Source organism: Pinus tabuliformis, chromosome 6 (genome assembly GCF_031772625.1).
Source record: "Pinus tabuliformis cultivar Carrire ecotype Pingquan chromosome 6, CPIR1, whole genome shotgun sequence".
Taxonomy (NCBI): domain Eukaryota; kingdom Viridiplantae; phylum Streptophyta; class Pinopsida; order Pinales; family Pinaceae; genus Pinus; species Pinus tabuliformis.
In genome coordinates, this window is record NC_142292.1 from 1111701253 (window position 1) to 1111845431 (window position 144179).

A 144179-nucleotide genomic window follows, 5' to 3' on the forward strand; every position below is an offset into this window, starting at 1 on the left:
TAGGCGCGTCAAGTCGGGTAAATCTAAAGTCGCAATAAATGGTAACTGCTGGTTAGGATCTCTAAAACTCTGAGTCACAATACCAGCCCCAGGAGGAGGATATCCAGGATAACTAGGAACAGGAGTCGCATTTGGGATATTATATCCTCCTGGAAAACCAGGATTAACCGGACCGTACTGGGGTTGCTGAGGTTGTTGATAAGTGTACCCAGGATACGGTTGATACTGGTAAACCGGTTGTTGGGCAGCTTGCCCAGGTTGATACTGTCCCTGGTACGGAGGTTGAACAAATTGAGGTTGAGTAGTAACAACCGTACTTGTACCAGGTTGGCCTACAGGCATCTGGACTGTGGTTTGAACCGTAGATCCAGACAACGGTACAGATGTCTGAGTGGTTACAGGGACAGTAGAAACCGAAGCTGCCGATACTCCAGAAGTAAGCATGGTAGATGTAGCAGTAGTTGCTGCAGCCGTGTGAGGTGGAGTACCAGGTGCAATTAGCGGCTGAGTAACTACGGAAGTTACAGGGGTCTGAACACTTGACTGGACAGGTTGCGGTTGCTGGAGTGGACCAGGAACTACAAGTTGTCCTGCTTGAGGTACCGACTGTATACTTGGTTGCGACATCTGTTGACCCTGTGACGGATCCCACGTTAACATTCCAGGGTATTGACTCGTAACAGGTTGAGGATACTGAGATCCATAGCCGTATTGAGGATAGGGTTGATAATTGTAAGGTGCAGTCCCATATGGTTGCCCTTGAGGTGGTTGATAACTTTGACCAGGGTATTGACCCGTAGGTTGATAACCTTGAGGTAAATACGAGTACTGGGGTTGACCTTGACCTTGAGGTTGGTATCCTTGAGGTTGATACCCTTGGGGTTGATACCCTTGGGGTTTCCATCCTTGAGGTTGCCATCCTTGAGGTTGATATTGATACTGAGGTTGACTTTGGGGTACATATTGAGGCTGGGGCTGACCTTGAGGTATGTATTGCCCCATAGGAGCGTACTGACCTTGAGGTTGCCCTCCAGACACGAATGAAGTACCTTGAGGTTGCCCCCCAGGCATTAACGAAGGTTGCCCCCCAGGTGGTAATTGGCCACCTTGAGGTTGGTTAACGGGAGTTGAACCTGACATCATATAAACATCACCTATACTCAATGGTACATTACCACTGTTTCCAACTAATAACCCATGATCAATGGGTTGAGGAGATGCTCCCGCAAAGGTACCAGAAAGAGATTGATACCCAGTAGGAACAGAAGGACCGCCATGTAAAAAAGATTCAGGACTTTGCGCAAACACAGATGACTGACCCGACATATTTACAGGAGTATGAATTCCTCTAGGTGGAAAAGGAGTACGAGGTGTAGAAAAACCTACTGAGTTGTCTAAAAAATTGGTTAACGCAAGGTACCAAGATTCACTTCTAGGAGGACTGTAAAATATGGATTCACGCTCCCTTAGATCAAGGGTAATTTGATCTTCAGGATTAAAGAAGCCTATTTCTTCCTCTGGAACAAGTTCTTCTATAGCAACTAAACCAATAGGAAGATTTTCGGTGATAATTCTTTCTATTCTTGGTGAATCAGGAACACTAGGAGTTGGAGTAACAGGTTCGGAAATTTCAGGTTCTTCGCCTGTTTCACTGGCAGATGAAAAACTACCAGCAAGCTCGGAAACTGTAACAGCTTCGGGATTGTAACCTGTTTCTAAACTTTGGTAATCTGGATGGACTACCAAGGAAGATTCTCCTTCTTCAGGTGAACCTACTCTACTGCCACTAGGAGGAGTTACAAGGACCTTTAAACCTTCTAAATTACTGGGGTCGTCTCGAGGAGGTGAACCCCTAAGTTCACGGGATCTTCTCAACAATTCGGCCACAGAAACAACTTCAGGAGACTGGCCCGCAATTCGACGGGACCGTCTCGGTAATTCCGTCACAATTAATGATTTTTAACTACAACACACGAAAACAAAGTAAAAATTTCAAATCAAACCACCTAAAGTCTTCTAAAGAAGCAAACAAATTTGAAGCACACGCCTAAAGAATCTAGAGCGTCAAACCACACACAAACAGTATCTTCCGGACCAAAAGCGCTAGTTGGTGATTAGGTCCAACCTCGTAGGATTCAGTACAGAAATGGCGGGTGGAACAGTTACGCCGACAACCTGCTTAATGAATAGACTGGACCAAGTCCCTCCACTTTAACCGTCTCGAAGTGAAGCGAACCCCCCAGAAAATCCAAGTGAGTATAGCCGACGTCTGCTCCAGGTACAGTGGGACCTTCCCTCCACCGTCACCTTGGGTAGAATCCTAGATATTATGGCCACTAAGGTTACCAATCACAACAATTACACCTGGGGGAACAGTCTAAACTCCGACAGCACGCAAGGGCAGAGTAATAAGCTCAATCCCCTTACCGGCTCCTTGACAGTAATCCAAGGTTTACCGATAAGTGACCCCTGGCTCCTCGACAATGGTTAATCCGAGGTTTACCGTTTGTAATACGTACTGTCCGGCGTCGTTCCCAACGAGGGAGGAATGATCCCCTCACTGGTTCGGACACGAGCTCGTGCTTCTCCTTTAAGAGGAGCTTTCCCAGAATGTAACTGAAACAATTGGATTTGTTCTACTCAAGATAGACTATCTGTTTGGTTTTGTAGTCTTGGAGAGTTAAGTACTCACCTACTCCAAGACCCTAGCCTAAGCTATGTTGGTGCTTTAGAGCCCTAGAAAATAAAAATTACTAGATTGATTTTAATTTAAGCGTTATTTTTAAGGTCGTTTCTTAAGTCAAAAGGTGATGGAAGTGAAACCAGTGGTGTGTTGACTCGACTCAAAACCACTACAAAATGCACCTAGGATGATTTACCCACTACTTTGCTTTTTCGATGAATTGTTTTAACTAAAAAGTTGAGAGAATGCAATCTTTATAAAAACAACTTCTTAATTGAAGACAATCAAAGAAACAATTCGTTTTTCTTTTCCAAGCATAAAAACATAACCTCTCTTTACATGCACGAAAAAAACTCTTTTCTTCTTTCAAAAACAAAAAGCTACTTGAAACAAGACTTTTAAAGAAGATGTTTTTGTATTTTTCTTTTAATAAAGCAAATAAATCTAATATAACCAAAAATCAATCTTAACGACTATTAAAATCTATGAAAATCCACTCATAAGCAAACTAAAGGCAAATTTATTCTAAGCAAGTTTAATGAGGCCAAAACTAACAATGATTATTCTAAGGTGTTTTACTTGATCACAATCAAATCAAGGACTAGCTTATTGCAGAACCAAAAACTAGCCAAAACAAAACTCTAATCTTTTTGTTCTTTTGTAAAATGGAAATCGACACTTTATAAACAAGCAATTCGAAATTTGACCCAAAACAACTTAAATGGCAAGCTGCTCACACAAGGAGACTTTACGACAGGCCCGACTTCTAAGAAGGTTGACTAACCAGAGAGATCTAAGGCTGGACAACTTTCTACTATCAAAGTCACTACAGAACCTATCCAAAAATCAAACCCTAGGTCTAAACTTCGTTGAAATCCACTAAAACACTCAAAGCTCACAAAACAAGTTCAGGTGAAAATTTTTGACAGGGTACTAAAGGATCTGGGCAGAAAACACTAAGGAAAATCAAAATCTAAAAGCAATTTAAAGAAAAAATGGAATTTTCTTAAATTTTACAGGAAGACGCAGGCCACCCGTTATCACAGGTGCGGGCCCGCTCTGTGCAAACGGCAACAGCGCGTCCAAAGACGCATTGTGCAGTACTCAGAGGGTGCGTCCTTCTGGAAAAATGAAGAAAAACCAAATCTAACTAAATCTAAAGCTAAGCCACCCAAATACTAATTCTCACAGTCAAAAACTAGAAAATAAAAATGATTTTCTCAAAGCAAAGTTCACACAAAGGAAAAGACTCTCTCATTAATGGATTCCCCAGTGGAGTCGCCAATTTGTCACACGGAATTGGTCAAGGGTGCGGACACGGCTGACCTTGCTAGAAGTCTAAGACATTCTAATGACAAACAAGACAAAATGGAGTGATCTTTCTCTAAATATACCTTTTACAACATGAAAACTACAAGTGTTTAGGCTTACCTTATTCCAAAACGTTGTTGTTGAAGTCCGTCCTCGTCGATCCGGATGAGCTCCTCCTTCACATCAATTCCTGCAACCACAAACAATCAAACCATTACCAAGCACTTGCATTTCATATAATAAAACATATATTCAACATGCAGACCAAGGAACACATGAAATAACTCATTAACACAAGCTATTGAGAAAAATAAACCAGTTTGTATTAATAACGAAACAAAGAAACTCTTACAACCTGGCCTTGGTGTTGTGCAAGTTCCTCCCAGGGTCCATCAAGGGTTTTCCTCTACTTTGACAAAGCTCACCCACTTCCAAGTAGAATCAAGTAAAGACAATCTCTCCTCACAAAGGTTCTAAATGGAAGACCTAAATCCTGCAGCATTTACCCAAAGAAAATGTATAGCTCCAACCTCTCCTCCCTCTGGCTCAATGTCTTTATTTATAGTACTGTAAAGAGGTTATTCAGGTCCACTATCAATGGGATCATCCCCCTCTTTGGGTGGGATAGCTCCCTTATTGATGGGATAAGTTCCCCCTTAATAGAGATACATGAACCAACTGGAGGCGCATCCATTTCATCAAACCGACCTCTAGAAGGTTCTAGAAGTAACCACAAGTAACTTTTTCAAGATAAAACTCGCGCATTTTGCCTTTTACAGAAGGACGCACCTGTCCCTTAACATACAGAGCGTCCATGGACGCAGCTCTTGTGAACATGGTCAGCGTCCCCGCAGGTAAGGCTAGAGAGAACTTGCGACCCCAGAGATAAACATAGTTTTTACAAGACTTTCTCTCTTCTTTGAGTTTGAGATGGATAACAGAGGCATGAGACTTGCCTAAAAGGGGTAGCATGACTGTTGATTTGAGCCATACTAACTGTAAGTAGTCAAGGTGACATTTTTTAGTGTAACAAGAGAATAGTGGGAAAGCTAGGAAAGGTCATAACTTCTTTAGTTTTCCACTAATTTGGATGAAAAAGGAGGCTAGATGGCCATTTTTGGACATTCTAGACTCATGGGAGTAGGTTATAGAAGCATTTGAGCATTATAAACACATATTTTTACACTTTTTGAGCATAATAGAGAGACTCAAGCCATTGAAAGCTGGACCAAGGAGACGTAGCCTAGGAGGGGTGAAATCCTTTATCATGTTCCTGTTGTAATGTGTTTTTGATTCTCTTCCATACATGTTTATGTTGCTATTAAGTATCTTATTTATGTTAAATTTCTCATTAATTTAACATAAAAACTCATCATTTCACGTGCAAAAAGTTCATGAATCCTTAAGCACAATGAAAGCATTTTGTTTCTAATATGAGGATGATCTTAGCACAACAGTCTAATATTCTAAATCATATCAATTTGGTATCAGAGCTCTAGGTTTTATTTTTGAAATAAGGATTTAATTGTTCACAAGTTTATGTCATGCTTACAAGGTTAAAACTCAAAAGAGGAGAAGGAAAGCTGGTTGGAAGCCCTAAAGTTGGGTCAAGGGGAAGGAGAGAAAGGTTGCCACAATCTCCAACACTGGTTTAGCCTCAAGTTGCAGTTGAGACTCTAGAGATCATGTCTCATGAAGGAGAACCTACAAACATGAAAAAAGATGAGAAGACCTTCAGAAAGGATTTCTTTGATATGACAGAGATGGTGAAGGTACTCTATGAAGAGAGGAATACCAGGTTGCAAGGGGAAAGTTCCAAACCTCCCAAAGGAGAAGTCTCTTCAGGAGGAGGTGATGTAAAAGGAGGTAATGGAAATGGATACAAACCTCCACCCTCTCCACCATATTCTCCATCTTCTTCTTCACAAGCATCTTAACTCTCTTCCACTAACACAACCCTTACTCATACTCATCATAATACTTCAAAAAGGAACTAGTAAATCACCTTTTTTAAAAATTGATGTTAAATTTGAGCTGCCGATGTATAATGGTGAAGTGAATGCAGAGAAGCTTGATAATTGGATTCGTCAGTTGGAGGTTTATTGTAGGATTCAAAACCTTCAAGAGGATGACATAAAGATTCAATTAGCTTTCTTGAGAATGGAGGGTGAAACACTGGTATGGTGGGAAACAAAGACCCAAGAGGAGATTAAAAAACATAGTAAGATCTCAATTTCTTGGAATGGTTTCATTGCTACAATCAAAAGACAATCATGAATTGGTAGAACTTTAGACAAATTAAAGGTCAAAATGTGCAAGATTACACCCAAGAATTCAAAAAAGGTCTTTGATGTTAGGTGTAGATTTGCAACCATAGGACACATTGCTGAAGTACATAGGGGGTTCACATAGTTACCTTCGACATACTATCTTAATGTTTAATCCCAATAATCTAGATGATGTGTGTGTGCAAGCCACTCATCTTGAGACAAGAGGGAAAAAAAACTCCAGAAGAAGGTAGTAAAAATTCATTTAAGAGTAAAGGAAAGGAAAAGGATTTTTAAGGAAAGGCAAAGAAAAATGCATCTATCAAAAAAGAAGGACAAAAATTACATGCAAACATTGTTCCAGAGAGGGTCACGATGGAGCTCATTGTTGGAAGCTTCATCCCGAATTAGACCAAAACGAAACAACACGGAGGGAAAACAAAAGATAGCTAAAACCACTCAATAGGATTTGGGATCTGATTCGGGTGATGAAACTAAAATCACAACCATGCAGTCAAAAGGAAAATATTCTATTGCTAGCACTACTTCTTCAAGCTCACAAAATGAAACTCCAAACAAAAAGAGGAGAATAGAACTTTTTCACATAAGGGTGATATCAAAACATAACAAGATTGATGCGCTTTTTGATAGTGGCTCTCAAGCCAATCTTCTCTTTGAAAACATTGTCAAAAGTTTAAATTTGGAAACCGTTCCACATCATAAACCATATCCACTTGGATGGGTGTGTGACAATGTGCAATTGTAGGTTACTAGAAAGTATAAACTGAGATTCGCTATTACTGCAAATTTCATAGATGAAGTGGAGCTTGACATTGTGTCGTTAGATATCTGTGGCATAGTTTTGGGCAACCTGTACCTTTATGACAGAAAATATATCTTCCATAGACATGAAAAAAAATATCATTTATTCAAAGATGGAGTAGAATATATTGTGAGAGCTCATAGCAAGAAAATAAAAATTTCACTTGTTAATGTAGGGCAGTTGAAAAGACTAATGAATTCACGCAAGAATTTTGTGCTTCTAATGATCAAACCCAAGGATGTTGATAATGAAGCTTTTAAAGGTTGTGATTCAAATTTAAAATCTTAATTGGTTGACGTAGTTAACCAATATGATGAGATGTTTCAGGAACCAGAGGGATTACCTCCTAAGAGAGGAATCCAACATGAGATACAGTTGCAACAATATTGTCCTCTTCCTAACATTAGCATGTATAGGATGTCAGTGATGGAAAGTGTATAAATTAAGAAGAAAATTCAAGAGTTGTTGAATAAAGGGATCATCATACCATCTTCCTCACCATGTGGTTCACCTATTTTCTTGGTGCCAAAGAAGGATGGAACATGGTGCATGTGTGTGGAATTTCGTGCATTAAACAAAATTCCAGTAAAGAATCATTACCCACTGCCTAGAATAGATTATTTGATTGATAAATTGAAAGATCCAAAGTATTTTACTAAGTTGGACTTAAGAAGTGGCTACCATCAAATTAGAATAATTGAAGGAGACATTTGGAAGACAACATTCAAAACAAAACAGGGTTTGTTTGAATGGATAGTTATGCCATTTGGTTTATGTAATGCTCCCGGTACATTCATGTGTGTGATGAATGATGTATTAAGGCCATTTATTTATGAGTTTGTCATAGTCTACTTAGATGACATCTTAATTTTCAGTAAATCTCATGATGAACATGTAATGCATGTAAGAGAAGTACTTGATGTCTTGAAAAAAGAACATTTGTATCTTAAGATGTCAAATTACGAGTTTGGAAAAACTTATTTAATTTTCTTGGGTCATATTGTTGGAGGAGGTGAGTTGAAGATAAAACCCTCCAAGGTTGATGTCATCGTGAATTGGCCAAGGCCCAAGATAGTTACTGAGGTAAGAAGTTTTTTGGGAGCAGCCCAATATTGGAGGAAATTCATTGCTAATTTTTCTCTTATAGAAACTCCTTTGCATGCATTGACAAGTGTGAAAAAGGTTTTTCAGTGGGGAGGAAAACAACAAAAGACCTTTGATGCATTGAAGGAAAATATCAGTACAACTCCAGCACTTGCACTTCCAGACATGAGACAGTCGTTTGAGATTCAAATTGATGCTAGTGACTAGGCTATGGGTGCAGTCCTCATGCAACATGGTAAGTCTATATGTTTTCATTCGGAAACTTTTAATGGTGCAATGATTAACTATCCTACATATGACAAGGAATTGTACGAATTGGTGAAAAGTGTGAAAAAATGGAAACACTACTTGATGGGTAGGGAAATAGTCATTCACACTGATCATAAACCATTGCAATACTTGCAATCTCAATCAAAGTTGCAATAATCGAGGCACTTCCGATGGATGGGTTTTCTTCAACAATTCCACTTGGTAATCAGGTATAAGAAAGGTATCTACAATAAAGTTGTTGATATGATTTCTAGGCCTATTTTTAGTGCAACTACTTTACTCAAACATAATTCTGTTTTACATGAAAGTTATATTGAGAAATATGCATTAGATAATGACTTTCAAGATGTTTATACAAGCTTGAGTCAAAGTAACCAAGTAGAGGAATTGGATTATCATTTGCATGATAACTTGCTATACCATCTTGGTAAGATTTGCATTCCACAGGGAGAAAGAGTTAACATCATAAAAGAGGAACATACTTATCTTATTGTTGGTCATTTCAGTGTAAGTAAGACAATGAAACATCTACAGAGGTATTTTTATTGGCCTTGTATGTTTGAAAGTGTGTCTCATTTTATTAAAGGATGTTCATTATGTGCAATCAGTAAACCCATCAATAGGAAGTTAGGATTGTACACACCACTTCCAATTCCTACACGACCATGGGAGAGTGCTTCTATGGATTTTGGAGGTATTCCATTGTCAAAAAGAGGTCACGATTATTTGTATGTATTTGTGGAGAGGTTCAGCAAAATGTGTATTTTGATGCCATGCAAAAAGAAAGTTACATCTGAACAAACTGCTCAGTTATTCTTTCAGAATGTTTGGGTGCATTTTAGATTACCCACATCCATTGTTAGTGATCAAGATTCTTGCTTTGTTGAGAATTGTTGGTCAATATTATGTGGATTCATGGAAACCAAAGTGAAAAAGAGTACAAATTTACATCCACAAACAGATGGTCAAACAGAAGTGGTGAACAAAACAATGATACATCTTCTTCGTGGGTATTGCAGCAAGCATCCTAAGTTGTGGGATGAACATTTGTACTATATTCAACATGTTTACAACCGAGTCAATCACTCTTCAACTCAAACTTCACCATTTGAGGGATGCTTGGGATACTTGCTGAAATCTCCTTTGGATTTTATTTTTGGAAAAAATGTTTCTATTGAAGGTCATATTGGCATAGACAAAGGAAGAAAGTTAATTGAACAAATCCACTTAGTACACCAAAAGGTTCAAGAACATCTTGAGAAAAACCAAGCAAGTACAAAGCAAGGAACAAAAAGCATTGTCAAGATCACAAGTTCCAAGTTGGTGATGAAGTTTGGCTTCACATTAGCAAATAGAGGCTCCAAGGAGAAGGTAAAAATCTAAAATTAATTACATATGGTCCATTCAGAATTTTGGAAATGATTGGTAACAATGCCTTCAGGTTGAATTTTCCTTCATATATGCAAATTTATGTTGTTGTTAATGTTGAGAATTTAAGGTTGTATGCGCCTCCTTTGATTGAAGATCAAGGAGATAATATTCAAATTCCATCTATTGAAGATTTTTATCCAGAATTCCTTGATGAGCGTCAGTAAGACACTATAGTTGATAGAAGAACAAGGACATAAAAAAGGGAAGTATCGACTATCTTCGAGTGGGGCTCGAGGGTATAAATCCTTTAAAATCCAAATGGATAGAGGTTGGAAAGGTGAGGGAACTGTACCCCCACCTGATAGAAAATTAAAAGTGATCCTTTTGGGGTCCAAAAGGCTTCTAGTGGGGAGGAGTGATCAAGTGCTCAAAATTAGGCTCAAAACTCAAAGTGTCAAAATCTATATAAACTTAGATGTAGATCGAAGAGCTCGTCATCCTGATTCCAATGGTGTGAACGACACTCGAATCTGAGACCATACGAAGAAGTTAGATCAAGTAAAAGTACATGTTTTACTTAGACATATGGCAGGAAAAGATGATGTGGCAAGGCTCTTTAGTAAATGGCAAAGCGCCAAATGGCAGGCTTCCATTAGCCCTCGCATTTCACAACTTGCATGTTGTAGGTGGGTTGGCATTAAAAATCGGCCCCAGAACAAGGCAGGATGCAATGTGATAATCATAGTCGCACATCACAACAGGGCAGGCAGAAAGGCATTAAATAATCGACCCCTAAGAAAGGAAGGGTTGCGATGCGATCACAATGGCAGATCGCAATCACACACTGCAAAAAATAGAGACCCGCATATATAAGACCATCGTACTATGTTGATTTCGAATTGTAAAAGGATCCCGGATGCGATAAGTTTATGAGTTATGGTTAATAGTTCCATCGGGTCCGCCATATTGCATTTGCACATCGCCCCGCCATGTTCACAAACCATAAGCCCGTCGGTTCTCGCCAATTGCGATTTACGATGGGACAGTTGGTGCTAACAGATTATGGACGCCACACAACGAAATTTTCGCTCAATTAGCGCTTTTTGGAGCTATTTTGTAGTATCATGCCGAATTTGGAGCAATTTGTGGAGCGAATAGTGGGAAAACTAGGAAAGGTCATAACTTCTTTAGTTTTCCACCAAATTGGATGAAAAAGGAGGCTAGATGGCACTTTTTTGACATTCTGGACTCATGGGAGCAGGTTGCAGAAGCATTTGAGCATTGTAAACACATATTTTTACATTTTTTGAGCATAATAGAGAGACCCAAGCCATTGGAAACTGGACCAAGGAGACATAGCCTAGGAGGGGTGAACTCTTTTATCATGTTCATGTTGTAATGTTTTTGATGCTCTTCTATACATGTTTATGCTACTTTTCAGTCTCTTATTTATGTTAAATTTCTTGTTAAATTAACATAAAAACTCATCATTTCACTTGCAAAAATTCATGAATCCATAAGCACAATGAAAGCATTTTGTTTCTAATCGGATCTTAGCACAACAATCTAATATTCTAAATCATATCAATTTTCCATACATTTATTTTTCCATACTTATCTAAAAGTGAATTCAATCTTAGCACAACAATCTAATATTCTAAATCATATCAATTTTCCATACATTTATTTTTCCATACTTATCTAAAAGTGAATTCCCTGCACTAACAAACAACTCAAATCCTCCTCTGATTATATAGTCATGGATTATTTTACCAAGTTTCATGGACAATAAGGAACCCCAAGTAGGACGAACACTAGTAAAGAATATTGACTTGAATGTCTTTTGACCTAGTCATTTTTGTGTTACAACAATAGCAACATTGCCCTATGTTCTCTCTTTCACCACAAGAACATTCTTCATCAACAAAATGGAATGGAATTGCCAAATCCATCACCTATCCTTTCTATATGGCTATGGAAAAATGGAAAATGTTTGATGTGAACACACTATTTGTGATCATACATTGAGTATTTTATGATAGTTTTATATTGCAAGGTGATAACAAAATATATATGTTTTTTTATTTCCTTTAGTGAATTGGTTGTATTCTTTGATTTGCTTGTTTTCTTATATCATGGAGAATACATAAACCCCATTGTTTGAGAGTATAGAACTAATCTAAGTAACCTTAGATCTGATCTCTTAAGTATAATCAAGAATAGTTGGTTAAGTCTCCATAAAACTATGAAAGGAAAGTTGGAATGCATGCATTAGATTTGATCTCAAGAAATAAAACTAAGCAAGGAGAGTTAGAATCATGATCATGTTTCCTTGGATCTCAATGACATAAAAGCATATCCTTATTCATATAGGCTAATGAAAATTTCTGAATGTTGAATAACCTTGTAGCATTTAATTAAAATTTGACTGTGTTCCTACTTTTAGCCTCAAATATAAGCATTGTTAAAGTGTGATAGAAAAAACATAGGCTTGTTGTGATGAAGCAATGCACATTCCTTGCCCAGAAACAAAACCATCTATCATTAAAAAGATAAAAATCCTTTTTGTTGTAGGCATGGCCACATTGCTATATTTTTATGATCATGAGGATTAACATTGTTGGTTGAAACTTTAGGGAGGATTCAATATAGTTTATGCAAGACCGAGAAACAATTCCTCAAGGTCAAGCAAATTAAGGATGCTTGATAAAGACCTAATGAATCATGAGCAAGGATACTATGGATATTGACTCAAACCAATACCAATGCAAGGGGACCATTAAATCAAAGAGGATGAAGGGAAGTGATGAATGGATATTATTTGATGAACTCACAAAGAACCCTACTCAAATCACTCTCTTCAAACCCTAAAAATAAATAGAATTTCTAAAAGACCTAGGGATGAAACTAGGGTTTGAGACTTCGAGCTAGCTAGATCTCTCAAGCTAGCCATTAAATCTCAACCCTTGTCAAGGGAAATTATTGCTTAGGGAAGGTTAAGTTTAGGGCTAATTTGCTTGGGAAAAATGAGACCTCTGTGCTGTGGTACAATGCTTCATATACATGTTGTCCCAACCCTCTTTTTCCTTTTTCCTTTTGACAATTTTCTTTTTAGTTTGGGTAACAATGGATTTTGACATTTATTTCTTTCTTGCATTAACCTCTTTAGGGGTTCCTTTCCCAAATGGCTCAAGGGTCAATCAAGACTTCAAGGTCTAACCAATCTAGGGTAACACCAATCCCGGAGCTTGGGATGTGGAGAGGTTTGTAATGAGTGGAAAGTGGTAAGTATGGTCTGGAGATGGGCACACTTTCATCACTCCAAGTATTCCCAGTCAAGGTTATCCTTAGAGAAATATAACCTTACCTAATTTTAGACAAAAAATCTTTGGCTTGATTATTAGATCAATTTTACAATTTTACCATATTCATTTTCTTTTATTTCACTACTTCCAGGAATGTTTATGAAATGAAAACAAAATGTTTTCTATATTTCACTGCATCCAAGAATGTTTACAATAGGAAAAGAAAGTGTTTTATTTCGCTGAAGATATATTTCATAAATATTTGAAAGGGTTGAAAAGAAGGTAGTATATATTTTTTTTTAAATAATCAAAATAACTTAATGCGAAATTAATTATTTGTTTAAATAATTGAAATAACTTTTATTTTGTTGAAATATATCGTCCTGGGGACATGACTGCAGTGATCTTGTTTGGTTTGATGAGGATGTGTTGTTCATTTCTCTAGGCCCAATCATAATAATCAATAAGCTTGTTGTTAGAACAAACAAAAAGCATGTTTGTTTTACTCACATTAGATATAAAACTCCTTAGATTAAGGATATGATCAACATCTTGAACCAAGATATTTAGAGATATCATGTAATAACCATATTTTAAAGTGATTTTTTATGTCATGAGCTCAATTATGAAAGTTTTCTTTTAAATTTTACATTATCTAATAAAAAAAACATTTTTTTTCTTATATAGGATTTTTTGGCAGAGACACCACAACATTTGGCCAACACAAACCAACTTTCAATGGCAGAGCATGGCATACGTGAAAATACTCGACTAGAAGAGGAGGATAGGGAATCCATTCCAACGATGTCGACTAGTGAATGAGGTAAATAATTACATTGCAAAGATATTTTTTAGTATTAATGAAATACTTTAATCATATTTCTTTTGAATGAGTTCTTTGAATCATTGGGTAGCCTCACCTTTTCTTATTGCAACTGATGATTCGTCCTTCTTCAGGAAGCCTCGACAACATTATGAGTGCATGACCAAGTCATCAATGAGAGATACAAAGGCCATAAGAATAGAAGGGGAAGAAGCAAATGATGAAGTCGTTTTTGAATTCTTTTAAAAAATAAAGAAAAATTGAAAAGAAATGAGTGTACTAGTTATATCATTAGAAACATCATGTACCATATTATGGAAACATATTTTTGATGATAAAATTTATTAAGATGAAGAATATTGTGTCTATGATTAATGGATTAATGAATGAATGCTATATTTTAATGAATGATTTCTATATATACAAATCACATATGTTTCTATATGAATATTTTGTTTTGCTAGTGTCTATGCATGAATCTCGATGTGTTGATTTCAAATATTTTATAATAGATAGATTGGCTATTGGGGAATTGAGAGTGATGTGGGTGGGGGGGGGAAGCATAAGAGATTCAACATTCATGTGGTTGGCCCTATTTAGTAGATAATAAATTAGTTTTTGGATAATATTGGAGCAAACCTCCCTCAATCCAATAGAGCAACGACAAAGTCAATGTTGACTTTGCTATTGATATGGTAAATCGAGGGACATTTGTTCCAAGATTAGACTACTCTGATAAATTATTCTTGAAACCAAGAGGATATCACTAAGGTATTCATGCACTCAAGTCCTTTTAATTAATATTTATTCATAAAAATGTTTGTTAATTTATAATATTATATTGATGATTCTATATTTAACTCAATTTATCCATCTGTAACTCAATTTATGTGAATTTTAGCTATTTTTATTCTCAAATTATTTGTTTTCATACCAAGCTTAACATCAAATTAGTTGAGATGGAGCTTTATTGGTGCATTTTATATAGATAAAGTCACAAGTTTACTATTTTTTCATCTGACTTGTCGAGAATCACTTTGCATATATCAATTATGATCTTCAAATCAACTTAAGTAATATATTGTTTTTGAATTACCGCTTACTGTTTTTTTCCATTGAAAACCTTGTTGGTAAATGAAAAAAATGTTTCCCCATATTTTTGGATAGCACCCCTAGTAAACCTGTTAGCATATCCTAGTGTATTGAACCCAAGGAGATTCAATTATTTAAAAAAATTGAGTAAATGCAAATATATGGTGGTACAATGAGTTGATAGGAATTATCACCCAGTTTTTCTAGTATCTCAAATGTACCATACCTCGGAGCCTTGATTTTCTTACAAGACCTCTGTAGCCTCTCCTTTTTCAACTGTAGCCATACTCTGTCTCCCACCTTAAATGATTTCTCTATTATGTGCTGATCATGCCTGACCTTATACTTATCCTCTAACTTTTGCAGTGTTACTTGTACCTATAGATGGATATGCTTGATCTTCTCTATTAATGTTTCATCCCTCAAAGCATCTCTTGCAAGATCTTCCCTCACCCCTCCTTGTTACCCATATGCAATATCCAAAGGTGAAGGTGGAAAATATAAAAAACAAGTCTCAAATGGGGAATTTCCTATAGAAGTGTGGACTTCTCTGTTATAATAATGATGTATATATACCAGATTTTCATCCCAGATCCGTAGATGCCTCTGGTTGTATCCCTTCAGAAGCTGCACCAAATTCCTATTGACTACTTTTGTTTTCCCATCTATATGTGGATGGAATGTTGTATATCTCTTCAACTTTTTAACCATGTTCTCCCACAATGTAGTCCAAAATGAACTGAGAAATCATGTGTCCCTCTTTGAAATGATGCTCCTTGGTATCCCAAAGTGCACCTAGACCTGTCCAAAGAATAAGTTTGCTTCTTCTTTTCCACTAATGGTCTTTTTATAGGGCATCAGAGCACACATCTTATTGAACTTGTCAACTACCACGAACAAGTACGCATGTCCCTTCCTCGTTGTTGGTAAACCTCCCACAAAGTCCATGGAAATTATTTCCCTAGGATGAGTAGGTACATGTAAGGGATGATATAGACCATATTTCCTATTGCTAGGCTTGCTGGTAAAATAAAACATGCATCCTCTTATGAACCTAGCTACCTGCTTTTTCATCTTGGGCTAATACACATACCTCTCCAAGTTAGCCATGGTCTTCCCTACACCAAAATTCCCTGCAACCTTAGAGGTGTGGACCTCTCTAATTGACTGCAAACACTCACCTTTAGGAACACATAACTTATCCATCCTGTAGAGTAACCCATCTTGGAGATGGTAGTCAACAATGTTGTCACAATCGTGCACATGAATCTGACTCTACAACTGTTGATATGCCTCCTTGAAGTCCTCACCATATGAATATACCTCTCTTTATGCATCATGGGTGAATGGATCCATGTGCATAAGAGTCCCCAAAACTGTAATATTTGATGTGGGTTTCCTTGAAAGAATATCAACCAACTTGTTTGTGATTCCCTTCTTATACTTGATCACCAAATGACACTGTTATAAAAACCCCATCCACTTGTAATGCCTAGTCTCCCATAACATACTCACTCACATATATCTCCACTTAAAAGGGTCCTGTAAGTTTGGTAATGTCAAAACTGGTGCTTGATTGATCTTCTTCTCCAACTCCTCGAAAGCCTTCTATTGATCTTTTCCCCACTGGAAACTCTTGCCAGTTATTGTTATGCCATGGAGCAGTGCTGCTACCACTAAAAATGAGGTTATGAATTTCCCCAGGTACTATGCTACCCCAATGAAACCCATGACCTTAGAAACATTAGTAGGAACTGGCCATTTCATGATGGCCTCTACCTTGGAAGGATCTCTCTTCAGCTCTCCTCCACCGATCACATACCCTAGATACACCAAGGAATGTTGTGCAAACTTGCACTTCTTGAGATTCTCTAGCAGCTGGTGCTTCTAAAATGTTTCCAGTACCTGCGTCAAATGTCAAATATGCTCCTCCTAAGTAGAAATATATACTAGTATATCATTCAGATAGACAATAAAAAATTAATCTATAAAAGGGCACATTATATCACTCATTGATCTCATAAATGTAGTTGGTTCATTACATAGGCCAAATGGCATAACTAGCCACTCATGCAAACCTTGCATGGTTTTGAAGGTGTTCTTCCATGTATCTTCTTCTTTGACTCCAACTTGGTGATATCCAGACTTCAAGTCCAGCTTGGTGAAATACTTGGCTCGTTGTAACTGATCTAGCAAATCGTCTATCCTAGGTAGGGGGTATTTGTTATTGAGTGTGATTTTATTCAATAACTTGTAATCTATACACATCCGCCAAGTCCCATCCTTCTTTGGCACAATGATGATGGGTGACCCACATGGTGATGTACTCAGTCGAATGACACCATGTTCTAGCAGCTGCTACAACTGTTTCTTCACCTCACTTTCTTCTATAATAGATTGCTTGTACAACTCAATATTTGTCTATGGGGAGTCTGGAAATAGCTGGATCTCATGCTCCACTTCTCTCTTAGGGGTAACCCTTTAGGCTCTCGGAACACATCCTTGTATTCCTGTAACAACTCCAATTTTTGTTTATGTTTCTTAGTACACCCCTCCAAGGATGTCTTGCCTCTTATTGACTCCTCTTTAGATTGAATTTCTCTTAAAAACAATAAAACATACTTCTTGTTGGAACTGATCAATTTCTTGGCTTGGTTGGCACTTACTAGTGAATTTTTTTACTTTTCTTTATGCGTGTCGATGATGAATGATTTTCCATCCTTGATGAGATGGTACTGGTTGGCTCTCATCATGAATATTACATCATAGATGCACATGTATGGACTCCCAAATACGACTCCACATATATCAAGGGGAACCATATCAGATATACTTCACTAATAAAATCATCACTGATAGAAATTCTAATTTTTCTCTGTTTTGTTACCTTCAACTTTGCATCCTTATTTACCCATCCCAGTGGATATGGGTTTGGATGATCATGAAATTCCAGCCCCAACTTCTTGACCATCTTTGCTGCAATGAGATTTGCCTACGATCTTGAGTCAAACAAAGCATCAATCTTTGTCTTCTTGATCTGTATCTTCATATGTTTGGTCATTTATTTCTCTTCCTACTGCTGAAGGCTACTCAGATTCACCTCTGTTTGCACTAATGTACAAGATATATTCACATCCATGCTCGAGATTCTTTCAATTTGGTTGCTCGAATAAGTGGCCATGAGATTCTTCTTCTTCTTATATTTGTTCTTGTTATTCGGGTTTAGCTCTGGATGGAACTTCCAACACTTCTCCGATGTATTCCCATAAATGTTGCAATGGTTTCTAGGATCTTTGCACTGGTGTGTTGTGGCTACTTTATTTTTATCCTTTCCCCCTTTTTTCTTATTATTCCCCTCCTTAGAAGCTTCTTGTTGCTCCTTCTACTTTGATCCACTTGATTGTGCTATTTTCAGGCCTATGTTCTCCATGTACTATGCCTATACATAAGCCTCGTCCACCGATTTAGGCTTGAATAACATCACTTGCTCATGTAGATGGCTATAATTCCCAAATTTTCAGACTCCTCAAGTATTTGGGGGGTTTTCACTGCCATTTTGGCATTATAGCCATCTTTCTGAATTCTGTGATGTACTCTTGGATGCCTTGGCCCAAGTTTTGCTTGAAAGAATGCCACGAGATCCATTAATCCTCCATATACCCAATGGGATAAAATTGTGACTTAATGAGGGTTTTGAAATCCTCCCACTTAGTCACTGGAGGTTCTATCTCTAACCTCAAGGTTTCTGTGTGGCTCTCCCACCAAGTTAGTGCATGACCCTATAATTTTAGCTGCACAAATGAGACCTTTTTCCCTTCCTCGATTTGATGGATGCCAAAATAAACTTCTAGTTGTTGCAACCAGTGGTTCATCTTGAAAGCATTAAGCTCACCATGATACAACTTGATATCAAATATTTCTTCCATTTTAAATAGGGATTGATTCACGACACTTGAACTTGATTGATCTTTTCTGAGTTCATTCTTCGGCTGGTTCTCTGTGTATTCCCAATCTCCTGATCCCCCTTCTGATTTTTCCTCTACATTCAAACCCCCATCTTCTCCAAATATCCCCAACTTATTGCTTAGGTCCACCATGAGGAGGTTTACATTGTGGTTTACATCCGTGATTTGTTGTTTGAGCCGCGAAAACCTCACCTATGAAGGACTATGAGGTTCATTTATAGATTCATCGACCATGATTAGGGTTTTACAATTTTCGACCCCGCCAACCTAGATCCCCTGAAAATGTCCACAAATACCCAAAGAAACCTTCTCTGATACCAAATGATTTGTAAACTTCTGTGGATATTCCACTAGAAATTTTGTCACAACAAATCTCATAATAATATATTAAAATTTTGAAGTTTTACACTATTATAATTTATTAAACTTTAAGATCTATGGATTTGACTATAATTAGTGCATGCATGTGAATATAAATTATTCATAAAACTAGAGAATGAAAAAATAATCTCACACACACATAAGACACAATATATGCTCTATGGGAAACCCTTTCAGGAAAAAACCCAGCTAGAAGGTGAGGCTGCTTCACTCTCTTTCTTTGTCTGGAAATATGGTTGTAGGTACAAAGAAGTAATTCCTGTGGCCCGTGGGCTGCTACAGTGCACCTATCCTCTCTATGTGCTCTACCTCATGTTGAGAGTTTCAATTAGTGATTAAACGTCCTAGTATTTAATTGTTGACCAGGACTCCTAAGCACGAGTTTTACTGCATTTCTGGTTCAAGACTAAATTTAGAGTATGTAATTTTCCTTGATCGTTGAGTACAAATGATGGAAAATAAATACTACTAATTACGAAAACTAGCACTCATCTTATTCTCAGAAAACATAATCAATCTAAAGGGAATCAACTTAATGCAATCCATTTTATTCCTCATTCTAAACCTCTACAATTAAAAGACAATCTTACTAAAACCAAAGGTTTAATGAAATTCAGTTTCAATACAAATCTTAAGTGAAGGTTTATAATTCTAGCTATTAAAAGGACCAAGAATCTATTTACTTGTAACAAAATATGATAAGGAGACCAAACTGTAACTCTAATATCAAATCCTGATTTTTTATCTTCAATCCATTCGAACCGAACTACTTTTACTTGCAAATGAAACACCTTCAAAATTTCACTTTGAATTGCTATAGAGACTGACTCTACTAAAATGAAACTTTTGACAGAGTTATATAATATTGCTGCTATCAAATCCTATGCTACTCATTTAAAATGGAAATCTAATCTATCCTATAATTAACTATCTTCCAACAACTGAAAACATTGCGAAAAATCAAATCATACTAGGAATATAAATCACACAGTTCATTGCTTGAAATCAACCTTTATAATATAGTACTGGAAATGGAAATCAATCTTATTTTATTATGCGATAATGGATCTAAATTATCTTGTGATAATTTAATAACTCAAATTGATGCTTTGAAATCAAACCACACTGTGATAACTAAATCCTAAGACTTGAAACAAATCAAACAACTCAAATTGTGAAATGGAAAACGCGACACCTATTCCTACCAAACTCGAATTTGTTTGAAATCACAATCAAAACCTCACACCATAAATCAATATCTCAATTAAAAGGTAAATCTACAGTTACACTCATGCAATTAATCATAAACTTCCTTATAGAGACAAACACACGGAAATAACCACACAGAAATCATGTTATATAGCTTCAAGAATCGATTGATTTTCTATCATGGATACTCCGATTATAAACATGAATGAAATGTGAATTTGAATGAAAGCAATATTTAAATTGTGTAATCTGTAAAGCAACGAACCACACATATCATGAAATCATATACTAGTATTGATAACTGTAACAAAGAATTCAAACTACACACACATATATCTATTTGAATTGTTAATGGGGCTTATTTATAGAGGTGGTGGGCCCTCCCACACCTAGAGTAAGCTAGTCTACTACAACAGAAATGAGATCTAAAACATCAAAGATATAGCTCGTAATCGACCATGATAACAATGCTTCTGGCTCACAACTTGAAAGTGATCATATATATTTCCAAAACAGAGTTTGAGAACCAGTTGACATAAGTCACAATGTATCAACATCAACAATTTCGAACTAGCTAGCTCGACTAGCCTTGTCTTTGCATTGCAACGACCTTTAAAGGCAACTGTATAAATGTAAAAGTAAAAATTTAACTAACTATGGAAACCTTAGCAACTATGAACTAATCTAAGAACTGCTCAATCTTCTCCAAATCATATTGACTTTACTTAGAACAAATGGCTCCCTTCTAGAGTAACTAACTGCCATTATGATAGTAGTCTGCTTTGATTATGATCTAGAGGATCTTCATCCTTGGAATTATCACACTTAACATAGAAAATTGGTCCTGGAAGCATTGTGATTGTCCTCATAGATCACTGTGTAACTTCAATGATAAAAACAAGAAGAAGGAACCCACCTGGTCAGATTGTCTCGAACTCGTTCAAGAATTGGTTGTATGAATATGATAGCTGAGATTGATGTGGATGACGATGCATCCTTCTATTCATGTGGACCTATCAATCCTATCACTAAGCTTCCAGCTAAAAGAATGAATAAATAGTTAGTGTTATCACCCCAAGAAACTCTCCTAGGTTGTATCTTAGAGATGCTCGGGAACATTACAAACTCAACAAAATGTTGGAGGTGGATGAATGGAAGGAATGATGCTTATCCAAGCTAGATAACCAATTCTACTATGCTTAACTCCAGACATGGGTGAACACCCCCAGACTGCAAGGCTTTAGACCACCAATTACTCACAGTTTGAGCATTAAGTGAACATGGAGAATACTGACCACACCAACAGATGCATAGGACCATGTGATGGCTGGCTGTAACCAGTAAAGAGGTATGCAAATCTATTTTCTAATGCACAGATAGGATGATAGCTCTATGGAATTAAGTAAACAAAAAATTGCATAATACATTCAATGATACATACTAGACTTCAACACTAAAGTGGGATGACAACCCCTCTAATGCTAAATATCAAGAGCACATGAACAAATGCATAACAGGCATAGCCTAGAACAGAGTAGAAATGGAAAGTGAGCAATTAACAACAAAAGAAGCTTGTATTAGTTGAAAATGAAGACCAAACGCTGCAAGTATCAAAGTAGTTAGAGTCTTTAGAAGTTGAACCTTAAATCAGAACAACAACCATCAACCCTAATTACATCTGTGTTCTGGGTATATGTAGAGTTTGTTTACAAAAATGCTCTACCATTCTACACATGGAGGGGTTATAATGGACCACCAACCGCCTTTAACTCTCTGATGGAGTCTCTGCTGCAATCTGACTATGCCTGCGAATGAATTTGACCTTCTTGGATGCTCTGTTGTCCTTCTCTAGTAGGTGGAGTGTTGTATGAGTGAAGCTCCATAACTGATAAATGCATTTATCTGCTCGAGCTCTGTACTTTTCTTCCTCGGCCATGCTGTTTTTTGAATGCGATGGTTGAAGATTAACTGTGCAGAGTGCTGGTAGATGATTGCCTCATCCTTCAGCAGCACAGAACAGTCAAGGGTGGCACGAACAGTATGGCGGAGGCATGGGCAAGATGGGAAGAAATATTAGCAGTTGGATCTAGCAGATGAACGACGGAGATCGTTTTGCAGATGGTATCAAGCAGAAATGAGAATGGACAACCGTGAGCCATCGGATTGCAGGCGGATAGATCCGACGGGTATTGGGCAGAAGAGTAGCACGGGCGATAACGAGCGGGGACGGTATGATGGGCGGTAAGTAGTATATATTGCACCACTTTCGGAGGTGAGCGGTAATCGTACGTAGGGGAGCGATGTGAGTTAGCGGGCGACGCGTGGCGGATGTGACGGGAGGGAAACTGATTTCCCCGCTGGTTAAAGCATGGGTAAGTTTTGGCAGCAAGGAAAGTGAATGATGTTGGATCGTGTGGCAGGAACGATCAGATGGCGGGGTTTGACTGCACATGTTTTTTTTTTAATTGATGTGATAGGGGAAGAACCGGATTGGCGGATAACATTTGTTTTGGACGCGCGCAGTTATATGGGTTTAAAACCTTAGTGCCGAGGGGCTTGACGAAACAGGGTTGATAATGAGTTTTGGAGGAAATAACAAAGGTAGTGGGGTTATGAGAGTATAAGGAAAATGAAGGAGAAGGAGGAAACAGATTGATGCGATCTCTCTTTGAGCATGAACACAAGGCCAAGCTGGTATTTGGTCTTCCAAACGCTGAAGTATGTAGCAGAGCTAACAGTTATCATATATGGACATGACTCAAAATTCACTTAAATTCAATCACAAATAGCAAGGCGATGTCAGTTAAGTGAATTTACCTCTTAGTTATGTACTAGTGGGTTTTAGGGAGCGATGTAGGTGATAGGGTAGGTAGTAGGAGTACTTTCATAGGAAAAAGATGGTGAAAATAGGGATAAGAGGTAGAAACATGGGGACAAAAATGGGTGCCAACATCCCCCCATGCTGATTCGAATGCATGTCCTTATGGATGTTTCCATAGTATGCCAAAAATAGTACTGACGTGGTAGCAAAAGAAACTTTGGTCAAAGACTAGCGGCCTTAACCAAGACCTCCAACCCATGCTTAATTGGAACAAAACACTTCTGAAACTACAAAAAAAACTCTTGAGCACTTAGCTTTTTGGTGGGCTTCGTCTTGGAGATTTTCCAATGTAGCAATTGCTTGTTTTTCTGCTTCATCTCATCATTCCAGGAATACAACTAAAGATTAGTTTCTTTGATTTGATGGTTAACTTCTCTGACATACTAAAATAAGACTCGATACTTGTTTTCTTGCTTACAAAACTTAACAACCTTTCTCTGCAACTTCACTAAATGAACCTTCAACTTTTATTCTGTTATAGGAATCAGAGTTTTCATGGGTATTCTCGATTGTTGAGAGGCACTACCTCCTGAAGTTTTGCTATGACCTTTCCCTTGTGAGGAAACTTGTTAAACTTCTCTGCTGACCTTTTGACTAGGATTCTTGCTGGATGAGGAATGGACAGGGGACTGTGTTTCCAAATCTTGTGCAATGTCGAAGGGGATCTCTGTTGTAGATAATAAGATAGGAATTTCTTCAGGGGAAGAATGAAATTCCTTTCCATCTGAGTCAAGAGAGGAAATAACATCAATACACTCAGAAGTTATAACCTTAGGAGTCTTAAGCTTGTTCATGCTTCTAGTCCTTCGGTGGCCTTGGATCGAAGTATCTGTCATGGACAGTGATGGTACTGGGGCTGGAAAAAGAGATTTCTTCCATTTAGGCTTTGGTTGAGTCCTTGCATGAGCTTCAATATCTTTCAATGCAAGTTCTTCACCTTTCAGCCTGACAATATCAGTTGGCTTAGGTCATTCTTTACTACTCTTGCTATGCTTATTCATTCGCTTATTTACCCTTTGGCCTTTTGAAGATGTCCCCTCTTCCATAGTATTAAAACAGGGTGTCGATTTGTGAGGGGTTTCAACAATAGGAGAGACATGGTTATCTGTAGGTTTAGGCGACATTTGGGAATGTTGTGACAAGGTCTCCCTCCTATGCTTAAGTGACTTTCCCACCAACCATTGTCACCCTTTGAATTGAGTCTCTTCTCCAGGGAAATTTTCAATCAAGAAGTCTTCCCAAGACCTTCGCCGCTTTGTAAGCTCAGTAACAACTACCATTTTAATAAGACTGTGGTGATATCTTAGGGTTCCTACTTGCTGATTTCACCCCTTTAGACATTTTGTGCAAGCTTAACCTCAAGAAATGTGGGAAATTGATCTTACTATCCTCTGCAAAATGTGATAATAAGCTAATATGATATAAAAACACAATGGCATACCTTCCCTCACAGGTAACAAAGTGTTGTAACATGGTGATCAAAGGGTGCCATTTCTCTTCGATACAACTCTGTAGTATACCTTTTGTCCAACTGATTGATTGATAGCCTGGTTTGAGGAATGAGGCACAATTTGGAATATGTAATTTCCCACCTTTGAATAATGGTTCACCCATAGAGGGCAATCCTATAGCACGACCAAGAGACTCTGCTGTAACCTTAAAATTTAAATTACCAACTTTAACGTGCTCTCCATCGAAGTTATGAGCAAATGCCAGAGCTACTGTATCATTATATGCTTGAAATTTTCTTAAAAATGGAAACCATCCTTACTCCTCAATAATTCCTTTGCATTGTTGATACTTAAAGCTATGGGCAAATTTGCCAAAGGTCGGCTCATGGCGATTAGCCCCCATGCCTGTGTAAAGGGACAATTTCCGAATCCAACTGAAAATTTTATCTCTCTGCCTGCAAAATTGAAATAAGAATCGAATTTTCTTATGATTGGCAAACAAAATGACAACTTTGATTTTGATGAGAACTTCCCCCATTGTGTTGATGATTTCACCCTTATCGTGCCTTTATGGGAATGGTTATCATGGCAACAGTGTAGTACAAGGCTGAAGGTGTGATAATAGCCATGGTTCAGATGGGATTTAAGTGGGGAAGTTTGGTAATGATTAGGATGATGGGGGGATTTAACATGAGCCAAGAGGATTGATAGGGGTGTTTTAGGGAATGATGACAAGGAGAAGGCAATGATTGTAGGACAGGGAGTGTAAGAGCTCAGCTATGAAACCAAGGGTAGAAATGATTAGGGAACCAGAGGTTGCATATCACTTGACAACATTTTAACTATTCACAATTAAATCTAAACAAATTATGAGCACATACCTTACTAACTCAAATGATATAGGGTGTTTAGATGTAGAGATCGAACATATTTTGTTGATGGTAGAAGCGGGCATTTACCATGAAGTGATGCTTACGAAAATGAAGCATAAACACAAAATGTGCTCTAAAAATGTTGTTCCCGAAATACATTCACAATAACAGACTTTAATTTTTTACATATTAGAGTACAGAAAGCTGCTAAGTACATAAAATTTGGAGTACAAAATCTAAAAGTTTCTCCTTGAGTTTTGTCATGAAATCTGTTGAATGTTGCCTTCAGAACATGGTAAACCTGCTCACCATCCCATGGATTTTAACCAGGCCAGGGATGATAACTGCCTGGGGAATTTCATATTTAGAGAGCCTGAACTAGCCAGAAAGAAAGCTCTAGTGGGGTTTCTTTTCCGTAAGTATTCTGTTGATCTCGAAAAATAATAATTTTATGCCCAACAGATCCCTAACTACTGTTTCTCTATAATTTTAACGAGCCTAGTAACCATTGTTCAAGGTTGTCATATTTAGAGAGTATGAACCACCCAAAGAATACTCCAAGGGGATTCTTTTCCACAAACATTTCCTTAAGGCCAAAAAAGAATAAATATGTACTCAAGGAATCCCTAGGATACCACTATTCCATGTAGTGTTTACGAGCTTGGATCAGTTACTGCTTGGGAGTTTCAATTTTTGAGAGTCTGAAAACGTCCAAAGAAGACTCCGAAAGGCTCCTTTTCCATAATTAATCTATCAATTCTGGTTAAAGGAATAAACCTACCCAAGACATATTTCTCCTTTATTCTACATGGGCTATAGGGAGAAACACCTAAATATATAAAAAATGTCAGCCCAATGATTATTCTCTCTCTCTCTCTCTCTCTCTCTCTCTCTCTCTCTCTCTCTCTCTCTCTATCTATCTATCTATATATCTATATATATATATATATATATATATATATATATATATATATATATACATATAATAAAATAAATCAACCAGATGAACTAGCAAGAAGCTGGTCATTTTCATGGGCCAATGCCATCTCTGGATCTCTTCTTACCTCTAGCAGAAATTTTTTTCGGGAGAGCAGTTGGTGATAAATCTTGAATCGGTGGCCATTTACTACAAAAGAGGTATGACTGCCATCAATAGTTTTAGTGTGAACTGAGCCATTGTCAAAAACCTCATCCACCTCATAGGGTCCTTACCACCTAGTGGAGAATTTGCCTTTGAACTGTTTGAACTTACTTTCATAAAGCAAGGCCCAATCTCTTGGATGAAAAATCTTCTTCTTAATAAACTTATCATGCCAACGAGCTCTTTGATCTTACACCAACATGGGCTGATGGAATGCATCCCATCTAATCTTGTTCAGCTCATTCAACTGCATTAACCTTTGTTCTTGGGCATCATTAATATTCATCCCGAGTTGAGTGGCAGTTCGAAATGTTTTCACTTGGAACTTGATAGTCAGCAACACATGTTTACCATAAACTAACTCATATAGTGTGTGCCCTATCACGTTCCTCCAAGTTATATGGTAAGCCCATAATGCTTCCAAAAACTTGTCATGCCAATCCCTATGATGTAACTGAATGATCTTGGTTAAGATGGATTCTAACACTTTGTTTGTGGACTCCACCTTCCCATTGGCTTGGGGGTGGTAAGGAGTAGATTTCTGATGTTTTATTTGGTACTTGTCAATGAGAGCCTTCATCAATTTCAATGTAAATTGTGTGCCCTGGTCAGTAACAATCTCTTGGGGTACTCCAAATCTAGTGAAAATGTCTTCAAAAAGGAATTCCACTACTGCCTTCTCGGTTGTAGCATACAAAGCCTTAGCTTCCACCCATTTCATGACATAGTCGGTGTGAACTAAGATATACTTTTTCTTCTTTAACATGGGGGAGATAGGTCCTATGAAATCTAATTCCCATTTCTCAAAAGTCTTTGTTGATATTTGTGTCTGAAGGGGTATCTCATCCGAAGGAACTGTCCTCCCCATCCTCTGACAAGCGTCACAACTAGATACAAACCTTTTGGAATATTTGAAAAGTGAGGGCTAATAGTACCTGGTACAAAGGACTTTGTATGCGGTCCTTTTGTCTGTGAAGTTCCCCCCACAAGTCTCACTGTGATAGGCCTTCAAAACATCAAATATTTCATTTTCTCGCACACATCTCCTCATGATCAAGTCGGGTCCGGTGTAGAACAAGTCTCTATTGATCCAAGAGTAATTGTAACTAGATTGTATAATGTTATGTTTTTCCCCGGTAGATAGATTTTGAGGCAACTTCCTTGACACCATGTAGTTGGAAACATCTGAAAACTAGGGAGTAATGGTAGATATATCAAACAGTTCTTCATCTAGGAAATCATCTAGTACTAGGTTTGGCACATTTCCCGACATGACATTCGTTCGAGACAAGAATTCAACTACCAAATTATCTCGTCCAGGCCTGTCAATCACAATTATATTAAAATATTTCAAGAGAAGCAACTATCTAGTGATCCTACAATTAGTGATAGGTTTTTTCATCAAAAATCTAATGGAAGAATGATCGGTATGGAAAAAAGTCTCATAACCGGTTATGTAATGTCTAAATTTTCTAATGGCATGAACAACTACTAACAAATCCTTTTGAGTAACTGTATAGTTTAGTTCGATAGGGGAAATATTCTTGCTAGCGAAATACATAACATAAGGAGAGTGATCTTCCCTTTGTCCTAAGACTACTCCAAGTGTGGTATCTAAAGCATCGGTGCAAATGTGGAATGGCAAGGACCAATTTGGTCCCCTCAATACTGGAGCTGTGGACAACTTGTCCTTTAATACCTGAAAATCATGTTGACAATCATCATTCTAAACAAAGTCAACGTCTTTAGTTAATAATTTAAATAAAGGTGCTGCAATTCTTGTAAAATTTTCAATAAATCGATGATAGTAACCCACATGTCCCAAGAAACTTCTTCCCTCTTTTTGTGTACTAGGAATTGAAATATGTGATATTACCTCAATCTTAGCTGGATCGACTTTGTTTCATTCAAATGAAAAGTGATGGCCCAAGACTATCCCCTTAGTTTGCATCATTTTACATTTACTACTGCTAAGGGCTAGGTTGGCTTCTTGATATCAAATCAGCACTTTTTCTAGATTTGCCAGAGCTTGGGAAAAATCATCTCCATATATTGTGAATTCATCCATATAGACTTCTAGATAGTCATGGATCAAGTCAGAAAATATGGCTAGGACATCTCATTGAAAGATGGTCGGGGCGTTGCAAGGAAGAACTTGATAGGCATAGGTACCCAAAGGATAAGTGAAGGTGGTCTTATCTTGGTCTTCCTTAGCTATTTGAATTTGGTTATACCCATTGTACCCATCTAGAAAAGTGAAATAATTCTTACCAGAGAATGTGTCAAGTACCTGATCAATAAATGGTAGCGGAAAGTAATCTTGTATGGTGACTTTGTTTAACTCCCTGTAATCAACACATATGCACCACTTATTGTTCTTCTTCGGAACCACCAATAAAGGTGACACCCATCTGCTATTTGAAATAGGATAGATAAAATCTGCATCCAATAACTTCTGCAACTCATCTTTTACAATTTCTTTCAAGGCTTGGTTCATGCGTCTCTGCAGCTACCGAATTGGTCTCATTTCCTCATTGGTGTAAATGTGGTGGATGCATGTATCTGGGTGTATGCCTTTCATGTCCAAATAGTCCCAGGTGAAATATCCAAATTTTTATTGAACCATTCTCAACAATTGCTTCTTCTGTTCTTCATTTAGTTCATTGCCATTGTACAAAACTTCTCCTTCACTGATTTCAATTGGTTTGATAGTAAGCTCATTGATGTCCTCTATTGTTGTGAATGAGGCAAATATAGCTGGATGAAAAGCTTATCGAAACTCATTACTGAAAACATGTTGATAACCGGTAAAATAAATAGGATAATCAACATAAGAACGATCAAATAGAAATTGCTACAAAATATGATCTTCTGATTGTTCTTGGAGTCCTCTAGATTTTTCTAATGATAATAAAGGAAATATACAATCCTCATCTCCATAAGGGTACTTCAGCAGCAGTTTGAGCAAGGGGAAAATTGACAAGGTTTGATTATATGAACCATTGGAAATGACCATTTCCCCACTTCAGCACCTTATCACAGCATCTAAGTAGTTAACCAAGGGCATCCTAGGACTACAAGTTGTCCTGGTTTTTTAGGAGAAATGACAATGAAATCGATGGGATATTTCCAGGAAGCAATGGTGACTACTATGTCTTCTAGAGTTCCCATGGGTTTAATAATGGATTTATCTACCAATTCTAAAATAATAGGTGTAGGTTTGATCCCTTGCAATTGTAAATATGTCATGGTTTCAAAAGTCATAGTGTTAATTACTACTCCTAAGTCTACAAGGGTGTCTGGCAGAAGTACTCCATTGATTTCGATGGTCACTATGGGATTTCCTGGGTCACTATATTTTAATGGTAAATCTGAGATCATCCTGGACATTTCATTCATGACTTTTACATTTTGGTTCTTGTGTCCTTTCCTTCCCATTTTCTTAATACAGAGGTCTTTAATGATTTTAGTGTAGATAGGAATGTCCCTAATGGCTTGTAATAGTGGAATTTTAATACAAACATTCCTTAATTATGATTCTAAATCATATTCGATTGGGATCTCTTCCTTCTTAACAAGTACTCTTTCTGGGTAAGGAGGTTCATTTGGTTCTTCTTTTTGTTTTTCTTTTTCTTGTTGAATGTGATTTTTAGTTTTTTCTTGAGGGGCCTCTTCCTGAATAATGACAACTGATTTTTCCTTATTGACTGTTTTCCTAGATCGTAGTTGAATCTCATTTATTGGGACAATAGTGATCATATAGGTAGGAAAAGGATGTACTTCTATATTTTTTATAGGCTGAGGTTGTTTATTATGGTTGGGATTAGCTATGGGTTGCGCAGGCAACAAAGTAGGACGAGGCGGGTTCAATGATGGTGGTGCCTATGAAGATGATGGGTTAGACGGTGCAGGTAAAAGTTGGTGGAAAGGAGGAAGAGGCAGCGAGGGTTGTTGATAATGATTTCGGTTGTACCCCCGTTGATAAGGTTGAACGTTCGGATTGTAGGACGTACTAGGCATGTTTGAGTATGGAGGATAGGATTGGTTTTGGGGCTAAAAGGTATTTCCATAAGGATTTCTCCTCCAATATTGATTCCAATGAGTGTTTTGTGATTGAGGATTAAACCAAGGAGGATAAGATGGCTGAAAATTCCAAGTTTGATTCTGACCATAGGCTTGAAAACTAGGATCTTGAAACATATTTTGATTTCTGCTTCTCCAAGAGGGTTTCTTGCTTGTTTGTGTAAAATCATTTGTTTCAGCATTAACCTTATAGATAGCCTATAAAATGAGAAGAGATGGACACTTATCAGTTGCATGTTCTAAAGAAAAAATCCCACAAACCTCAATAACATTAATGGGACACTCCCTCTTAGCATGATTATTTTTGCATTTAGGACAAAAGATTGCCATGGCGGCCCTCTCATCTTCTTGTTTTTTTTTTGAGTTTTATTGTTTCAAGTTGGTTGCTAATAGTGTTTAGGATATCCGTTTTGAATGTTTCCAATAAGTTTCATAATTCCACTCTAGTGATAGCCTTGGGTACAAATTTTTGATTTCTTAACACATAATCTCAGGAATTGTCATGGAGCTTCTTGCCTAATTTAACCTGACTTCGTGAGTAAGTGCAACATATTTCAACCACTTAAGAAAAAGGCTTTTTATAAACATCCCCACCACTTAGAAGATTCAGGGTTTCGATACATTCATCCCTTAGCACCTTGAAAAAGATAGTTCTGACAGTCTTCTCATCTAGATGTGCCCCTCGAGATTTATGGAAATTATAAAAGAAATGTTCAAGATATTCTTCTAAGTTCTTGTCTTATAATTGTTGCATCCTAAGAATATCGTTCACATCCCTAATTTTACAAAAACCTTTCTATTTCTTGAGAAAAACGGATTTCATATCATCCCAAGAGTAGATGGTGTGTTCACCTAGGCTCATAAACCATCTAAGGGCTGCATCTCTCAGGGTGGTTGGGAATAGCTTGAGATTATGTGCATCCTCGTAATAATTATAACTCCTACATAAAATTTCAGATTCAAGTAAGAAGGGATCTGGATCTTCAGAGGACTTACCATAGAAGAGCGGAAGAGATGCCATTGGTACGTTTTTCATAGTGATATTCCTGGTTACATCTATAATAGGAAACCTAAAAGTGGTCTCTTCCACTTCTTCTTCCTCTGGTCCTCCCCTCGGCCCTTCATGGTTTCCTCTGAATAGGTTGTGATGTGCGCCTTCCCCTTCCCCCTGACGTTCTTCATTGTTTCGTCCTAATATGTTATGACGTTGACCTTCTCCTTGTCCTAGACATTCCTCATTGTTTTTGTTCTCTCGTCCCTAGTTGGCCATGTTTACTACAAGTTCTTGAAGAGGTCTGCCGATGATTTCCTAGTCAACAAGAGGTACTGAAGGATTGTCCTTGATTTTAGTTGATTCTAGATTTGTGTCTGGTTCTTCTAATACAATTCCTTGTGTACTCCCAAAAATAATTTGTTCAAATGTTTCCTCAACTTGATTCAGAATCTCCCCCTCCGAAGCCACTTTGTTGTCAACACCTCCTTTTTCTTTCTTTACTCCTGCATGCCGATTGATAGGATTAATGATTGGTGTGGTTGCTGGACCAAAAGTTGTAGGAAATTTTGAACTAGCAATAAATCTACCTTGATTATCCCTAGGCTTATTTCTACTTCTATGCATAAAGAAAAGGAAATAAAAGTTCAAAGGTAAGCAAATATGGTCAGACTTTGGAGCAACCCCACAATAGTGGATGCGTGGCTCTTCACTCATGTCTTACCGTACTCTCTCCCCCCTCTGATTGCCTGCAATTCCATTGAAACTTTGTAATAATAATTTTACTTGAACCAAAATACAACTCCTTGATAACGACACCAAAATTTTGAGAGTTTTAATTAGTGATTAAATCTCCTTGTATTTAAATCTTGACCAGGACTCATAAGCACGAGTTTGTACTACGTTTCTGGTTCAAGACTAAATTCAGAGTATGTAATTTTCATTGATAGTTAAGTACAAAATGATGGAAAATAAATAAAATTAATTAAGAAAACTAACGCTCATCTCATTCTCAGAAAACATAAGAAATCTAAAGGGAATCAACTTAACTCAATCCATTATGTTCCTCATTCTAAATCTCTGCAATCAAAAGACAAACTTACTGAAACCAAAGGCTTAATGAAATTCAATTTCAATACAAATATTAAGTGAGGATTTAAACTTCTAGCTATTAAAAGGACCAAGCATGTATTTACTTGTAACAAAATATGATAAGGAGACCAAACTGTAACTCTAAGATCAAATCCTATTTGTTATCTTCAATCCATTCGAACTGAACTACTTTTACTTGGAAATGAAACACCTTCAAAATTTCACTTTGAATTGCTACAAAGACCGACTCTACGAAAATGAAAACTTTGATGGAGTTATCTATGATTGTTACTATCAAATCCTACACTACTGCATTTAAAATGGAAATCCAACCTATCCTAGAATTAACTATCTTCAAACAACTCAAAGCAATGCAAAACATCAAATCATACTAGGAATATAAATCACACAATTCACTGCTTGAAATCAACCTTTATACTACAGTACTAGAAATGGAAATCAATCTTATTCTATTATGTGAGAATGGATCTAAATTATCTTAATTACAATAAATCAAATATATGCTCTAAACAAAATGCTTTTAAATTAAACCACACTATGATAACTAAATCCTAAGGCTTGAAACAAATCAAACAATTCAAATTGTGGAAATGGAAGACACGACACCTATTCCTACCAAACTCGAATTCATTTGAAATCACAATAAAAACCTCACACCATAAATCAATCTCTCAATTAAAAGGGAAATCTATAGTTACACTCATACAATTCATCATAAACTCGTTATAGAGACAGACACACTGAAATAGCCACACAGAAATCATGTTATATAGCTTCAAGAATCGATTGATTTTCCTATCATGGATACTCCAATTATAAACATGAATGAAATGTGACTTTGAATGAAAGAACACAACATGGCTCTATATCGAAATACAAACTTGGGTTATATAATGAATCGAAGCTCTTTAACACAGGAAAGAAATCTTTAAATTGTGTAATTTGTAAAGCAACAAACCATGCATATCATGAAATCATATACTAGTATTCATAATTGTAACACAAAAAATTCAAACTTATAAAACTACACACACACATATAGCTATCTAAACTATTAATGGGGCTTATTTCCATAGGTGGTGGGCCCTCCCACACCTGGAGTAAGCTAGTCTACTGCAACAGAAAAGAGATCTAAAAAATCAAAGATATAGCTCGCAATCGACCATGATAACAATGCTTCTAGCTCACAACTTGAAAGAAATCATATATATTTCCAAAATAGAGTTTGAGAACCAATTGACATAAGTCACAATGTATCAACATCAACAATTCTTAACCATCTAGCTCGACTAGCCTTGTCTTTGCATTACAACGACCTTTAAAGGCGATTGTATAAATGTAAAAATAACAATTTAACTAACTATGGCAACCTTAGAAACTATGAACTAATCTAAGCACTGCTTGATCTGCTCCAAATCGTATTGAATTTACTTAGAACAAATGACTCCCTTCTAGAGTAACTAACTACCATTATGATAGTAGTCTTCTTTGATTCTAATATGGAGGATCTTCGACCTTGGAATTATCACACTTAACATAGAAAATTAGTCCTGGAAGCATCGTGCTTGTCCTCACAGATCATTGTGTAACTTCGATGGTCAAAACAAGAAGAAGGAGCCCACCTGGCCAGACTGTCTTGAACTCGGTCAAGGATCGGTTGTTTGAATATGATAGCAAAGATCAATGTGGATGATGAGGCATCCTTCCATTCATGCGGAACTGTCAATCCTGTCACCAAGTTTCTTGCTAAAACCATGAATAAATAGTTAGCATATATGGACATGACACAAAATTCATTTAAATTCAATCACAAATAGAAAAATGATGTCAGGTAAGTGCATTTACCTCTTAGTTAAATACCAGTGGGTTTTAGGGAGCGATGTAGGTGATAGGGTAGGTAATAGAAGTACTTTCATAGGTCAAGGATGGTGAAAGTAGGGATGAGAAGCAGAAAATTAGGGACAAAAATGGGCGCTAACACCTCCTATCTCTCCTATCTATCTTTTCTTAGCTATGGAACAAAATTTTCTGGAAAGAGTGGAAGGCCTCTTCCTCCTAATGGCCTGGTTATAACACAATCTGAGAGCCTGCTAGTGGTTAATTTTGACTACATCAACTCTTAACTAGAGTTAAAAATGTATTCTTCTAGATTCTTTTACATCACAAACATGTGGCTAGTTCCTTTCCATGAATAAAAGGGGTTGACGTGACATCCTTTCGAACAATAGGTGTGAAAACAGGAAGGTCAACATCTAAGTGGCATAAATTTTTCTTACAGACTTCGATTAGCGCGCTTCTTGTGCCATTGGAAAGGTATATGTGTGTAGAATAGAATGAAAAGGTGTGGAGACATTGTGTAAAAATTTTACCCCCGGAAACTGTCATTTGATGCCTCAAAATTCTTTTAGAAGGTTTCAGACCCCGTTTCACCAAACTGGGTCCCACTGGTAAAAACGGTCCCATGAGATGATTCCTCCAATTTTTCCACTCCAAATACATCAATTTGGATGAAAAAAATATAATTATCCAATTTGGATCAATCAACCAATTCATAATAAGTGAAAATGATGAGACAAAGGCTTTCAAATCCATCTATGGATACTACCATTCTCTTAGATAATTATATTGTAATTTTTGTAGTTAATGCAATATCCAATATAACATATTTTGTGGTAGTCTATACCTTTGAAAAAATTATAATCTCCTTCCCTCACTAGATAATATAGAACACTAGGAATCACCACCTAGCTAACTAAGGATTGATACAAACTCAAGTAGCGGCGATACTTCTCACATACTTTTATCAAAGTCCATAATGTTAACATGCACTTCACTATAGAAGATGACAGGGTCAATATTAGTCTCTTCGATAGAGTTATCAAGGATTGGGCTAAAAAACAAGGATACCCATATACTCACTTGGTGTTGTTAAGTTTGGATTTATACCACAAGTATGTCTTCCTTACATTGTGTCATCAATACTAGACATAAAGAGTTTTCTAGTCATTGGTGGATTTCAAGAACCTCTAATGACTGTTTGGAATTTTTCACCATTCACCCCAAACACCTAGTAGCCCTTGAAGATCCATACATTTATGATTTATTGAAATCATATATTCTATTAGGTGGGTTTGCTATCAACATAAATTCTCATAGTATCCATATTAGAAGCATGGTCACTATCTACTTTGAAAATGACGTAATTCCTTCAATATGGTATAAATCCTTGACCACCTCACCCCTCCATAAAGTGGTAGAGTATGGCATATAAAAATATCTTTAACCCATCTCCTCAGCCTTATTCAAGGAGAAAATAAAGAAGTGTCCTTAGTAATCCATGATCCATTCCTAAGCATTACAATGCTTAGGAAGTGCGAAAATAATAAGAAAAAGAACCAATTCCTTCTTGATAATGTTATTTATAATTACCTTAAAGCTTTTTAACATTCTCACAATATTTTGTGTTCTTTTGGAACTTCTTCTCAATGTGTCTTGGTCTGCCAAAATAGTAACAACATTTTAGCCTTTTGAATTTAATTCATTGATTGTCACTACCATGATTTCTAAGATCCTTATGATCTTTGGGATGGTTTCCTCTATAATTATTCTCCTTTTCTTTGCACATAGGTGGATGTTAATCTTTCTTCCAGTTATTGGGCTCTTGAACCCAAAGGATGTTGAGTTCGATTATGCTCTTGACAATCTCTAGACCCAACTACTCATAATATTTCACCATAGAGGGTGGAAAACCAAGGAATACTGAAAGGTGAGGGTGAGGAGATATGCAAAGGAAACATGAAATCAAATTTAAAACATGTGAGGGAATTTGAGAGTCTAGGAAAAAAAACACTATATGCATAATGGGAATCAAAACCAAGCCAAAAATCAGGGGAAGATACCAAACTCCAAGACATCCCTTGAAAAGGAAACCGAAAATAGAGGAAATAAGGATCATAAAAAACATTTGAGAGGGTTTCAAACCAAATTTGGTAGGCAGACAAAACCAAAACAACGATACAAAGAAGAAATAGAGTCATAAAAGAGAACTGTGAGTGTGAAGAAACTATGAAATACCCAATAGAGTGAAATTGGAAGGGAAAGGTAAATACATATTTATTAGGAACATATAATGGAGATTTCACCATCCAATGAAAATTCAAAACTTATACTAAAACCTAGAAAGGGACCCAAACCACAAGATAATTCCCATGAAATAAAACAATTCCATGAGCCAAGACGTTGACTCTCCAATAACTAGGAAGAGACTTCCAGCCATTTGAAAACAACCATGAACAAAAAATACAAGAGAACCAAGTGCTTAAAGAGAAATAATACCAATGAAATAACATGTTTTCTTACCAGAAAAAAATTGAATTTTTTTGGCTATCTATATGCTCACCCCGTTCCTTTTCATGAGAGATCTGTTGTCATATCTCTCATGTGCATGAAGATTATTTTTGATGGTATAGGTTTTCAAACTCTTCTTCCAATTGAAAACCAATGCAATTAACACCATTATTGTGTGTGCATGAGATTACCTTTGATACGATTGTCAGGTGGGCGGATCCTCTATTCCCCATTTCCCTTGGAATTCACGTCCCTTAAATATATATTATATTTTGATGATTAAGCACCCACAGTAGGGGAGGATAATCATCCCCCTAATTTATGCTATGCATCGGTGCATACCATAAATTACTACTCTGTGTCAGGGACTTTAAGGATTGATGAAGTTGTTAACAATTTATTTAATTTCTTAAATGCATCATCCAATTGTTTAGTCCAAGAAAACTTCTTATTTTTCCTTTGGATTTAAGGAATTGGGTTTGTTATGATTGAAAATCATTCGAAAAAATTCGATAATATTTGGCCATGCCCATAAAATTATGTACTTCATGAACATTGGTCAGTGTCGACCACTCCATGATGGCCTTGATATTCGCATGATCCACTACAATACCTTCCCTAAAGATAATGTGCCCAGGATAATGGATCTTGTATTGGTAAAATAAATCTTAGAAAATTTACCATATAGTTGGTTCTCTCTAAGACAGTGTAAAACTAGTCTTAAGTGTTCATCATGTTCCTCTAGGGTCTTTGAGTAGATCAATATGTCATCAATAAACATATATGTGAACTATTGAATTTTTTTGTAGCCGCAGTTGGTATTCCTAACTACTCCAAGTTGGCCATGAAATAAATTTAAAATGGAGGGAAGATAAAATTTAAGATTTGGATTAAATTAATTTGTTTAAGGTCGACTCCAAAAAGTTCAAGTCGGTCAACCCCAAAAGACACACCTATTCTAGCTCATTAGATCACTATGTGTTGTAGCTACTGCAACACCATCCAAAATTTTGGCTTACACTCAAATTTCAGAGCCTTCCTTGGTCTTTTCATTGTTTTTGCAAACACTAGAGCTCATTTCATGATATTTCTTGCATTTCTTTGGTCCCTTTTGCATGTTGGGTTAGTTGTTGAATGTCATATAATGTTTGTGAGCCTTTTCTGATGGTTTCAAAGGTCAGTATTTGTGTATATGATTTATCCCAACCATGTAAACATTTGTCGCATCCATACACAAATTCTTGAGCACTGTCGCATAAGTGTCGTCACGGTTGTCCTAAAGCCTATCTTAAGTGTCGCGCTTGTTGTATTTTGTCATGAGGTAGCCACACGAAGGGAAATTACTTTTTTACATGTTCAAATGATCTATTTTTTCATGTCATCAATGTATGCTAAGTTTGTGATCACATTCAAGGTTCATCACAGTTCATCACCCATCCCATACTTAGCCATTCTCGAAAAATATTCCCAATTGAGAAACTTAGCTTCACTAAGCCCCGACTGTTGACAAGGTTAATCCTCTCTGTGGGAAGACACGATCCCTCTAGCCCAAAGAGTGGGTCTAGCAACTGAAGTGACAATCAACTAGACATAGTCCTAGATTATAATTTAAAAGTAGAATGAGAGAGATGACCTACCTCGCTATGATGCTATTCCTATTTCCTTTGCTGAGATCCTCGAACCGCTTGTGTCACGGACTTGTTCCTACTTCTTTCAGCACTTATGTACCTGCACAAGTGATAAAGAGACAAAAAATCATTCTAAAACCAATAGCAAATCCAATAATAACCTACTTAGCTAATCAAGGAATGCCAAGCTAATACATACATGAACATATATATATATATATATATATATATATATATATATATATATATATATAGATATATATATATATATATATATATATATATATATATATATATATATATATATATATATATATATATATATTATGAAGATGAACAACATTTGTATAGTATTTAAAGAATAAAGGGAAGCTTATAACCATAGCTTTGATGTTGAAATGCTCTCCTTGAGTAGTAATCCAAGTCCAAGCTAAGAAACTCTCCAAACACTCCTTCTCTAAGTCTAATGAATAGCCTCTAAGCACAAGCTCAGCATCTAAGGGGTGAAAATGGACATAGACCAACCATTTGGGAATGGTAGAGGAGGAATTTATAGGCTGGGAGAGGGAGTTAGGCCTCCGCCAAAGATAGGATTAGGCCCATGTATCAAGGAGGTATCTCATAGGGATGAGACCAAGAGGTAAAATTAGGAGGATTCGACCTCATCTATGCGAAACCACCTCCAGCTCGCCGCTCTAGAAGCTTCTAGATCACGAAGCTTCTCATCCTCTTTGGGAAAACTTCCTTTTTGAGATCATCATGAGTGTAAAAGAAAACAGAGTGATCCCATTTCTGGCTTAATAAGGTGCAACAGGCGCTCATCGCAGTTTTGAGCTTCGTAAGAGCGATGACCATCATTTTAGGGTTTCAAGAGCCATTTCTTCAGGGAAAGCTCCAAATATTTTCCAAGAAAAGTTAAAGGAGGGATATGAGCTGTATACATGGATGAGTATACTGTATAATGATCATGCTTGAATCACTTTGGGGTATGTCACAAGGAAGTGCAGGAGGCGTGACAAAATACTGTGTAACATATGCCCCTTAAATAATGAAGCTAGAACGAGGAGTGATGGTTGAGATGCTTTATGAGCTTTTGATAGGACAAGGCTTTGCACTATCAGGAGACTTGCAAATCAAGGACTCATATACATATACATATTTGAGCTCAAGACATGAATCCACGACATGGACGCATCCATATGGATGATGAAGACTAGATAAAATATCCATGGTATGGGCGCAACCATCCAGATAACAAGGATCATCATAAATATAAAGTCTCACGGTATGGTCGCAACCATCCGTATAGTAGAAACATGTGTAAAACCATGAATAATTTATAACTCCATGCATCTTGAGTCATAATAGACAAGAATCAGGGTCTTGTGCTCCATCCTGACTCAATCAATGTACGAATCCTAACATGGAAATAAACATGTTGAAGTCAAACATGCTAGAAAACCACCTGCTTACCGACCAATGATGTGGACCGTTAATAGGTACAAGAGAAATCACCAATAATGACAATGGCTCTCAAGGTACAACAATACAATCTATGAATGTGATAATGAAGCTAAAGTCGAACACTCATGGAATCACTCGGTCGAAGGCCAATACTAAAGACCTGTCGTATTAAGGCATGCCAACTCTAAGGTACTGAAAGGGAGTTCCTAAGTCATCTTCCTTGATAATGAGCTGAAGTCGACAGGAAGCGACTCGTTGAAGGAGGGAAATAATGAATCCCCCATCATCGACACGAAATAAGGAATAAAATGGAATAATATCTAGGAATGTAGCAATGACTCAAATAGTGTATAGGTAAATAACTGCATATTGGAACAATCTTGAACATATTGGTGACACGACTCCAAAGTATGGCAGCATTAGACTCAAAATAGGACCAAGGGTCATAATGAAAAGCTGGAATAATCAAATGAGAGGCAAAATGGATCACCCAAACCTGGAAGGACAAGTGACTAAGTGGGGATATCCCAAACCCAACATGAGAAACAAATTAGTGTCATGTTCAAGAGAGGCATGCTACTGATACAAAGGATGTTTCATATTCACTTTTCCCCTGCTATTTCTAGCAAGTACCTCTTTATTTTTACACAAGCTTGAAGAGGATACCATATGCTTTCTGTATAAGTTCATCCTTCGAGTGAATCCATCCTAGTAAGTTTTACAAGCCTTAGGAAGGATAAACTCGGTCTCATCATGGTGATGAGCCCTTCGTCATAAAAAGTTTTTAACTAGCCCAACGAAAGAATAACTCGATATCTTTTTCATATTTAGAGAATTTTAAAAAGAGACGAAAAATAAAACTCCATCATGTCCCTTTTTGTAATTTGTCTCTCGAATCCGAAAATGTAGAAAACAATATTTGAGAGAACCTCCTAGCCATGTTCGACTAAGTTGTTCCTTTTTCATACAATAGTCTATCTCAGTCCGGAAAATGGTTAAACTTATATTGAGTAGACGTCAATTCATTTACTTTAATGAGTTCGAAATGACAAGTACTCAACAATATTTTTATGTTTTTGGAATCTGAAAAGAGCTAAAAGGGGACTCCACCCGGAGGAACGAGTGGTATAAAAGGATAGAAACTAGTTCTGCTAATGATGGAATTGCTCAAAACATGTAATGGTCAAGAGGCTGGCTAATAAAATCACTCATCACAGATGTTCATCAGGCAAGGGTAAAACTATCAAGTGAAAGCGTACAATCGGCCAAAGAGATGGTGACAATGGAAAGAAAGAACGAAGGCTCACCTAACAAAAATCGTCTTATAAAAACAAAAATCATGAGATGTAAAGTGGGAATGGTTTCATTTTTACACAAGCTTGAAATGGGAACAAACTGTGTAGAATTTGGTTTCATTTTTACACAATATTGAAACAAGGATAAACTATGCTTGGGTTTGGTTTCATTTTTACACAAGCTTGAAACAAAGATAAACTATGCTTGAGATAAGTTTTCATGCCCCCAGCATAATGAATCGATTCGAGGTACATGCCCCCCAAGCTTAATTTCATTCACCTAAGTGGATGGAAATAAGGTTCACTTACGAGATCAAGTGAAAGAATTGACTGGGCTTTTACGAGATCTAATCAAAGAATCGAATTGGAAGGGGATGCGTTTCATTTTTTAATGAGCTTGACATAGGAAAAGAACCATGCTCATGACACCTTGTTTCATTTTTTACCGAGCTAGACACAAGTAAAAGAACTCTTCTCATGTATACCTATTTCATTTTTTAACGAGGTTGATATAGTAAAAGAACCATCCTCATGGTCCTTGTTTCATTTTTTAACAAACTTGACAAAGAGAAGACTCTGCTCCATATCCCTTGTTTCACTTTTAAGGAGCTTGACATAGGATAGGAAACTTTGCTCCATAGCCCTTGTTTCATTTTTTAAGGAGCTTGACACAAGACAAGGAAATCTGCTCCATGACACCTTGTTTCATTTTTTACTGAGCTTGACACAAGTAAAATAACTCTGCTCATGGATACCTATTTCATTTTTAATGAGGTTGACACAGTAAAAGAAATATCCTCAGATCTCTTGTTTCCTTTTTTAAGGAGCTTGACACAAGACATGGAACTTTGCTCCATGGTCCTTGTTTCATTTTCTAATGAGATTGACACAAGACAAGGAACTCTGCTCCAAATATGTAATTCTCCAAGTCTAATGAATAAGCTCTAAGCACAAGCTCAACATAGGGGTACAAATGGACATAGACCAACCATTTGAGAATGGTAGAGGGGGAATTTATAGGCTGGTAGAGGGAGTTAGAACTCCTTCAAAGATAGGATTAGACCCACATCTCAAGTAGGTAGATCATAGGGATGAGACCAAGAGGTCAAATTAGGAGGATTCAACCTCATCTATGAGAAACCACTCCATCTTGCGACTTTGGAAACTTCTAGGTCACAAAGCTTCTCATCCTCTTTGGGAAAACTTCCTTTTTGAGATCATCATGAGTATGAAAGAGAACAGAGTGATGCCATCACTAGCTTAATAAGGTGCAATAGGTGATCATCGTGGTTTTTTGATTCATAAGAGCAATGACCCTCATTTTAGGGTTTCAAGAGCCATTTCTTCATGGAAAGCTCCAGAGATTTTCCAAGCAAAGTTAAAGGAGGGATCTGAGATGTATACATGGATGAGTATATTGTATAATGATCATGTTTCAAGCACTTCAAGGTATGTCACGGCGAAGTGCAGGAGGCGTGTCAAAATATTGTGTAACACCAACTCAACTACACATTGCGCAGTCTCAACCCTCTAATATGTGACCATGATTCTTCTAACTATGCAGTATATAGTCCCTTTTCTCCAGTTCTATTTCTCTACACAATTCCTAAGCCCAAATCTTGATATTGACCTCCATAATTGCACAGTTGTGTCTCCCAGCCTGCCTTGAACTGCACACTCTCTATATTCAACCCTCAAGCTTTCCCCTTGTCTATTGGAACTATGAAATGCATAGAATACCAACGTATCTTGGCACCCAAAACTATGTATATTCTTCTCCCATTGTCCTTTCCCTCAGGTAGACCGCACTGCCTCCTGAGTCTGTGTAGTCCTATCCTTCAAACCTCCCTAAGTTGCACATTACAGTCTCAGTTTCCTATCCTCCCTTAAATCCTAAAATGACGGAGTTTATCCTCCCAGGGCCCCATCCAGTAGCCTCCATTTCATACTTGAACTACGTTGATTTTTCCCTCAATGGGGACTGCGCAAATTTTTCCCTTAGTGGTCACTGCGCAAATTTTTTCCTCAGTGGTCCACTACATAGATTTTTCCCTCAGCGGGGACTGTGTAGATTTTTCCCTCAGTGGTCACTACACAAATTTTTCCCTCACTGGGCACTAGGAAAATTTTTCCCTCAATGGGCACTGCACAAATTTCTTCCTCAGTGGGCACTGCACAATTTTTTCGCTCAGTGGGCACTATGCAATTTTTTCCCTGAGTGGGCACTGCACAAATTTTTCCCTCAGTGAGGACTGCATAGAAATTCCCTCAATCTAGCCTAAGATTCACACTACGTAGTGTCAGTGATCAAGCTTTACCCTTGGTTGCTTGAACTGTGCAATTGTGTAGTCACTCGACCTTCTCTCCTGACCGGTCACCCAATCCGGACCCAGTTCATGAATCCAAATGCTCTATATTAGGCTAGGGGTTTTTAGACTGATGTCGTCTCATCATGAGTGAGTTGTAGATGCATGTACTCTCTTACACCATGACAGGATGATGAAGAAGGAGATGTAGAAGGGGATCATGTAGAAAGACATCTTTGCAGCTGAAACATGCAAGCTCATCTATCAAAGCAAAACAAAGGGACACAAGTTTACAACTACCATCCAAGGCTAAATATCATTGAAGACTCTGCATCAGCAAGCCATGCAGAGGAGAAATGAAATCATATCCAAGAAGACATCTAGCACTCAACAACAATAGTTACTTGACATTTCCACATCACTAAGCAGTCCATGTCATCAATGTCATGTCGTGTCATGTCATGAGTATTCATATGCCACATCACTATTGTGGACTATGTATATTATATTCAAATGTATTGTAAAGTGGAAGTCCAAAGGACACACATGAATATGGACAGTCATGTAAGCTGAAAAGTCATAGGAAGTTGAACAGTCATGAGGGTAGTCAAAGAGTCACAAAGGGGAATCATCACCCCTTGGTTATATATACCCCTTCATTGTATGAGAAAATGAATTTTCACCTTGGATCCTCCCACAAGGAATTAGAGAGATCAGCTAGTTCTTTGAGGAGCAAGGAGTGGATCTAGTGTCCCACTATTGGGGCTAGTGATGTACATTGTAAACATGTGTCTTGGAACTTTTGCTTAATAACAAAAGCCTTTTAAGTCCAGAACGTTCTTCATGCATGGACTATGAATGTTTGTAAGACTATTTTGTGGACGTTTGTATTTCATGTTTTCTTTCACATATACTAAGATAGTTGAAATATTTAATTATTTTAGTTCTTATATTATGGAGAATGTGTTATAATGGTTGTTATTTCTATCCCATCATTGTGGACTATTCTGCAGGATACTAGACAAATCTTTCCTTTTTTGTTGGTTGTAATGACCATCACATTCGTTGTGGACTATTCCACTGGATGTTGGATGAAGCCTTCTGGTTCATGTGTGTCTCTTCCTAGGTGGTACTATTACCTCTCACTTAGAGGCTCAATTTTCTCCCCCATTGCAACAGAAGAACCTTGACACAGTTGCAACTGCACACTCACCAAGAACACCTCCCTTGCTTTTCGAGGACACCATTTCATCACTCTCATGTCTTGATAGCTAGAGCCAAGGAAAATATTTAAGGATTTGGAAGCTAGGCCTTTATACCAGATGGGACTCCTACACCAAATAGTGTGAGTTCTGATTGGGACTTCATATCGGAGAGATCCCCTTGGTTGACGGATTTCCAGCATCATCAACACTATGTAAAATAAATTCACCCTTATCCTCTTGGCACCATGTTACATAGTATTTTGTGACACCTATTGCACTTCCTTGTGTCATACCCTAGAGTGCCCAAAACTTGAAAATTATGCAGTGTACCCATCCTGATATGCAGTCTAGATCCTCCCTGAAGAACTAATGAAAACATGCCTTGAGCCTTCCCTGAGGAAATGAGCTCAAAAGCCTAATTTCTAGGTCAGCGCGACTGTGACATTGCCTACTCATGCTTATGGAAAGTTGCACCATACTAGCCTCGTGCTACCAGTGTGGTTTTTACTTGGATACTTGTGTTGATCCCTAAAAGGAAAGTTTCCCCAAAGAGGACAAGAAGTTTCGTGATCTAGAATCTTCCAGAATGATGAGTTGGAGGTTGTTTGTTGTGGATGTGGTCGAATTCTCCCAATATTACCCTTTTCTATTATCCCTATGAGCTTCCTCCTTGAGATGAGGACCTTCCCCTATCTTTGGTGAGACCCTAACTCCCTCTCCCTCCCTATATATTCATCTTCTTCCATTCTCAAATGGTTGGTCTCTAATTATTTCCACCCTTATGCTAAGATAGTGCCTACATGCTATTCATTTTGGCTTGGAGAAGGAGTGCTTGGAGAGCTTGAGCTTGGACTTGGACATTCACTCAAGGAGGACTTACTAACATCAAGGCCTAGGTTGTATACTTCCTCTTTTTTTTATTAATATATACAACTACTGGTTCACTTTCCATACATTCTTGTGTCAATGCTTCATTTATTTTAATGCTCCTTGATCTGTTAAGTGGATTACATTTAATTATTCTTGTTGCACTTTTATGCTTTGTTGTGTCTTTGGCCTCTTGTGTAGGTATTCAAATGTTATGAGAAGTAAGGGCTGAGCTTGAGGAGAAAGCGATCAAGATCTTCAACAAAGGAGTGCATTATAGCATCAAAATGAGGTAGGTCTCCTTCCTCTTCTCTCATTTCGATTGTAATTTAGGAAAGTATCTTGTAGATTGTCTCGTTTGTTGCTAGACCCACTCATTGGGCTAGAGGGATCATCTCTGTCTGCAAAGAGGATTTACCGAGACAACAAAATGGTGACTCTGTTGGGGAAGCTATAACCTTTCCATCCATTCCTTTGATCTGATTCTCTGATGAGTTTGACCAAACGTCGATTTATTGGCTTGTGTGCATCACTCTAGTTTTATACAATCACTGGTTTTTGCTTGAGAGTGTTGAGTCTGTTCTGATTTTTGAAAATGTTTACGTTTTCCTTCTTTTCCTCACCCAACATGTTTTCTGGTCTTATAGAAGTGTTGCCAATGGTGAATTTGAATTAACAGTCGTGCTTCTCTGCCTTTCATCACTCCTTTTCCTTTAATAGGCACGTTGATCCTAGAGGCTAGAAGAAAATTAGGGTTTCTTATTATCTTCAGTGGATCTCAACCTCTGTGAATGTTTTTCCAGTGTGATCATAATGTGTTTACCTTGATTGTTGTCCTTTCATGGTTGCATTTGTATCTGAGATTTTTTTGATGTGTGATTGAAGTTAGGTTTTCTTGTAAGGTTTCTAGGTCTAAGTCACCCTTCACTCATCACTTGTCTTGTCTCTGTGAGATTTATTGTCTCCATTTAGGAGTTTGATTGCGATTAGAACACCATTTTCAAGTTGCTTTTGGTTCATATTTGTGAAGTTGTTTTCATTATTATTGAGTCATATTGGTGTTTTGAAAATTTCTTTTGCTCCATTGTCAAACATAGATTATGATTGTTTACTTTGGTGAAATTGAAAGTACATGCTTGTTTTGATTTCATTGTTTCGAAAAGAAAAGTGAAAGGATCTCTTCATTTAAGTATTTTTGAAACGATTTTTATTCGAGACCAAAAGTGAATGAAATTTTCGTTTTATTTTTTTTGGAATTCCATTTTTTCTTTGCTTATGCATTAGTTTTCATTTTGAATCAAAGTGAAAGAAAAATAACAAAAATATTAGTGCATCTTAGTGAAATAAAGTGATTTTGTTTCTCGTAAGATTGCATTTTGGCTTGTGTTTGTTAGTGAAAGTGAAAGAGTAGTTTTCATTTTTACATCTTGCATTTGAAAAGTTAGGGATATATGTTTTGATGCATTTTTCTTGATTGATGCGTTTGTTTGGTTGTCTCTCCTACCTCATTAGTTTAGCCTTCATCAAATGAAAATATTTCATTTTTTTCATTTAGTTGCATTATAGGAATTCAGGTGACATCATTGAGCCATAAAATTGAAACCTAATTAAAGATAAACTTAAAATTTACCTCAATTAACCTAAGGAACATTTGTAACCTAACACAAGTATCTAGAGGTCTAGGGTAGAGACATGTTCTAGAATCTTTAAACATAGTAGTTGTCGTTAACTTCCTGCATTGTATCCTGGGGGTGAAATCTTGTTCCATTACGGAAGTATATCAAAGGTTATCCAGTACTTTCGGGTATATGGGAGGCACTTCAGTATGGAAAGTATATGGGAATGCTCTCACCAAAAGGTTATGCATTAGACAATGCTAACACAGATTTTTTCTCCCCGCACCATCAAGTATATATTGGGAGACCCCATTAGGTTGCTATCTTTTAGCCACAAGTAACCGAGTCAGCCACCTTATAAACATGATACACCAAACACAAAATTTAGGAAGATTGGTCATCGTACGTTAAGTCCTTGGTTTTGGCTAAGGTGTATATAATGGTTCATAGATACTTGGTAAACCCACTTTCCTAGTATAACCTTTTTTTATCTATTTGTTGTTTTGAGTCATAAAATTAACTGCCAATGATAATATGTCAAACCCATTTATTGCTTCTTGGCCTCACATTGAGTAACTGCTTGTAAATTTTAATTTTTAAAATCCCTCAATGAAATCATATCTTCTCCTTCTGCTCTTGAGAGAAATTCATCATGGCTGAACCATAGTTTTCACCTCACAGTTCCCCTTAATCATCTGATACTAAAGGGTCATCACAAGGAGTTTGTCCTGAACTTTCATAGTCACTTGAAGCTCAAGGCTTTGAACGTGGAATTGACCCAAATATCCAACCTCTTGCTTCTCCTCCCCTACCTTGAGACCCATCGTCATCTTAAGATTCTAATCTAGAAACCCATGAGAGTCCACAAAGGTTTGTTTTATACCCTTTGAATCTGCTTCTTGATCCATTTGTGATATCTCCTCAATATCCTTATAGTCTATATGATTAACCTGGTGTTCCTTTGGAGCTATCTCCTCATCTATCTCATATTCCTCCTTGCCAACTGTTTCCACCTATGGCTTCAAAAGGTGAGATTCCAACCTCTCCTCGAGGTCCTCCCGAAGTCTCCACTACTCACACTCCTAGTGTTGATAATGATTCCGAATATGACTTTCCCCTGGAAGGCTTTCCTTATGCAGGAAGAGTTCCATCTCAACCACCTCCTAAAAACAATGGGCCTATGCTTCCACATGGTTATATGACCTTCACTCAACTAGTTTCAAGAAATCCCAATGCTTCTTCGTTATACCAAAATCCAATTTGGTCATATAATTCTATGCCTACTTCTAGTCCATTTATTCCTAAAGTGATCTCTCATATCCCTGTGCAAACTTCCTTTACTGCAGTTCTGATTCAACCGACTATTCCAACACAACTATTACCTTCATTCCAACCTTCAATCCCGGTGCAACCAATAGTTTCGATTTATACGTCTGTAAGTTACTCAATTCCCCCATCAAGTGGACAAAATGTGCCACCACCTCATTCGTAGCATGGGGGGGGAATCCAAATATCCTTCTTGTCTCAAGTGGAACCCATGTGTGGATCACAACCTCACATGGTTTGAGTGATTCAACCTATTGGTGGTATTCCTAATCCTACTGAATCATCTATTCAAGCTAGAGCAAGTAATTTCCAGTATCAACAACCTTATTCAACCCAGATAACCCTCCAACAGTCTTATGTTCCATATGGTTCACAAGCACTTCAAAATCCACCTTATATTCCACAAGTAGGTTCTCATGTGAAACTTGGTCAAAATCCTATTCCTGGTGCATATGGTCAAATCCCAATTGGAACTTATTAATACCAACAAGGAAATCCTCAAGGAACTATTCAACAACAACCTTTACAATAGCAAGGGAAACCTTTACAACAACAGGGGCAACCTTTGCAGCAATTTTAATAGCCTTTGCAACAACAAACGTATTTTTTCCAACAACCGAATCAACCCTTGTATCCGCAAGATCAACCATTGCAACAGTAAGGTCAACCCTTGCAGAAGTAAACCCAACCTTTATATCAACAAGGTCAAACCTTGTAGCCATAAGGCCAACCCCTGCAACAGCAGGGCCAACAACTTTATTACTAGGGTCAATAGTTGTAGCAACTTTACAATCCATATGCCGCACAAAACGTTTATTCACCTTATGGTTCTCAACAACCTATGAAAGGTAAATATCAACCCTACCCTGCACCTTTGTGGGGCCATAATCCACCTTATGGTCAGGGTATCCCTTAGTGGAGCAAAATCAAGCCCTTTATGGTCAAAATCCTCCACTTTGGGGACAAAACCCTTACCAACAAGGTTGGAATCCTCAAATTGGGCCTTATCAAAGGCCTTACACGCCTTTCAACCTACAATTTTCATTTCTAGCGACATTGGAACTACCAGATGTCTCAAGGCTTACTAATGGTCCCATACTTCATTCACCTTATTGGCCTCCAGTTCCCACTACGATTCCTAGCGACTGCCAAAAATTTGAAGGAAAATCAAAAGAAGACCCTCAAGCCCATGTGATTACATATCACTTATGGTGTTCTTCCAATTCCTATGTTGTTGACTCTGTTCGTCTTCGTCTCTTTCAGCAAACCTTGACGGGTGCTGCCGCAAAATGGTACATCAAGTTACCTTGAGGTACCTATTCATACTTCAATTCTTTGGCCATGGCCTTCCTCACTCACTTCCAATTATCATTTCTTTTTTAAATTGCTACCCACTTGCTTACATCTCTAAAACAAGATACTGCGACCCACATATCCGATCACATCCATGAATGGAGACGTTGATGTCGCCTCATCAAGTTTGAAATCCCCGATGAGTTGTTAACCAAATGGTTTACCAAATCATTTGTAAACAAGATCGCTACAAACATAGCAATGGGAGGTTGTGTTACAGAAGATCAAGTCATTTCCCATGCCCATTATTTAGATTCGGTTTATTCCCAATCTAGAACGCTATATGAGATATTTCCTAATGCTCCAAGGCCATCTCTAGATCCAACATCTACGAAGTCTCCAGACGTACCACCTGTCAATGGTATTATTGGATCAATATATCAAACTTCTAATAAAAATTATTCAAAGAAAAAATTTGTTTCGAATACTGGTTCCAATCCTCCTTCGACAAATCCCCTGAATCTTGGTAAAACCTCTGAGGTTAATTCCCTTCAGTCTACCACGACAAACAAAGCCTCAAAAGGTAAGAAAAAGGGTAAAGGTAAAGAAAAATCTAATACCCTGAAATAGGATCCTCCTAAACCATCTGTTGACGATGTCTCCAAATGTAAGCTTAAGCATCCTCGCCTCATTTGTGAGGAAGATCACTATACCAAGGATTGTCCCTGTCGTTCAGAAGTTAGTTGTTTATTGAAAGGGACCCTGGATGTATTGAAAGAGCCATTTCTGTTACAACAGAATCAGTTCATATACCAACCAAAATCCTCTGCCTCTTTGGGTTCTTAGGTCTACATGAGTGGCAGAGTGCCTATTTCTGTTGCCACACGGTCGAAATAATATAAAACTCCTCAAAATCAGATGGTGGAAAAGGAAGCGATTGATACACCTTCTACTTCCGCTCCACCCAATTATAGTCCTCTTCATATCAAGAGACCTAATAATGAATATGTCATTCAACCACCTCCTAAAGGTGTGCTTCAAAAGTCATCCTATAATCTGAATGCTAGAGATGCTCAACATTATAGTATTGTCGAATATCTAGCTCAAGTGCCTTCAGCGATGTTTGCCTTGGAAGTTCTCCAAACTTTTCCAATGCAGCGGAAATCATTATTGTCTGCTATAGGAGGAGGTGATCTTGCATATTCGAATTTGATCACTTTCGATCCAAAAAACCATGTTCATCATCTTCCTCATCAAACTGCATTTTTGATTCAAGTCATTATAAAAGGAAAGATGGTTCATCAGATTGTCATTGATTAGGGTGCTTCTACCTGCATCATGTTTGTTTAATGTTTGAAAGCCATTGGCTCTCCACCTCTCAATTAGTCTCCAAACACCTTAGAAGCCTTTGATGGCAGAGGTTCTCGTCCTTATGGTATTCTCACAAGTTTTCCCATCACCTTGGAAGGGAGAACTGTCGAGTTAGAAGTAGAAGTTGTAGATGCAAATCTGAATTACAACCTTCTACCTGGACGAAGTTGGACTCATGCCATGTTTTGTGTGGTTTCATCTCTATTCCATGTGCTCCATTTTCCTCATGAAGGGAAAATCGTCATCATCGATCAATTATCCTTTTTCTCTTGTAGTTCTTCAAATGGAAACATCCCATATTGGGAAATAACGATATTCCATATGAGAGCGCGGGGTGGGTCTTTTCAAGGACTTTGCTTTAATGGGAACTTTTTCTCTCCCACCTCTGCATGTCGCCTCAATCAACATGATCTCAACCTCAAGTGATATATGGATCATCCCTACTCTGGATCAGGTTGATTCTTTCAATGATGCCATGCCACTTGTTATCTCAAAATCAGGCCCTGGAAGGTTGTAGACCAGGAAGACTTCAAGTAACTGTTTCAAACCAATCTTTTAGCTAAGGCTTAGCCTCCTTAGCTTGAGAGGGCTCTCTTAAAGGGTTAAAGGTTTTTGATTATGATTAAGATGGCTAACTCTTGTGAAACAAAGAAAAATGAAAATGGTGGAAACACAACTAACAAGTATCCATTGGGCTTATGGAGTCATATATGATTCAGTATTAACAGTAGGGTTGGCTTTGCATAAAAGTCAAGGCATTCAGAATTCAATATATGTACAACACACCAAACACATATAAGGCAGTTTATGAGTATATGAAGGAAATTAGAACACTGTAAGTGATTTCTAAGTAATCAAATACTCATAACACTATAGATAACATGAAAAGACAGCAAAAGAAACTCATACATTGAACTCTCTATGATTCTTGAGAAGCATAAGCCAGTATTGTATTACCAAAAAACAGAGTCTTTACATAAGCCAAATATCAGAGCTTTTTTTTAATAAATTTCCAACCCCCTTTACAATGCTTTTTCTCCTATATATAGAGCTCTTCTACCTAACTGAGATTCCTCCTCAAGCATGAGGGGAACTCGAAATCTACTTCTAATTACACCTATTCAAATTTTAACTGCCTATTAAATGTAACAAACTGCTACTAGACTTTCTAGAGATCTAAATCAAATAGGAGTCTAACTCCATATTATGCTAATAATAGCCTTAATTACAGTCATTCTCGTTCTTTGACAAGTGGTCTTTTTTTAGTTTGGCTGTGGTGGATGTTCAAAGCTCCATACTGGTCCTCAATGTCACATCTTCTCCGTTGCCCCTGAAAAATAGGAAACTACCCCTCTTTATCGGCCTTTGGTTATCCTCAAAGATGTTCGAATCCAATGAACCATGCCCTTCATCTTTGGTTTTACAAAATATATCAGAATGCCACGTCCTTGATGTGCTGTGAACCTCTTCCATGTGTGAAGACAAAAGCTCCTCCAAGCTGTCTGACATATCTTGGACTGTAGTAAATGTGATCACTTTATGACAAAAAGTTTAGAGTTGGATTCGAATATATGTTTCCTCCACCTGTCTTGACCTTGTTGAAAGTTGATACCTTTAGATGATCCCGTGAAGATATTCCCTTTTCAAAAAATTTCCCTTTCTATTTCAAAATCAGTTTACTGAGTTTAGATTGTGTAGCTTATGAAACTACTGTGTAATTCCAAAAAACACAGTTTCAACCAAAATTTTGCTATTTTGAGCCTCTTGATATTTAAACATCCTTTCAATTGCTCCAAAGCTTTTCAAAACTGAATGGAAAGGTATGATTCTTCAAGAAGGATTATAAAAAGGAAAACCATCAAAATTTGAAACATAACCTTACTTGATGAGTGACTGTCTTAAGGAAATTCTTTCTACTGGCTTAACTGTATCTTTAAGTCTTCAATTTGTTTCTTCATGACTTTAATCCCAGATCTCAAGTTTGTATTGACATTTCTGATAAATTGTGCTTCCTTTATTGCAGGGACAGTCCAGCTACAGAATTGAACATTAAAATCAACCAACTCGGGTATTTGAAATGTTTTTATCTCCCACCGAGCTTGCATTTGGTTAAAATAAGCCTCCTTAACTGCAAATTTCCTGGAGGCCTTCTTCAATATAGCAATTTCAAAGTTTTCCAATTCCAATCTCCTTTTCAAGTCTTCCACACTATCTTCTTCTTGAATGGTAACTGCTTTGCCTTTATCCTTTCTTTCATGAGGCTGTGTCACCTCCCTTGTTTCATCTGCTCTTGGCAGTACCTCCTGTATTTGTTTAAACTTCCTCGTTATGGGTCTCCTGGGCTTAAAGACAAATTGATCAACCTGATCATCAAACTTGAGTTTTTTCGAGGATTTGACTCTCTTAGCCTTGTCTTTTCCTGACTCTATCAAATATGCTTGAACTAGTGGAGATTCTTCAATGTCAATGGCTTGCAATAAGTCATTTAAGTCTCCCTTTGAAACAGGGCTTTCTTCAATAATCACTGACTTGCCTTTTTATTTATATACCTGGCTTCTAGTCCTTCTTCTTTGAACTCCTTCACCTGTGCTTGATTCATGTGCACCTTCTTTGACCTGATCTTTCTCTTTAAGGGATTGCTAGGGTGTATCCTGGATAGTTAGTGGCTTGGTGGATTCTCTTACTTGTTTCCTAGCCTTCAACTTTGAAAACCTCTTGGATCTTGTTTCTGCCTGATGACTAGTTGTTGTTGGAAGATATTTTGCAGCTTGAGGACTGAGACCGATCTCGTTCTTGAAACCAGACATGAATATGAATGTGGGCCAGTCCCTACCTACTCTCTGGAGTTCATGCAGAACAATCAACTTAATTAAACCGTGGTGAAACAATGAAGTCTCACAGGCTTCTTTTCTTAGCTGCACCTTATCACACATTTTACTTAAGCTACGAAATAAGTAAAAAGGTAGATCAATGGATATCTTTCTTGTGAAATGTAGCAGAAGTTTAAAATGATAGGAATACACCTTATTATATCTCCCTTCACAAGTAAGGTATCTCTGTATACAGGTAAGTAGATTGGCATATGATTCTTTGACATAATTCCTAGGCACAGACTTTTTTAAATCTGAGTCAATGTGTTCTGGCTTCAAAAACTCCTTGCAGGGAGTCATATCAAATTTGAAATTATTAAACCAAGTTTCTTGTCCCCTTGGAATCTCAGTAACTGTGGATATTACCTCTGGTGAGACATGCAATTCGAGCATCCCAACCTTTGAATTTAGCCCTGTGAAATTCAAAGCAAATTCCTTGGTGGTTTGTGCATGACCTCCCTATAGTTTCTCACAAAAATTCCAACATCCAACCTGCTTGAATGCATGATCAACTTCTTTGTGTTTCAGGATAATGTCTACACCTTCAGGTTCATTTCTCAAACACCTGCCTGATCTGTGGTCTTTTCTTTCTGCAGATTCCTCCATGAAGGTTCAGTGTAATGGAGGTTTGAAATGCTAGCGCTACTCAAACTTCAATCTCTGCCTCGCTTGAATGGCTGCCTTGCTTGATAACTGCCTCGCTTGATAACTACCCCGCTTGATAACAATGGATTCAAATTGAAAACTTGCAGTCTTGTTCCTCATGCAACGAATACAGTCATCATTAAGACTGTGAATACCTGGATTTTCTTGGAACTTGCAATCCGTGTGTACCAATGTACCTAGCGGCTGTAATGATGGAGATAAGTGGTTGGACATGATATGTGGAGTGTATAAGCTGACAGTGAATGATGCAACCATAAATGAACTTGACAGATTTGACGGTTAGCAAATATTCGCTGCGGATTGCACGAATCTTCGATTTCGTAGCGTAGTCAGTGTAAATTTTGAATTATGCGCTATGAAATCACCTAAAACATGTTGCGTTGCGAAACTGCTAAATAGGATTTACAAGCTGCGAAAATACTTCAAAATAATTACATGCGCTACGAAATCACCTAAAGCGTTTTGTGGCACATAGTTGACCGTTTGAACAAAATTGACACATGGTTATGAGACCGGTGATGAATGAGAATGACCATTGATGAATGAGAATGCATAGTTGACTCAAGACTCCAAGACTTAGACTCTAAGGAAAACAAAAAACAAACTTAGACTAGAACTGACCTTTACCATCAAACTAATGTGAGAAATTTTGGCATTAGAATTCTTAAGTGATAACACCACTAATTCCTTTATAACAAGCTTATTAAGAAGTTTTCTTGGCTTCATCGACTACTTCTGAAAGTCATACTATTCTTAGTATGCACCTAGACATGTATTCACAATCTCCTTGGCTTGGTTCTTGGTATTCTTTGTATCCCTTGAATGAGATATTCCCCACCGACGAGAGTATTGTTCAGGTTACGTATCTTGATGAAACTCCTTGGAATGATTCTCATCATAATTCCTCGTTTCTTCCAACTTTGAGTGAGATTTATTCGTGTCTTGAGACTTTTGTTTCTCATAATCCGATGCATCCACTTCAAACACCTATTTTGGTGCATGAAGTTCTATTCGAGGGTAATATGGGAAATATTACTAATACCATGCCAATCAACATTTCCATTAAACCTGGGATTGTCTAGAACATCCACATCGAGGTTTCCTGTTCTCCGGAAGAGATCGGGGTTTACAATAACCTTTTTAAATAATTTTGTGATGTTTTCACTTGGTCATATGAGGAAATGCTTGGTATTGATACAACTATAATGGTGCATGAAATACCCACTTATCCTAATGCAAAGCCCATTCGTGAATGACTCCATCTAGTGCATCCTAGAAAGGTTGCTGTTATTAAGGGAGAAGTTGAAAAACTTCTAAAGGCTAGTTTTATTTACCCTATCCCATTGACATAATGTGTTTCTAATATTGTACCTATTACTAAAAAGAAAGGAACAATTCAAGTTTGTGTTTATTACCGTGATATCAATCATGAGTGTCCTAAAGATAATTATCCCACTCCCTTTATTGATCATATCATTGATGAGTGTGCTGGGAGTGAGATATTTTCCATTACTAATGTTTTTTCTAGCTATAACCATATTAACATATTACCTGCTGATCAACAGAAAATCGCTTTTATCTTTCCATGGGGAACCTTTGCTTATAAGAAGCTCCCTTTCGGTCTCAAAAATGTTGGTGCAACCTTCCAGAAATTGATTTCATATGCCTTTCATGATATTAAACACATTGTTCAACCTTATTTATGTTAGTTCCAGTCTTCGCAGTTGTCACCAGGGATCAAAATGGGCTCTTACTATGTCTGGTTTTCAGAGATGTTTTGCACATGATCTTCAGTGCAAATCATATCCTAAGTATTTCCATCAGAAGAAGCTCAGAAAAATATTTCCAATGGTATATCACACTCCCATAACTGGTTTCTGGATCAGAAGATATGATCGAAATGAATGAGTGATTCTTGGTTATGCATGTTTTGAGGTCAGTTGCTGCACACAATGAAAAGTTTACTACAAGATTAGTTTCTGAAATAATGGTAAGGAATTTTTCAAAAGTGAAAGAGGTTTTTGTCCACCACATACCAAATAAAATAAACCTCTTTTAGTTTATGCACAGGTGCTACTATGTGGGAGATATGAGGTGATATTTGGAGCCTACATTAAAACAAAGAATTTTTTATTATTTATTTTACTGTTTTAGTCATTTTAGTGCAGTACCATTTCACAACATATGGAAAGTAATTTTGAAAAACCCAAGGAGTTTTTTGTTAACCACGATCCATATAACAAAAATCTCTTTCAGTTTATTCATAGGTGTCGCGAATTTGGATGTGTGACTAGATCTTTACAGTTCATTTTCACAGAGTTAAATTTTTAATGATTTTCTGTTTTAGAGATGATTTTGTGGCACAGATTACGAGCAACTGGAAATGAATTTCCCAAATTTGAGAGAGTTTTTTCTCCAACATGACATTATATACAAAAACCTCTTTCCATTTTGTAACAGGTGCTATGGTTTAGAGATACAAGTTCATCTTCAACACATATTTTCAGAAATTCGGTCCAAGTTTAATGTAACTAATTCTATTTTGAAGAAGATGGTTGTGATCAATTCCATTAATACATGGATGAGCTAAATGTATAAATTTTATGAATTTCATACTGTAGAGGTTTGATTTTTGCAGCAGAGAGGCTGTCTTGGATTTCTGTAATTTTTTTTCCTGAATATCATTTTAATAAAGCAGTCTTTTTCCCTTTGGATCTGGGATTCATCAAGGTGCTAATGTTTAGTATGTTTTTCCTGTAATTCATTTACACATTATGTTTCTTTTTCATTGTTACAGCATTATCTAAGTGATATATTATGAATTCATCCGTAATGATGCAACTTTCATGATGATTTTGTTGTTAGTTGTAATGGTTGTCTTAGCAGAATTCATCCCTGGCTAGATTCTCTGTTGAGAAACCCCAAGATTGTCTTTCATCTAAAGTTTTTGTTGCAGATTCATCCTTTGTCTGATGCCTGCAGGGCAGCGGGCTTTCTCCCCTGTACTTCTCACATTTACAATATTCACTTGGCTGAACATTGCACTTAATTTTCCCTAGGTTTGCCGGAAGAAACTGACATCGATTCCATAGTCCAAATCATCCTTTCTCTTGTTGTTTCGACCCAAAAAAAATCCAATCAAATCCTCTAAGCTACCACACTTAACCTAAAATCTACATTAGTTTCAGTCATCTCAAGCCCTAATTTCCAATATCCTAATTGATATTGACAAGGAGAGAGCCCTCTCCCGACCTGGTAGGGCTAGCTACCAGGTTAAGCGTGCCTCCCTTCAGTGTGAGGTAGATCTAGGCTCTAACATAGTGGCAACCATACTGGGGAAGAGGTGACAGATCTTCTCCAGGAAAGATCATTCAAGTTGTAAATCTGATTGATGATGGTGGACAATAGTCAGACACATATGAAGGTTGAAACATTCACCTAGCGACTCCAACTCAATCCAGAGATTCCAGCGCTCACTGATCCGTTCATGCACTAAAATAAAATGGTAGGGTATGTGGAAAACCCTGTGTTTTGTGAAGTTTTAAAAGAAGTTAGAGATTAGTTAGTGGATATTGAAATTGATGAAGTATTTTTCATTATCGTGCTTCAATGTTTGAGATCTCTGAAGTTTCCTCCTAAAGCTAAAATTGACATCTTTGAGTTAGTTGTTGAAAAATTTGAGAAGGAGATTCAGTATTTAAATGATCAAATCCAATCATATGAATTCCGAGATCCAAAAAAGCTCTTGGAAACTCTCTCTCCTTCAAAAAAAGAAACAATAGAGCTGCCCGTGGATGTTTGCATTGACAGTTTGTAGTTGGAGGTCTGCGTTGAGGAGTTAGGGAAACAAATAGAGTCTGGTTTCTTTGATCCTATTGTCACATATATGGAGTATTTTTGCAGTTTGAATGATAAGTTAGATTGTCTTTCACACAACCAAATTCAGTTTGTGCACGGATGGCTATCAGCATTTCCAATTGTGTCCTAGTTCAAGCATTTCCAAGCAACATCTTTGTCACAGTTACTTGAATGGTTGATATGGCATTACAACATCACTTGATCCATTGATTTTGCAGCAAAGTAGGGTAGTTTTTTGTAAATAAATAAGTTTCCAAAGGCAACATTTTAGTTTCCGGTATTTGTTATGTACAAGTTGCAGTATGTGTATGTTTGGATTGGTATGAGTTGTTTTGAGTTTGCAGTTGTTTGACCGCATTGCCCAATGGATGAGGCACTTGGTCTACAATGTTCTTGACACCTCCAAGGAGCTTCCATCCCCAATAATGCCGATGTTAGTTCCAGTATTCGCAACCTGTCACCAGGGATCAAAATGGGCTCTTACTATGTCTGGTTTTCAGAGATGTTTTGCACATGATCTTCAGTGCAAATCATATCCTAAGTATTTCCATCAGAATAAGATCAGAAAAATATTTCTAACGGTATATCACACTCCCGTAACCGGTTTCTGGATCAGAAGATATGATCGAAATGAATGAGTGATTCTTGGTTATGCATGTTTTGAGGTCAATCGCTGCACACAACGACACGTTTACTACAAGATCGGTTTCTGAAATAATGGTAAGCAATTTTTCAAAAGTGAAAGACGTTTTTGTCCATCACATAACAAACAAAAAATACGTCCTTTAGTTTATGCACAAGTGATACTATGTGGGAGATATGCAGTGATATTTGCAACCTACATTAAAACACAACAATTTTTTTATTTATTTTACTGTTTTAGTCATTTTAGTGCAGTGTTATTTTACAATAGATGGAAAGTAATTTTGAAAAACCCAAGGAGGTTTCTGTTAATCACGAGTCATATAAAGAAAACCTCTTTCAGTTTATTCACCGGTGTCGTGAATTTGGATATGTGACTAGATTGTTACAGCTCATTTTCACAGATTTAAATTTTTAATGATTTTATGTTTTAGAGATGATTTTTTGGCATAGATTGCAAGCAACTGGAAATGAATTTCCCAAATTTGAGAGAGTTTTTTCTCCAAAATGACCTTATCTACAAAACCTCTTTCATTTTTGTAACAGGTGCTATTTTTTAGGAGATACGAGTTCCTCTTCACCACCTATTTTCAGAAATTCGGTCCAAGTTTAATGTAACTGATTCTATTTTGAAGAAGATGGTTGAGCTCAATTCCCTTAATACATGGATGAGCTAAATCTATAAATTTTATGAATTTCATAGTGTAGAGGTTTTATTTTTTCAGTAGAGAGGCTGTCTTGGATTTGTGTAAATTTTTTTCCTGAAATCATTTTAATAAAGCAATCTTTTGCCCTTTGGATCTTGGATTCATCACGATGCTGCTGTTTGGTATGTTTTTCCTGTAATTCATTTACAGATTATGTTTTTTCTACCTTGTTACAACATTATCTAAGTGATATGTTAGAAATTAATCTGTAATGATGCTCCTTTCATGATGATTTTGTTGTTAGTTGTAATGGTTTCCTTACCAGAATTCATCATTGGCTAGATGCTCTGTTGAGCAACCTCGTGATTCTCTTTCCTAAAGCTGTTGTTGAGATTCATCCTTTGTCTGATGCCTATAGGAAAGCGGGATTTCTCCTCTGTACTTCTCACATTTACAATCTTCACTTGGCTGAACATGGCACTTAATTTACCCCAGGTTTGCCGACAGAAACTGACATCGATTCCATAGTCCAAATCATCCTTTCTCTTGCTGTTTCGACCCAAAACAAATCCAATCAAATCCTCTGAGCTAATATACCTAGCCTAAAATATAAATTAAATTCAATCATCTCAAGCTCTAATTGCTAATATCCTAATTGAGATTGACAAGGAGAGAGCCCTCTCCCAACCTAGTAGGGCTAGCTACCAGGTTAAGCATACCTCCCTTCAGCTTGAGGTAGATCTAGGCTCTAACATAGTGGCGACCATACTGGGGAATAGGTGACAGATCTTCTTTGGGAAAGATCATTCAAGTTGCAGACCTGATTGCTGATGGTCGACAGTAATCAAACACATATGAAGGCTGAAACACTCACTTGGCGACTCCAACTCAATACAGAGATTCTAGCACTCACTGATCCATTCATGAATTAAAATAAAATGGTAGGGTATGTGGCAAAACTTGTGTTTTGTGAAGTTTTAAAAGAAGTTAGAGATCAGTTAGCGGATATTGAAATTGATGAAGTATTTTCATTACCATGCTTTAATGTTTGAGATCTCTGAAGTTTCCTCCTAAAGCTAAAATTGGTATCTTTGAGTTAGTTGTTGAAAATTTTGAGAAGCAGATTCAGTACTTAAATGATTAGATCCAATCATATGAATTCCGAGATCCCAAAGAGTTCTTGGAAACTCTCCCTCCTTCAAAACAAGAAACAATAGAGCTGCCCATGGATTTTTGCATTGACAGTTGCAGTTGGAGTTCTGTGTTGAGGAGTTAGGGAAACAAACAGAGTCTGGTTTCTTTGATCCTATTGTCACATATATGGAGTATTTTTTCAGTTTGAATGATAATTCAGATTGTCTTTCACACAGCCAAATTCAGTTTGTGCACGGATGGCTGCCAGCATTTCCAATTGTGTCTTGGTTCAAGCATTTCCAAGCAACATCTTTGTCATAGTTACTTGAACGGTTGATATGGCATTACAACATCACTTTATCCATTTATTTTGCAGCAAAGGAGGGTAGGTTTTTGTAAATAAATAAGCTTCCAAAGGCAACATTTTAGTTTCTGGTATTTGTTATGTACAGGTTGCAGTATGTGTATGTTTGGATTGGTATGAGTTGTTTTGAGTTTGCAGTTGTTTGATCGTATTGCCCAATGGATGAGGCACTTGGTCTACAATGTTCTTAACACCTCCAAGGAGTTGCCATCCCCAATAAGGCCGATGTTAGTTCCAGTCTTCGCAGCCTGTCACCAGGGATCAAAATGGGTTGTTACTATGTTTGGTTTTTAGAGATGTTTTGCACATGATCTTCAGTGCAAATCATATCCTAAGTATTTCCATCAGAAGAAGCTCAGAAAAATATTTCCAACAGTATGTCGCACTCTCGTAACTGGTTTCTGGATCAGAAGATATGATCGAAATGAATGAATGATTCTTGGTTATGCATGTTTTGAGGTCAGTTGCTACACACAACGACAAGTTTACTACAAGATCAGTTTCTAAAATAATGGTAAGGAACTTTTCAAAAGTGAAAGAGGTTTTTGTCCATCACATACCAAATAATAAAAAAATCCTTCAATTTATGCATAGGTGCTACTATGTGGGAGATCTGCAGTGATATTTGGAGCCTACATTAAAACAAAGCAATTTTTTTTTTATTTTATTGTTTTAGTCATTTTAGTTCAGTGCCATTTTACAACATATGGAAAATAATTTTGAAAAACCCAAGGAGGTTTTTATTCGAGCCATATAACAAAACCTCTTTCAGTTTATTCACAGGTGTCATGAATTTGGATATGTGACTAGATCTTTACAACTCATTTTCACATATTTAAATTTTTAATGATTTTATGTTTTAGAGATGATTTTGTGGCACAGATTGCGAGCAATTGGAAATGAATTTCCCAAAATTGAGAGAGTTTTTTCTCCAACATGACCTTATCTACAAAACATTCTTTCAATTTTGTAACAGGTGCTATGGTTTAGGAGATAAGAGTTCAACTTCAACACCTATTTTCAGAAATTCGGTCCAAGTTTAATGTAACTGATTCTATTTTGAAGAAGATGGTTGAGCTCAATTCCCTTAATACATGGATGAGCTAAACGTATAAATTTTATGATTTTCATAGTGTAGAGGTTCGATTTTTGTAGCAGAGAGGCTGTCATGGATTTGTGTAAATTTTTTCCTGAATATCATTTTAATAAAGCAGTGTTTTGCCCTTTGGATCTGGGATTCATCACGGTGCTAATGTTTAGTATGTTTTTCCTGTAATTCATTTACACATTATGTTTTTTTTGCCTTGTTATAGAATTATCTAAGTGATATGTTAGGAATTCATCCATAATGATGCTCCTTTCATGATGATTTTGTTGTTAGTTGTAATGGTTGTCTTATCAGAATTCATCCCTGGCTAGATGCTCTGTTGAGCAACCTCGTGATTCTCTTTCATCTAAAGTTGTTGTTGCAGATTCATCCTTTGTCTGATGCCTGTAGGGTAACGGGCTTTATCCCCTGTACTTCTCACATTTACAATCTTCACTTGGTTGAACATGGCACTTAATTTTCCCCGGGTTTTCCAGCAGAAACTGACATCGATTCCATAGTCCAAATCATCCTTTCTCTTGTTGTTTCGACCCAAAACAAATCCAATCAAATCCTCTGAGCTACTATACCTAGACTAAAATTTACATTAAATTCACTCATCTCAAGCCCTAATTGCCAATATCCTAATTGATATTGACAAGGAGAGAGCCCTCTCATGACCTGGTAGGGCTAGCAACCAAGTTAATCATGCCTCCCTTCAGCCTGAGGTAGATCTAGGCTCTAACATAGTGGCGACCATACTGGGGAAGAGGTGACAGATCTTCTTTGGGAAAGATCATTCAATTTGTAGATTTGATTGCTGATGGTAGATAACAGTCAGACACATATAAAGGCTGAAACATTCACCTGGTGATTCCAACTCAATCTAGAGATTCCAATGCTCACTGATCCATTCATGCACTACAATAAAATGGTAGGGTATGTGGCAAATCCTATGTTTTGTGAAATTTTAAAAGAAGTTAGAGATAAATTAGTGGATATTGAAATTGATGAAGTATTTTTCATTACCATGCTTCAATGTTTGAGATCTCTGAAGTTTCCTCCTAAAGCTAAAACTGGTATCTTTGAATTAGTTGTTGAAAAATTTGAGAAGGAGATTCATTATATAAATGATCAGATCCAATCATATGAATTTCGAGATCCAAAAAAGTTCTTGGAAACTCTCCCTCCTTCAAAACAAGAAACAATAGAGTTGCCCGTGGATGTTTGCATTGACAATTTGCAGTTGGAGGTCTGTGTTCAGGAGTTGGGGCAACAAATAGAGTCTGGTTTCTTTGATCCTATTGTCACATATATGGAGTTTTTTTATAGTTTGAATGATAAGACAAATTTTCTTTCACACAGCCAAATTCAGTTTGTGCACGGATGGCTGTCAACATTTCCAATTGTGTCCTGTTTCAAGCATTTCCAAGTAGCATATTTGTCACAGTTACTTGAATGGTTGATATGGCATTACAACATCACTTGATCCATTGATTTTTCAGCAAAGTAGGGTAGGTTTGTGTAAATAAATAAGCTTCGAAAGGCAAAATTTTAGTTTTCGGTATTTGTTATGTACAAGTTGCAGTATGTGTATGTTTGGATTGGTATGAGTTGTTTTTAGTTTGCAGTTGTTGGACCATATTTCCCAATGGATGAGGCACTTTGTGTACGATGTTCTTGACACCTCCAAGGAGCTTCCATCCCCAATAAGGCTGATGTTAGTTCCAGACTTCGCAGCCTGTCACCAGGGATCAAAATGGGCTCTTACGATGTCTAGTTTTAAAAGATGTTTTGCACATGATCTTCAGTGTAAATCATATCCTAAGTATTTCCATCAAAATAAGCTCAAAAAAATATTTCCAACAGTATATCACACTCCCATAACCGGATTCTGGATCAGAAGATATGATCGAAATGAATGAGTGATTCTTGGTTATGCATGTTTTGAGGTCAGTTGCTGCACACAACAACAAGTTTACTACAAGATCAGTTTTTGAAATAATGGTAAGGAATTTTTCAAAAGTGAAAGAGGTTTTTGTCCATCACATACCAAATAACAGAAACATCCTTCCATTTATGCACAGGTGCTACTATGTGGGAGATATGTAGTGATATTTGGAGCCTACATTAAAACAAAGAAATTTATTTATTTATTTATTTATTTTAGTCATTTTAGTGTGGTGCAATTTTACAACAGATGGAAAGTAATTTTGAAAATCCCAAGGAGGTTTTTGTTAAAAATGAGCCATGTAACAAAAACCTCTTTCAGTTTATTCAAAAGTGTTGTGAATTTGGATATGTGACTAGATATTTAGAGCTCCTTTTCACATATTTAAATTTTTAATGATTTTCTGTTTTAGAGACGATTTTGTGGCACAGATTGCGAGCAACTGGAAATGAATTTATCAAATTTGAGAGATATTTTTCTCCAACATGACCTTATCTACAAAACCTCTTTCAGTTTTGTAACAGGTGCTACGGTTTAGGAGATACGAGTTCATCTTCAACACCTATTTTCAAAAATTCGGTCCAAGTTTAATGTAACTGATTCTATTTTGATGAAGATGGTTGAGCTCAATTCCCTTAATAAATGGATGAGATAAATGTATAAATTTTATGAATTTCATAGTGTAGAGGTTTGATTTTTGCAGCAGAGAGGTTGTCATGGATTTGTGTAATTTTTTTTCTTGAATATCATTTTAATAAAGTAGTGTTTTGCCCTTTGGATCTGGGATTCATCACAGTGCTGATGTTTAGTATGTTTTTCCTGTAATTCATTTACACATTATGTTTTTTCTGCCTTGTTACAACATTATCTAAGTGATATATTAGGAATTCATCCGTAATGATGCTCCTTTCATGATGATTTTGTTATTAGTTGTAATGGTTGTCTTATCAGAATTCATCCCTGGATAGATGCTTTGTTGAGCAACCTCGTGATTCTCTTTCATCTAATGTTATTGTTGTAGATTCATCCTTTGTCTGATGCCTATATGGAAGTGGGCTTTCTCCCATGTACTTCTCACATTTACAATCTTCACTTGCCTGAACATGGAACTTAATTTGCCCCAGGTTTGCTGGCAGAAACTGACATCGATTCCATAGTCCAAATCATTCTTTCTCTTGTTGTTTTGACCCAAAAAAATTCAATCAAATCCTCTGAGCTACTATACCTAGCCTAAAATCTACAATAAATTCAGTTATCTCAAGCCTTAATTGCCAATATCCTAATTGAGATTGACAAGGAGAGAGCCCTCTCCCGACCTGGTAGGGCTAGCTACCAGGTTAAGCATGCCTCCCTTCAGCTTGAGGTAGATCTAGGCTCTAACATAGTGGCAACCATACTAGGGAAGAGGTGATAGATCTTCTTTGAGAAAGATCATTCAAGTTGCAGATCTGATTGTTGATGGTAGACAGCAGTCAGACACATATGAAGGCTGAAACATTCACCTGGCGACTCCAACTCAATCCAGAGATTCCAGCGCTCACTGATCCGTTCATGCACTAAAATAAAATGGTAGGGTATGTGTCAAACATTATGTTTTGTGAAGTTTTAAAAGAAGTTAGAGATTAGTTAGTGGATATTGAAATTGATGAAGTATTTTTCATTACCGTGATTCAATGTTTGAGATCTCTGAAGTTTCCTCCTAAAGCAAAAATTGGTATCTTTAAGTTAGTTTTTGAAAAATTTGAGAAGGAGATTTAGTATTTAAATGATCAAATCCAATCATATGAATTACGAGATCCCAAAAAGTTCTTGGAAACTCTCCCTCCTTTAAAACAAGAAACAATAGAGCTGCTCGTGGATGTTTGCATTGACAGTTTGCAGTTGGAGGTCTGCGTTGAGGAGTTAGGGCAGCAAACAGAGTCTGGTTTATTTGATCCTATTGTCGCATATATGGAGTATTTTTTCAGTTTGAATGATAAGTCAGATGGTCTTTCACACAACGAAATTCAGTTTGTGCACGGATGGTTGTCAGCATTTCCAATTGTGTCCTGGTTCAAGCATTTCCAAGTAGCATCTTTGTCACAGTTACTTGAATGGTTGATATGGCATTACAAAATCACTTGATCCATTGATTTTTCAGCAAAGTAGGGTAGGTTTTTGTAAATAAATAAGCTTCCAAAGGCAACATTTTAGTTTTCGGTATTTGTTACGTACAAGTTGCAGTATGTGTATGTTTGGATTGGCATGAGTTGTTTTGAGTTTGCAGTTGTTTGACCGTATTTCCCGATGGATGAGGCACTTGGTCTATGGTGTTATTGACACCTCCAATGGAGCTTCCATCCACAATAAGGCCAATGTTAGTTCCAGTCTTTGCAACCTGTCACCAGGGATCAAAATGGGCTCTTACTATGTTTGGTTTTCAGAGATTTTTTGCACATGATCTTAAGTGAAAATCATATCCTAAGTATTTGCATCAGAAGAAGCTCAGAAAAATATTTTCAATGGTATATCACACTCCCATAATTGGTTTCTGTATCAGAAGATATGATCAAAATGAATGAGTGATTCTTGGTTATGCATGTTTTGAGGTCAGTTGCTGCACACAACGACAATTTTATTACAAGATCTGTTTATGAAATAATGGTATGGAATTTTTCAAAAGTGAAAGAGGTTTTTGTCCATCACATACCAAGTAACAAAAACCTCCTTCAGTTTATGCACAGGTGCTACTATGTGGGAGATATGCAGTGATATTTGGAGCCTACATTATAACAAAGCAATTTTTTTATTTATTTTACTGTTTTAGTCATTTTAGTGCGGTGCCATTTTACAACATATGGAAAATAATTTTGAAAAACCCAAGGAAATTTTTGTTAACCTTGATCCATATAACAAAAACCCCTTTTATTTTATTCACAGGTCTCATGAATTTGGATATGTGACTAGTTCTTTACAACTCATTTTCATAGATTTAAATTTTTAATGATTCTCTGTTTTAGAGATGATTTTGTGGCACAGATTGCGAGAAATTGGAATGAAATTCCAAAATTTGAGAGAGTTTTTTCTCCAAAATGACCTTATCTACAAAAACCTCTTTCAGTTTTGTAACAGGTGCTATGGTTTAGGAGATACGAGTTCGTCTTCAACACCTATTTTCAGAAATTCGGTCCAAGTTTAATGTAACTGATTCTATTTTGAAGAAGATGGTTGAGCTCAATTCCATTAATACATGGATGAGATAAATGTATAAATTTTATGAATTTCATAGTGTAGAGGTTCGATTTTTGTAGCAGAGAGGCTGTCTTGGATTTGTGTAATTTTTTTCCTGAATATCATTTTAATAAAGCAATTTTTTGCCCTTTCGATCTGGGATTCATCACAGTGCTGATGTTTAGTATGTTTTTCGTGTAATTCATTTACAAGTTATGTTTTTTCTGCCTTATTACAACATTATCTAGGTGATATGTTAGGAATTCATCCGTAATGATGCTCCTTTCATGATGATTTTGTTGTTAGTTGTAATGGTTGTCGTAGCAGAATTCATCCCTAGCTAGATGCTCTGTTGAGAAATCTCGTGATTATCTTTCATATAAAGTTGTTGTTGCGTATTCATCCTTTGTTTGATGCCTTCATGGAACTTGGATTTCTCCCCTGTACTTCTCACATTTACAATCACTTGGCTGAACATGGCACATAATTTTTCCCGGGTTTGCCGACAGAAACTAACATCGATTCCATTGTCCAAATCATCCTTTCTCTTGTTGTTTCGATCCAAAATAAATCCAATCAAATCCTCTGAGCTACTATACCTAGCCTAAAATCTACATTAAATTCAGTCATCTCAAGCCCTAATTGCCAATATCCTAATTTAGATTGATAAGGAGAGAGCCCTTTCCTGACCTAGTAGGGCTAGCTACCAAGTTAAGCATGGTTTGATGTTACCCTAGACCTGCCTTCCTTTAGCCTGAGGTAGATCCAGGCCCTAACAATTTAGACGACTTACCAGCTCATTCAGCTAAGCATTGTGACCATCCAGACCACCTTCGAGCAATATTTCTATGTTGTCGATACTATAATATTCGTCTCAATCCACATAAATGTGTCTTCTGCGTCGAATCTAGTCGACTCTTGGGTTTTTTTTGTCCAAAGAGGGCATCTGAATAGATCCTTTGAAAGTAGATGCTATTGTAAATCTACCCCCTCCTTCATCACTACACTAATTATAGAGTTTGCAAGGGAAGGCCAATTTTCTTTGTTGCTTTGTTCGTAATTATTATGTTAAGCTTGCCAAGGGATTTACTTGCTTACTTAAGAAGAGATCCCATTCATTTGGGATGAAATTTCCCAAAAATAAATCGATGCTCTAAATCAAACACTCATTAGCACTCCTTTATTGCATCCCCCTGATTACCACCATGATTATTTCTTGTACTTGGCTGTGGTTGACAATACTGTTGCTATGGTACTGGTCCTGGACGATGATGATGGAAATGAAAATGAGGTTTATTATTTGAGCTGAAATATTATTGACACAGAAACTCGACATGCTTATGTCGAGAATATTGCCTTGGCAACAGTCCATGATGTCCAATGATTTTGCCATTATATCCTTCTACGGAAGACCACGATGATTTCTGACTACAACCCCATGACTTATATTTTGACTCGTCGGTTGCTTAGGGGAAAATAATCTAAATGGAACATTATCCTACAAGAGTTTGATTTGGATTTTGCTGCTGCCAAATCAAAGAAGTCACTCGTTTTTGCCGAATTGATCTGCGCCCTTCCTTCTGCAAACACCTCCACTGATTTTACTGCGAAGATTCCTGATGAAACTGTATTTCTTATCAGTACTCTTGACCCATGGTATGAATATATTATTGTTTATCTTCAGACCCAAACTTTCTGATCTGAGTTGTCTCAATCTGATCGACGCTGCATCTGGCATTAGTCTCAACCTTATCGGATTATTGGTGATACGTTGTATCGAGTCGGTGTTGATTTTGTTCTTCGCAGATGTCTAACACTTGAAGAGGTTGAACGAGTTTTAAATGACTGCCACTCTGGGGCATGTGGTGGTCACATGTCAGGCTATGCCACTACTCAGAATATCCTTTATGTTGGTTATTTCTGGCCTTCTATCTTCAAAGATTTCATTTTGGCAGTTCAAAAGTTCCATGAATGTTAGATATATAACTCTAAACAACCTGCCTCGCCAACACTGTTACACCCAGTTGTTATCGTAGGCCCATTCACTAAATGGGGCATTGATTTCATGACCTATAACCCTCGCTTGGTCAAGGGGCATGGTGATGTCATCGTTGTTGTCGATTATTTTACTAAATGGGTAGAGGCGATGCCGACATATAATGCTAATGGTACAATTGCTACTTAGTTCCTCTTTAATCATGTCATAGCCTATTTTGGCATCCCTCAAGCCATCTTCACTGATCATGGATCACATTTTCATCAATACATGATGGCAGAGCTTACTGTTCAGTTGGGTCTTCTCCATGACAGCTCAACTCCTTACTACCCACACACCAATGGCCAATTTGAAGTGATTAATGAAGTCTTGATTACTATGCTTCAACGTACCATTGGAAAGCATAAAAAATACTAAAATCTTACGTTTTTTTCGGTTCTTTGGGTCTACTGAACCTCGGCTAAGACAACCATTGGTTTCACTCCATTCTAGTTGGTATATAGTTTAGAGGTGACACTCCCTATCAAGTGTGAGATTCCTTCGTTAAAACTACCTATCGAGCTACTCCCCAATACCTAACCTGAAGAGGAATGTTTACTTTATCTTGAAAATCTTGATGTAACCCATCGTATTGCTGCGATGGTTGTCAAAGCACAGAAAAATGAGTTAAATATCATTATGATCAAACTAGTTCTCCATGAGTTTTCATTGAAGGTGACTTGGTCTTGTTGTATGACCAAGCCAATGATAAGTTGGGTGCTAGGAATTTTGAACATATGTGGCATGGGCCATACATTGTTAAACGTGTTTTAAAAAAAGGCACCTATGAGTTGGTTGACTACGAAGGTAATGCATTAGCACAACCCCACAATGGGCTTTATCTAAAAATACTATTACACGTGAGTTTCGTGTAATTACTTTTGTACATTAGTGTGTGAATTCATTAGTGTGCATTTTGATTTATTTTTTTGGTGTGATTATTTTCTTTGCAGACATGTTTCCTCTGCTTACCCTATGTTCCACTTGGTTCGTAGATGTCACCGAACCATTATGTTGGTTTTTCTAATGGTGCTTGTCGTAGCACACAAAACTTATCTTTCACAGCTTGGGTACTCTTGCACCTAATGGCAAGTTGATCTATTTACAAGGTATTTTCTTGGGACAAACAACTAATAATATTGTCGAGTACAGTGCAGTTATTGAACTGTTATCAGAAGCAATCGCTCTCAGAATCAGAAATTTGGTTGTTATGTTAGATTCACAAATCGTTGTGCTACAATTAAATGGTCATTATTCAATAAGAAATCCACAAATTTTGTGTATGTATCTACGTGTTTGATTACTAGAAAGAAACTTTGATTATATTACATATCAACACATTCCATGAAATTTGAATACATTAATAGATGCATTAGTAAATTGTGTTTTAGATAGACATTTGCATTACTTATAAAAAAATCGAACACATCATCATGATATATGAACACATAAGTAGATAATATAAACATGCATGTGTGAATATATATATATATATATATATATATATATATATATATATATATATCGAGTTTTTCAAAGTTTTTTATATCAAAATATCAAAAAATAGTGTTCCGGGACACATGGCTTTGAAAAGCCTACAACAGTGCAGATAAACACGACTAGGAAAAGGCTATTTTCCCACATGATGCTCATGATAACATGAGACCGCTCTGATCACTCGACCTAACAATCGATGCAGTCTCGCAGATACTCTTACTATATGCCTCTGATACCGCATCGGCACGTCATCTATAGTGGCATACTCTAGAATCCTCCGAGTAATCACTTCCAGGTTTCACTCCATATCTACTATAGGATTTGCTCATTCCTCGTACGAACCATCCTCCTTTATCTGGCATGCTACTCACCATGCTATAGGGGACATTCTGGGAGGTCTTTCCAATCCCACATCTGTAAAATTATCATAAGTATACTCTCAAATACACTTCAAAAAAAAAAAGACTTGAAAGATTCCAAAAAGCAAGTTTTACCTACATCAGTCCACTATGCACCAGGTGGTAGAGGAATATCTGGATCTCCTTGAAGTCTGTGCCCACGTAGGCATAGTCATCCACTACGATCAATTTTTCGCATAGCCAACCAAAGAATGGTGTAGGGAAATGCATCCATTGGCCTCCTCCCCCTCGAGGCATGATCTCACTCCATATGATCAGTCTCAGATCTCATGGAGATGGATTGTCCACCTCTACCCACTGGTATCGAAATAGGGGCACACACTCCAAAAAGAATGTGACCAAGATTGATCCAAATCCAAACTGCTTCAACGTCCTATTTTTCCTTTGGTCAAATGTATTTTCATGTTGACTAGCAGTCCTTCACACTAAGTAAAAATTGTTGGAGCAAGACAATCCGCTGTGTATTGGAATTATGATTTTGTTTCCTCATGGAACACCTGCACCCCAGCTATATGAGCCATGGTGTGTAGAATCCTCAAAGGATGATTTTCAATGGTTACTATCTTCAGTATCCCTCTCATGGTTGTTTTTTTACCTAGGCCATGCCTTCTGATCAAGGTATTGGTGCTCTCTCCTCCAGTATGAGCTCCAAAGAGTTGGACCCTCTCCCCTCTTCTGGACAACCCAGTGATGATGTAGATGTCAGTTACTTTAGTTCCAGTTATTGATCTCCAATGATGAAGATCTCGTGATCAACATCCCATAATCTAATGAGATATTCCAGTAGCTCATCGTGAGCCTGGGTCTCAGGGTCTGAAAGAATTTGAGTAACTCGTAGTCCCTCAAAGAGTTGACACATTCATCGCTTTGGAGAAATTGGTGATCTTCTACCTCGTGGCCTCTCTCTTTCCATTCGATGGCCATATCCAGCGAAATATTCTACAAATAACCCATAAACAATGTTTGGAAGCCTTTCAATGGATTAAAATATTGAAAAAATCGATTGAGAAAGGGGATTTTTTATTCTATTTTTCACTCTTGGCCCAACTCAATTGTTAGAATTATTTTTGAGCTGGTAGCATGAGGGCCTTTTGGGCTAAGGGGTGATCAACACAAATCCAATGATCAGACTCGCACTGATCGCCCATGATAATAAAAATGAAAATCCTTCCCTTCAGTGTTCAAAAATTCTATTAAATGGCATGAAAAATGTATGAAAAACAAGAGAAAGGGAAGATCTCTTACCTGTTGCTGACAGTTCGTGGAATGGTGCCCTAGATTTTCCACACCGCTTGCATGAAGAATAAAGAAAAATAGGAGTAAAATGCACTCTTCCAATTATTCCAAGTGAAATGGTAAAATAATTTTTACTTTTTGTCTATTTATAAGTTTTTAAACACATTTTTACCAATATTTTATTATTTTTCTCAATATCAGTGATGTGTGATTGTCTTTGTGTAGTTGCAAGATCTTTTGGTGGTAATGGTGATCATTTTTGACCGATTCAACAAGATTTTGTTTTATCTCTTTTTCTGACTCATTAAAAATAAACAAAAAAGGAACCCCCTTGGAGTCATCGTTAAGCTCTTTTCTGACTCTCTAAAGATGAAAAGATCGTTGAGTACTTGTCTTTTAGAACTCATTAAATTAAATTAATTGATGTCATCTCAGTATACATTTACCCCTTTTTGGGATGAGATTGGCTATTTACTAAAAAGGAACACCTTGGTTGACATGGTGAAAAGATTCTCTCAAATATTGTTTTCTACCTTTTCGGGTTTGAGAGACAAATTACGAAAAGGGACCTGATGGATTTTTCTTTTTCATCTCTTTTTCAAACTCTCTAAATATGAGAAAGACATCGAGTTACTCTTTCGTCATACTAGTAAAAATTAAACAACGAAAAACTTGTCACGATGACAAGACCGAGTTTCTCCTTCCTAGGAGTCGTAAAAATTACTAGGATGGATTCATTTGAAGAATGAACTTATACTCCAAGCATATGTTATTCCCTTCAAACTTGTGATTAAAAATAATTTGGGTACTTGCTAGAAATGGTGGGGAAAAATGAAAGTGAAACATCTCTTGTATAGGCAGCATGTCGCTCTTGAACATGACACTCATTTGTTTCTCGTGTCAGGTTTTGGATATCCTCACTTAGTCACTTGTCCTCCCGGGTTTGGGTGATCCATTTTTCCTCTCAATTGACTATTCCATTTCGTCATCATGACCCTTTATCCTATGTTGAGTCAAATTCTGCCACACTCCAGAGTCGTGTCGTCGATATGTTCAAGAGAAGTCCTATATGTAGTTTATTACCCATACAATTGTCTAACCTTTTGCCATAGTTGTGGATCATACTCATTTATTCCACTTTATTCCTTGTTTCATGTCGATGATGAGGGAATCATTATGGACCTCCTTCAACGGGTCACGTCCTATCGACTTCAGCTCATTATCCAAGAAGATGACTTAGGAACTCCCTTTTAGTACCTTAGAGCTTGCATGACTTAATGGCAAGTTCTTCGCATTCGACAATAGGTTTTCATCATTAGCCTTTGATCAAATGATTCCACGAGTGTTCAACTTTAGTTTCATTTTTCACATTCATGGATTGTACTATCATACCTTGAGGTCCATTGTCATTATTGGTGGTTTCTCTCGTGCTTGTTAATGATCCACATCATTAGCCGAAAATCAGGCAGTTTTATAGCATGTTTGACTTCGACACATCCATTCACATGTTAGAATTCATACTTTGATCGGGTTGGGATGGAGCGCAAGACCCTAAGTTTTGTCTGATATAACTTAGGTTGCATCGAGTTATGTATTATTCATGATTGTATACATGTTTCGTCTATACAGATGGCTGTAACCATACTGTGGGACCTTATATCTACGATGATGATGATCCTTCTATATCAAGTGGTTACATCCATGCCATGTATATTAGACTTCTAGACCAAACGATCCTTTCCATTCAGATGGTTGCACCCATACCATGGATATTTTCACATGGTCCTTTCTATTTGGGTGGCTGCATCCATATTGTGGATTCATGTTTTGATATATGTGTCCGAGATATCAGATATGTATATGTATATGCGTCCTTGATTTTCAAGTCTCCTTACAGTGTTTTTTCTCGTCCTGGTAATAGCTCGTAAAGCATATTAGCCATCACTCCTTGTTATGACTTCATGCTTTAGGGGGCATCTGTTACACAATATTTTGTCACACCTCCTACACTTCCTTGTGTCATACCCTGGAGTGCCCAAAACATGACAACTATGCAGTGTACCCATCCTGATATTCAGTCCAGATCCTCCTTGAAGAACTAATGAAAACATTCCTTGAGCCTTCCCTGAGGAAATGAGCTCAAAACCCTAATTTCTGGTTTAGCCCGACTGTGACACTGCCTACTCATGTTGATGGCAGGTTGCACCATACTAGCCTCATGTTGCCAATGTGGTTTTTACCTGGATACTCACGCTAATCCATAAAAGGAAAATTTTCCCAAAGAGGACCAGAAGCTTCATGATCTATTGGCTTCCAGAACGAAGCTGAAGTTTGTTCGTTGTGGATGTGGTTGAATTCTCCCAATATTACCCTTTTATCTTATACTTATGAGCTTCCTCTTTGAGATGAGGACCTTCCCCTATCTTTGGTGACACCCTAACTCCCTCTCCCTGCCTATATATTCATCCTCTTCCATTCCCAAATGGTTAGTCTCTGATTAGTTGCACCCTTATGTTGAGATAGTGCCTACATGCTATTCACTTTGGCTTGGAGAAGGAGTGTTTGGAGAGATTGAGCTTTGACTTTGACATTCACTCAAGGAGGGCTTACTAACATCAAGGCCTAGGTTGTATGCTTCCTCTTTTGTTTATTAATATATATAATTGTTGGTTCACTTTCCATAAATTCTTGTGTCAATGCTTCATTTATCTTAATTCTCCTTGACATGTTAAGTGGATTATATTCAATTATGATTGTTGCACTTTTATGCTTTGTTGTGTCTTGGCCTCTTGTGCAGGTATTAAAATGCTGTGAGCAGTAAGGGCTGAGCCTAAGGAGAAAGTGATCAATATATTCAACAAAGGAGTGCATTATAGCATCAGAACAAGGTAGGTCTCCTTCCTCTTCTCTCATTTCAATTGTAATTTAGGAAAGTGTCTTGTAGATTGTCTCATTTGTTGCTAGACCCACTCATTGGGCTAGATGGACCATCTCTATCTGTAGAGAGGATTTACCTAGACAACACACCAATTCATATCATATATACTCATCTTCTATTAACATGTGGGAGTTTAGAAGGGAAATTTTTAGGCAACATACTGAGATTCTTCTAAGGCAAAAAATCAACTATCTTTCTAGGGAGTAGTCTGAATTCTGAGGAAGGTGCACCTATGTTTGTGGCTAATTTGATTTTTTTTTCACTAAAAGATCATATTATATCTCTTGTTGAATTGGGAAAATTTATCTAAGAAAAGGTTTTTTTTTTTGCCTAGTTAGGGTTTTACTAGGGTAAAAATTTGTGTCTCTTGTGTTTGGTTATCTCTTCATGATCGTACTGTCATTATTATTTTCTAGTTGAGATTTCCTATGTATAATTTCTTAATGATGAATGTGATATAAGATGAATTTGTTAATGAATCATTGGAAAATAATTATCATATTAGGGTATCATAAAAAATCAACATGAACTTATCTAAATAATCTTGCAATGCATTGTTCATTAGGCTCATGAAAACACCCAGAGCATTTATTAGATCAAACCTTGTCTTAAAGGTTTTTTTTTGGATATCCTCTTTTTTTATTCTTAATGATGATATCCCTACCTTAGATCTATCTTAGAAAACATAGTTCCCCCCCTCATCTAGTAAAAAAATCCATATATCCTCAGTAGAGGATACTGAGTTTTGATCGTCACATTATTCAACTAATGATAGTCAATGCACAATCACCAGGACCCAACCTTCCTTTTAACAAAAACTACATGTGCTCCCCACATAGATACACTAGGTCATATGAACCCCATGTCTAATAACTTTTTTAACTAAAGCTACAACTCCTTTAAATTAGGATTTAACATATGATATGATGTCCTTGTGATAGGATCCATGCTAGGTTTAATATTCATTGTGAAATCAATCTCCCTCTTGGGAGGTATCCTAGGTAATTCTTCCACGAATGCATCCTTGAAATCGACAAGAGTTGGATATTTATTTAGATCCTTAGAGTCACCTCAGTTCTTCAATCATGAACAAAAAACATTCCTTTCATCTACGTTTCGTCATATTCATCAACAAAATTAACTTAAGGGACGCCCATCGGTTATGCCCTATTGAGGATTTCCTTCGACCTTCATCATCCATGAAATGTTGTATATTGTCCTTGTAATCTAGAACTGACTCATGCTATTCCAACCAATCCATTCCTATGACCACATCATACGATCCTACAACTGTAGAATACAAGGGAATCCTTACACTCACCCAGATCCACTTCATAATCCGTTACCCACTTATATACAATCCTTTTCATACTGCAAGCCATTTATACATGCCTAAAATCATGTTTTCCAATTGCTTCATGTTTAATTTTTTACAATGTATTTAGAAAAATAAAAGGTTTAGTAGGTTCTAGATCTATCAAAATAATGTCACTCATACCATCACTATTACCTATGATCCCAATTACATTGGACTAATTCTCAGCCTGACGATTATTCACTATTGCATGTATGTGATGGTCCTTTCCTAGGTCCTCCACTATGGATGCTTGTTAAGATATGTTATAATTACCTAGTCACTAAGGGAAATCCCTCTTGAAATTTGGACCTCCAATAGTCCAACAACCCCTCTTAGGATCCTAGTTCCTACTACTAGCCGAATTGAAGGATGGCCTAGAATTTTGCTGATATGAACTCGACTTTTACACTAGATGTTGTTGTGGTGCAACTTAGTACTATTGTATAGAACTATATTGTGGTGGATGATGTGTTTTTGGGTTACTAGATCATACCTACTATGATACAATGCCTGAATGTTGTGTTGGAGGTCAATATGGTGGCCTCTAATTTCTTACTAACTAGTTTTGATCATTGTGAATTGGTACCGTATAAAATTTCCCATGTTCTATATTATTCCCACTAGGTACTCCTTACCCTACATGCCTTGGTGGTTTGTTCTATCCACTATGACCCACTGAAATGCCTCATGCAAGATATGACATATCAATATCTTGACCTTGGTCTAGATATTGAAGTTCGGTCCATACACAAACTATTTTACTCTCAACCTCTCCATGTTTAAGTGTGGGGAAAAATAGAGTAGTTGCATGAATTAGACCTTATACTCTGATATTGAGCTACTACTATGCTTTAGTGCATAAGTTCATTAAGTTATCTTCAATGAACTCCTCTGACAGGTAGTGTTTTCTAAACTTTCTTCAAAGAAATCCTAGGCTACAATTGAATGTCCACCCCCAAACTGAGGTAATAGTGTTTTCCACCATATTAATGCACATTATTTCAACTGAAATATGTCCATTTTAACCTTCATATATGAGGTGAAAATATTCAAGCCATGTTCTCTATCTATGCCTTTGTAACTTTTCCATCTGTGGACCCCCAAAATTTAGTAAACTTTACCTTTTCTTGTTCCTGATGCACATTGTTCTTGGTTGGGTTTTGGGACCCTTAATTTGGTGTAGTGGGTCCTCCATGTTCATGTTCTAAATCGTTTATTAATGCCTATGCCATTTGCTAACATGAGCTCATTAAGTTCAAAATGGATTTAGCAGGAATTTGTTGTGCTACATTGTGCTCCCCATCGTTGGGGAGGGTCAGGGGGTAACAAGAGTTCGTTGCTGTGGTGGCACCATGTTGCACCCTTTTGTATCCCTACTCCTTCCTCTACCTCTTCTAGCCATGATTAATTGTTCCAAAAACACCAATTTACATTAGTACAACTTGAGTAATCAACATCATTGTGGAAGGTGATAGCGGTTCCAAGGTTCATACCATATTGAAGCAACCCTTATTATAATTACATTCACTCACTATCTCAAAGACATAAGATGGCATTAATTATGTTACCAAGTTACTCATTAAACTTTCTCATTCCCAAAAATTATGCCTTCTACAATTTTAATTTAATCATTAGTAATTATGAGGTGGATGGTAGAGATTTAACCTTCATGAAATGTGTCAGAACATTCATAGTAGTATTCACAAATTAAGGGTTTATGTTTATCTCCAAGTTAGTTATGCTCTTTTAATTAATTTATCTCTAATTAATTAATTAAAAAAATTCATATCAACACATGTCATATTGTACATGTGGTATTGATAAACCATTGTATTGTAACAACAACTATTTACATGTTAAGAATTTCCATGGTAAAGCAGGGATCAATCTCCATGGTTAAAAATATTGTTACATGCATTTTAAAATGTATATATGTCTAACTCGTATATTAATTCTTTCTATAATTAATAGTAATAATAATAATAATTTAAAATAATGTTATAATTTAGTTAATATTATAGTTTATTTTAATTTAGGTAATGTGAGATGTATCATGGAGGAAGTGTCTTGTTTCTTATCATGAATTGATTCCTATATGTGTTTACCAACCATTTAATTAATGTGGTTGGTTATTAGTCCCTGCCAAGGTAGGACTCTAGCAACCAATTTTCTAGTTGACTACTATTAGTTTAGCATTGACCAATGCAACTTATAATGTTTAACTTTGAAAAGTAAATATTTATTTTTTAGTATTATTAAAAAAATCAGTTTTCAAGTATTTGATTAGACCATAACTTAAGGGTCTTCTTGTGGCTTTTTTAGATTATAATAACATGTGGATAATGACCTCACATATTTTGTGGCTTTTGCATAATATAATGGCATGTGGATAACAACCTCACATATTTTATGTCATAATTTATAGACATGGTTGCAATATTCATGCTGATTTTTTATTCTAAGCTTTGTAGGAAAACCATCCAAAAATAAAATCCTTGAAAACAACTAATGGGAAATAACATATTTACCATCAATTAGTTCACACCATAATTTAAGCAAGTCTTTGCATAAAAAATGGATAGGAATAAGATGTAAATAAATATACTTATTGGGAGTTCCCACCATTAGTTATGTTTTCCTCAATACTTATGTAGGGGTAAAACTATAAATGTGTAGACTTATCGGCGGTTAGTAACTACCCACCAAAGTTTATGCAAGTCCTTGTGGGTGAGCAAGCAATTAATTTATTCACTTCAAATATTAATTTATTAGTGCCTCCCAAAACAAGACTATAGAATTCTATTTTCTCATTGAACACGATTAATTTTTCATTGATCGATGTAGGGTATAATTTTTCATGCATTTTTTCCCAAAGCATAATTTATAACTTGAGTGGCAAGGACTAAGCTTCCTTGCAACTCCTGTTGTCTTATGTGAATATATTCAAGTTGCTTATCCAAACCTAGTAAATTCATCTTACCTTAATTTTGTTCAATACTTGCATAAAATTTTTGGTGGGCTCTAATGATAGTAAATCAACATATTCACCTTTTACTTCTACCTACATTTATGCATTTTCATTTCTATTAAGTTACCCTTAATTATTTAATAGTGTATATGTCTAATTTTCTAAAAACCCGTGGGTCACTCTATATCTATAGATAAAACAACTTAGACTAAAAAAAAAACTTTGCCGGATTTTGATTAAAATTAATAAAAAAAATTCTTTGAAAAAAACCATTTCATTTATAAGTTAAACTACTCCTATATTTTGATTTTTGTTTGACAATAATTAATTACCAAAATTTATTGAATTCATTGTAGTGTAAGATCTAGGCAATAAACAATTTTCATACATTGAGTTATAATTAAAATTTCATTATTAAATAAATGCATATAGGTTACATTTATATAGCTAATAAGTTGAACCACAATTCTTGTTTGAGTGTTTCTTGATGGAGTAAAAATGTTTCTATGAGAGATATTAAGTGCCTTAACTAATTTCTTAGTTGAACTTTAACGAACAATCTATAACTTAGGTTACAACACCTAAGTTGAATTTACTATGATTGTTTGTCACAATAACTACGTATACCAGATATTTATAACCCATTTTAACATATAACATATGTCGACGTCAAAGATTTTTTATATAATTAATATCCCAATTAAAAAAACCAAGATGTTTATGTAGTAGAAAATTTGTGAATATGTGTATTAATTAAAATATGCATCATAACCTTAATTCTTAAGATATAATTGACATGAAATACATATAAATCGACACCCAGTAAATCGACTTAGTGTCTCACTTAATAAGAATTAGTGCACCAATAATTAATGTCTGTAACTATGAGGCACTACATAGGATTTGATAACTATTCAGAATTATAAAATGGATGGAGAAAATTGTTTAAAGGATAATAATACTTCGCATTCTAAAGTTTAAAAAGTGTTAGTCGATAGTTCCATTTCTAACCCCTTAGGTAAACATTATTATGACTGTTACAGAAGTTTCTGAAGATTTCCAGAGACAATGAATCCTATCTCACTCTTACACCTGATGCCTAGTAAATAGACTTATTGTCTCACTTATTATAATATATTATTTATAGTTTAAAGTGTAACATCATTTGGGTCAACTTATGTTATTTGAGACACAAGAAAATTTAATCAAAGTTAAAGGTTCACTTCAATTTATAGAAATAAGTAAGTGGTGTACCCAGATTTAGTGTATAAATCACACTATGATATCAAAGTGTAGCACCTCTCCCAAGTAACTTTAGAATTTAACCTTTTTTTCAAACTAAATGTAATATTATTAGATAAAATCTACCCTATAGTATTACATATATCAAAATTTACAATTGAAAAGAAAATAGTTGCACATCAAAAGTTACATCAACAATAAGAAGATACATCATAAGTGATCAATTCATTAAGACACAAATACCATTCACCAAGGAATTGAGGTTTTCAATTCTGATTCTTGATTTCTCGCACTTTGTTGATGTAGTTCTCGTGAAATTGTTGAATTTCTGTGACCTGGTTGGAACTCACCTTCTCATCGGTTGACCTTTCAGCATTTCCTTGGGTACTCTTCTTCCTCATTTGTCCTTGAGCTGTAATGGGGTTGTATGGAATATGGGTACACTATCAAGTGGAGGAGAGCCTTCAAAATCAAGAGGTTCCCACTCACAAGACTTACACTTTCACCAAACTCACCACATATCTCATTAGTCACTCAAAATACAAATTATCATTAGGACATTCATTCAACAATAGGATTCTCCAAAATTCCTTTCTCATAACTTGCTCCTACTTTTAAAGAAAGTTTCAATAGTGACACTTGACACCTTATGCATAACAATTATTTTTTCTATTCCAATATTTTGATTATTCATCTATCCATGTGTTAGCCCCTCACCAAATCTCTCATGAAATTATTTTCTTAATTTATTATTAAAATGAGATTTTCCCTCGCCCACTCATGTTTTCCTATTTCTTCTCCTATCTATCCCTTGATCCCAATTTTGAATCCCCATTTTGTTTCCATTAACTTAAGTTAACTGGTTGGTTTCAAATTTTAATCCCCCAACTACCCCCTAATTTTTCTCAAGTTAAAAATGATCTTAGTTGAAGAGTTTATGTTATGCTTTTCACCACATGGTTTTTCTCTCATGAAATTCATTTTCCCTAATTTTTAATTTATATACTCTAATTTCTTACACAACCTCCCCTACCAGTCTCACTTTTCTATATTGGAAATAAGAGATGAAGATCGATAGAGAATAAATCTATGAGACTACTAAAAATAAAACCAACATCATCTATACAAGAAAAACCATTAATCAAGAATTCCTGCAAAAAAGACAATGCATAGTAATTGGTTCAAGAATCTGAAGAATTTATTGGGGCAAGGTCATCCGCCTTTGCACTATGAGACTCTTGAAGCTTTAACTCACACTAACTATGCTTTTCCACGTGAGCAAGATGAGCATCCATTTTGTCCAAACTATCCTACATCTTCCATTGATGCCTCTATATTTCATTCAAGAAGGATATGGTATAATTTCTGTCTTCATGTTTTTCTTTGAGGACACATCCCATTGACGCCTTAAGATGCCAATAGATAGTGACTGATTATAGATATTGGTTCCTTCATCCCCTGGTGTGACCTAGTTCAGGAAGCTAGTGGGATACCTCGTCGAACATCTAAATGAGCAAGACATTCCTTAGTGACATGTGATTCCCACTTTCAAATATCCTTATACATGATAGGGGGGTTTATGCATGGAAGGCTTTTATAGCCTCCTTACCTTGTGCCTCCGCACTTGGCTTGTAGGGATGGCACAGATCCCCTTCACCTCGACAATCTCTTGCTCAAAGGTGGACCATGCGTCCAGTTGACCATAGTAGGTCAAAACAAAAGAGCAAGAGCACACACCCATGGTCCCATAGATAGCTTAAATATAGCAACTCCTCCTCTACATGCATAACAACCTACAAAACCTGAAAGAATCCAAAACTACTAGCCCCAGCCAACATTAACACAACCCAACTCTCTGCACAATCTAGAGACCATGAGTAAAAGTTTTAGAACCATTGAATACTCTTCAACATGTGAGCAGTCCCTCCACTATCTAGAAATAACCTCAAGGCCTCACCAAGCTACAACACCCATAGAACCAAATAACACGAAACCACTAGAGAGATGACAAGGCTCATGTTTGACACAACTACCACTTCAAAATGCATTAGGCACGGAATAAAACTCAACAAAGGAAAAAGTGAGATATAGATTCGAGGAGAGTTAATTACCAGAAGAGTGAATAACATGAACTGAAGAAGTCCATAGGACCAAGACCAACAACCTATCCCCTATGTCTTTGAGCCTTCCAATCCCCAAACTGTTTAGTGTCTTAACTAATAGAAACAAGAACACCTAATAAATGCAAAGTATAAAATACACAGGGAATTTAAAGGGAAGAAGGAAGGAAAGGGTTCTTTCTCCCCGCTGGAAATAATCCCAAAATATCCCAAATGGAATGCTTCCATACCATGTAGCAAAAATAGACAAATAAAATGTGAGAGATATCATCTTTCCCATGCCTTCCTTGGCTTGTTGAAATATCAAAGACTTAAATAAGCACATATATCCTTATACATCTCGAGTAGGCAATGTTATTACATTGAACAAAAGTCATGTGAAAGAGTATCTCTTGCATGCAATCATCCTTGGGGGGGGAATGTCACGCCATCCCCCTCCAATAATACCCTCATAAGGTGGTAGGATGGAGGATCCCACTTTTGATATCTCATTTTGACATATAGATCATCTCGATCAAGGAATGCATAACCCCCTTTTCATGTTATGAGTAAATTTTCATTGAATTAATGTTACTATTTTGACTTCATCTCCCTCATCCTTTGGTATTAGCACAATTTAAATACTTAAGAGTTAGTTACTTTTTAAAAGGTTTTCCAAGTGTGAGTATGGTTGGTAGGATTATTTATTAGATTCAACTTTTATATCTATACCCATTATTCCATTCCCAAATCTTTTAACTTCCCAATTAAATTCTTCCCAATATATTTTTTTTAATTTCATATTTTAGTGGTTATAAATCCGTGAGTGTGAACCATCATTTATCTTTGATATTTTCCTGACTCCAAGGGTGTCAAGTCAGTTGTGCCCTTCAAGAACTTCCTCTTAAAGTTTCAAGGGTGCCACACTACTTTCCCTTCAGGAATTAGTGACTAAGGAGGGTAAAATAGACATGACGATTTAGACCATTGTCATCTCCCAAGTCTCCTTGTATTGTGAGACTAATGGTGATGAGGATAAAGGACTCCACCTCGATGCACACCCCTCTATAAATCCTCATAAGCAATCCAATCTAGGGTCCACTCTCACGTCATTATGAGCTTCAAGGTAAAGTAATCCCAATATCTTCCAGACAAAGTCATAGAGAGAGTGTTAGCGGGTGAAATCAAAGATGTTATCCCACCCTTACCATGAAAGTCCATCTGTCCTATACATCCACATCACCCTTGTGTGATTCATTTTACCAAGCAACTAAATTATACCTACAAGCACTAAAATGACATTAGAAATCATAGTCGAATATCATTTAGAAAAATGAATCCTAGTATCAATAGTATGCAAAAATAGAGGTCGTTAAATCATCATATGAATGTGTATCCATGTGGCCTCACACCACACTTAAATATCTATTAGTAACATTTTCTCATAAGATTAGTCATTGATATATTTACAGATGCTAGAAGATCAATATTGAAATCATCATGACTATGCATAACGTAATATGTAACATAACACTAACTAAAAGTAAGATGATAGTAATTAGAATATATAAACATGGAAACATATAATAGAATAATTGATCCGTAAAGTGTTGTACAGTTAGTCACAATAGATCTCCTAATTTATACTTTAAAATCTGAAAATCTACACTGTTAGGGTTTAATCCTCTTTATATTTTTAGATCTATAGATTATTGTTTATTGCATATGCATGCAAATTCAAATTTATGCAGAAAATAGAGAACAATGAGATAAAAACTCATGAAACCACATTTGACACAAGATATATCCTAGAAAATCCTTTTGAGAGAAAAACCAACTAGAGGTGAGGCCACTCTACTCTCTTTCTCATAATAGAAAATAGTTGTGAGTACAAAGAAGTAAGGTCTATGGATTGTGGGCTACTACAATGAACAAATCCCCTTCGTGTGCCCTCGTTATCCTTATCAGTTAGTTTGCATGTGTAGGGAACAAAATGCACTCGAAAATAATGGAACCCATTTTTCTCCTAGTTGTCCGATTATAACACAACTTGATAGCCTACTAGTGGTTAGGTTTGACTACCTAAACTCTTAACCGAAGCTACAATATGGACTCTTCTAGAATATTCTTCATCATAATCACATGGCTAGCCCATTTTCCATAAGTAATGGGGGATGATGTGGGATCCTCTCAAATTATGGTGGTCAAAACATGAAGGTCAACATTTGAGTGTCATAACTTTTGGATACAAACTTTGATTGAGGCATTTCTTGCATTGTTAGAAAGGGATTTGTGATATGATTCTTCCACTTTTCCAATATCAAAGCTTCAAGATGGATAAAAAATAATATAATGATCCAATCCATATCACACCTCCCCATTTTTGGATGTTTTTGGTCCCCAAAAGCTTCTACTAAATGAGGTGAGGAAAATTTTCCTCCACCTTCTCTCAGGTGTACAATGTAGCCTTGCTTGGAAGTTGTCCTTTCAACCCAATCTGCCAAAGGTCATGCTTCCCTTGTCTTGCAGTTTTGGACCTCTTCTGCAAAATTATTTCATCTATCAACTCTTCATGAGCATCTAGTGCCAAATCCTCTACAAGATGTAGGACATATTCCTCTTCTTGATCCAGCATGGAAGACTCATAGAGTTTTAGATTCTCTACATTCACAACTAAGTAAATTCACATGTATGAGGTATAATGAGTCTATATGTGTTATCTCCTACCTTTTTTGTAGTATACCTAAGGGTGGAGAATATGGGGTACATGGGGTGGTACCCAAGGATATAAGATGATTAGTTGGTCTAGTAAATAAGGCCAACATTAATAAGTTGTAAGTGGTTGGCGCTCATTATAAAAAGGGACCACAAGTAATTTGTTAGTTAAATAAATGGACCATAGTTAATAAATAAAGTGGTTAGGAATAGTTAGCGTTTTGGGATCCTAGAACATTATCTGTAGTCCAACATAGGAAGGGAAAATATGTACAATATTATTTTGTATTAAAAAACATTTGCTTGTGGAGTTTTCTCCTTTCCTAAGGAATAATTTTATGGTTTTACCCTGCCTCAAGTGTTTCTGCAGATATTGATAAAATATTTCAGTTCTATCATCTATTGTGTTATTCTTCTGACATATTTGCAAGTTTAATTTATTTTGCAAATAGGGAAACACCATGCAATTACTCCTTAAGGAAGGAGATAACTCCACAAGCTATCACTTATCAATATAGAACCAATACTTGACACCTCTTCCCTTCCTATCTTGGAATATATATAATGTTATGGGTTCCCAAAACCCTAACAAGCCCTAACCACTTTATTTATTAACTATGGCCCATTTATTTAACTAACTAATTACTTGTGGTCCCTTTTTATAATGAGGGTCAACCACTTACAACTTATTAATGTGGGCCTTATTTACTAGACTAACTAATCAACTTATATCCTTGGGTACCCCCCATGTACCCCATATTATCCACCCTTGGGTATACTAAATTACACCCCCCTTAGGCATGTTTTGTCCTCGAAACATGAGAAGAACACAAATAATAGGATCCACTCAAAAGAGTAGTCCATCAGTACCATGCACTTGCATCCATCCATCGAACAGAAAGATAAACACTTTGTCTATCTGCTACCTCACTCAGTTGATATGGAAACTTGTTCTTGTGGTACCCATGTCGATATGTGTTGTAGGTAGCTAGCCCTACTTCTCTATGTGTCTTCCAGTGGCCTTCATCCTGGTTGCTAATCCTGTGCCATCTTGTGGGTTGTTGTCTTCCTGGGTGGCATGGTTGGTGATATGTCAAAACCTTGACTGATGGTGTTGCTATCTTCAATTCCCCACCTAATGGATCTTGAGTGGTATCGAGTTCTTTTGTGGTAACTGCTTTTTTTCTTGTCTTCCATTATTAGTTCCACCACAAACTCCTCATCTGGGTCTCCTTGAACTCTACATGTTTACTGATGAAAATATCTTGTAATGTAATTTTCTTCTTTTTATACCAGACTTTCAAGAATTTCTTCTACACATTAATATTGACAGTACCAATGGATTCCATAAAAGGGTATCCCAAAACAACATCCACATCATCCATATCGAAAGTATAAAAATCATAATGCAAAACATACTTATTCATATAAATATTAAAATATTTATAAATTTGAAATCTTCATTATCAACCTGTGTATTTCAATATGTTTTGCTGGACCTTGCAATTTTTTTGCCAGATTAACATTGATAAAATTATGCTTGCAATTAGGATTAATAGACACAATGATCTTCTCTCTTTGAATACATCCATGGACTTGCAATATGGATATATTAGTAGAAAATAACCCTTTATGTTTCTTATATTCCTTCTTTCCAGCATGAGACCACTTGTCCAAGAGGACTTTTTGAAGTCTTCATCAGAAAGTGCCACCTTATACTTAGAGTCAAGTGACTTCGCCCATATAGCAACATCATATCTAAAATTTAGCCATGGTCCCAATATCCAGACTCTTAGGAAATGTGACTTCACCCATTTTAGGAATTATTCAACAGTAGGACCATCATCATTTCCTGTAAAATTTTCTCGATAGAACCCATGAAGTAGAATGAGAGTTTTGAAAAAAAATAGTTACTTTGTGAGGAAAATTTAAAAAGAGCACAACTCAGTCAGTGTAGCTCAGAATATGTATTATAAAATATTTTAAAAAATGGAACAACCATTATGTATCTTCCCATGTGACTGGAATCATAATCTGGGCACCCTGGGAACTTAGATCCATGCCACAACTATCCAACTGTCACAAACATTTTTGAAAAAAGAGTTGATTTCAAATCAATGAGATCTCTGCCACTTGGACTGTGATTTGTACAATTAATTTTTGAAATTGAGTTATTTTTTAGAAGATCTAAGATATGCAATTAGTTTCTTGAAATTCTGCACAAAAATCTGCAAAAAAATATTGGAGAGCCACTGTCGACGATTTTTTTCCCGAAAAAAAATTCTGCAAAATAATTGATTTTAATTTAAGTATGGGGGATTTACGCAGTGCATTATATTAGATATCATTTTTGGGATTCAACTGCGTTAAGTAAGTCATTCAAACGTATGACCATTTCCATGAGAGGTAGTCGTAAAGTGACTAATTTCTCATGATTTTGAATAGTTCACTTAGCACTCATTGCATCGGGTGATGCTCACAGGGGTGAAGAAGTGGGATTGAAACTAGTGAAATGTGGAGAACGAATCACATAGCATCAATCATCACTTCCGGGGCTTGCACCCGGTAACCAGGACTTCCCAGGAGGTCACCCATCCCAGAACTCCTCTGGCTCAAGCGCGCTTAACTGTGGAGTTTTTCCCCACAATCAAGCCCACTTAGCTTGCTACCCCATTTGCAAAACCTTAGCAAGTATTGTGCCTCATGAACCATTCAAGTAGAGATCCCTTGACTCTTTTTGAATTTAAGTATGGGGGATTTACGCAGTGCATTATATTAGATATCATTTTTGGGATTCAACTGCGTTAAGTAAGTCATTCAAACGTATGACCATTTCCATGAGAGGTAGTCGTAAAGTGACTAATTTCTCATGATTTTGAATAGTTCACTTAGCACTCATTGCATCGGGTGATGCTCACAGGGGTGAAGAAGTGGGATCACTTCCGGGGCTTGCACCCGGTAACCAGGACTTCCCAGGAGGTCACCCATCCCAGAACTCCTCTGGCTTAAGCGCGCTTAACTGTGGAGTTTTTCCCCACAATCAAGCCCACTTAGCTTGCTACCCCATTTGCAAAACCTTAGCAAGTATTGTGCCTCATGAACCATTCAAGTAGAGATCCCTTGACTCTTTTTGAATTTAAGTATGGGGGATTTACGCAGTGCATTATATTAGATATCATTTTTGGGATTCAACTGCGTTAAGTAAGTCATTCAAACGTATGACCATTTCCATGAGAGGTAGTCGTAAAGTGACTAATTTCTCATGATTTTGAATAGTTCACTTAGCACTCATTGCATCGGGTGATGCTCACAGGGGTGAAGAAGTGGGATCACTTCCGGGGCTTGCACCCGGTTAACTGTGGAGTTTTTCCCCACAATCAAGCCCACTTAGCTTGCTACCCCATTTGCAAAACCTTAGCAGAAGAAGTGGGATCACTTCCGGGGCTTGCACCCGGTTAACTGTGGAGTTTTTCCCCATACTTAAATTCAAAAAGAGTCAAGGGATCTCTACTTGAATGGTTCATGAGGCACAATACTTGCTAAGGTTTTGCAAATGGGGTAGCAAGCTAAGTGGGCTTGATTGTGGGAAAAACTTCCCACTTCTTCACCCCTGTGAGCATCACCCGATGCAATGAGTGCTAAGTGAACTATTCAAAAATCATGAGAAATTAGTCACTTTAAGACTACCTCTCATGGAAATGGTCATACGTTTGAATGACTTACTTAACGCAGTTGAATCCCAAAAATGATATCTAATATAATGCACTGCGTAAATCCCCCATACTTAAATTCAAAAAGAGTCAAGGGATCTCTACTTGAATGGTTCATGAGGCACAATACTTGCTAAGGTTTTGCAAATGGGGTAGCAAGCTAAGTGGGCTTGATTGTGGGGAAAAACTCCACAGTTAAGCGCGCTTGAGCCAGAGGAGTTCTGGGATGGGTGACCTCCTGGGAAGTCCTGGTTACCGGGTGCAAGCCCCGGAAGTGATGATTGATGCTATGTGATTCGTTCTCCACATTTCACTAGTTTCAATCCCACTTCTTCACCCCTGTGAGCATCACCCGATGCAATGAGTGCTAAGTGAACTATTCAAAATCATGAGAAATTAGTCACTTTACGACTACCTCTCATGGAAATGGTCATACGTTTGAATGACTTACTTAACGCAGTTGAATCCCAAAAATGATATCTAATATAATGCACTGCGTAAATCCCCCATACTTAAATTCAAAAAGAGTCAAGGGATCTCTACTTGAATGGTTCATGAGGCACAATACTTGCTAAGGTTTTGCAAATGGGGTAGCAAGCTAAGTGGGCTTGATTGTGGGGAAAAACTCCACAGTTAAGCGCGCTTGAGCCAGAGGAGTTCTGGGATGGGTGACCTCCTGGGAAGTCCTGGTTACCGGGTGCAAGCCCCGGAAGTGATGATTGATGCTATGTGATTCGTTCTCCACATTTCACTAGTTTCAATCCCACTTCTTCACCCCTGTGAGCATCACCCGATGCAATGAGTGCTAAGTGAACTATTCAAAATCATGAGAAATTAGTCACTTTACGACTACCTCTCATGGAAATGGTCATACGTTTGAATGACTTACTTAACGCAGTTGAATCCCAAAAATGATATCTAAATTGATTTTAAATCGGTGTTATCTCCTTAGCCTGGGTTCTAATTCAAACGATTTTTTTTTTAGTTGGGTGATTTTTTTAGAGGAGATAAGATATGCAATTAGTTTCTTGAAATTATGCACAAAAAATTCAAAAAATGAATAGATATCCATCGTCGATGATTTTTCGTCCAAAACAAATATACAAAACAACTGATTTTAAATTAGCCACATCTCCTTCGTCTAGGCTCCGTTTTTTTTTTTTTTTGAATTTGGGTGTTTTTTGACAAGGAATTCAGATATGTAATTAATTTTGGAATATTCTGCACCAATATTTCCATATTTGTCCTAAAATTAGCCGCCCACTATTTTTTCCCAAAGAAAACATCTTGCAAAAGGAAAAAAATATTTCTCCCCGCTTGGCCCAAGAAAGTGTTGTGATACCACTTGTAATATAACTGCAAATGTATTATATTCACTTCCAAAATAACTTCCAGAGCTATGAGAAGAATACTATATAAATTTATTATCTTTATTAATATCAAACCCTTGAGGTAGGTTAATACCATACAATTACTCCTTAAGGAAGGAGATCACTCCACAAGCTATCACCTGTAAATACAAAAACAATACTTGACACCTCTTCCCTTCCTATCTTGGAATATATATAATGTTATGGGTTCCCAAAACCCTAACAAGCCCTAACCACTTTATTTATTAACTATGGCCCATTTATTTAACTAACTAATTACTTGTGGTCCCTTTTTGTAATGAGGGTCAACCACTTACAACTTATTAATGTGGACCTTATTTACTAGACTAAATAATCACCTTATATCCTTGGGTACTCCCCATGTACCCCATATTATCCACCCTTGGGTATACTACATTTTCTATTATCTCAAATGGACCATACCACAAAGCTTTGATTTTCTTACCAAGACCCTGTAGCCTCTCCTTGTTCAATTATAACCATACTTTGTCTCCCACCTTGAAATAATTATCTATCCAATGTTGATCATTTCTGGCCTTGTATTTTTCCTATGACTTCTACAGTTTCTCTTGTACTTGTATATGGATCTTCTTGATGTTATCAACAATTTTTTCAACACTTAATACATCCCCTATAACATCCTCCCTCACTCCTCCTTTCTACCCATATGCAATATCCAAAGGTGAAGGTGAAATATCCAAAAAAGTTGCAAATGTGGACTTACCAGTAGAAATACGGAATGCTATGTAATATGAGTGTTATATATATACCATATTTTCATCCTAGGTCATCATATGCTTCTAATTGTAACCCTCAGAAGCTACATCAAAGTATTTTTTACTACTTTCATCTTCCCATTTGTTTGAGGATGGAATGTTGTATACCTCTTTAATTTCGTGTAAATATTCTCCCACAATGTAGTCTAGAATGCACTGAAAAATCTTATGTCCATGTATAAAATGATAATCCTTGGTATCCAAAAGAAAAAAAGAACAAGTTTGTTTCTTCTTTCCCACTCATTGTCTTTTATTGGGCATCAAAACACATGTCTCGTTGAACCCATCAACTACCACTAATAGATAGTCATGTCCCTTCCTAGTTGTTGGTAAACCTACCACAAAGTCCATGGAAATGCTTTCATAGGGATTAATGGGTACATGTAAGGGATGATATAGACCATGTTTCCTATTACTAACTCCTCTGGTAAAACAAAGCATGCATCCTATTTTATCTTTATAGATAGTTCTAGGCTGCCAAAACATATAATTAAGGGTTTTAATTGAATTGGATGACCAATGCATTAAACCATTAACACTTGTATAATCTAAATATTTCCAAGTAATTATACAACCAAACAATATATATCCAAGAGATGACAAAAGGCAACAATTTAAAGGTGCATAGGAACTAATTAAACAGATCATTCAATTAGCTAATCTCCATAAACATGACAACTTTGCATCAGAATTTCAGGGAAGTTAATACTTAACTTAGCCTTACCCTGAATCCTATGTTACCTTGAATATATGATGAAAAATAGAGATGAATATACTAGAGAAACTCACATGGACACAAATGTTGTAAAACTAAAGTCAAAATCCTTTGATTATCTTCAAAAGCTTTTAGAAAAGTACAATAATGTCTCTGAATTCTCACAAGGGTTCAACCCCACTTACTTCGAATTATAAAATACTTATAGAGTGAAATTAAAAAATATCTAATCTAATACAATCCTTTACAAAATACAATCTTATACAAAATACAATCTTATCCAAAATGATTTGGATATATCAAACTAATACAATACAAAAATATATTTTATGAACTAATTTGCATAATCAACACTGTATTCGGGGGTGTTGTTGGTAATTACAACCTGAAAATCTGTTTTTTCTCTTTATGCTCCTTCTTTTGTTGTACTGACTCTGCCTGTGCTATAGTGCTACCCTGACATGCTACATTTGGTTTTACTCGATGAGCTCAAGTAACTTGTCCCATATTTTGTCATATGGACTGGAGAATTTGATTACTTTTCTGTATGCTTCATCCACCTCTGTTTACTTTTCAAAAGTTTTCCTAGTAATAAATAGGTGTTGAATTGCATGCTGGATAAATAAATCATATTCTAGGCATTTAATGAATGCTTAACCACTTATGATTCCTTTTACTTTAGTAAATTTTGATCTATGTACTACTATTTCATGTAATATATGCTAGTAATTTTCTAGTGGAGTTAATTGGCCACTAGAATCTCTAAGTGGTGGAAGTCCCTTTTGCTATAAGATATTAAATTTCCTCTGGAATTTCTTTACCTTCACTTCTAAGTAAAAGAAACCAAATATCACATCATAGCCTCTATCCTCCAACATGGCAATAGAAACGAAGTTCTTCTTCAAACCTGAAACATGCATGACATCTCTCAAATTGAGGGGAGAACTAGAATCCCTCTGAAAGGTAACAATACCAATTCTGATTGTGATATGCCTCCCATTATCACCCATCTCGATATGCATCTAGAGATCCTTCTCCTACAAGTTACTGAAGAGATCTTTGTTACCGATCATATGGAATTAAGCTCCACTGTCCAGGTACCGCACACTGCCCATCACCGATGACACCATGCAAGTGATTATGGTAAAATCCAGTTCGAATTGGAAAGCAAGAGTTTCACTTGTCACTCCTCCTGAGGGCTTCTTATCGACCTTCTTGTGTAGACACTTTGTGGCATAATGTCCCAGCGCATGACAGTGAAAACACTTTATTTTCGACATCTCCTTCTTCTTACCGCCCTGATTGGAATCTAATTTGGAATGGGATGAATTCCCCTTCCCTTTCTTTGCCTTCCTAGCTAAGGCACAATTCTCCTCATCATCATGCTTTGATGAGGATCCGTCTCTGGTGTTCCATCGAATATTTTCTTGTACCAAGTCGGACCACAATTGATCCCACTCTTGTAGCTTCTCCCTCCCATTAATTGAGTTCTAGTAGTTGTGCCAACTCTTGAGAAATCCTATAAGTGTTAGGCTCACTAGATCATCTTTTGCAATAGTAACCCCGACACTTCCAAGCTCATCTTGACATTGGGTGAACTTGGTCAAGTACTTCGGAAATGACTCGCCCTTCTCCATCTTGATCATTCTGAGTTTTTCCTTCAGTGCGAACTTCATGTGGTCACTGTTGTTTTGAAACAGGTCCTTCAATGCCTTCCACATTGCAAATGGAGTTTCCTTACCATGGAGTTTCAAGAAAATATAATCTTGAACTCCTTCTAGAATAATCTTTCTCACATTTGCTAGACACTTTCTCCATTCAACCATAAATTTAGCATTAGATGTTGGAGGCTTCAGGATATCATGATCTATGAATTCCTTTAGCCCGTTGTCTTCTAACACTGCCTCCATCATGTCCTTCCAAGCTATGTAATTCGAGCTGACCTCCAGGGCATACTCAAGTCTCAAACCATATAATGACATCCTACTGACTCTGAAGTATGTAACTGCAAATTCAATTTCACTTTCACAACAAACTCGTATTCTCCTCTTCTATAGTAACTTCAACTCTGATACCATGTATATTTTTACTGTAGATTCAAACTGCTTATGTGATATGCTAAAGCAAAATACATGAATCTAATCTACTCATCAATGGAAACAAAAATTGATCAATGAAATGACGAAGCAGAAAAGCAATAATTTCAGTCGCACATAACACAATATTTTTTTGGGGAAAACAATTGTTCAAAACCCTGACTATCTATATTGCATTAAATAGAAGATATAATAATAAAATACAATGTTTGTTCAACCTGAAAAATCTCTGCACAAGTACAAATTATCTCAATTCTTCACAAACCAGCTCAAGCTAACACTTAGCCAAATTTGTTGGCTGCAAAACCCTACTTCCTTGTGCAATCCCAAAGGGAATTAACCCATATTTAATTTGGAAAATACCTCACCACTACTGTGCAATCCATCATAGGCCTTCTACTGATTGCATACACCATTTGTACAACTCTAAAAATTATACAACTAATAGTACAATGTCCCTGAACTCTAATCTCAACTGGGTCTTCCTCTGAAATGACATGCATGAGTTATTTTTGCATGAATTATTAGTTATCTGATTGATCATTGCATGTGAATTAAACCCAATTTAATTCACTTGACCTCTCACTAGTTCCTCCAACAGTCAAAACTATTTTAACTGAATTTAACTAAGTTAAACTAAATTAAATAATTACAACTCAATATGAACTCAACCCGGGCCCCTAAAAATTTAGGGATCACTCTACATGACTCTAGGTAGACTCCCAAATTGAATTTACTGAGCCAACTAAGTCAACTTAACTTACTTAACTGCTACAATTTGTTATGAGAATTGAATTACAATTTAATTCCTAATTTAGTTCAAGGACAAATTAAATTAGGATTTTCATGTTGCTATTTTAACAGGCTGGATCCAAAGGGAACCATAGGATCTAAGATTATCGTGGCTCACAAGCAGGGTAACAAAAAAAACATAATTCATCTACTTCAAAATCAACACCTTCAAACTCAACTTTGTTGGCATTATAGTTGATATGTTGTACTTGATGTCAACCTGCATGTCAAATATGACCCTGATGTCAACTTGGTTATAATATGATGTATTGTCCTTGATGATTATAAAATTGCTGCAGAAGACATGAATATTGGTACAGGTAGTGAAGAAATGAGGAAGTGGATTAACAACTGATACACATAGTGCAAAATTGAGGAAGTCGATTGGCAACTTTCTCACGAGTTTAATTTGAGAAAAGATGAAAATGTGAAGTTGGAAAAGTATATGCGACCTCTATGAATCAAAGTCGTGTACACATATGCAGGTCAAGGTACAAAAGTCACGTAGACGACCCTAACCATGGAAAATACAAAATTGGGAGCTTTTCCCATTGTGATATCCCACAAATTTGTGGTGACAACAGTGATTTGATTCCGTCGAACAATTACTAACAACAAACCCAAGGGATTTGTCTGTGGTAATGGAAAAAAAAATAACTATAAAAGGAGAAGTATATCAAGGAGTTAAGTGTGCATTGAATGGATTATTCATGTGTGATATGATCTAAAACAAGTGTGCACCAAGGAGAAAGGAGAATGCTCAGATCTGAGAGATCTAAAAGTATGCTTGATTGATTTGCTTATTGTAGGTGTAGTTATGGGAAAATGTTTAAGTTGCTAAACAAATGCAAGATCAATGAGATTTTATGTGAATATTATGTGTAAAGATATTATTTGGGTGTGCATGTAGATGCAAAGATCTGGTTTGATTATGTATGCAGATGTTGAGATATGATTTAGATATCTATACACTGGTTGTATTTCTGAATATCGTGTACATATGTGGATCTGCTTCTAAATAGTCACGTATGTTGTTTGAGTAAATGTGGTTTGATTAATTTTTTTGTTTGTAGATGAATATGGGATTTACTGCCAGTGATTGATGATTGATAGAGGTTGATGAAGTCATTGTGATGGATGATTTACTGCCAGGGTTTGATGAATGTTGATTCGAGATCTGTATGTCGTTTCCATGAATAAGTAACATGTACATACGTGGATCTGCCTTAGAAAAATCACATATATTATCTGAGTAAATGTGATTTGAATAATATTATTGCTTATTGATAAGTATGGTCCTATTTTCTATTGATTAATAATTGACAGAGCTTGATGATGTTTCAGTGATACATAGTTTATTGTCAGGGAATGGTGAAAGATACGTTCTGAGATATGTATGTAGGTTTTATGCACATGAAGCGTGTATATACGTGGATCCCCTTAATGGAAGATGCATATATATATTCTTACTTTTTTAGGGTTTGCACTATTGCTTGGTTATCACAGTAGCTTCATTGTGTGTTATTTGTTGTTGATTGTTAAGGATGTCTTGATCAGGATGTTTGGTATATGATAGTATTGATTTATCATTTGAGATTGGTTATTAATGTTGGGGTTGATTAGTGATTTGGTTGATTGGTATCTTGCCATTCAGTTATTCAGTTTGATCAGAGTTTGGTTATTGGCTTTGAGTATATTCAATATTTGGTTTCAGAGATTGCTTTTCAGTGGTTGAGCATATTGTTGGGTGTGGGTCTTGTTTGAAAATTCGATGAAAGGTGGCCTGCATGTTTTGATGGTTGATTGAGACAAGTGGATCTAGTATGAAAATTTTGAAATGTGATCCACATAGGTGTTGAAGGCCATAGCCTTCAGTAAGGGAGTCAGATCTTCCTTCTCCTGGAGCTGGAAAAATTGATTAGGGAGTTGTAGCTCCCTTCTAGTAGGTTATTGAGAACAAGTGGAGGTTGTAGCCTCCTACAGGTAGGAGCCTGCGAGCTAGAAATATTATGCGCCAGTACAAAATTGTAAGAATAATTTTCTTTATAATAAGAATGAAGAAAAATACAACAACAACGATGGTTTTCTCCCACATTGGGTTTCCACCTAAAATCCTAGTGTCCATATGTGTTGATGTGTTTCTTATGTGTATGATTTATTTTCTCTTTACTACTCATGGATACTGCATAAGGAATGACTAATGAGAAATGATCCAATGGTTAATTTAAAAAATTGATGGAAATTGTGAAAAAAATGGAAATATGCGCATAGACGACTTTCATTCACTGAAGACGCGTACACATGCTAGTTGTCTAAATAAAAATAGTGTACACTTCTATGAAATTTAAATTGAATATTAGGTGAAATAAAAACACTAATTCATCCCCCCCTTCTCAGTATTTTTCTTAACAATTGGAATCAAATAACATCGCTCCAATAAAGCTTAATCACTTGAGAGTGGATTAGGGACAATGGGAAAGAAGCACAGGAAGAAGGCAACACAAAGGAAGAATTCAAGTTAGGAAATCAATGACAATGATGTGTTTGATGTCATGGTAATATCAACATTCATAGATAAAGGACAACCTGTAGTAGAACAAGCCAAATAAAAAAGCATGGATAATAAAGGTATGCTCATTTTTTATGCTAATTATCAGGAGTGGAAAGAAAATATGAAGTCTAGGATAATGGCTCTCGGATATGATGTTTGGGATTTAATATGTAATAGTTATATTGAAACTGCACCATGAGGATAGGGACTTCAGAAGAATAGTTAGGCATTAAATGAAATCATTTGTAACATACTTGATTCTGTATTAGAGAAAGTTATTCATTATGCATTATGCAACTGCGAAGGAAGTATGGGATAATCTATAGGTCATCTAGGAAGGAGAAATAACACATTTAAATGATGATTTCTCATCAAGTAAACCGATAGATAATCTTGTTTCTGAGACATTAAATGAATCTAAAGGAAATTTTGGTTTGTCAGAAGATGAGACTGATCATGAAACAACCTTTGGAATTACTAATTCATAAGAAGATAGGTTAGAGGAAGTACTAAATCTTAGAATAAAACTTGCTTCTTCTTTGAAAAAGATAAATAGTCTTGAGAATAAGTTGTAGGAGTCTAAAACAAGGATCATGATAAATCACTAAACATTGTCGCAAAATTTGATCAACTTAATGAAAGAAAAAGATACTATGAAGGACTTGAAGCTGAGATCCTCTCTCTAAGATCACATTTGGAAAATTCAAACAAAATAAATGAAGAGCTACTCCAAGTATTTGAAGAACAATATAATAGGCTTAAGGAAGAGATTATTGAATTAAGAATGCAAGTAGAAGAAGGAAGAAAAGTTGAAGAAGGAATAAGGAAGCAATATATGGAAAAAGAATATCAATGTCAAAGAATGAAGGCTAAGGTAAGCATTCTAAATGGTAAATTAATAGAAAAAGACAAACATTTGAAATTCTATGATAGTACCAAGATATTGGACAATATTCTTCACAGTCAAAGACCCCCCTCCATCAAGTCAAGCCTTAGTTTTGATGGATGTATTAAAGGGAAATCTAGTTCACAATCTTATGCAAGCAATTCTAAGGACAATAAATAAAATTTGAGAATCTGGGTAAAGAATTAAGAAGTCAATCAAACCAACAACCAAGGAAAGTGAGTTTACAATGGAAATCATTTGGTCTCAATTTTAGAGACAAAAATTGATTCTTACCTTTTTGAACAATGATATTAAATGTTTCATTTGTCATAAATATGAACACATTGTAGCCAATTGTAGAAGAATATTATTCAGATACTAGCCAAATGGTATCCCCATAAGAAGATCACCATTCCTATGTACTCAAGCTTCTTTAAGGGGTATTGTTTTACTTGAAATATGTTTGGTCACAAAGCTATTGATTGCAATATGAAGCAAACATATTAGGATTCTCTTGATCCCTTCTCTGGTCATGTAACGTGTTATACATGTAACAAGTTTGGACATGTAGAAAAAGAATGCAAGAACAAGAAAATGGATTCATTCATACCACAAGTCGACTCCATGCAAAGTAAGTAACCAGACAAGAATATACATGTTATAAAAATACCTAAAAATTGGATCCACGAACACTTCTCTATTCAGCAGAAGGAAGAAGAAAAAATAAGGAGTGGTGTTTCTAAATATGCATTTAAAGAAAAATATCAATGGTACATAGATAGTGTATGCTCTCATCACATGTATAGAAATAAAAGAAAATTTATCTCTCTTAATAAAAACAAGAGTGGTAATATTATTCTTTGAAATGGTTCATCTACAACGGTACTAGGAATGGGTGATGATTTTGATGTTAAGAATAGAGAAGCAGCTAATGTATTATTGGTTGAAGGGGTAAAGCAAAACATTCTAAGTGTAGGCCAAATAGCTGATAGAGGTCATGTAATTATATTTACATCAACTAGATGCTATAGAAGAAGACATTGGAGAAGTTATAGAAAAATGATTCAGAAATGAAAATAAATTATATGTACTAAAGAAGAATGAAAGTAGAAATAGGTATAACTCCTCTTCTTCAGATTCAAAGTAAAGGAAGATAGTCCCCGCTGTAGTCTATTATATCTGATTCTTACTTCTAATAGGAACTACATAAGTAAATATGAGGTACATAGCCTCATGGAAAGAAGATGACGTCTATCAGGTCCATAGGATCAATGGTGCATGATCTCGGGGGGGGCCATGCATTGATAATTACTTTATATATTGTTTGATTATTCTCTTGTTGAATATTTATGTCACTGATATTGCATCTAATGAAGCAATTGTGATTAGAAACATATATGACATGTTTAGAGGGAGTTGTGGCAATGAAAAATCAACATTTTATATTTTGTATGCATTTATTATGAAGAACAATCACATATGTATGTGGTTCCTAACTTAGACAGTCACATATGTTTCTCTATGGTGATAAAGAAGTGGCACAGATTCAGGGGGAGCTCCTCATATGCTTCCATTAGTTCATTGTTGACATTTTATTTCTAACATCGAGTGTGCTACAACCTGTTGATGATGCCCATATAATCCCTGGGAATGTATGAAAGGGTGTTGTTTCATGATGGGTTTATGAGTTGTTTCAAACTCTTATTACTACTCTTGATCTATCTCTTTACTATATTTCTTGATGACATCTTCATTGATAGGGAGGATATAATGTGATTATGATTGGCGATGATGAATTAACATAGGTACAAGGGGAGCATCTTCTATTCTTCACATGGCTCATTGTTGGCATTATGGGCACTCCTTATTGCATGATGTAGACTATGATGAGTTCATGGTTATTATTGTTGTCGTCTTGCATGTGTTCTTCAATACATTACTCACTACTGGAAAATATATATGCTATTATCACTATGTCATGCAATGCCTTGGGTTGTATATGTTGAATTTATTGATGGTGCCTCATTATTGCTACTGTTGTATGGTATGAAATGTTCCTTGTTGATGTTGGTTGACACTCAATATGTTGTTGATCAATTCTATGACTTCACATATGTTGCTGCTTAGTTTTTTTGTTGTTGCTACAAATAGTCATTATAGATATATCTATATATATCTATATATATCTATATCTATATCTATATATATATATATATATATATATATATATATATATATATATATATATATATATATTTCTACTATGGGGAGTCACTATGTAATGGAGGCCATATATTTATCACATGTATGTATCGTGATGTAAGGGTCATAAAAGGAATCATATTGTAAACATTGTCAAATTGAGTTTTATATGGGCTATTGGGATCAAGTCATGTCATGTGTGTATTTTGGGTGCTTGATGTAAACATGGGATCATGGACTCATTGGTTATAGGAGAGGTCATATGAGCTTATCCATAGCCATGTATTTGATTAATAAATCCTTGTATTTATATATCTCTAGAAGGTCTGGTATATGCTCAGGGTGAGCTTGATCAATATAAAAGGGTTATTTTCATATCTTGTAGTTGTACCAACAATTCAAACTTATGGTGTTGAGCATTGATGAGCCTTGATATTGTAGCAAGAATGTTGCAACTCTCAAGACTACTGACTTTTAATTATCAACCCGAGGTTCGTAAAAGATTAAGAGGTATCGACACTATATGTGCAACATACAATGTGTCCTTCATTTGTTGTCATGATGTAATGGAGTGCATGTTCTAAAATCACACCCTACTAATTGTAGAAAATGAATTGAAATAGAAACCCTGACCTATTACAAAATATAAAGTACAAGGAAAGAAACATATTCTAATTCCATAAATATCATGAACTAAATGTAAACGTAACCTAACTTAACCCTATTTATTACATGTGATGATTTAAACTAACTGAGCATGGAATCTGACCTAGAGAGTGCTAATTGTTGTGTGCATGAATAAATATAAAATAACTTTTTCCTTTTTATCTTTTTGCTTGAAAAATGTAAATACTAATTTTGCTTGGTTCTTTGGCAAGGGAGATAGGTGTGGAGGAAAAGGAGTACAATGGTCTAGATGGATTGGAGGGCTAGGGGCCTAATCTTGGCTTCTAGTGATGATTTTTCTCAATTCGGGCTCAAAACAGGCCACTACAATTTTTCCTAGAGGATGTCTAAATGAAGTACTAGTTCCTACAGGACGTCTAAAGGATCCCCTGTTTTATTACAAAAACACAACCCGAAAGCTTAGGAAGTGGTCTAGAAGGTCAAATGAAGCTTGGGAAAGGTGGATAATGGAAGAATAAGGCATGGAGGTGATGGAAACTACCCATAACTCAAGAAAGGGCTTTAAGATGGATAGATTTGCTCAATGAAAATGGAAATTTTTGCTTATAAAACAAGAATTTGGATTGAGATTTTAGTGGATTTTGGTGACAGGGGTGGATGAGGCTTGGATGAGGCGAATGAGGTGAGGTCTCCCTGAAACAAAAAAAACATTATTTTCTACATCTATCGACAAATTTATCTATACATGGGAAAGATTTATTAAATATGGAAAATTACTAGTCTAAAAATCAGAAATTCGGGAACTAGTGAGCTAGTAACTGTATCAAATGCCTAACCTAATCAAGTGTAAATGAAATGGAGTAATTTTTGTTATTAAATAGAATGTTTTTTTTGATATAATGCAAGTGGAACCAACTCAATTGAATCTCGTTAGCATGCTCTAAAAAATAGCAGAAATTTATTTTTCTTCGCTACAAAGGAGTTCTAGAAATCTAGATTTGGGAATAAGAAGACTAATCCAAGTAGTTTAATGATTACTGTGACTTTCCAAATATTTTCCAAGGATGAAATGCTGCTTTCTATCCTGCAAAAGAACTTACATCAACCATTTAATGCAATCCTACAACAAGAAATCATTAATACTAAATGCAAAAATAGAAAGAAACAAAAACACGAGATGCATGTGAATAAGAAGTGAAAAGAAGGAAATAAAATGATATAAAAGGGCTCTGAGGTTCCTGGGATGGCCAAGACCAAGGAAATTTAAAGACCTATGGAGGAGAACAAGATTTAGAAGCTGAACATGACACCAATCTTCATTATTTTCATCAATAAAATTACATCCCTACAAGAAAATACAATGGAGCTGCAAAAATACGAGTTCTGTCCACAAGAAGACTAATAATAATCTATATCTAGAGGAAAATTCGACTTGATACTTATACACAATGATCAAGAATCATTCCCTATGAGAGGAGGAAGCTTTCCCCACCCAAATCCCTTGATCAATGGATTTGGTTCCCAATACTTCGAATATGCATTAAATGGCAGGGAACACATTCCTAGATTTTCTCAATCATTGGAGTTCCAAAATCTGTGCCATAATTCCATAATATTTTGTTGATTTATTATTTAATATTGATCCTCCTGTAGTAGGGAGAAAGTCCCTTATTATCTCCTCCTCTAAATCTTCATAATCTACCCAATATTCTCATAATATTCCACAAAAATAAATAATATTAGGCACAAATATGCAATTATTCATAAACCTTCCTAATGAATATATTAAAGTTAAAAATACATTATCTAATGCAAAAAGAGAGGTTTAATGTGTTGAAGGATAGTCAGATGGGCCTTAATTTATGTTTAATTCAGAGGCATGGGCCTTAATTTTTGTCTAATTTAGATGGCCATTATACCCCCTAATGAAAGTGTTGCTCATCCTCTGAGCAACTTAGTGACCTCATTGTGCCTCATTCATGGCCTCTATCTTGTGCATTAATAATCTTGGCTGTAAGTTCTGCAAGGAAAATCCCAAAAAAATATTTGTGCAAAGAAAAATAATTTTTTCTTGAGACCATTATCTTGCCTTCTTTTTTCCTTTTGTGGCCTAGATGATTGCCTAATGGCCTTGGAATTTTCTGTTTTGATTAGGTCTCTCTTAGGCACTGCCTTTTTTTGGTGTTTCTAGCACAATTTGTTCCTTTCTTCCTTCCTGTAGTAGCATTCTTCCTTCCTGTAACAATCATTCCTTCTTCCTTCAGAGTCTTCTAACTATATTGGAGTGATGAGAAATGATGTAGGTTTGTGAAAATGGAGAGGATGCTTTGTTTGTTTGTTTTTTTTTTTTTTCAAGAAATTTTTAGGGTGAGACAAAGTGCAGGGTTTGTTCTTGAAATTATGAAATGGGATGGATGAATGATGGATAGATAGCGAATATGAAGTGGATGCAGGGCTTAGAGTGCTATGGTGACTTGGCCTTTGCAAAAATTTATTCTTTTAACTGTTGTCCTCATTCCTTGAAATCATCACCCTTCATAATTTGACTTTTCAACATTGCATGAGTGAAGGAGTGAGCTGAAATAAACTAGTTGAAGGTGACTGAGGCTGTTGACCCATCCTTAGCTTATAAAACCTCATCTCTCATGCATTGACAAAAAAATTCTAACTGTAATATGCTTAAGACAAGAGGTCAATAATATTGCATACCTGTATGTACCTGATGGGTGTTGGAGAGACATGCATGCTGCTGTTGAGTTGATGTTGTTGTGCCGCTAATGACTCAGGTACATATTCTTGACTACCTTTTTCTTTTTTGTTGATCACATTTTGTTGATGGGTTGTCTTCTTGTTGATGTGCAGGTGTTGGTGGACCTATATCAACCTTCCCTAAATAATACTTGAAATTTTGACCCATTTCTCCATCATATTGCCTCTTGTAGCTTCTTCTAGACCTTCCTGTAGAGATCCTGTAGTAATTCAGAACTTCCTGTAGAGATCATGTAGTAATTTAGGACAACCTCTTGTAGCAGACTTGTTTTGTCCATATCTCCCAAACGGTAGAATGGATTGACCTAAAATTTTATGAGCATGTTTCCATCATCATTATGCCCCTACCCATAAAAAAATCTTGGCCAATGGATGCACAAAATCTTGGGGAAAAAAATGACTAAAGGTGATAGAGGCCACTTTCTTGGAAATCATGCACTTTAATTCATTGAAATTGCTTGGGCATGTTACCATCATCCATATACATCTCCCCATGAAACAAATTTTTAAATGAATGCATGAATATCGAGAAAATCCAAAAATGGCTATAGGTGATGGAGGTCGATTTCTAGAAAATTGTACACTAGAATTTGCTGAAATTGCTTGAGCATGTTACCATAATCCATATTCATCTCCCCCTCAAGCAGTTTGGAAAATGGATGCATGATTTGCAAGATATGGAAAAATTAGTTTTCTACTCTATGTATTTCTGTTTCCTGTGGAGATCCTATAGTAATTCAGGACAACACAAAAAATGGGTGGTAGAAGCTTAGGAATGATGAGTGGATGGTGGAAATAAATGACGGTGATGGATTGGCATGGCCTTGGTCCTGTTGGAGCACTTGAGAAAAGGAGGAGAAAGTCAATATTTGACTACTTTTGACCTAATTTTTTCTTTTTTGGTACTAACTATTTTTGTTGCTTTCAGATGTTGGAGGGTACATGCATTCATTAGAGAGATACATGGAGAAAATATTTATTATTTATTATTTTCTTCTTTTTTTTTTCTAGGCCTAGTAGTCACCTCACTGAGCTTTTCAACTAGTAGGTCTGCATAGGCACCTCAAAGGAGGTTTTCACCTAGGATCTTTTCTTTTTTTTCTTTTTTCAATCCATTGACAACCTCATGGAGGTTTTAAATCAATGAGCCAATCTCAGGCGCCTCAAAGGAGGTTTTCACCTGAGATTTTATTTTTCCTCTTATTTTTCATTTTTTTTCTACCTTTCTCTACTTGAAAAACAAAATCACTTTCAAGTATAAGAATACTTCTAATGGAGCCATGTGCACATCAAGATGACAAAAAACTGATGTGCAGGCTTGAAATGTATGCTTTGACATGTACCTGAATTTGAGTGATCAAATTATTTGACTTTGATGATATCAAGCACGATTGAAGAAGAGAGTATTGTTGCAACTTATTGACTATCTGGAACCATATTTCAATATAATTGTGATGCCCCGGTCCACTTTCTGATTTGGATCATCTTGGATGTATTCTTCTACCATGACCTTCAAAACTTCCTTTTTTTGTTGATTTTTTTCTTGAATACATGGACGATTTGATGGTAACCATGAGGGAACTTTCTCAATCTCTAATTTTGATGTCTGCTCTTCATCAAGTGCAACCCATGATTCTTTGGTATTCTCTTTCGAATCTTCTTTTTCTGCATGTAGTCCCTCATTGGCATCAAGAGAATCACTTTTTTGTAGTGTCCTTCCTGAGCTATGGTAAATACCATTTAGCTCAAGAGGATATGTTTGGAAGTGTTGTACCTCAGAATTGTAAGTGGGCTGATCTACTTCAATGTGGGGGTCTGGAAATGGTGGTACGTGTAGTTGAGCGGGAGTGTATATTTGAGATGGATGTTGTTGGGGTTGTAGCTGTGGTGGAGGTGAATGGTAGGGATAACATGGAATTGGGTGTTAGTGTCAATATATGCATACTTCCATCAGGGATCAAATCTTCTCTTTGCATTTTCATTTTAGGTGTCTCATACTGAATTTTTGGATCATTTTAGGTGTTATTTTTAGAGTCAAGGTAGTTGTATTTACATTAGGTCTTAGGGTTCATTTCCAAGGTCTTTCCATTAGGTCTTAGGGTACATTTCCAAGGTCAAAAGTATAATTTCAAGTGTAAATAAAGGGAAACAAAGGTATAAGGAAGACCAATAAACAAAGAGTGATTGCTAGTAAGTCATGGTTATTGTACAAAGATCTTATTTCACTAATGTAATTTTCATCTCAAAAACATGTTTTTGAGATGAAAACAGAGTATTTTAGTTGATTTATATTTTTTTTGATGTAATTCAAGTCATTTCATGTAATAAGTGTTCCCACAATCTACCCAAGCATTTCTCCTTGATGCAAGTAATGAAAGCCATTGAAGAAATCAGTTCAATCCAAGAATCATCCACCTGAAAATAAACAAAGAGAGAAAGGTATTAAACAGAGATTTGGAGGAAAGTAAAAATTCCAAAAAAAATTATAAAGTGGGGTTTTTTTAAAGAAATATCAAAATCACCCTCTACATAAGATTTCAAAATCCTTTTTCAAATTCATCATATTCATTTGACAAAGAGAAATAAGGGAGTTGAAGGAGAGAATGGAGTTGAAGCCAATTAGTGGCTGAGCAAAGAGGAGGCGCTGTGCATAGAGCAGGAGGTGTTGTGCACAGAGCAAATTGTGGAGGCACTGTGCATAGAGGAGGGAGCGTTGTGCATATAGAAAAGGCGCTGCGCATAGGGCCTATTTTCTAGTGCATTTTTGCACGGCGCTGCGCATAGAGCCAGAGCACTGCACATAGGGCTAGAAACCACCAAAACCACCCTATCGACCATCCAAATTGATATTTTTCCACCTAGAACATCTAAACAAGTAAGTACACTCCTTGAACTATCCTTCTGGCACTCATTTCATGATTTTGAAGTTGGTTTTCTATTTAAATTTTCAAATCCTAGGTTGCCTAAAAAATCCTCCCTGCTTATCATATCCCCTATACCCTAATCCCCTCAAACAAATCCCTCTACCTATCCCCTATACCCTAACTCCCTCAAACAAATCCCTCTACCTATCACCTATACCCTAATTCCATCAAAAAAATCCCTCTACCTATCCCCTATAGCCTAAATCCCCAAAAAAAAATCCTTAAACCCCAAATTACTAAACAATCCCTACCAAAAAAATCCCTCCTTCTCACTCTCAGATCATATATATCTCATCCTACATCGTACAAACTCCTCTCCCCTTCCCCTATCCCTATTCACCATAACTCACTTCTTAATTACCTTCTCTAGGGTTTCAAAGCTTCAAATTCAAAAGACATAGATAAAGAGGATAGAGATTATGAGGAGGAGGAAAACAGTGGCAGTGAAAGCATGGGAGATGAACCTCAGCATCAGAGAAAACCACATAAGGGAGGCAAAACCATCAGAGAGGAACGATCAAACATCAGAGAGTTATAGACTTCTCATATGATTGTCTCTTGTTTCAGGCATCTAGGGTGTTATGAGTTTTCTGAGCAAGTAGTAAGAGTTCAACATCATCCTGAGATGACCAGGATTTTTGTAGCCAATCTCCGTGATAACAAGGTAACTCTTGCCGGGGTGACATTTACAGTTTCATCCTCCATCATTGCTGATGCTACAAGGATTCCAAATGTGGGGGAAAAATGGTATAAAGCAAAAGACTTGGATGAGAACTACTATGAGCCATACATTAAATCCAGGTATAGGAATGAAAGGAAGAGGACATTCATTCAGGAACATCTCGTATTTCTTATTCAGGAACATTGAGAAGATGACCTACATTGTACAGAAAAATCCATACCGCCAGCAGATGAGTAGTATCTATCACTATTCCTTGATTAAGATGATTGTGCTACATCATCTAAACCTCCTCAACATCTCCTCGGATACATTTATTACCAATTACATCTTCAATGGTCCTCAAATTCCTCCATCGGTGCCCCAAGAAGCAGAAAGGCCTTCCAGCAGTGCCAAAGTAAAGAAAAGTGAGAAGGCTAAAGAGACTAAAGTTGTTGAGAAGCCAGAAGCCTACAAAACATATCAGAGAGGGGCTAGAAAGTTGTTTGCAGTGGATAGGAAAGTGTTTACTCCACTTGATGTGGAAGGGGCCTTGCCTTCTTCATCAGCTCATAGGCAAATGCTTGCTCCACAAACTATGGAAGGGGCTTTGCCTTCTTCATCAACACAACAGGTACAATAGGTGCAGCAGGTGCATAAAGGGAAAGAAAAGATACTGGAGGAAAGCCTCAATGATGAAGAGGAAAGGGAATTTGATTTTATGGAACATGATGGACCAAAACAGCCACACATTCATCACGACATTGAGATAGTCGACTTGGAGGCTCAAGATGAGGCAACAAATGAAAATATAACCATAAGGGAAAAGGATGCATGGATAAAAACACTGATGGACAACTTGGCGAGAGCTAAGTATGTCATTTTATACCTTGAGCAAGAGAACAAGCAGCTAAGTGACAAACAAGTCCTCATGGAGCTGTAAATTCTCAAAGCAATGAGGCAAGGTGACAAAGGCAAGTTAGTAATGCAAGAAGAAGAACCCTAGCCACCTTGACTACAAAGAAAAGGCTTGAGAAGGAGATTGAGGAGGATAGATAAAATTGGCTTAACAGGGTCAATTTTCATTTGGAGAAGCTGCTACAAAAGGCCAACAAGGATAATCAAATCATTAGGCACATGGCTCGCCATTACAGGACATGTAACAAGATTTGCAACATAAGGGTCAAGCAAATGAAGACAACAAGCACTCAAAGGAAAAAAGGAGGGTCATAGGATTAATTTTCTTGCTGAAGATTCCTTGGATAACCCAGACACTTGATGGTGGTGTTATCCACAAATTTGGAGTAAGTTTGAAGGATTTTGCAATTTTTGACTCAGAAAAATTGGCTCTATGCATAGCATCTTTTCCTAGGGGCATCTAAACAGGAAATGGTCAGCATTTTTGGATTCACAATGATGAGTACATGCACCCTATGCATTTCTTAACCTTTTGGAGCAGAGTTGGTCAACCAAAAGGTCAAAAAACACTCAAAAAATGACCTTTTCTGCCTTCTTTTTGAGCCGCAGAAGCAGTCTTTGGAGAATCCGTTTTTGAGGGTTCAAATCAACTCCAAATGGGAAACTAAAGGAAGATTTGGAAAGTAGATAGGATATGATTTCCAATGAGCTATCATGAGCTCAATTTGGGAATCGGGAAGACCTCCAAAATGGTCCTGCAAAAGGTGCTCTGTATAGAGCTTGAGCACTGTGCATAAGGCGATTTTATCCTGAATTTTCACTTCACTATGCCATGACTGTAATTTCGAGTTTTCTCTCATGGATGCTATTTTTACTGATGTAAATGGTAACTAGGAATGTAAATAGGATGGATAATAGTTACTATAAGGTAGATTCATTATATCAAAAGTTATCTTGTGGACAAATGAATCAGTTTCCTCCCTTTTAGAGGCAAGTTGTTAGGTTGCCTAGATTCCAGTTTCTTGTTCAGTTTTTGATGGATTAGTTCCTCATCCTAGGGATTCAACCCCTGAGGATGGGAGGAGGTTGAATCAATGTCTATATCTTCTTCTTCTTTCTCATTGTAAAGGGTTGGACTTAGTTGGATGCTTATGCTTTGAGTAGACATCATTTTGTATCAGTTTTCAGCAGGAGATTAATGAAAAGTTGTAGCTATTTCTTTGGGATCCATGTGGTATGATGTTCAATTCAATTTTCCATATTGTGATCATATGTTAAAATGTTTTTTGTAATTCATCAATCATTTCATTTCTCTTAAGTGAATGTTTTCAAGTTGATACGCATAACTCATAATATTTATGCTCTGTTTTGGGAAAATATTCACAGTTTATGTTTTCTTCAATTTAAGAAGAACCCATGTTTCTTACATGATCTTTCTATCTCCTCACCTGTCTTGAATCACCTCACCCATCAGATCCTAGATTGCTGAGCCTTGTTCCTACCTTGCACCATCGAACACCCTGAAATTTTGACCTAATTTCCTTGCCCTAACTGTTTGGCTCCCCCTGATCCAGCAAAACCCTTCAAAATCAAATCTAACCTTGTGCTACTATACCTAGCCTAATATCATTTTCTTGATCCAGTCATCTCGGCTAAGATCCTTACTGAGAGAGCCCTCTCCTGGCCTAGTAGGGCTAGCTACTTAGCTAAGCATGGTTTGTGGTTACCATGGCATTGCCTTCCTTTAGCCTGAGGTTCAATCCAGGTGATCACATTAGGTATGGAGCATATTGAGGAAAATATTGAGGATATTGTGGATGAATCGCATAAGTTCCTTGCTAACCTTGTTGCCAAGATTCGTTTTGGGGTTGAGATGGCCAAGGTTGTCAAGGAAAGGGTGTGTTCTAATTACTTTGAGATGGATGTGCATAAGCTTGAAATTGTGAATTAGGCTCTTGCATCATTTCAGGTTGAATAGGCTGCCATGGTCCTCTTGGAGCTACATAACATAGCTGCATTGGCAATTGACTTGCTCCATTGTCCTCTTGATGAAATTCCTTCAATATTGGTAATGAGGAGAAACATTTAACATCAAGTGATTCTGCATGGACAACACAAATATCAACTTCTTATATTTTCTCATTTTGTATCCTTAACATTTCTAGTTGTTTGGTTAGATTGCTAAGAATTTCTGTTTTAAATTCATTAAACAAATTTCCAAGTTTAGCTTGACTTACCGACCTTGATGTTGATTGACTTACTCTTACCCTTCCTCTTGATATGTGTTTGCATGTTTCACAAATGTCTTCAAATGATAATTGATATACATCACCTCTACTCATGAGATCAAGGAGATCAATCCACTCATCCCTAATTATTCTTATAAGTAAGAGGGTTTTTAATGTGTCAGATCCTAAATGATGTAGTTTTGTCCTCTTAACATTATCATGAACCTCTCCATTAGATCCTCTAGACTCTCATCTTCTTTTTTATTCATTCTAAATATTTCTTTTTTAAGATCATGATCTTTATATTTTTCTAGAAATATCTTTTGCATATCATTCCATGATCTTATTGAATTAGTCTCTAAACTCATGAACCATTTAAGAGCTCTAGCCTTCAATGTTGCTGGAAACAATCTCAATTTTAAAGTGTTTAACAAGTAACCATGAGATCTACAAATAATTTCAAATTCAAAGACAAAGGTTTCCGGATCCTCTGACCTTAGGCCATGAAATTTTGGAAGAAAATATGGAGGAATATTCTTCATGTGCACATTAACCTCAGTATCTTGAATGGGAAATCCAAGAGCATCTTCCTCATTGTCATCATCTCCATCCATTTCTTCTATATTTGTTATAGACATTTTTGTGCCTCGCAGCATGGAGCATGAAATGTCGATAATTACAGGGATCCTCAGTCCCTAAACATGTTGTTCTTACCCCTAGAAGAACAAGGTCAGCAAACAATAGCACTTCCCATCAGTTCTCCACCTGAAAACACTCAGAAACAGGCTATTTTTGGATCATGTCAGCTGCTCCACTGAGCATCTGCGCTGTATTGCAACTGCTCCTCCTTGTACCTGTGCTGGAAGTCAAATCTAATGAAGGCTACCTGCGCTGGGCGAGATTGGCCAAGTGGCACAGTCATTCTGCAAGGTGTCAATTGCCCAGGAAGCTTCCAAACTGACACTTGGTTCATGGGATTCACCCTGTGATCAGTAAGAGGTACTTGATCTCCATGTGTAAGCAAGGATCTCCAAGTGGACTCAAGAACTGAAGTTTAACTGAAGAGGGAGAGGACACTAGTCAGCTTCATGCCAGCCTCAAGCTGACTCATCCTCTCTTCTTCTCTCCTATATATAGAGCTCTTCTATGAGGTCTAAGGAGGCTGGAATTTTGTGTAAAGCAAGGAGGTGCTGTTGGTTTACAGTTAGAGCTATTGGGTGATTGCTTTCTAGAGGTGAAGAGGAGATTTCTTGCTGCTGGGGAGGTGCTGCTGGATTGGAGCCATTGATGGTTGTAACCTTCTCAGAACCCTGTTACTTTTATCAATAAATCTTTGAATGTTCTCCTATATACTTGTATTGCATTGATGTATTGTATTTACTTGTATATTTGATTCACTCTAATCCATGCTTCAGTTATGAGTACATGTTTCTTGTAGTTTCCTCTCTTGTTTTGTGCAGGATCTGTGTGTAGCTGGACCGGCAAAGAGAGCAAGGAGCTGGGAACAAGAGACAAAGAGGGAGGATAAGGATCGACAAAAGCGAAAGACACCGGTTGGTTAATCTTTTCTTCCTTCTCTTTGTACTTTCATAAAGGAAAATATCAAAGCTTTGTCTTCAGTTGTTGCTAAAGACTGTCACCTTTAGAGTAGGGATAGGGTCATCCGAGTCGGATACTTTTCCCCACAACAAACTGGCGACTCCACTGGGGAGACTCGGCAAACTTTTCATGTTTTACGAGTCAGTGAAAAGAGCTCCAACAAGCAAAATGCAAATGAAATGGTAAATGAGAGGTAAAAACACCTTTTTATGACTTTTTACACAGTTTAAAGTTAAATATTAGGGTTATAATCTCCTTTTCATGCAAATATTGTCCATTTCTAACAAAGTTTGTTGTAGCAGTTGAATGTGAAGTACTACATTTGAAAAGAGAAAAGCTAGTAAAAGTAAAAAATCAAATTTGACCATGAATCGAGCAGTTTTACCATGGAATTTATGCTCGTTAAAAAATAGAAAAGTGTGAGAAAAGTTTCCACCAGAGTTCAAGCTCATTAAAAAATGAACCTATCTCGGTAAATAACCATTGCGATCGTAAATTTATCAGCCTTAAAAGCCTTGGTCGTGTTTTCACCTCCATTTCATTTGGCCGGTCGTTCACCCCCATTTGTGTGTTTACCCATTTTGAGGAACAACTGCAAAGAGTGATTTCACCTAGCCATCCTTGTGACACTACCGTGATTGGAAAATTCCAATTTGTACCTGGAATCTGCTGCTATCCCTGTTTATCACTCGTTCCTCAAAAAATGAGTCTTCTTTGAGCTCTTTTCACTGACTCGTAAAATATGAAAAGTTTGCCGAGTTTTGGCCTTCCAGCTCGTTAAACGACAGGAACGCTATCCCTCCTCTAGATTTTAATCTTTTTGGACCTGAGGGATTATTGCACAAAAAGATCGAGCGCTTGTCTTGTTCAGCTCGTTAAAGCAATCGAAAATTCATCCTTTCTGTATTGTTTTATACTTTTTTGGACTTAAGGGATTAGATGACGAAAAAGGAATTATGGAGTTAACTTTCTGCACCTTTTCAGACTCTCTAAAAATGAAAAGGACCGAGTTTTCCTTGTCGTTAGACTCGTTAAAATGATTAAATAGCGACAAACTTGTCTTTAGACGAGAACGAGTTTCCCTATCGCTAAGCTCGTTAAATCATAGCGATGGGCTTGCCCGAAGGGCAGGTTATAGAACAAGCATATGTTATCCTCCTCAAGCTTGACAAAAATAAAGAGGTACTGGTCAGAAATGACTGGGGAAAAATTGGGAGAACATCAAAGTTTAATGGTAGCAAGTCACTCTTGAACATGATACTTTTCCTCCGTACCACATCGGGTTGGGTTGTTTCATTCATCGGTCTCATCACCATGGTCCTCGCCAAACCATCCACATTTGGGGTAATGTTACCGATCCATCGCATCAGTGTCGCTATATGTTCAAGAGAGGTCATTCTGAAAGTGTCAACCGTGTCCCATCCACTACCATACATTATCCTTCATCCATTCATGATCGCCACCCTGAATCATATGTCACAGTTTGTTTTCACCTCCACTAAAATCATTAGCTCCGTTCCGTGTCATTGATGTGGGATTCATTAAGGCCCTCCTTTGACGGATCGCTTCTTGTCGACTTCAGCTCATTATCCAAGAAGTTGATCTAGGAACAACCCCATCAGTACTTTGAAGCTTGCATGCCTCAATGGCAAGTTTCTCACATCCGGCGACAGGTATACATCAATGACCTTCGACCAGAAGATTTTGCGTGGCGTTCGACGCCAAGTCCTTTATTCACGCCACGTGAATTGTACTGCGGTACCTTGAGGGTCATTATCATTATCGGTGATTCCTCTCGCGCTTGTTAACGGTTTTCATTATTGGCCGGTAATCAAGCGAAGTCTTTCCATGTTCGACTTCAGCGCAATTCTCACATGGATCGACTTGTACTTAGAGTGAAGATCGAACGAGTTTGAAGACCCCGGATCTAGTTTCATCCATCCGGGCTGCGATATATATTCAGGAAATATAAAAGCATTTGTCATGTACATCATTGCAGCAGATGATCATCCTATTCAAAGGATGATAATTTCAGCAGAAAATTGTCAGTCTACTATCAGACGATCGTCTGTTCTATGTACCAGAATGTATTTATAAAGCTGAGCATGGGAATGCCCGCCTCAGCTAGATCATGAAAACAAAATGAAAAATAATGTATTGTATTGTATTGTATTACAGGGTGGCACCTCAGCACTGGAATGAACTTCGGACCCTCTAGATAAAGCATTTCACCCGATAAACGGCCTCATACTTTAGGGGGCAACTGTTATAGACATTTTTGTGCCTCGCAGCATGGAGCATGAAATGTCGATAATTACAGGGATCCTCAGTCCCTAAAACATGTTGTTCTTACCCCTAGAAGAACAAGGTCAGCAAACCACAGCACTTCCCATCAGTTCTCCACCTGAAAACACTCATAAACAGGCTATTTTTGGATCATGTTAGCTGCTCCACTGAGCATCTGCGCTGTATTGCAACTGCTCCTCCTTGTACCTGCGCTGGAAGTCAAATCTAATGAAGGCTACCTGCGCTGGGCGAGATTGGCCAAGTGGCACAGTCATTCTGCAAGGTGTCAATTTCCCAGGAAGCTTCCAAACTGACACTTGGTTCATGGGATTCACCCTGTGATGAGTAAGAGGTACTTGATCTCCATGTGTAAGCAAGGATCTCCAAGTGGACTCAAGAACTGAAGTTTAACTGAAGAGGGAGAGGACACTAGTCAGCTTCATGCCAGCCTCAAGCTGACTCATCCTCTCTTCTTCTCTCCTATATATAGAGCTCTTCTATGAGGTCTAAGGAAGCTGGAATTTTGTGCAAAGCAAGGAAGTGCTGTTGATTTACAGTTAGAGCTATTGGGTGATTGCTTTCTAGAGGTGAAGAGGAGATTTCTTGCTGCTGGATTGGAGCCATTGATGGTTGTAACCTTCTCAGAACCCTGTTACTTTTATCAATAAAGCTTTGAATGTTCTCCTATATACTTGTATTGCATTGATGTATTGTATTTACTTGTATATTTGATTCACTCTAATCCATGCATCAGTTATGAGTACATGTTTCTTGTAGTTTCCTCTCTTGTTTTGTGCAGGATCTGTGTGTAGCTGGACCGGCAAAGAGAGCAAGGAGCTGGGAACAAGAGACAAAGAGGGAGGATAAGGATCGACAAAAGCGAAAGACACCGGTTGGTTAATCTTTTCTTCCTTCTCTCTGTACTTTCATAAAGGAAAATATCAAAGCTTTGTTTTCAGTTGTTGCTAAGACTGTCACCTATAGAATGATTATGGCTGGTACTATCATTGATGAAGGGGCGTCTGTGAGTATCCTTTCCTCTGTTGCTTGGAAAGCACTGGGTTCCCCAGCGCTTTTACCTGAGTTGAGAAATCTCTCAGGTTTTGATAAAGGAACCAGTCGACCATTAGGAATCCTCCCCGATGTACCTGTTACATTGAAAGGGAAGACCGTTAATATGAACGTGTTGGTCGTCCAGGGACCCTTGGATTATAACCTACTCCTTGGACGTGACTATATTTATTGCATGGGACCAATAGTCTCCTCACTCTTTAGAGTAATGTGTTTTCCACACGAAGGAAGGGTGGTCAAGCTCGTAGACCAACTTTCGTTTCCGGGATCTCGCATAGCAAATAGTCAAATACCATTCCTAAATGGTCTGTTCACTCAAGATTCGCCTCCACCCCCAGTCCTCCTTCCCGATGAGTGCGAGTGATTCGGAAAGAAAGACTAGGACCCAGGGGGCATGCACCCTGGTCTGCTTCGGGCAGAAGAAACCCTAGGTATAAGGAAGAATTTCCGCAGAAGAATATGACTAGTCCGTACCCCGTCCGAAAGAAGGAAGAGGGGTTGTTCTGGAATAATACTCTTTTGTCAAAGTTATGAGAGTGAGATAAGCTTCTCATTCCTGTTGTCTAGATAATCAGGATGCCGAGGATGAGGACCATTTGCTGTACCAAGTAGTAACCATCTTTGAAGTCAAGCCTCACCCATTAAAACATATGTTTTGAAGGATAAGTAGGGGCAGTCTCCAAAGAAAGAGATTCTATTGTTACATCAAGTGGCCACCATCTTTAGTAACCTAATGTTAGACATCGCCGAAGAAAGAGATTGATTTGCGGCAACGAATAGAACCCTCTTCGGATAATAAGAAAGAAGCAAGCCTCCCTCAATAATACCAATGTTTTGTCTTTGAGTAGTGTTCTTCTCTTGTCACAAATAGCTGTTCGTTAAAAGTTGGGCCGATGGGAAGCCTGAGTACCGCATAAGACCCCTTAAAATAACGAGAAGACTAGTATCGTTAACATTAGATTGGCAAGATGACAAGTAACTGTGAACACCCAAAGAAAAGCAGAGGTAGGGGAGAGGAGGGGCAGCCTCAAAATTCTATCCTATACCTGGGGGCACGCAAACCTTCTGGAGTGCAAGCTAGGGGCAGTTATTTATCTGGTTTTAAGATTAACCGTTTTCCGAACTTACATAAAGGAAGGAGGAGTTGGAGCATAGCTGTGGTAAGGCGCAAGCTCTATAAAAAATGGATCCTTAGAGGAGGCATTCTTATTTTTATGACTGGTATATCGAGCAGTTTTAGCACATAGTTCATGCTCGTTAAAAAATAAACGCAAGATCCGAGCAGTTTTAGCACATAGTTCATGCTCGTTAAAAAATAAACATGAGTTATGAGCAGGCTTTCTTTTAGAGTTCAAGCTCATTCAGAAAAAATGAACCGGTAAATAACCTTTTGAGATCGTAAATTCATCAGCCATAAAAGCCTTGGTCGTGTTTGTGCACCGTCACCTCCACTGTTCATTTGGCCGATCATTCACCTCCATTTGTGTGTTTACCTCTTTTGAGAAACAGCTGCGAAGAGTGATTTCACCTAGCCATCCTTGTGACATTGCCGTGATTGGAAAATTCCAACCTATACCTGGAATCTGCTGCTATCCCTGTTTATCACTCGTTCCTCAAAAGACGAGTCTTCTTTGAGCTCTTTTCACTTACTCGTAAAATATGAAAAGTTTGCCGAGTTTTGGCCTTCCAGCTCGTTAAACGACCGAAAGAGCTATCCCTCCTCTAGATTTTAATCTTTTTGGACCTGAGGGATTATTGCACAAAAAGATCGAGTGCTTGTCTTGTTCGGCTCGCTAAAAGTACCGAACAACCATCCCTTCTGTATTGTTTTATACTTTTTCGGACTTAAGGGATTAGCTGACGAAAAAGGAATTATGGAGTTAACTTTCTGTACCTTTCCAGACTCTCTAAAAATGAAAAGGACCGAGTTTTCCTTGTCGTTAGACTCGTTAAAATGATTAAATAGCGACAAACTTGTCTTTAGACGAGAACGAGTTTCCCTATCGCTAAGCTCGTTAAATCATAGCGATGGGCTTGCCCGAAGGGCAGGTTATAGAACAAGCATATGTTATCCTCCTCAAGCTTGACAAAAATAAAGAGGTACTGGTCAGAAATGACTGGGGAAAAATTGGGAGAACATCAAAGTTTAATGGTAGCAAGTCACTCTTGAACATGACACTTTTCCTCCGTACCACATCGGGTTGGGTTGTTTCATTCACCGGTCTCATCACCATGGTCCTCACCAAACCATCCACATTTGGGGTAATGCTACCGATCCATCGCATCAGTGTCGCTATATGTTCAAGAGAGGTCATTCTGAAAGTGTCAACCGTGTCCCATCCACTACCATACATTACCCTTCATCCATTCATGATCGCCACCCTGAATCATATGTCACAGTTTGTTTTCACCTCCACTAAAATCATTAGCTCCGTTCCGTGTCATTGATGTGGGATTCATTAAGGCCCTCCTTTGACGGATCGCTTCTTGTCGACTTCAGCTCATTATCCAAGAAGTTGATCTAGGAACAACCCCATCAGTACTTTGAAGCTTGCATGCCTCAATGGCAAGTTTCTCACTTCCGGCGATAGGTATACATCAATGACCTTCGACCAGAAGATTTTGCGTGGCGTTCGACGCCAAGTCCTTTATTCACGCCACGTGAATTGTACTGCGGTACCTTGAGGGTCATTATCATTATCGATGATTCCTCTCGCGCTTGTTAACGGTTTTCATTATTGGCCGGTAATCAAGCGATGTCTTTCCATGTTCGACTTCAGCGCAATTCTCACATGGATCGACTTGTACTTAGAGTGAAGATCGAACGAGTTTGAAGACCCCGGATCTAGTTTCATCCATCCGGGCTGCGATATATATTCAGGAAATATAAAAGCATTTGTCATGTACATCATTGCAGCAGATGATCATCCTATTCAAAGGATGATAATTTCAGCAGAAAATTGTCAGTCTACTATCAGACGATCGTCTGTTCTATGTACCAGAAAGTATTTATAAAGCTGAGCATGGGAATGCCCGCCTTAGCTAGATCATGAAAGCAAAATGAGAAATAATGTATTGTATTGTATTGTATTACAGGGCGCCCCCCTCAGCACTGGAATGAACTTCGGACCCTCTAGATAAAGCATTTCACCCGATAAACGGCCTCATACTTTAGGGGGCAACTGTTATAGAAATTTTTGTGCCTCGCAACATGGAGCATGAAATGTCGATAATTACAGGGATCCTCAGTCCCTAAACATGTTGTTCTTACCCCTAGAAGAACAAGGTCAGCAAACCACAGCACTTCCCATCAGTTCTCCACCTGAAAACACTCACAAACAGGCTATTTTTGGATCATGTCAGCTGCTCCACTGAGCATCTGCGCTGTATTGCAACTGCTCCTCCTTGTACCTGCGCTGGAAGTCAAATCTAATGAAGGCTACCTGCGCTGGGCGAGATTGGCCAAGTGGCACAGTCATTCTGCAAGGTGTCAATTGCCCAGGAAGCTTCCAAACTGACACTTGGTTCATGGGATTCGCCCTGTGATGAGTAAGAGGTACTTGATCTCCATGTGTAAGCAAGGATCTCCAAGTGGACTCAAGAACTGAAGTTTAACTGAAGAGGGAGAGGACACTAGTCAGCTTCATGCCAGCCTCAAGATGACTCATCCTCTCTTCTTCTCTCCTATATATAGAGCTCTTCTATGAGGTCTAAGGAGGCTGGAATTTTGTGTAAAGCAAGGAGGTGCTGTTGGTTTACAGTTAGAGCTATTGGGTGATTGCTTTCTAGAGGTGAAGAGGAGATTTCTTGCTGCTGGGGAGGTGCTGCTGGATTGGAGCCATTGATGGTTGTAACCTTCTCAGAACCCTGTTACTTTTATCAATAAAGCTTTGAATGTTCTCCTATATACTTGTATTGCATTGATGTATTGTATTTACTTGTATATTTGATTCACTCTAATCCATGCTTCAGTTATGAGTACATGTTTCTTGTAGTTTCCTATCTTGTTTTGTGCAGGATCTGTGTGTAGCTGGACCGGCAAAGAGAGCAAGGAGCTGGGAACAAGAGACAAAGAGGGAGGATAAGGATCGACAAAAGCGAAAGACACCGGTTGGTTAATCTTTTCTTCCTTCTCTCTATACTTTCATAAAGGAAAATATCAAAACTTTGTCTTCAGTTGTTGCTAAAGACTGTCACCTTTAGAGTAGGGATAGGGTCATCCGAGTCGGATACTTTTCCCCACAACAATATTCTTTGTCATCTCTTCTTCTTCTACCTGCAAAAGTGGATGGTGATGTGGCTCTTACTGTACCACATGATCAAATGGGAGGGTAGGTTGGTGTTGGAGAATTTTTTTGTTTTTATGATTGAATGAAAACACTAATGCAATGCACTTTTTTGTTTTTGAAATGAAATATGCCTAATAATTTTTGTTTTTTTTTGTTTTTGTTTTTGTTTTTGTAAAAGGTAAAAATAAATGAATCAACTAGGGAACAAAAAAATGCATACTTTGACACCTCCTTAATAATGGTGCCAAAAAGTGATGAGCCTTGGTATTGTAGCAAGAATGCTGCAACTCCCAAGGCTACTAACTTTTAATTATCAACCCAAGGTTCTATAAACTTAAGAGGTATCAGCACTATATGTGCAACATACAATGTGTCCTTCCTTTGCTATCATGATGTAATAGAGTGCACGTACTGAAATAACACCCTATTAATTGCATAAAATGAATTGAAATGGAAACCTGACTTATTGCAAGAAATAAAGTACAAGGAAAGAAACATATTCTATTTGCATAAAGATCATGAACTAAATGTAAAAGAAACCTTACTTAACCCTATTTATCACATGTGATGATTTAAACTAACTGAGCATGCAGGAATCTTATCTAGAGAGTGCTAACTATTGTGTGCATAAACAAATATAAAATAACTTTTTTCCTTTTTATCTTTTTGCTTGAAAAATGTAAATTCTAATCTTGCTTGGTTCTTTGGTAGGGGAGACAGGCATGGAGGAAAAGGAGTACAATGGTTCATATGGCTTGGAGGGAAATTAGGGGCCTAATCTTGGCTTCTAGTGATTATTTTTCTCAATTCAGGCTCAAAATAGGCCACTGCAGGTTTTCCTACAAAATTTCTACATGAAGTACTAGTTCCTATAGGATGTCTCTAGGATCCCCTGTTTTATTACAAAAAACACGCCGAAATATTAGGAAGTGGTCTAGAAGGTTGAATGGAGCTTGGTAAAGGTGGATAATGGAATAATAAGGCATGGAGGTGATGGATACTACCTAGAACTCAAGCAAGGGCTTCAAGGTGAGTAGATTTGGTCAATGGAAATGACAATTTTTGCTTATAAAACAAGAATTCAGATTGAGATTTTAGTGGATGTTGGCGACATGGGTGGATGAGGCTTGGATGAGGTGAATGAGGTGAGGTCTCCCTGCAAAAAAACACATTATTGTCTACATCTATCCACAAATTTATCTATACATGGGAAATATTTATTAAATAATTGAAAATTATTAGTCTAAAAATCAGAAATTCGAGAACTAGTGAGCTAGTAAATCTATAAAATGCATAACCTAATAAAGTGAAAATGCAATGGGGTAAATTTTGTTATTAAATAGAATTATTTTTTGATCTAATTCAAGTGGAACCAACTTGATTGAAGTGCGTTAGCATGCTCTAAAAAATAACAGAAATTTACTGTTCTTTGCTATAAACGAGTTCCAGAAATCTAGATTTGGGAATAAGAAGACTAATCCAGTACCTAAATGATTACTGTGACCTTCCAAATATTTTTCAAGGATTAAATGATGCTTGTGATCCTACAAAAGAACTTACATCAACCATTTAACCCAATCCTACAACAAGAAATCATTAATACTAAATGCAAAAATAGAAAGAAACAGAAACAAGAGATGCATGTGAATAAGAAGCGAAAAGAAGGAAAGAAAATGATACAAAAGAGCTCTGAGGCTCCTGCGATGGCTAAGTCCAAGGAAAGATAGAGACCTATGGAGGATAACAAGATTTAGAAGCTGAACATGACACCAATATTCATTATTTTCATCAATACAATTACATCCCTACAAGAAAATACAATGGAGCCAAAAATACGAGTTCTCCCCACAAGAAGACTAATAATAATATATATCTAGAGGCAAATTTGACTTGGCACTTATACAAAATGAGTAGGAATCATTCCCCATGAAAGGAGGAATTTTTCCCCACCAAACACCCTTGTATAGTGGATCTGGTTCCTAATACTAGGAATCTGCATTAAATGGGAGGGAACACATTCCTATATTTTCTCAATCATTGGAGTTCCACAATATGTGCCATAATTCCATAATATCTTTTTGATTTATTATTTGATATTGATCCTCCTGTAGTAGGGAGAAAGTCCCTAAATTATCTCCTCCTCCAAATCTTCACAATCTGCCCAATAATCTAATAATATTCCACAAAAATAAATAATATTAGGTACAAATATGAAATTATTCATAAATCTTCCTAATGAATATATTAAAGTTAAAAATACATTATCTAATGCAAAAAGAGAGGTTTAATGTGCTGAAGGATAGTCAAATGGGCCTTAACTTATGTTTAATTCAGAGGGATGGGCCTTAATTTATGTCTATTTTAGAGGCCCATCAAACATGACAAAGGGAGTACTTCTATTAGCATGGTTTTTCCCTTTCCATTTGATGTCTAAGGGGGATAGAATACTTGTTATTTACAAGAGGTTTCCATCAATTCCAAAGGGGGAGATTGTTGGCATCATGGCTAATATGTTGTACATGATGTCAACCTGCATGTCAAATATGACCCTGATGTCAACTTGGTTATAATATGATGTATTGTCATTAATGATTATATAATTGTTGCGGAAGACATGAATACTAGTATAGTTGTGCAAAAGTGAGGAAGTTGATTGGAAACTAGTACAGGTAGTGCAGAAATTAGGAATTGGATTGGAAGCCTTGTCACAAGTTTAATTTGAGAGAAGATGAAAATATTAAGTTAGAAAAGTATACATGACCTATGTGAAGAAAATTGGTGTACGCAAACCTAACCATGGAAAATAGAAAACAATGAGTTTTTCCCATGGTGATCTCCCACAATTTTGTGATGGTAACAATTATTTGATCCCACCAAACAATTACTGACAACAAACCCAAGGGATTTTCCTATGGTATTGGAAAGAAAAATAGATATAAAATTAGAAGGAGATCAAGGAGTCAAGTGTGCATTGGATGGATTATTCATGTATGATCTAATATAGAACATGTGTGCACTAGGGGGGCAAGGAGAATGCTTATATCTGAGAGATCTGAAAGTATGCTTGATTGATTTGATTATTGTAGGTGTAGTTATGGGAAAATGTTTAAGTTTCTAACAAATGAAGGATCAATGAGCTTTGATATGAATATTATATGCAGAGATATGATTTGGGTGTGTATGCAGATATTGAAATATGATTTAGAGGTCTATTTGCTGGTTGTATTCCTGAATACCACGTACATATACTGATTTTCTTCTGAATATTGATTTGAGATTTGTATGCATTTTCCATGACTAACACGTATATAGGTGGATCTTCCTTAAAAAAGTCACATATATTATCTAAGTAAATTTTATTAATATTGTTTCTTGTTGATAAGTATGGTCGCTATTGGTTAGTGATTGACAGAGCTTGATGAAGTTCCAGTGATACATGGTTTGTTGTTAGGGACTTGTGAAAGATATGTTTTGAGACATATATACAAGTTTTATGCATTCGAAGCATGTATATATGAGAATCCCCTTAATGATATTAATGTGTATATATTATGACTTTATTATGGTTTGCAATGCTACTTGGTTATGACAATAGTTTAGTTCTATGTTATTTTTTGTCGATTTTCAAGGGTGTCTTGATTATGATGTTTTGTATTTGACAGTATTGATTAATGATTTGAGATTGGTTAATAATATTGAGGTTGATCATTGATTTGGTTGATTGGTATCTAGGAATTCATTTATTCATTTTGATCATATTTTGGTTATTGGCTTTGAGTATATTCAATATTTGGTTTCAGAGATTATTTTTCAGCGATTGAGCATATTGTTGGGTGTCGGTCTAGTTTGAAAATTTGATGAAAGGTAATATGCATGTTTTGATGGTTGATTGAGATAGGTGGATCCAGTATGAAAATTTTGAAATGTGGTCCACAGAGGATTTGAAGGTCGTAACCTTTAGTAAGGGAGTCAGATCTTCCTTCTCGTAGGAGATGATAAACTTGATTAGGGTGTTGTAGCTCCCTTCTAGTAGGTGTTGGAGAATGAGTGGACATTGTAGCGTCATGTAGGTAGGAGCTTTCATTTTGGAAAGAGTCTACGCTAGTACAAAATTGTAAGAATACTTTTCTTCATAATGAGAAAGAAGAGAGAGATGACAATGATGGTGGTTTTCTCCCATATTGGGTTTTCACCTAAAATCCTAGTGTCCATATGTGTTGATGTGTTTCTTATATGTTATGATTTATTTTCTCTTTTTTTCTCATGGTTACTACATAAAGAACAACTAAAGAAATAATGATGCAATGGTTAAGTTAAACAACTAATGGAAATTGTGAAAAGAATTGGTAATCTGCACATACGCGACTTGCATTACTATTGTTATTGTTCTTTATACATAATTTATAATGATGTTATGATGTTATGCGATGAATGAAATATGTAAATGATGAAAAAGTTTGTAAATTAAATTATCTAAAGAAAAAAAAATATAGCCCTAAAAATTAACAAAGAGCAAGAATGCTATTAGGAAAGAGATAGAAGATTTCTTGAGAAATATTGGACAAGTGACCACTCAAAATGATTTAGAAGTGACAAAAGGCTATGTTTTGTAATATGTAGTTGATCCAACCAAGATACATATGAAGCTATTCATGTTGTATAACAACATACAAACAAGCTCCAACACTATATATCCAGACGCATTGGATGTAAAGATTAAATATAATCCAGATATTCCATTGAAGGTTGGATATATAGAAACTAAATATAAAGCTTGGTACCAATATGTCACAATGGATTTGACAGAGTTGTAGTTTCCTCAATTTTGAACATGACATGCTTATTTTTTTTATAGATATAGCCACATTTTTTCCAATGTAATTTTGTATTTGAAAATAATAATAAAATGTGAATTGTGAGTTTGGAAGTCCAAGGATCAAAATAAGGAATGTGAGGAGTCATTAGGTAGTCCAAAGGTCAAAAGGGAGCTCAAGTGTCATATTAGAGCTCAAGGGCCATGATTGAGCTCAAAAGTCACATGGGAGGTGGAAGGTCACCTCACTTGTTATAAATGCACCCTCATGCCCCAAGTAAATGGACTTTGGATGATGAGCCTTGGCTTCTCTAGTTTAGCATAAGAGAGAATATCATTCTTTGGAGAAGCAAGTGGTAGCTTAATGTTCCACTATTGGGGCTAGTGTTTCATAATTTTAATTTTGTATCTTGGTACTTTCATTTGATAATCAGAATCCCTCAGAGTTGGTGCACTTTCATGCATGCATCATGAATGTTGTAAGACTATTCTTTTAATGTTTATGATGTATGTTTGTATTCACATTTATTAAAGAAAATGAACTATTTCATTGGCTTTGGTATATATCTAATTGAATTGTGCATTCGTACTTTCTTTCATGATTGTTGTTGTCTTGTGGAATGTTTTGTTGGTTAGCTAACAATTCTTTCTATGCACACGTGTATATCTATTAGGATAGTACTATCATCTTTTCTTCTAGAGGCTCACTCTTTTCTTTCCCTTCCATGGAAGTAACTTATATGCATTGCAATTGGTGTTTCACAAAGATCACTTGCTGACCTCAAAGTTATGTGTATGATATCTTATGTTGTTTACTGATGCCAAGACAAATCTATAAGATCATTGCAATGGTAGTCAAGCCGAATTTCCATATGGGGCTCCTATCCCAAGTGGTGTGAAGTCTAATTGGAACTTAATACCGAGGATGTCCCCTACTATTGGTGGTATCCAACACCATCAACATAACCTCTCCTTGTTCAATTGTAACCATACTTTGTCTCCCACCTTGAACAACCTCTCTGTTATGTGTTAATCATGCCTAGATGTGTATTTTTCCTCTAACTTTGTTAATGTCTCTTGTACCTGTAGATGGATCTTTCTAATTTTATTAACATTTTTTTCTACCCTTAAGGAAACCCCTATAAGATCTTCCCTTAATCCTCCTTGTTTCCCATGTGCAATGTTCAAAGGTGGAGGTGAAAAATATCCAAAACATGTTTTAAATGGGGAATTATGAATATATGGACTGATTTGTTATAAGAGAGTTGTATATGTAATAGATTTTCATTCCAAGTATTTGAATCCTTCTAATTATAACCTCTCAAAAAATGCACCATTTTGATTTTTACTACTTCTTTTCACCCATCTATTTGTGGATGGAATGTTATATTCCTCTTTAACTTTGAGTCCATATTCTCTAATAATTTGGTCTGAAATTCACTAATAAATCTTGTTTCCTTTTTTAAAACAATGCTCATTGCTATCCCAAAGTGCACCTAGACCTATCCAAAGGATAATTTGATTACTTCTTCTCTAATTAATGCCTTTATACAAGGGATTAGAACACACATCCTCCTAGATCTATCAACTTCTACAAATAGGTATTCATGTCCCCTCCTAGTTGTTGGTACAGGTTCCATAAAGTGCATGGAAATTATTTACCAAGGATAAGTGGGTACTTGTAAGGGATGTTGGGTTGTGTTATATTCTTTCCATGACTAGCCTACGTAGTTAACCAGGGGGTTAGAGGGGGGGCAGAGCCCCCCCTTTGTTGCGCTGATTGCGTAGCGGGGGGATGGAAGCCTCCCCTATCTAGGGGGTTTGAGGGGGGTAGGTAACCCCCCTTTACAGGGTCTGGGGTAGTGCGCTAGGGAAACTTTTTTTGGACCCTATATTAAGTTGGGCAAACCTACCTATGGTTTTGTGCATGGTTTTTCGCACATGGTTTTGGATACGATGGTTTTCAGTCCATGGTATTGGATGCTTCGACATGTATAAATATGTATTGTAACGTTGAAAGGAATATAATGAAAAATCAAGCTAGTAGTCTTGGTTTTAGGATCGACGAGAAAATCTCTATGTATATGTGTTTTATGTGTTATGCTCTCGCATTGTTTATTTTCTGTATTTTAGAATTCATATGCAGGTAATTTGTGTACCGGGTTAAAACCTACATGTGGTATGAGAGTTGTTTTGGCTTCAAAGGGACACCTTTGTTGCTGAGGGGTTTTGCTCGGGCTTGTGGTAGACCCTGTTCAGTGGGAGATCTGCAGGTTTGGTTCTAGTGGTGAAAGAAGATGGCGAGCAGTGGAAAGATAGAGATTGAGAAATTTAATGGTCAGAGTTTTGAGTTATGGAAACTCAAGATGGAGGATCTATTGGTGGATAAATATCAGTCGATCATGGTAGATCCGAGTGCTAAGCCAACGGGAGTGTCTAATGAATAATGGAATAAGTTGGATCGGAAGGAAAAGAGCACAATATGATTGTGTGTCTCAGATTTAGTATTGTTGAATGTATCAGGAGAAGCTACGGTTAAGGCTTTGTGGGACAAGTTATGGACTTTGTACCAATCTAAGTCTCTCGTGAATAAACTATTCCTATAGAAAACACTGCATAACCTAAGGATGAAAGATGGAGACTTGGTGACAGAGCATATGAATGCATTTAATACTATGGTAAGTCAGTTATTATCTGTTGATATCAAAATTTTAGATGAAGATAAGTGCATCAGTTTGTTGTGTGCTCTACCAGATTCATGGGATAGTCTGGTTATTGTAATAGGTAACAATGCAAATGCCTTGCAATTTGATGAAATAGTATCATCCTTGCTGACGGAGGAGATGAGACAGAAAAATATGGAGAGCCAAAATGGTGATGCCTTGTCTGTACAAGGAAGGTCCCAGAATAGAAAGAAAAATAATTCATCGAGTGGGAGATCTAAATCTCTAGGAAAACCTATAAAGGTGGTGTGCTTGAAATGCAGAAAGGAAGGGCACTACAAAAGGGATTGTAAATCTAAAGCTCCTGACAAAGGAAAGGGATCTAATGATGCTCCTTCTGTAGAGGCGAAAACCACCTCAGATGAAGGTGGGGATGTGTACTTGGATTCTTCAAGTACACATGTAGATCATGAGGCATGGTTGATTAACTCAGGTGCATCCTTTCACTTCACTCCCCATAGAGAGTGGTTCATAGAGTATGATAAATATGATGGTGGTGATGTCTTCTTGGGGGATGGCAGGAATAATAGAATCATTGGTCACGAAAAAGTAAAATTGAAGTTGCAAGGTGGAAGGGTAAGAACACTTCTAGGTGTTCTGCATATTCCTGCATTAGCTAGAAATCTGATTTCTATAAGCAAGTTGGATGATCTAGGTGTAAAAATAGTTTTCGAGAAGGATACCTATAAGATGGTTCGGGGAGCACTGGTATTGATGTGTGGAGTTCGGATTGGAACTCTGTACAAGCTGCAAGGTTGCACTGTTGTTTATGGGTGCAATAGTTATGTTGTTCCCAAAAGTGGAGCATAAAATCTAGTGTTCGTTGGAGAAAATACCATGCTATGGCATCAAAGTATTGGACATATTGGAGAGAAGGGATTTCAAATACTTCATGGTAAAGGTATGGTAGAAGGTATCAATAATAGCTCTCTTGATTTTGATTTCTGTGAAAATTGTGTATATGGGAAGTAGAATAGGGTGAGTTTCCCCTATGGTGATAAGAGGGCGAAACAGATATTAGAGATTGTGCACAGTGATGTGTTTGGACCTACAAAGGTTCCATCACTGAGTAAGTCTGTGCACTATGTATCATTTATATATGACTTCTCAAGGAATACATGGATATATTTCCTTAAGAATAAATCCGAAGTCTTTGACAAGTTTAAAGAATTTAAGGCTCTAGTGGAAAACTAGACAGAGAATAAGATAAAGGTGTTGAGGTCACATAATGGTGGAGAGTTTTGTAGTAAGGAATTTGAAGAATTCTGTAAGAAGTGTGGTATAACATGGCAAAAGACTACTCCATACACACCTAAGAAAAATGGAGTTGCAGAAAGAATGAACAAGACATTGATCGAAAGGGAAAGAAGCATGCTCAGTGGTGTCGGGTTACGACAAGAATTTTGGGTAGAGGCAGTGGAGATAGCATGTTACCTGGTTAACAAATCACCTTCATCAGCGTTGGAGGATAAGACTCCACAAGAGGTATGGACTGGTAAGAAACCTTCTCTTTCACACCTGAGGGTATTTGGATGTGATGCATATGTACATGTTCCAAAGGAGAAAAGAACCAAGCTGGATAGTAAATCTGAAAAGTGCATCTTTATTGGGTATAAAGATGGTTTAAAGGGTTATAATCTTTGGAACCCAGTAACAAGGAAGGTTGTGTACAATCAAGATGTGGTGTTCATAGAAGTGAAATATGTTATTAAACATGAAGTGAAACCAAAGGAACCCAAGAAAATAGAGTTTGAGCTTAAGGAGGAAGAATCAGACTCTACAGCAGAAGAGGAATCAGAAGATGAAGAGCCACAAACTCTGGGTGTGAGAAGATCAGTTCGAGAAAGAAGGCAGCCAAAAAGGTATAGTTCATCTGATTTCTGTTCAAATTTTTCTTTATCTATTACTGATGATGTCCCAGAACTTTGAAGGAAGCAGTAGATTCAGAGGATGGCAAACTCTGGAAAGAGGCCATGGTTGATGAAATGGCATCTTTGCACAAAAATGAGGCTTGGGATCTGGTGGAGTTGCCGGCTGGAAGGAAACCCATTGGCAACAAATGGGTGTTCAAGAAGAAGAAAAATGTAGAAGGAAAGGTGGAGAAATACAAATCTCAGTTGGTAGCAAAAGGTTATTCCTAGGTGCCGGGAATTGATTTTGGTGATATTTTTTCTCCCGTTTCCAAGGTAGCTTCTATTAGATTATTGTTATCTATTATTGCTACTTTTGATTTTGAGGTAGAATAGATGGATGTGAAGACAACATTTCTTCACGGGGATCTGGAAGAGGAGATCTACATGAAGCAACCTGAAGGCTTTGTGGTGAAGGGTAAGAAAGAATTGGTATGCAAGTTAAAGAAGTCTTTGTATGGGTTAAAATAGTCACGAAGGATGTGGTATCAGAAATTTGATACATTTATACGGGGACTTGGCTTCACTAGAAGCAAATCAGATCATTGTGTGTATTTTAAATTTATTGGGGACCGTGTTATCTATCTGGTCTTTTATGTGGATGATATGTTGCTGGTTGGAAATGACAAAGAATTATCCAGGATTTGAAGACCCAATTGTCCTCCAAATTCGACATGAAAGATATTGGTGCTGCAAACTATATTTTGGGCATGGAAATTAAAAGAGATTAGGCAGAGAGGAAGCTTTGGTTAAACCAAAGGAAGTATGTCAAGACAATACTGCAGAGGTTTTATATGCAGGATAGTAAATCGGTGAAGGTTACTATTCCTGTAGGTGTAAAGTTATCTGTTGAATAGTGTCCCAAGACACAAGAAGAGGAAGAGTACATGTATTGTGTTCCATATGCAAGTGCATTCAATAGCCTGATGTATGCAATGGTTTGTACTAGACCAGACATTGCACATGTAGTGGGAGTATTAAGCAGGTATATGTCAAAACTAGGGAAGGAGCATTGGACAACAGTGAAGAGGGTCTTCAGGTATTTGCGTGGAACTAGTGATTATGGTTTGTGCTACCAAGGAAGAATAGGATTGGACAAAGTTTTGGATATTTGTGTCTTTTTTGATGCAGACTGGGCTGGAGATCTGGATTAGAGAAGATCTACCAGTGGGTATGTGTTTAACCTATTTGGAGGTGCAGTCAATTGGATGAGTAAAAAACAATTTGTAGTGGCACTATCAACTACAAAGGCAGAATACATGGCAGCCACTCATGAAAGAAAAGAAGTAGTTTGGTTGCAGAGATTGTGTTCAAGTATGGGGTTAGTACAAGGACATATAAGGATAGACTGTGACAGCCAAAGTGCATTTTTCTTGGCAAATAACCCTGCTTAGCATTCAAAGACAAAGCACATTGATGTTTAGTATCACTTTGTGAGGGATATGATAGAAGACAAAATGGTGTTGCTGGTAAAGGTGGAAAATTTGAAGAATACTACAGAAGCATTGACAGAATCTGTGAGCTCTGAGAAGTTCTCTTGGTGTAGAGAAACAATTGGCATTGCAGGGCTGGATAAATGAATAAGCTCTCCTGTGCCCCCCCGTGGAAAGAAAAAAGCAAGTGGGAGAATGTTGGGTTGTGTTATATTATTTCCATGACTAGCCTACGTAGTTAACTGGGGGGTTAGAGGGGGGCAGGTAGCCCCCCTCTATGGGGTCCAGGGCAACACCCCAGGGAATTTGTTTTTGGACCCTATATTAGGTTGGAGGAACCTACCTATGGTTTTGTGCATGGTTTTTCGCACATGGTGTTGGACGCGATGGTTTTCGGTCCATGGTATTAGATGCTTCGGCATGCATAAATATGTATTGTAACATTGAAGAGAATATAATGAAAAATCAAGCTAGTAGTCCCGATTTTGGGAACCACGGGAAAATATCTGTGTATATGTGTTTTATGTGTTATGCTCTCGCATTGTTTGTTTGTTTGTTTGTTTGTTTTTTTTTATGTTTGTTTTTTTGTTTGTTTGTTTGTTTGTTTGTTTTTTTGTTTTTTTGTTTGTCTTTTTGTTGTTTGTTTGTTTTTTTTTTTTTTTTTTTTTTTGTTTGTTTTTGTTTTTTTTTTGTTTTTTTGTTTTTTGTTTTTTGTTTTTGTTTTTGTTTTTTGTTTTTTGTTTTTTTTTTTGTTTTTTTTTTTGTTTTTTTTTTTTTTTTTTTGTTTTTTTTGTTTTAGAATTCATATGTAGGTAATTTCTGTATGGGGTTAAAACCTACAAGGGATGATGTAGACCCAGTTTCTTATTATTGGTCTATCATTGTTGAAACACCTCTTTCAAGTCTTCATCCTCTAAATATGCATCTCTATATGCATCATGAGTGAATTTCTCCATGTGTATTAGAGTTCCCAAAGATGTGATATTTGCTGTGGGTGGATTTGAAAGCATGTTTTCCAACTTGTTTTCAATGTCCTTCATATACTTGATCACTAAATGAAACTTCTAAAAATCTCATCCACTTGTAATGCTTGATTTTTTGTAACATACTCTAGGCCTAATAAGATTGTAGTGGTTGGTCATTTGTGTGGATTATTGTCTTCTTTCCCATTATATAGCGTTTCCAATTTTTCATAACTACACCATGACATATAGCTCCTTGTCATAGGTATGGTAGTTGGTATCTGCTCCATGAAATACTTCAAAATGGTAGCATATAGGCATTCCTCCTTGCATCAAGGCCACTCCCATAACATACCCACTCGTATCTGTCTCCACTTCGAAGGGCTACTGCAAGTTCGATAACAAAATCAATGATTGACTAAAATTCTTCTTTAACTCTTCAAAGCCCCTTTGCTAATCCTTTCCCCATTGGAAACCGTTTCCTCCCACTGTTAGGATGTTGATTGGTGTTTCTACTACTAAAAATGCGGCTATGAATTTCCTTAGGTATTGTGCTACCCTAACGAAACTCCTAACCTTAGAAACATTAGTATGAACTGACCACTTCATAATGGCCTCCATCTTGGCAGGATATATCTTCAACTCTCCTCCACCTATCACATACCTTAGATACACCGAAGACTATTGTGCAAACTCACACTTCTTAAGCTTTTCTAGAAATTTGTGCTTCTTTAACGTATCTGGGACCTCCATCAAATGTGATATGCACCCTTCCTAGGTAGCACTTTATACCACTATATCATCAAAATCGACAAACAAATGAATATATAAAAAGGCTTAGTATATCCTCCATTAAACTCATAAACATAGATGGTGCATTTGCATAGCCCAAATGGCATGAATAACCACTCATACAAACATTTCCTAGTTTTTTAAAGTGATCTTCCAAGTATCTTCTTCTTTGACTCAAACCTAGTGATATCTTGACTTTAAGTCCATTTTGGTGAAGTATTTGGCTTGCTGCAACTGATCCAACATATTATCTATCTTGAGAAGGGGGTACTTATTCTTGAGATTAATTTTGTTTAACGCTCTATAATCAATACACATCTGCCAATTCCCATCCTTCTTTGGCACATTGATGAAGGGTGACCAACATTGTGAGGTATTTAGTCAAATGATTCCCTATTCTAGTAGTTGTTGCAATTGCTTCTTCAACTCACTTTTATAATGGATTTCCTATAAAACCCCTTGTTTGATGATAGGGATTTTGCAAACAACTAGATCTCATGCTCCACTTCCCTCTTGGGAAGTTTCCCTTTAGGCTCCTAGAACACATCTCTGTATGTCTATAGTAACTCTTTCATTTTCTATTTGTATTTATTAGTACACACCTCGAGGGATGAATTTTATCTCATTGTCTCTTTTATATATTGAATTTCTCTTAAAAATAATAATAGCTACTTCTTTCTATAACTAATTAGTTTCCTGGATTAGTTGGCACTTATCACCAAAATTTTGGACTTGCACTTATGTGCATTTATGGTGAAGTATTTTCCATCCTTGATGAAGCAATACTATTTGACTCTCCACATGAAGATTGTATCCTTCGTGTATAAATAGGGACTTCCAAACACCAATCCACATAACTTAAGCGGAACTACATCTAGTACTATTTCATCAATAAAATCAACACTAATAGCAAGTCTAATTTTGCACTATTTGTTTACCTTTATTTCCAAATCCTTATTTAGCAATCACAATAGATACATGCTTGGATGATCACAAATTTATAATCCCATTTCATTGACCATCTCTACTGCAATGATATTTGCCTATGATCTTGAGTCAAACAAAGAATTACTCTTTGTCTTCTTGACATGCATCTTTATATGGAAGTGTCTATCCTTTTCATTCTCTTCATGTTGTTTAAGGCTACTTATATTCACCTCCTTTTGCATTGATGTACAAATGATTTTCTCATCCATTTCCAAGCTTCTTTCAATCAAGTTTCATGGATCAGTTACCATCATGTTCTTATTCTTTACATATTTCTTTCTATTCTTCTAGTTAACCTTTGGATGCAACTTTCGACACTTCTCCTTTGTATGATCATCGATATTATAGTGGTTGTTGGGATGATTTGGATATTTTGTTTATGAGATAATGATTTGTCTTTATTAAACAAAACGTGAAATACCAAACTTGATAAAAAGGACTATGAAAATAAATAAATAATTGCAAAGAAATAAAAGTAACAAAATGAGATTGATAACAAAGTTCACCCAATGTGGGATATGTATCCAGGTTTGCTTCTAATGTAGTGGCTGTTGGCCCTCATTTTTGGTCCATTTTTGCTTAAGGTAAATTGCTTGATTCTTATATTATCCATCCATTTTCCATCACATTTACCTCATTTTGATGTATTTTATGCATATTGAGGTATTTAATTTTAATTTTGCAATTTCTAGAAGTTTTTATGAAAATTGAATTTCAAGTGCAATTTCTGGACATAATCCAAAATTCCTGTAATAGCTATATGGATGTCATATTTGCAGGACACCTGGGCACGAGCTGGATACATGTATGGAAATCTTGGAAACTAGGACTAAACTAACTCCAATTTTTTCGATCAAATCAAGCTAAATCAGGCCCAGTCAAAGCTGGTCAAACAAGACCAGTCATCTAGAAAATCCCTAGGAAATAGGGAAGTTTTATGATTTCATGGAATTGTCCATATTTTTAGTGATAGATTGGATGGATTCGACTTGGATAGATGGATATGAGTAGATGTAGTTGTTATAGAGACTTTATATCAGTTTGTTTCATGATCTTCTATTTAAGCCAAAACTTTGAACGCTTATGGCATGTAGTTTTTCTATAATTTTATGTTGAGACATTTGAATATTTGAAGTTAATTTGAAGAACTTTTTCTGCTTCCACTTTGCTGTTCATTGGTGTGGATAAGTGACTGAATTTGCAGTAGTTGATAACATCTTCAAGTGTGCAAGGCAAGGGTGGAGGTCCCCCACTCCGAGCTAAGTATACTTCATTGTTAAACTAGCTTAATTTTCATGAACTAGATTCTTCAGATTTGTTTACTTATTTTGTTTTAGATTTGCTTACTTGAATTGATGTGTGATGATTTATGTTGCTGATGAATCATAGTTTTTTTATCATTTTGATAAGAAGGGACAACAAAGTGTTCAAGTGAACCCTCCTATTGAATTAATGAATCAAAGCTAGAATTCATCTTTATTGTGTTCAAGAAGTTTTATGCAATTTCAGTTTTCTAGCAATAGCATAATGATGAGTGAATTGTGACAAGGAATATCAATAATATCTTAAGTTAGGAGTCTCCTTCATTTATTATTTATGCATCTTAAGTTGTTGTTAATTAATGATTTTTTTATTTCTATTCATCAAGCGATATTGTAGAAGGACATAAATGGATGTCTTAAGTTAAGAGCCACTTCATCTTTCATATATTGCAGAAGCAAATTAGAAATTATTTAAATAGATTTATATTTGTAATATGCACTTAATTCTTCATATTTTATCTTCTAAGCTTGGCTACATCTCATATCCATACATTGTGGACATGCCTCCAAGTTTTACAAACCTGGATTGATAATGAATGCTTGTGTTAATTTGTGCTAATAAATTAGCCCAACATTTTGGCGCCATTGCCAGGGAGGAATTCATCAACATAGTCAAATAGAAGATAAAAAAAATATAAAAAATTTGATAAAACAAAAACAATAAAAATTCAGTTATGTTATGTTTTTCTTAGTTATGTTTCTTTATGCCTAGAAATAGAGATCCTAAAGGTAGATTTATTAAACAAAACCCCTTACCAATAGAAGTAGGACCATCAAAAATAATCACACTGGTTGCTGGTAAACCAACAATAGAGGAATTAGAAGAAAAACAAAGAACAAGAAAAATATTAGCTTTATTTGAAAGACAAACCTTGTTAGCCTAGGAGGTGAAAAGAAAACAAACTCCGAAAGCAACACCTACTTCAGGAAAACAAAAAGAAATTGTTAAAGTAAATTAGCGCATGTTTGAGTCCATAGATGAACCTATTTTCGAAAACAAACAACCTGAATCTCAAATTTTCATCGAAATAGTTGAAGCTATGATAGAAGGAGGGCAAGGATATGTTATTCCTACTCTTGAACAAAGACCTGAACATAGAGAGGAAGACAAAAAAAGAGAAAATGATAGAAAGAGAGAAGAGGATAGGAAAAGACAAAATGATAACGAACAAGAAAATATTGATGATCATGAAGCTACTTTTGGCTTTCCAATATTAGATACAAGGGCAAAATTAGGAGAAGATGTGAAAAGAAAAAAATATCACCTTCTGTATTGCCTAACTTTTATGGAATGTCAACAGAAGATCCTAATTCATTTATGTTTGAATTCGACATCTTGTGTAGAACTTACGGATACACAGATGACACACACAAACTTTGTTTCTTTCTTGCTACTTTGAAAGCAACAACATTAAAATGGTTCATGGGTTTAGGAGAGCGAACAATAACTTCTTGGGATGACATGAAGAAAATATTTCTTAAAAAATACCAAGCCTATTGTAGGCCTAGGGAATCGAAAGAGGATGCTTTCATAATGACACAACAAGAAGATGAAAGTTTATAAGAATACTTAGAAATATTTGCTTCAATTTACAAAAGTCTAAACAGCACTCGCTAAACCAAGATACCATTTGAACAATGTTTCTCAAAGGTATAAGAGATGAATACCTTGACATTTTGAATGTAATGGGCAAGGGTGACATTTCAAACTTTCCATTTAATGAAATTGCTTAATTATGTCAAAAATATTCTAGAGGAAGATCAAAAGCAGCAAAATCAGCAGTAAGAGGGGTAACAAGAGCAGAGATAGGAAGCTTGTTGGAAAACTTCAAAATTGGTCTTCTAAGTACATTAAGGACACAAACAGATGTTGTAAAAGCAAACAAAAAGAAAGAAGAACAAGAAAAAATCTTAGCAATCTTTTGTCCCAAATGTAGAAATAAGCATGCATTAAGAGAATGTCCTTTAGATAGTGTTCAAGTATGTGGCCTTTGCACAGAAAACCATTAAATAGAAATCTGTCTAAAGTTGAAAGAATTGCAAATGAATCCAATGGAAGAAGTACAAGGAGTAGAGGGTTTCTATTATGTGGCACTAAGAAGGCCTTGGTAGTTAAGGATCCCTCAACAATTCCCTCAGCAATTCCCTCAACAAAACTATCAATATCCTCCTCAAAACTCTTGGAATACCCCTGTGGAGCGATAAAAAGGTGTCTTGTGAACTCCTAATTACCTCACATTAATTATCAACCCAGGGACGACTTTTTATTTCAAGAGTGTACTCTGTCTGAGGCGGCTATTTACTTAAGAGTAATGTTTCGCAGTATAGTGCTTAAAACCCACAAGTAAATGAATGCTTGAAAAAGAAATCTAATTGAAACAGCAAGAAACCGAAATGTTCGAAACTAAATCATTCATTCAAACAACCATCAATCGAGGATATAGTAGCAATAACTCTTTCCTCTAGAAATTGATGCAAAAGGAATTAGAGCATGGACCATGGATCAGGGAGAGTGGTAGCATTTGCTGAGGCTCACGATAGCCTTGGACCTTCTCTCACACCAAAGCAATAAATGCAAGTAAAAGGAATGGCAAAAAGCAAAATAGAACAACAAACTGGAAATGGAATAGCAAGTCTAAAATGGAACGGCCGTAAATGGAACAACAAACTAGAATTAAAGGAAATGAACAACAAACTTTAACTAATGGAAATGAACAACAACAAAGCCAAATTAATAGCAATCTTTACTCTAAGAATAAATCGAACAGCACAAAGAAATAGAACAGCATTGATTAATGATGGAATATGAAACAATGCTGGAAAGTCAAATAGAAATACACACGGCATGCCTTAATAGTAATCTGATATGGTAACCCAATTATCAGTCTTAGTTATAAAGAATACGACTGTATTTTGTAATGGAACAGCAACGTTCATAAATTCAACAATCGCAAGGAAATATGATTTCTAAGATGAAAATAATACCAATGGTTAAATGTTACAACACAGGCACTCCATAATTAAATCACAATGATATCCGGTCAAAACCATTTTATACCAGCAATTAAAGAAACAGCAATGCGCTGCAAAGTCAATATGATATTTCTGTCCCAGAAAACGATATCACTCAGCAGATCAAACGTAATAGAGCTGTGTTGTAAAATAATAAAACAAATCAGATTACCGAATCACGCTGATGAGCAAACCACGCATAAACCAAAGAAGATAATATACAACAGCAAGTGTAAATATATGATACACAATAGCAGCAGCGTACTCCACCAGAGGCTGGGCCCTTAGCCGCCAGCGGATGCTGCGGGGTCACTTCAGAATGAGAAAAATGAACAGCACTCCCAAATCATTTATTAATCAGCCAATTGTGGAATCATTACAATAGCAAAACTTAATAATTACAGCATGAATAATCCACCATCGTTTTCCATCATCTCTCATTCCCCAAATCCATCATCACGTCTCCCTCTCTCTGATCTTTGTTCTCATTTAAATAGAAAAAGATCAGAGAGTATAGATAATTACAATCATGATTTGTTTTACAAATTTAGGTTGATTCTAACCAGATGATCAACAAGAAAATATATTCCCTCTCATCTCTTCAACAAAAGCAAGACGAATTTGGGTTTACAGCTGAGATTTGGAGGGCGGCCGCAACTGCAAATATGAGAAAATCGTGCTCAAAGAACCCTGCGTTTCTCCTTGTACAAGCCGAATTTGGGCAAACTGTTTTGAATGAAGATAATTGGGTTCGTTCTGGACAAAACCCATGTTCCGGAATTTCCATATTCATCTTCATTTGCTCAGAATCTCAACCGCAAAACTGTCACTCCTTAAACCAACGAATTTCTGAGTTGGCAGATTTAAAAATCAAATCTTCAATCTGGAAGTTACCTTGGAGGCTAAAAATGGTGAATAATGTTATAACCAACTTATTAGCACTATCATTGGTAAAATAATGCATAATAATCAATTTATTAGAAATAAAGGAGAATAAATAATGTAAGAGCATAAATCATCATAAAATGGATTTATTTAATAAATTATAATAAATAACATGATGAAGAATGGTAGAAATGGGTGGAATAAACGTTCACAAGTGACAATAACAATGGCATATTAACGACTCTACACACCCCCACACTCAATATGTTGCATGTCCTCATGCAACGAAAACTGAATATATTGCATGTCCTCATGCAACCCAAAGACAAAAACCATGTGTTAACCAAGCAATAAAAATTTGAGAATAAATGAATGCTTCCTTAATTAATGAATATTCAATTTTAGTAATCTTGATGAAGGCATAACAATTTTTACATTGACATTCAATTATATGTATATATGGAGTTGCAACAAAATATGATATATGTAACAACAAACTTCATGAACCATTTTCTCAAAAACTACAAACCAACTTTTGTTGAAATTTGGCAAGTAAATTTATAATATATGAATGCCTTTATGATCCAAAAATCAGATTGTTTTGATGCACGGATCATGAGATATAAACAAAATGACTGTAAGTGAGAATGCATGATTTCCGAAATTTTATGAACCAATATTTCTTGAATTTATCTAGGTATGTGTATTTCAATAGTATGTCTGTGTTTCCTAGAGATCACAAGAATTGAGTTCATAGTTTTTTTAAAAATATTAGGGAAATCAATTTCTACACTGAAATTGTATGCCTTAAAGGAGAGAAAATAGAAAACATCCATCATGCGTAGCAATTCCTCCCCCTCTTTGAAAAATTAGCATGTCCTCATGCGATGCTAGAAAACAAATAGAGGTGGTAGCTACCGACTGTTGAATTCTATGCTTGGTGTAAAACAACATGAAATAAGGGAGGTGTTGAGAGTGAATAAGAATAGAAATGGATGATAAAGAATATGAATGGCATGGTCATAAGAAAGAAATGAAGGAACACTCCCCCATACTCGGAAATGATATGCTGCTGAAAAAAAGGAAAGTGGTAAATATGTGGAATGAAGGATGACAAATAATGCTCAAAATAGATTTTGATGAAATTCTCCTAAATTCATAATAAATTAGAAAACTATGCGAGTTTACCTCAAGTTTTACCTCCAAAAAATGCGGAATGACATATATGGACTGGCAGTTGTTGAAGCTGATGTAGATAGAGTTGGTGCTGAAAGTGATGCAAAAGGTGGAATCTAGGGAAGCACATCATGTCTGAAGAATTGTTCACGTTCGTGAGCCTCTACTGTAAAGTGCAATAGTGTGGTCATGCTACGAATAGAATTCTGCCCATACTTGTTGTTCTCCTGTAAACAAAGCACTATTTTGCATACAATGTTCTTGAATCCATAGTGTTAGCTTTGAATAGCAACAGATAAAATGCATGCAAAATTTCAATGAGAAAAACTTATGTATACATGCAATACTAATATGTTGTCAAATCAACAAGGTATGGCAAAGTGCAGTAATCATATCGCATGCAATCCCATAATGCATACATTCCACCCTCCAATTGGAAAATGGGTTCCATAACCATAAAGCATATGAAAGGGGTGGTGCTGACGGCAAGGCAATGGAATGAACAATATATCAGTAAGGGAAGCAGAGTACACTTATAAATGATAGGACGGTCAAAATTATGGTTATATTGAGAGCAAAGTGTGTAAAGATAGTTATGAATAAGAGATAGGACGCTTTGGAGTGATGATAGTTTATGCAAAACGAAAAAGGACAACAATATGCTAAAAAGATGCTTTGCTGATGGTATTCTAGCTGAAAATGATGTGATTGATCATAAAACAATTTCTCATGCATAAAGGTTCAAACAGGGAAAAAGTTAAGGAAATAACTTCTCTGATAAAAAGAAAATAAGAAAAGGGTATTATAATAATAATTTACGAAAAGATATAACTTCAATACCATAAGCAGAGCCACTGTTGCCAGCAGGCGTCCATAGCCTCGGCAGGGTTGCTTTTTAACCCATATGAGCCAGAATCTTCAATTTATAACTAGAGAGTTTCAGTGTTGTTCTACAGAAGAGATCAGTGTGCTGGCGTGGTAACCAGATAACCACACTGCCATTCACTAGGAGGTAGCAAAAGTGATCAGGCCGGCTCGTGATGAGACCTCCTGTTCCAAGGATAATTTGGCTATCCAATGGATCATAACCTTGGTGTGGTGGCCATAATGGGAATGTCACTTTGTTACAGCCTTATGAACATGGTAGGCTGGCTCGTAATGAGACCCCCTATCCTCCATCTGCGAACAAAATTTTGTTATTATTACACATTTTTATGATAAAAAGAGGGAGGCTTAGTACTCCTTAAGAGCAGGGATGGTGGAAGAAGTTGAAGATGTCAATAGAAAAAAATATACCCATAATCTCATTTATTACAGACAAAGAAGATTATAACCAGGGATGATGGAACCAGCATGGTATTAAAATGATCAATCAATATCATGTACAGCAGAAAACAATGCAGTAAAGGAATATATAAATAATTGTGTCCCTTTTAAAAAGAATCTATCATCAAGGAGCTGTCCTTTTAAAGATCATAACGTGAATAATATTAACTTTGCTTCAAAAGAATCCATAATTCTTGTCCTCATAAAAATAGTGTACTTCATGCCATGAAAGAGAATCAGGAGAATGTGGTTGAGCTGAACTATGAATAATCTCATAAGAGAAAGGAAAGGGTTGCCCTCAAAAATATTCCCAAAGTGTTTCTCTTTTGAATGAATAGCAAAAACACTCACAAAGCGGTGTTTCGTGTAAGGAACATCAAAGAAAATGCACACCAAAAAAACAAAAATACATACAAAAAACGTGAAAATGCAAATGTCGTTCGAAAAATCACAAATGCTGTTTCTTCTGAGAAAGGAACAGCAGAGACAACAAATGTTGTTCCTTTCGCAAAGGATGAGCAAAAACACACAAGTGCTGTTCCTTTTCGCAAAGGAACAGCAAAACCATGCACGTGCTGTTCTTTTCGCAAAGGAACAACAAAAAGCACGCAAGTGCTGTTCCTTTTTGAAAAGGAACAACAAAGTCACACAAGTGCTGTTCCATTTCGAAAAGGAACAGCAAAATCACACAAATGCTGTTCCATTTCGAAAAGGAACAACAAAATCACACAAATGTTGTTCCATTTCGAAAAGGAACAGCAAAAACACACGAATGCTGTTCCATTTCGAAAAGGAACAGCAAAAACACACAAGTGTTGTTCATTTTTCGCAAAGGAACAGCAAAAACATGCACGTGCTGTTCCTTTTCGCAAAGGAACAGCAAAAAGCACGCAAGTGCTGTTCCTTTTTGAAAAGGAACAGCAAAGTCACACAAGTGCTGTTCCATTTCGAAAAGGAACAACAAAATCACACAAATGCTGTTCCATTTCGAAAAGGAACAGTAAAAACACACGAATGTTGTTCCATTTCGAAAAAGAACAGCAAAAATACACAATTGTTGTTCCTTTTTCGCAAAGGAACAGCAAAAACACGCAAGTGCTGTTCCTTTTGAAAAGGAACAACAAAAACACACGAATGCTGTTCCATTTCGAAAAGGAACAACAAAAACACACAAGTGTTGTTCCTTTTTCGCAAAGGAACAACAAAAACACGCAAGTGCTGTTCCTTTTGAAAAGGAACAGCAAAATCACACAAATGCTGTTCCATTTCAAAAAGGAACAGCAAAAACACACAAATGTTGTTCCCTTTCGAAAAGGAACAACAAAAACACGCAAGCACACACGAATGTTGTTCCATTTCGAAAAGGAACAGCAAAAACACGCAAGTGTTGTTCCTTTTTGAAAAGGAACAGCAAAGTCACACAAGTGCTGTTCCATTTCGAAAAGGAACAGCAAAATCACACAAATGCTGTTCCATTTCGAAAAGGAACAGCAAAAACACGCAAGGAAAGAATTAGCTGTTCACTGCATTGATGCTGAGGATGAGTTGCACTTTGAATGAA